Source organism: Chlorocebus sabaeus, chromosome 25 (genome assembly GCF_047675955.1).
Source record: "Chlorocebus sabaeus isolate Y175 chromosome 25, mChlSab1.0.hap1, whole genome shotgun sequence".
Taxonomy (NCBI): domain Eukaryota; kingdom Metazoa; phylum Chordata; class Mammalia; order Primates; family Cercopithecidae; genus Chlorocebus; species Chlorocebus sabaeus.
The window spans coordinates 1,831,796-1,975,974 of NC_132928.1; the positions used below are offsets into that span (position 1 = coordinate 1,831,796).

Below are 144,179 nucleotides of genomic sequence, written 5' to 3' on the forward strand. Positions count from 1 at the left end.
TACAGTAGCACGAGGGAAAGGGGAAATTAAGGGTTGCTTTTCAACCCTGCAGTTCATGAGCAGGATATCCCCTGTCCAACTGCAGCAAGGCCTCCTCAAGGAGAAGTTGCAAGGCCACATATCTGTCACTGAGCATAAGAAACTTAGAAAAATATTTCCCCTAAGCCACAAGCCAAGGCTGCCCTGTGTAATTTATGGCCTGTTTGATTCCAGTTACCTCAGTTAAGCTTGTTAAATAACAGTTTAGTTCTCAGAGGATTCATTAGTGAACGGTGACTACAGAACTTTCACAACTGTTATAAAAAATGACTCAGATATGAATATGTAAATAGTATCCAGGCACAATAGATTAATGCAGCTCAAAAGCCAGGATGGGGCCTTTAGTAAAATTCCATTAGATAATACTGTCAGTGATAAATTTGAGGATAGACTTTTTACCTTTTTGGGCTCCCTTTTTTGTTTACCCTCTTTAGCTTAATAATCAGTCTAGCACAATTATGCCAAGATGAGTACACATTAATGAGGCAAACCCTCCAATATTCCTGTGTTCTCTCTTGCCAAAGAGAAGCATTTACCATTTCAGAAGTATCTGACTTAATAGTGCAATATACAACAGATAATTTCTGATCTTCTGATTTAAGATGGCTGACAGGTCATCTGTGGCAATCTTTCTTTACCACAAATTCTTAGAAAGAATAACTCACTCTGAAATACAAGATGTATCCTCACTGAACTAGAAGTCAGGAAAAATCATTAAAACATGAAATATAGATAGGATTGGATTGAAGAAGAAAACCACAGCCAAATGGCATACAGGATAAGGGAGCTACAAAAGGTGAGGCAAACCCGACCAGGCACACCCTCCCAGGAGACAGCAGTTGCCTAGAGGATAATGGGACCCTGGATTAAATAATAATCACAAGATTATTAACTAGAAAAAGATAATCTACAAAATAGAAAAATTGGCAAAAGATATGTTGTAGTTCACAAAAAATGTTAATAGCTTTATATACGTAAAATATGCTCAGGCTTAGTCATGACATAACTGTCTAATTCATATTTTGACATCTTAAAGCTGAGGAAATGGGAGGCAATTATATTCTAAGGCTGAAGCCCACATAATTGGATTTACTGGCTTTATGAAATAATTCTTAAAGAGCTCTCTCTTACTCTCTTTGCCAGGTAAGTGTACAACCTTAAGTCTCCAGCCTACAACTTGAGAGCCCTCACCAAAGCCCAATTATGCCAGACTCTGGTCTCCAGCCTGAGGTGAAATAGAAGTAATATCCCATTGTCTTTGTTGAATTCTGTTGGTCAGAAGTAAGTCATTAGTCTCACAGTGCTCTTTTTGTGGATGCTACACACCACATGATATGCAGCACAAGGGTCTGATTTTACATATAATGGAAAGTCACTGGAATGTGTAATTACTAGGAAGATGGCAATATTTGGATTTTACCCTCTTACTAATTCAGAATGAGAAATGAGGCCCAGAGAAGTGACTTTCCAAAACCACACTGCTGGTCCCAGGTCTGAGTTGTATTCCATGCGACCTCCCACCCATTCTTGTAATTCATCTCTAAATTGGTGCATTATCTTCATGTGACACTATGCCATGAGTTTTGTCTCATTTGTACCTGATGCATTTTCTAGAAGATGCTGGTATAATCCCCATTGCATAGGTTAGGAGGCTGGGTAGGCACCAAAATACACAATGACTTCTAGGTTCACAGAACTGGTTAGAAAAAAGTAGTTCTGATCCAGCTGTCACCACAAACCTGGGGCCCTGACTGCGTCTAGTCTCTGTAGGGGACTGAGAGGCTGTGCTTGCATAACTGTGTACAGGCAAGGAGTTGACATGGTGGGGAGCATGAGAAATCAGTATCCCAGTAGGGCCTCTGGGTAGGTCTTATGGAAGGAAGGGGTCCTGGGGATAGAACCCTGAAGTGACCTTACTTTCTCAGTGACAGACCCCAAGATAACTTAGAACCCTGGTAACCAGGCACCTACATTCTAGAGACAGCCCCAGTAGTCAACTCACTCAGTAGGAAATGCTCAAGAGAGCAAGATGTTCTTTTGCTATATCCTGACTTTCCAAGGCTCTTGATTTAGTAAGGCCTGACGTGAGAACGCTTTTCAACAATGCAGGAATTGGCTCAACTCTCACCACTGATGTCTCTGGCCATTTGGCAGAGGGCATGCAAAGGTAACAAAGGGCATCTCAGGAGAGGCCCATGCAGGTGAGGCCTCACCTGTGATCCTATTAAATAAGACTCACATGTCTTTCTGACACCATGTGTTGGGGAAAGCAAGTGCTGAGGAGGCTATTTCTGAACAGGAGCAGATCATCAAGTGTTGGAAGCCTTAGTGAGTTGGTCAGGTTCATACCCCAGGGCATGACAGGACAGGGAGGTGAGTGTTGAAAAACAATTTTGTCTTCTTGGATGTGAACCCCAAGACTTCAAACTGTGATCTGGTTTCCTCCCTGGCTGAAGGTCTATGGGAATTCTCTTTTATGCCTCATATAGGGACAATTACTTTTGTTTTTTATATAGGGTCTCACTTTTGTCTTGCAGGCTGAAGTGCAGCTGTGTAATCATGGCTCAATGAAGCCTCAACCTTTGGAGAACTTTTAATGGAAGTGTTCCCCTGTGATGACAACCAGGCAACCACTGATGCCCCCTGGTCTAGCTGCAAGGCACTCTCTTTGCAGAGCTCCATGCAGGAGATCAATAAAAAGCTGTTTGATGGGTCCAACTACTCCATCTCTTTGGATGAAGGGCAGGTATACCATGCCACCAACCATATCTAGCTCTGGGCTTGGGTGGGAGTGGGCACAGAGAGGTCTTTGCAGACAGGGATCAGAAGAGACAAAAGTGGGCCCAGGACCAAGACCCGAATATGTAGGCACCCTGGGATCTGTCCTAGGGCTTTCCCACTAGGGTAACTCACCATTCTTTCCCAAAGGAGTCTGGCTTTCATGAATCCTAAATGACAAATGGTTAGGCACAAATCCCTGTTCACATACTTATAGGAATATCAGAGAAGACATTTTTCTGTTGCTTTTACGTCACACTAGGCCATGAGTATCTTTGCATGTTGCTGTTTTTATTAAATAACTGCACCCAGGTATCTCTTATAGCAGGCAGCTCCACTGCCCTGCCAAACCTTCTCTATACCTTACACACCAGTACTTTTATGAGGGAAGTGTTTACAAAAGGGAAGCTGGGGGTTAACCCAAAAAGGTTAAGGTATCCTATGCATTTTTCTGCAATGTGTCATCTCAGAGAACTCATGCCTACAGTCCCATCAGGGCAGGAGCTCTGCCCTTACATGTCTTGATATCATGTCTTTATGTTATTTCATAATCAAAGCTGTTTCCCACAGTGGCTCAGCCTTTCAATGCTGGTGGAACCTGACATGAAGAAATTTTATTTCCACTTCAGTCGTGCTGCAGGAAACATTTTGTAGGTGTCCTAACAGACTGTAACGGTTTGCTACGCTGTCATAACACAGCATCACAAACTCAAGGCTTTAATAGCAGATTATTTTCCTTACAATTCTGGAGGCTAGGAGTCTGACGTCAAGCTTTGGCTGGGGTGTTTTTTCTGAGGCCATTTTCCTTGACTTGTAGATGGCTGTCTTCCATTGCTGTGTTCACAGGATCTTCTGTTTCTGTACCTTTACCATCACTTCTTACAAAGACCCCAGTCATATTGGATTAGGGCTCACTCCAATAAACTCACTTAACCTTAATTACCTCTATAAAAATCGTATGTCCAAATATACTCCCATTCTGAGGCACTGGCTATTAAAACATGTGAACACATACATTTTTGGGAGAAAATGCAATTCAGCCCATAATATATAGTAATCACCTGCAGAAAGGGGTAACCTGGTGAAAGAATATGCATGGGTAAAACTTTAATAGATATAGCCAGATTACTTTCCAAAAGGGCTGTGGGAAGTATAATGTCCCCAGCAGTCTCTCAATATCACTGGTTCCCTACATCCAGCCTCCCTTGAATGTTAAGACTTAATTTTTTGCCAATCTGGTGTCTGTGTGACAAAGAAATTCATGTAATTCCTTGCATTTCCAGTTGTTTAACACATAAGTTTGAGTCACCTTTCAGTTATTTAATACTTATTTGGGGTTTCTCTTCCCTGCGTCATCTGCTTCCATTATTGGCCTTGCAGTTTCCCAGCCTTTTTCTCTTTGCCAGGTGAGAAACTGCTGTAGCTGTTTCTTAAGACTCCCCTTAAAGAAAACAAGTATATGCGTTAGGTCAAAAGGGTTATTGTAAATCATCTTGCTCTATGTATTCTTTCCAAACAAAGAAAAAAATAAAACTTCTCCAAGGCTCTTTTCCTTCACATGACAGCAAACAGAACTTCGGGTAGCTTACAAGAAAATTCATACCACTCTCACTCTGCACGTTCTCAATTCTGAACCACATGCTTTGAGTAGCCATTTGATGTGCAAAAGCCTGTGTTTTCTCATCTCTACAATGAGTATGTTTTTCAGGATTCACAGTAGTCTCTTAATACAGGCTATTAATACAGATGTATGCTGTTGCTCCACAGCTGACAAATACCATAAAAATGTCTTGAAAGTATTAATGTTTGAATCAATCCCCAACCTCCACATCCAGTTTTACTTTGGAAGCCTAGAACCTTCTCCATAAATACTCATGCCCTCCACATGCACTGACGTACTGGAATTTCCTGGTCTGAATTTCAATCCCCAAAACACCTGAGGCTCATGCTGCTATTACTGACTGTAGTTCCCTCCTTGTCCCCTGCGTAGTATAAAAATGAGTCTAAGCTGAATCTAGAGTAAATCTGCATGATGTGGACCACCAGGCTAGGGAGAAGGGAGATGCTGGTGGAGTTCCTGACTTCAGCTTTGCAGGCTGGGACCATCTTTTCCTTCACCATTTTCCTAGGCTCCTAACCAGGACTTCACCACAGCACCATAGTTCCTGGAGTAGCTGTTCAGAAGCTCAATGTTTGTCCCTTCCAAGACACATTGATGACTGCCACCTGTTGGCTGTGTCTTGGAGATGTCCCCAATGTTCCTGCAGCTCTCTGAGCTGAACTTTTCTTTTCTGAAAATGGGCGAAAAGAAGATAAACCTCATAGGGTTCTTGTAGGGACTAATGTCTTGAGACATGGAAAGCAGGTCAACCATGACTGGCTCCATAAAAAGGCTTCTGCACATGCTGTGGCTGTTCATATTTATTATTTTTTTCTGAATTTTACTGAAACTCTCTGTAACATGCCCCAATGACTCATGTCCCTTATTGTTGGGAAAACCATATCAAAAGCAAGTCCATTTTTGCATTTGTAAATGAGGTTTGACATTTCTTTTGCCTAGTCTTTGTTCTCGACATAGACAAAACAGGGGTCCCCTGCTGGTTAAAAAAAAAAAAAAGGTCCCACGTTTAATAAAATATCTGAGACGATTCTGGTTGAGATTTATTTAGTCAACACACACACATTAAGCATCTAATCTGAACAGTCACATTTCCAGACATTTGGCATTATTCAATGAACAAAGCAGTTGAGAGTTTCTGGGCCTCAATTTCATTTGGGGAGTCAGAAACTCACAGTAGACATTATCAGCAGTAGACATTATATGTCACGAGAATGTAACATATGATGCCTTCGTGTCCTCCTCTAGGTATAGATGCATCCTCCTAGATTCTGACAAAGATGAAGGATCTCAGAACCAATTATAACTTTTAAGTGAATGCAGAAAAAGAATTTTAGAAAATTCAACATTACTTTATGACAAAATCTCAAAAGAAATTACATATAGAACATACATACCTCAAGCCAATAAAGGCCATATATGACAAATGGATATCTGACATCATGATAAACCTTCAAAAGTTGTAAGCCTTTTTTTTAAAGAGGCAAAGATAGTAGATCGATAGTAAGGCAAAGATACCTAATTTCATCACTCTTATTTAACATGCTACTGAATTTCCAAGCCAGAGCAATTAGAGAACAAAACCAAAGTTAGCCAAATTGGAAAGAAAGAAAATAATTATCCCTGTTTGCAGATATCATAGTCTTATGAATAGAAAACTTTAAAAACACTTAGAATAAATTCACTAAAGTTGCAGGATACAAAATCAAGATATAAGAGTGAGTAGCATTTCTATATACTAACAACAAACTATCTGAAAAAGAAATAAAGAAAACAATTGACACCTGTAATATTTACAAAAAGTTTACTTCCCAATAAAATTATTCAAAAATGTTAAAGATCTCTATATTAAAAGCTAAAGAAAATTGAGGTATAAAATTAAACACAAATAAATGAAAAGTTATCCCTTATTCATAATTGGCCAAATTAATATTGCTAAAAAGTCTATGTTACACAAAATGATGTATATATTTAACATAATGTCTATAAAATATCAATAGAATTTTTCACAAAAACAAAAAAACCTAAAATTCATATAGTAGAGCAAAAGATTCTGAAAGCTGGAAGCATTGTACTACTTGACAGTTGAATATACTGAAAGCTACAGTGACTAAAACAGTCCAATACTGGCATTAAAAACAGATAAATAGACCAATGGAGCAGAACACAGAAAGATGAATACCTCAGTCTCACTCATGTGGAATCTAAACAAGTTGATCTCGTTAGAGACTAGAAAGAAGGTTAAGAGATGCTGAAGTTTTAGGAGAAAGGGGCTTAGAGAATTATCTGTTAAATGATAAACAATGCCTGTTAAGCTAGGAGGAATTAGTTCAAGAGACCTATTGTAGTGCAGAGTGACTACAGTTATTGAGAATATATTGTATTTTTTTTTAAAGTGCCAACACAGTGTTGAGCATTCTCACAATAAAAATAACCATTGAGGTAAAGCATTTTTAATTAGCTAGAATCAAGCATTTCAAACATCATGTGTTATAAGATATGTATATATATAATTATGTGTATATATGTAATTATAATTACATATATACATATATAATTATATATATACATATATCATTATGTATATATGTATATATATAATTTTGCCAATTTAAACATAATTTTTAAACACATCATGGAGCGAAAGCAATGCTCCAAATACCAAGTCTGCATGTTTTTCATAAACTTAGCTGAACTATATAGAAAATACAGTTTTTATGATTTTTAAAAATGTCCACTTATCAGCCATAAGCATAGAAACTCTAATATTCACCAGCATGTTCTAGAACCAGCACAGAACATGGGAGTCACCAATGAACTCTATGGCTTTCACTTTAAGTTTGGGACACCTGGAGTTTCTGGTGCTGATGCTAATCATATGGACGACATTAAAGAAGCAGGTGGTGCTAACAGTCCCATCTCTGGCCATGGTGTGAACACAGAAATCAGGTTTGCATTCAAAATCACCAAGGAAATACTTCAATCCAAAAGCTCTCTAGATCTCTGAGTTTTTTAATACAGAAAATGACTAAGGAATTGGCGAGTTATGTGATTATTTATATAAACTCTGCAATGTAAGCTGCACCCATTTAAATAAAACATACTGTGATATGAGTAAGAAACTTCCCAAGATACCAGTATCAATGGGGAAGAAAAGATTATTCCAAATTTTAAATCCACAGAAGCATTTAAAAATTTAAATTAAATTCAAAAAATTAAATGTAAATGTAAACATAAATGTAAATGTTTATCACTGTCTAATATATTACATAAACACTAAAAACTAAAAAATTCTACATGTACACAAAAAGTGTGCTATATGTAATTTATAAAAAACTAAATTTAAACTTTTTTGCTTGCCATTAAATGTCCTTAAGATTTCTAAGATATATTTTTGCTTAAGGGGTTTCAAAATTCTGATGTTTCTTTATATAGTGATTATGATATATAGCCTACCATTATTAATGCTTTACCTATTCTAACTGATTTCATGTTTACCACATTTTGTGGTAGAATCTAATAACATTTCTTTCATACAAACATTACTAACTCACTAATTTAATCCTATAAACTGTGTAGAGTACATCCCAATTATGCCAATTAAATTATTCAAATGGTGCATTTATAACTTAAAAATGTCCTCAAACTCTCCAGTTAAATCCAATTTTTCACTATATTAAAAATTTCAAATTTCTTATCACATCCTACAAAATACTGTGTGAAATTACATGGGCTGCAGAGAACAGTGAGAAATCTGTAGCCATAATAAGCAAAGAAGGGAAAGGGCTATGACTGACACATAGATGGGGGTGAAAATAAAATAATAGTGAAGTACTGGAGATAACTATGAAATAAACACAATTCCTCTTAATTTCAGAGGCAGTTGTACACCCTGGGTATACATGTGTTTTCTTTACATGCAGAGAAATCTCTTCATGCTGAATATTTCTAATCTCTTACTTGTAGCCAAAAAGTGACTTCAACAAGAGTATTTGCTGCTAATTATAGAGCATCTATTGTACCCCCAGGAAACCTAGCACATTCCTGTGTTTGTTCACCTCATTTATATGTCAAAACAACTTTGTGAATTATGAAGCCTTCCCAGTGCACATCTAAACAAATTGGCTCAAAAAAGTAAATAAATTCAATTATGTAAAATATTAAAATGGAAACAAAAACCAAGTAAAAATTGTCTGAAATAAGGTTCTCCAATTGAAATACAAAAATAGAATGTACTCATTAAATAAACTGTAGCAACACACACATTGTAGAATTACATCTTAAAATTATCTTGTGAACATTAATAAAATTTATGAAGGTTATTCGCGGAATTTCTCAGGAATATAGAGAAAATTTCATGAACTTTGGAATGAGAAAACTATACATTAGGTTTAGGATGGTCAACAGACAAGAAAAAAACAGGATCTGCATGAGAAGATTCTGAGCCAGGAGCCATAAGATTTTTCAGAAGTAAATTCAATACAAAGCAGAGAATAAATATTTACTTTCAGAATCTTTGAGATTCCTAGTTTGCTAGTAAATTACCAATACTTTTTAAATTACGTTTCATTCCAATATTTTTGTTTTACTCTCAAAAAAGTACACACTTATACTCAAACACAATTACACGCTCCATAATTCTCTTAAAGTTAACACTTATGTTTAGAGTGATAGACTTATAAAATTAACTCCACGTTAATCAAAACTAAATGTATGTATGTGTTTTTACAGGCCTGAGAAGTCACAGGCTCAAAGAAAAATGTAGCATGACATTTTGTAAATAGTCATTCAGGATTCAAAATACATGGCTTTTATAATTATCATCATAGTGGGCAATTATAATGGTTATACTGAAGATTATATAAGAGTATCATTGTCCAGTATTTACAAAAGAAAAAAATTAAAATATAACCTATGGTATGTTAATCCATTTTGTGCCGCTAGAAGGGGATACTTAACACTGGCAAATTAAAAAGAGGGTTATTAGCCTCAGTTCTGTTGGCTATACAAACATGACATCAGCATCTGCTTAACTTCTGATGAGGCCGCAGGGAGCTTTTACTCATGATAAAAGGCAAAGGAGTATCATGGCAAAAGACAAAGCAAGAGGAATATCGGCTTTTTTTTTTTTTTCTTTTTTTAACAACCAGCTTTCACATGAACTGACAGAGGACTCACTAACTGCAGCGGAAAGAACATCAATGTATTCTGAGGAATCTACACCCATGACCTAAACACATTCCACTAGACCCCGCCTTCACCATGGGGAAACATATTTCAACATGAGGTAAGGTACAAAAAACCCAAAGCATATAATATAAAAAAAATTTCCCAAGTTGTTTGAAATTAAAAGCCACTGGGAAAAGAGACTACTAGAGGTATCCTTTCACTGTTACCCAGTAGTGTATTGTTACTATCTGTTACCTACAACTTTGGGTAAAGTGGTATAGGTTAATTATTGTGGCAAGATGTACTTCATTCCATGTAAAATATTCTTAACACATTAAAAATCATTTTGTTTTATTAAAAGAAACTGCATTCTAAAAATAACATTTCAAAAGCTACTATATTTTATTACCTTAATGTGCAACTCATAAAAGAACTTACTACTAAAATTCAAAATGTTTCTCTATTACTATAATGCAAAATACTTCTCTGAATACCTAATGTGTTACTTAAAACACTGTTATACATCAACAAAAAGCATTTCTACTTATATTTTCCTTATAAATGTTACATTTCAGCACCCTTAATCACTCATGAAAAAGCATATAAATGATGGTCATCTAATATAGAAGAACTTCTCATAGCTCTTATGCAGCAACAAATGACCACATGCTTTAACGTAAACAATAAATATAATAAAATCAAGTTATTTGAGATTTGAATTACGTCAATATTAAAATATATAATAAAAATAAAAAACTTTTAATATGAAAAAGTGTAACATGAATGTAACTACTTCAAAAAGACATCATCTCTTGATTCATTTAAATTTACATACAACTAAATTATCTATTTAAACTTTGAATTATTCTTGACAATCAACACTGCTTTAAAGTAACATCTGAAACTGTTAGTGCCTTAGTACTTTCTATAGTAAATTATGTAATGTTTTATTTAGACTTAATTTTGGACATTTGTTTGTATTCACTGTATCTGTAAAATATATTCTACTATACTATAAACTCTGGTGTTTTCTAAGGTATATATCTTGAAAAAATGTTTTTCCACATTTGTAGGAGGTTTTTCCCCCATAAAATCCTCTAAAGTTGAATAAAGTCTGAATAATTGTTTAAGGGTTTTCCTCTGGTACAGATTCTATTTACAGGATGATCTTTGAAATAAACAAAGGTATTGTAATATTCTATATTTATACATTTCATTCAGTATAGTGTTGTGCACCATGAAGCTTACATTTTTTGAAACATCCTTAAACAGTCATGATGCTCATACCACTTTTATTCAGTATGAAATTCCCAAAGCCATGTATAATGTAAGCAGTTTTTAAAGACTGCCACATTTTTCACATTTGTCAGGTTCCTCTCCAGTATAAGTTCTCTTATACTTACTATGGATTGAGGATTGGTAAAACCCTTTTCCACATTCTTTACATGTGTAGGGTTTCTCTCCAGTATGAATTCTTTTATGACGAGTAAGGCTTGAGAACTGGTTAAAGGCTTTGCCACATTTTTCACATTTGTAGGGTTTCTCTTCAGTATGAATTCTCTTATGCTTACTAAGGATTGAGGACTGGTAAAAAGCTTTGCCACAGTCTTTACATTTGTAGGGTTTCTCTCCAGTATGAATTCTCTTATGGCTAGTTAGGTGTGAGCACTGTTTAAAAACTTTGCCACATTCTTCACATTTGTAGGGTTTCATTCCAGTATGAATTCTCTTATGTTGAGTAAGGCTTGAGAACTTGTTAAATGCTTTGCCACATTCTTTGCATTTGTAGGGTTTCTCTCCAGTATGAATTCTTTTATGCTGAGTGAGGTTTGAGAATTGAGTAAAGGTTCTGCCACACTCTTCACATTTGTAGGGTTTCTCTCCAGTATGAATTCTCTTATGGCTACTTAGATGTGAACACCGATTAAAAGTTTTGCCACATTCTTCACATTGGTAGGGTTTTTCTCCAGTATGAATTCTTTTATGACGAGTAAGGCTTGCAAACTGTGTAAAGGTTTTGCCACATTCTTCACATTTGTAGGGTTTCTCTCCAGTATGAATTCTCCTATGTCTAGTTAGGTGTGAGCACTCATTGAAAAGGTTGCCACATTCTTCACACTTGTAGGGTTTCTCTCCAGTATGAATTTTCTTATGTTGAGTAAGGTTTGAGAACTTGTTAAAGGCTTTGCAACATTCTTTGCATTTGTAGGGTTTCTCTCCAGTATGAATTCTCTTATGTTGCATAAGGTTTGAGAATTGGGTAAAGGCTTTGCCACATTCTTCACATGTGTATGGTTTCTCTCCACTATGAATTTTCTTATGGCTAGTTAGCTGTGACCACCAATTAAAAACTTTGCCACATTCATCACATTTGTAGGGTTTCTCTCCACTATGAATTTTCTTATGGTTAGTTAGTTGTGACCACCAATTAAAAACTTTGCCACATTCATCACATTTGTAGGGTTTTCCTCCAGTATGAATTGTTTTATGTTTGGATAGGTTTGAACATCGATTGAAAACTTTGCCACATTCTTCACATTTGTATGGTTTCTCTCCAGTATGAATTCTCTTATGTTCAGTAAGGATTGACCTCCGGCTAAAACTTTTGCCACATTCAATACATTGAAAGATTTTGCTTTTAGTTGATGAACATTGAGTAAGTCTATTATAACATTCTTTCTGCCCCTTACCCTCATTCACAGTTCTCCAGTCTTTCACTAAGTGCAAATTGTCAAGGCCCCAGCTTCTATGTCTTGTCAGTGTCACTTTTTGGCATAAATCTTTCATATCCTGCTCTGGCAAAAGGTCTTGAATGGAATAAGATAAAATAGCTGAAAGAAATAAAAATAAAAAGTTATTCTGCTTACTAATCTCCAGTAAATACACTTTACAAATCTAATAAATATTATATCAAAGACATTAACAAGATGGCATAATAAAATACCACAGGCCCTGATTCCTTTTTGAACATATAAACTTAACAAAAATATACTGACCAAAATGCCTTTCTGAAAACTATAAAATCTAGTTAAGAGTTTGCAACACCCTAGGTGAGCACAATTGCAAAATCCACATAGAATAGAAAGTAAAGTTTGTTACATTTATACATAAAACCTTTCCTCCACCCCAATATAGCATGGTGTCTTTAAGAGTAAACTTCAAACTCCTGGCTTCTCCCTCAAAGCAAAAAAAAAAAAAAAACAGAAAAACAAAACATTGCACATGTGCCCATACTTCTGGCTTTTAGGGGCTTTCCAAAGACTGGTTTCTGTCTCCCATAACAAAGACTGTTGAAAGAAAGGGTGGTATGCTTTGAATGACAGCTTTGGTCTGCTAAGAAAAAGGTAAATAATTGTTACTGCAGCAGAGAGATCATAGTGCCACAGACAGACACCAGGTGTAGCACATGATTACAGGTTTTTACAAAGAAACATGAACAAATCTCTTTAGCTGAACAGTAAACACACGATTCCAGAGAAGACAAATCATAAGAAGAGGTTTGAGAGGCTACAAGGATCTCCAGCCTGGCAAATAGCTAGTAGCCTTCTCTAGGACAAAGCCACTTATAAAGAGTATGACAGGTGGCATTTTATTAATGCCCAAATATGAACCAAAGATTACAACATATGCAAAGTTATCAGGGTAACATGGTCCAATTAAGGAAACAAACTAAATAAAAAATTAATTCTAAGAAAATAAATATGTATAAATTATCTAAATAATTCAGATGACTCAGTAAGTGAAATGGGAACAAAGACAACTAAATAAAATCAGGAAATGTGAGTATCAACAAAATAATGAAATGTATAACAAGAAACAAAGTATGGGACTAAAGAATACAAGAAAATAACAGAAATGTTTATACAAAAGATGTAAAAAAATCAATAATAAACACAAAAAGACCCATAAGAAGACACATTATAAGCAAGATTTTGAAATCACAGAGAGGAATAAGATGTTGAAAGCAGCAAGAGAAAAGTGATGTGTCATTTATAAGCATTCTCCTATGGGATTACCTGTGAATTTATCAACAGAAACTTTGCAGGGAAAAAGGGAGTTAAGTGATATAGTCAGGGTGTTCAAGCAAGAATACTATTAACAGTAAAACTGTCCTTCACAATTAAGAGAAGATGAAGACTTTCCAAGATAGCCAAATGCAGAAAAACTAAATCACCAGTAAAACTGTCCCATAGAAAATGTAAAATGGACTCTGGTCCATTGAAAATAAAATGTGTCATTAAACAAAAAATTATATACAAATACATAACTCTCTGGGAAAGATGTATACATACACAAAAATAAAATTCTGTAGTTTTATAATGATGGTGCTGAAAACACTTTTACTTACGCTCTACAATTTGAAAAATGCATGAGAACAATAATAAACATCTGTTGATGTCTATATAATATGAAATACATAATTAGTGACATCAATAATATGAAGTTTAAGGTAAATATAATGAAAAAAAATTTCTGTATGCAACTGAAATTAAGCTATTACCAGTTTATTATATGTTGTTGTAACTTTGGGGGTTTTATAATTCTCATGGCAACCACAAAGAAAATACCTATAGAGATACATATAAACACACACAGAAGAAGAGAGTAGAAACATGTTACTAAGCTCAGAAAACATACTGGAAGACAGAGAGAAAAAGAGGAAAAAATGGCTACAAGAATCTAATGAAACAATAAATGACAATAGTAAGTAATTATGTTTTAGACAGCTATTTAAATATTCATCAACAAAACATCCCAATCAGAAGACTGAATAAAGAGATTTAGAAAAAATTTTAAAAACCACAAACTATGTCTTGTCTCCAAGAGACTAACTTTAGATGACTGGCATAATAGACTAAAAGTGGGAGGAAGAAAAAAGATTCCATGCAAATGGTAACCAAATGACAGTTGGAAAGGTAACAATTATATTGGGAAAAGTACATTATATGTCAACAACTGTTATATTTCACGAAGTATACTTTAAGCCAAACTTGTCACAAGAGAAAATATGAACATCAAGTAATAATAAAAGTGTTCATTTATTGGAAACATATAATTTATAAGCACGCATGAATACACATAAGATTTACTGAGAACATAGGTTCCCCACTAGGTTTCCCAAATATATATGTTTATTTAAAAATCCCACACAAATTTGAAATGCAAAGAGAAAACTAAATGGAAGTGCGACTATATAGGAAGAATAAAATCAGCAAGTTGTTGGAACAGGAGGTCCTCTTCTTGTATATCTCCCAAAGCAACAAAAACTTATCAACCATCTATGGACATAAGTGCCTTTGTGAGAGAGCCGGGCACCATGGCTCATATTTGTAATTCTAGCTATTTGAGAGGGTGAGGCAGAAGGATTACTTCAGGCCAGGTGTTTGAGATCAGCCTGGCTAATACAGCAAGACCCTGTCACACAAAAAGTACATTTATGATTGCTTTGTGATTCAGGGAGGGAGTTTTAACACCCTGCCAAAAGCACAAGACCAAGGAAAGCCTTTTTCGGAAAGTAAGTTTACCTTCAGATGGCAAACTTGAGGACCGCTGGTCTTGGCTACAGATAAGGAAATGGCCCATTTAACATGATTCCACTTAGAATTTTGAAGTAACACTGTAACTGTCATTAACTCCTCCCAGCCATAGTCAAGAAGAGGTACTGCCCATTCAGAGAGCTAGGGTCAGATGCTCATTCATGGCCATAGATGCAGAACTGCAGACCTTGACATTTACTGTGGTCTCTGAAGCAGGTGAATAACTCAGTTCTAGACCTTTAAGCTACATTCCATGGCCAGTCCTGCCAACCTGGAGACCTGTGACCTGGTAAAAACCTTGCAAGTACTGGGTGGGAGCGACACACATACAAACACTTGGTATTAGGCCAAGTGTCTGCCCTACAGATCAAAGTGCTGAAGGCAACTCAGTTGGCCAAGTAATAAGACAGACTTCATAAGCACACAAGCCCCTGGTAATAAGCCCACTAAAGATAGACCCCATTGTGGACCCTGCAACAACCTTAGGACTCAGGTATATCATCTCTCTACTGCGAACCCAGAAAAGATCTCATCAGCTGGGGACCCAATAGGATAAAATCTTTACCTGTATAAACCAGTTTATAAAAACTGGTAGAGGTGTTTGCTCCTTCAAATGCACAGACACCAATGCAAAGTGATATTGTGCCCATTATCAATGCTTCTATTGTAACATAGTCCTGGAAGTCCTAGACAGAACAATTAGGCAAGAAAATTTTGTAAAAGCCATAAGAACTGAAAAGAAATAAGTAAAAATATCGCTGTTTGTTGATGACATCATCTTATATGTAGAAAGCCTAAGAAATAAACCAAAAATCTTAGTAAATTAGCAGAATATAAAAGGTTATACAAATATCAGTTTTGTTCTAGTACACTAACTACAAACCATTTAATAAAAAAACTCATTTACAGTAACATCTAAATTTCTTAGCAAAAAAATTTAAACAACATGAAAAATCTTTACATTGGGAAAGAAAATATTGATAAAAGAAACAAGAAAAAACAAATAAATGTAAAGATACCCAATGTTTATGAATTGGAAGACTAATTATTGTAAAGTGCCATATTATCCAAAGCAATCAAGAGATTCAATAAACTTCCTATCAAAATTACAATGGCATTTTTAAAAATAATAGAATAAAAATTTAAAATTTATATAGCATTACAAGACATTGAATTGTGAAAGCAATCTTGAGAAATAATAACAAAGCCGGGGGCATCATACTTTCTGATTTAAAGCTCTATTTGAAAACTATGGTAATAAGAGTAGGATGGCATAAACACGAAAACTGATACAAAAATGGAACAAAATAGAGAGCTCAGATATAAACCCATGCATATAAGGTCAATGAATCTTTAAAAAGGGCGTCAAGAATACACAGTGTACAAAAGATAGTCTCTTCAATAATTGAAGCTGGGCAAAAAGAATATCTACATGCAAGTGAAATTAGACCATTTTTTTCTTATACGATACCAAGAAATTAACTCAAAATAAAGACTTAAATGCCAGACAGAAATCCTTAAAAATCTTAAAAGAAAATATATTTTAAAAACTACTTGATATTGGTTGTGGTAATGATTTTTTGGATATGACATCAAAAGTACAGGCAACAAAAGCAAGTATTAACAAGTTGGACTGCATGAAACTAAAAAGCATCTGTACAGCAAGAAAAACAATAAAATAAGAAAATCTGCAGGATGGGAGAAAATATTTGCAATCCATAAATCAAATAAAAGGTAGATATCAACAATATATGAGGAACTCATAGAAATCAAAAGGAACACTAATAATGATAATATTAATAATAAAATTGAAAAACAGGCAAAAGACCCAATAGATATTGTTCCAATGAAGACATACAAATGCCAACAGATATATCAGAGGGCTATCACCAATCATCAGACAATCACAAATCAAAACCATGATGAAATATCACTTCACACTTAAGATGACTAATACATATATATTAAAAAGTGAGATAACGGTTTGACAATAATGTGAAGAAAGGGGCTAAGAGCAGTGGCTCATGTCTATAATCCCAGCACTTTAGGAGGCTGAGGCGGGCAGATCACCTGAGATCAGGAGTTTGAGACCAGCCTGGCCAACATGGTGAAACCCCGTCTCTTCTAAAAATACAAAATTAGCTGGGTATGGTGGCACATGCCTGTAATCTTGGCTACCTGGGAGGCTGAGGCAGGAGAATTGCTTGAACCCGGGAGGTGGAGGTCATAGTGAGCTGAGATCATGCTATTGCACTCCAGCCTGGGCAATAAGAGCAAAACTCCATCCCAGACAAAACAAAACAAAACAAAACACACAATGTGAAGAAACAGAAATCCTGTACTGTATACTTTAAAAGTTGTAAATTGGTGAAGTCATTATAAAAATTGGTATGAAGGCTCTTAGAAAAAGATACAAGTAAAAAATTCAACAATCCCAGTTCTGTGTATATAACCAAAGGAAATGAAATCAGTATCTCAAAGAAATATCTGCATCCTCATATTTATTACGGTATCATTCACAATTGCCAAGATATGACAATAACCTAAATGTTTTTAGACACTAGATGGATAAATATGGTTTACATACACAATAAAATATTATTTGGTCATAAAAATAATTTAATTCTGCCATTTAAACAACATGGATGGACTGGAAAGACATTATGCTAAGTAAAATAAGCCAGACACCAAAAGGCAAATACTGTATGATCTCACTTGTATAGAGAATCCAAAATGGTGAAACTCACAGAAGCAGAGAGTACAGAGGGAGTTGGCAGGGCCTAGAAGTGAAGAAATTGGGAAGGTGTTTTTCAGTTTTTGTTTTTTTGAGACGGAGTCTTGCTCTGTCGCCCAGGCTGGAGTGCAATGGCGGGATCTGGAGTGCAGTGGCTGCTCGCTGCAGCCTCCACTTCCCAGATTCAAGCAAATTCTCCTGCCTTTGCTTCCCGAGTAGCTGGGATTACAGGCACCTGCCACCATGCCCAGCTAATTTTAGTTTTTTTAAGTAGAGATGGGGTTTCATTATGTTGGCCAGGCTGGTCTCAAACTCCTGACCTCAAGTGATCCGCCCACCTTGGCCTCCCAAAGTGCTAGAATTGTTGTTTGGTTTTAAGATGAACAAATTTAAAAGATCAAATGTGTAATTTCATGAATATAGTTAATAATATCTTGTAGGCTTAAAATTTGCTAAGGTAGTAGACATTAGGAATTCTCACTCCAAATCAATTTGAGTGTGTTAATTATAGTACAATATGTACACATCAAATTTTTATGTTGGACATTCATAATTTTTATTTGTAAAAGAGTTGTTACACACACAAATATATATGCACGCATGTATATGTATGTATACCCCAGTAAGCTTTATAGTAAATAAAAACAAATTTAAAATATAGTTATTTAAAAATAAGGTAAAAGGTGGGAGTTTAATATATGCTCAGCAATCTTCCAAGCTCCCTAATAAAACAGTATTGTTTTTAAATGTAGGGAGTAGATATATTAAATTATATTACTGTTGATACTGTAACAATGTGGGCATAGAGTTTAAATTACCAATCTCAGTTTTTACTTAGAAAATAAAATTTTGAAGTAAGATAAGTTTAGATTTTCTTATATTTAGTGTTCTGATAAAATCACTGAGTATGAGCTTCTGTAAAATCACATTTGAAACCTCCATAGGACAGAAAATCATAAAGCTGAAAACACAACATATGTTTGTGGTGTTCCTGGGATTTCTGAACCAAATGCCAATATACCACTACTCTCACAAATTTCAGACAAGATGCAAAAAGAGAATTAAACGGTATAAAATAGAGTTCCTCAAAAATATGTAGATATTCCTATGTTCCACAAAGCAATGGAAAAGCAGTCAGATTATATAGTGCCTTATAAACCATGAAGAGGACTTTGCTTCACTCTGTAACCTCAAAGGAAAATCACTTCATGGTAGCGGAATCCTTAGAGAACTTAAGAGCATGGGGCAGAAGATGCTCCTGTGAGAGGAAGACAAAGAAACTCAGGCTTTTCTGAAGCAGAGCTGCCCAAACCACATTTTCATTTCTGGCTTTCTCTTTGACATTTGGGCCTCTAACCTGTGTCATCTACTTTATTTACTCCTACCTGCCTTGAAATTTGGCTACTATCACCTGTCTCTTTAAACTCCCAGGCTGTTTTCTTTGTTCTAGACAGGTGACCAGGTCTGGATTAGACATAGCAAGACCTGTTTCATTAGAAAAAATAACATGACTCTTGCTGGCATGCTCCAATTACCAACCTAGTACGGTGCTTGGTAGGAAAACAATTTTTTAGAAGGTTCTAGAAAATTACTCCCAAAATACTATTTTCTGACATTAACTATACAATATTTAGAAAAGACTTTAAATATATAGGTTCTTTTTGTTTGTTTGTTTGTTTGTTGAGATGGAGTTTAGCTTTTGTTGCCCAAGCTGGAGTGCAATAGCGTGATCTTGGTTCACTGCAACCTCTGCCTCTCAGGTTCAAGTGATTTTCCTGCTTCAGTCTCCCAAGTAGCTGGGATTACAGGCACATGCCACCATGCCCATCTAATTTTTTTTTTTTGTATTTTTAATAGAAATGGGGTTTCACCATGTTAGCCAGGCTGGTCTTGAACTCCTGACCTCAGGTGATCTGCCCACCTCGGTCTCCCAAAAACATATAGGTTCTTAGCTCCACTACCCAATACTACTGAATCAAAACTTGGTAGTGTAATTAGATTTTGAGGTGTGGGCAACAGTATCTTATGCCACTAAAGTTCTGGAATTACCAGTCATCTAGACTGAAGAATTTAGACCTTAAAATTTATGTCAAGATGAAACATTTTGAAGATTTTATTTTCTACACCAACAAATTCCCAAGTTTTCCTTAGAAGCAGAGATCAAAAACTCATTCATGCAAATGACAAACTCTCAGGTAACATTTCAGGAGTGAAAAAATATGAAATTCATAGTATGAAATATAAATTGTGTATTGAAGTTATCCTCACCCAGGGAGACCAGGTTTCTGTAGTTCTCGAACATCACATCCCTATACAAATTTCGCTGGGCAGGGTCCAGACATGCCCACTCCTCTGGAGAGAATTCTATGACCACATCACTGAATGCCAATAGTCCCTGGGGGGAAAAAATACACACACATTTACAAAATGTGCCATGGGCAGAGTTCTTAATTTGACTCCAACTGAATTGAAGAGAGTAAAGTGAACTTTTTCTGGCATAAATTGTCCAGTAAGATACTGTTTAAAACACAAAGATTCTCAAATGCATTCTGTAACTCTAAGGAAAGAGGATGGCATAAGATTTACAAAACCAGTGTAGATGCTATACTTTTGTTAAGTGTTATAGTATAAAAATAAGGGTGCCAATACAGGCATTACATATTGGACAGCTATATTTACATTACACAAGATAAGTTGGATAAATTTCTCAGAAGGAAAAATCATCTGAAGTGCCTCTCAGATTTTAATGCATATGACAAGAAATTGGAAATCTGTTTAAAATGTAGATTTTGATTCAGAAAGTCTGGGCTGAAACCTGACTTTCTGAATTTTGAACAAGTTCACCTGTGATGCCAATGCTTCTGAACCAAGGAGAATATTCCGCCAAACATTAAGTGGCAGAGCCTGCATTTATCTCAGTTCATTTGACCATTAAATAAGAGCCTTCATTTTCCAAGGTCAAATAATCTAAGAAGGTGAACTTCCAAATTAAATGTGATGGTTCATGCCCATCAGTTATTAAATCTCCCCAATGTACTTAATAATACAGAGAAAACTAATTTGCTTTATAGTGAAGAAATCTGTCAGAAAGCATCTTAACCTAGTGAATAAAATTAACACCAACTGTAACAGAAAAAACTGGTATCACGTGTAAAAATGCACAGGAGGAGGTTACAACATTATTGCTATAACAGCATAGGTCAAGAAGGCAAAATCTGAATCTAATCATAAAGAAACATCAGTTTCATGCAAAATTCCATCAACTTTCTTTTAACTAATCCAAGGACCCGAATCCATCTCCAGTGGGAATCTTGGGCATCCACACCTTCCCATGTTCAACAGATACAAAACATTCATTTTGCAGGTCAAAAATTTATAGTAAAGATTGCTTATGGCACTTAAAAAGCCTGAATGGATATAAAACATTGATATATAGGAAAGAAATATTTTTCAGAGCCCCTTGACTATCATAAGAAGAAAAATTTAAAAAGTACTTGAAATAAATTTATTAGGCAGAAACATTACAAATATATAAATAAAAGTCTGCAAGTTTTAAACACATGACATTTCTGGAGAAACAGCTGACCCAGCCCCTGACCTAGTACTCATTTACCCGAGAACCAGCCATTTCTTCCTCTTTTTCTGATTTCTGTTCAGATGAGATTATCTGGACAAATCACACATCTTGAGAATATGCCTTTAGAGATGTCAGCACAACTCCTTCACCTGCTATGACCACACACACAGGCAGAAGGATCTTGAAATGCAGAAAAAGCTACTTTCCTGTTTCTTCATCATACAAGACAGGAACAATGAGCTCCTACATAAAGGTCAAAATGTGAGTTTTCATTTTCCTGCCATCAAGTGCCCTTCTGTCCCATGGAAGCCAGCAATTTTGGCTACAATAATAAAAATATTGCCTGCACTGACTTGACCACACCAAACCAAAGGAGAGCAGACCCTGTGACCTTCCTCTGGAACAAAGGCTGAACTCAACTCTCTCAAATGTATCTAAGGGCCCTCATGCTTGACCCTGGCCTTACCTTAGGATCATATGGGGTACGAAACTAAAACAACAATGTTCTTACCCAGACCAATAGACAGAACCTGTGGGGAGGGTATAAGTGAGAGTATTTCTTTAAACTGGACATGTGATCCTAATTGGAGGCTTGGGCTGAGAGCCACTGAGCTAAGCATTGCTTTTGAAACTTCAATGTGCATATATCATTTGCTATTCTGAGCCCCACTTTAAGTAATGTGATTCTGTAGGTTTGGAAGAGGTCTATTAACTGGCTCCTGTAAGAAGTCCCTGTTCATGTTAATGTTGTTCCTCGTAGGTCCATCATGAGTAGCACTTAGGTAGAAAACTACAGGCACAACAAACAGAGTCCCTTTACACAATACTCTTAGCCCAATACAAATATTTTTGGTCCAAAGTGAAGACCACCAATCACAATTCTGAAACATGGCATTATCTGCTAGCCCTTTAAAGTTTAAAGAGGACCACAATGTCTGAGCAAATCTCCATTTGGGAAACAACTTGTGCATATACATTAATGCAATGTTTATGGAGCACGTACTATGTGCTGGGAAGTACATTACAAAACACTATGCGGGGAACTTCACATTATGTGAGTTAATCTTCATAAAACCCTGGGAGGTAGATGCGAAGTGTCTCATAATTGCCAGGATGTGAATACAGGGCATACTCTTTCTATTTCTTTTTCCATTTATCTATCACTGATTTTAAAAATAAAACGTATAGGCCGGGTGTGGTGGCTCATGCCTGTAATCCTAGTACTTTGGGAGGCTGAGGCGGGCGGACCACCTGAGGTCCAGAGTTCGAGACCAACTTGGCCAACAAGGCGAAACCCCGTCTCTACTAAAAATACAAAAAATTAACTGGGCGTGGTGGTGGGAACCTGTAATCCCACACTTGGGAGACTGAGCCAGGAGAATCGCTTGAACCCAGAAGGCAGGGGTTGCAGTGAGCCAAGACTGTGCCATTGCACTCCAGCCTGGGTGACAGAGCAAGACTCCATCAAAAAAAGAAAAAAAAAAAAAAAAAAGAAAAAAAGAAAAAAAAAGGAATAAAATAAAGCTAAATATAGATGGAAGAGACACAGAAATAAGTGTGGCATATAGGTTAGAGGAACTTTTTATTGTTGTATTTATATTTACTGTTTTATAACTTGGAGAACAACTACTGGATCCGAAGAAATAGAGAACAGGTTACTGAGTAAAATGTTTTTAGAGACACAGATTTTAATTAAAAAATAAAAATTAAGGCCCCAAAATATAGTCTTTGGCTCCCATTTATCTGTTTGGATTTGGGGAAATTGTGGGAACCAGGTTTGGGGAGGCAGCAAGAGCAGCTACTGAAACCTCTGATCTCCCCTAATCAGTTCTGTGAGGGCAAATTCCAGGGTGGAAACATATTTAGACAAGGTTTCGAAGCGCGTGAATCTGGGCAGGGCTGGGACCCTGGGCTTCACATCTTTATACCACTGGCTGATTTTCAGTTATGTCTTTCCTAAGGCTGCCCACAAGAAACTTGACTTTCACAGTTTGTGTGATTTCAATTGTTTAAGCCAATTCTCTATTCTGTAATGTAACAATAAATATAACATAAACCTTTAGAATTTTCTGGCACTAATATATTAGAAGCTAAATATTTTATTCCTAAGAAGGTAAAAGCATTTACTGCCACCACCACTGCTGTACTACTACTACTACTACTAACTCCTACTCCTACTCCTCCTCCTTCTCCTCCTCCTCCTACTACTAATAATTCTGTTCAAGAATGGCCATTCAGGCCAGGTGCAGTGGCTCATGCCTGTAATCCCAGCACTTTCGGAGGCCAAGGCGGGCGGATCATGAGGTCAGGAGATCGAGACCATCCTGGCTAACAAGGTGAGACCCCATCTCTACTAAAAATACAAAAAAATTAGCCGGGCATGGTGGCGGGCGCCTGTAGTTCCAGCTACTTGGGAGTCTGATGCAGGAGAATGGTGTGAACCCGGGAGGCAGAGCTTGCAGCCTGCAGTGAGCCGAGATCCTGCCACTGCACTCCAGCCTGGGCAACAGAGCGAGACTCCGTCTCAAAAAACAAAACAAAACAAAAAAAAGAATGGCCATTCAGGTAGTGACATCAGAACTCACAATAACATTATGGAAGTAAGGAGTTCAAATGAAGCCCAAGTTCCCTGTGCACCTATATCTCTATTTTTTTAAAAAACTGGCCACATACTTCCAAATTCAAGCATTTACCTACATTTTCTAGACTGAAAGTTCATGCATGATGGAGCCATGACAGCTCCATTTGCTTTTCTAATAGCCATACCAAATGGAGGCAATTGGCCTATATATTAGTTTGCATCTCCAGATCTCCTCTTGGTTCTTCATCCAAGTACCAGGAAACTGAAGAAACCCCCATCTAGGTACCAACCAAGAAGATTCATTCTATGAGGGGAGAAACAAACCCTAGATGCCTTATTTCTTTTCCACTGAGATGAAAGCAAAATACCCCATCAACAGTCTTCACAGGACATCCCTAAATGTCTCATAGAATCTCGGATGCTGATGAGACGGGTTCCAGTAAGCCTAGGCTGATGTCCCCATGATGAATCAGGCAGGACCAATTCAAGGTACTTCTATGAGGCCAGGAAAGTAAATTAAACTGCCCTTGTAAAGCAGCCAACCATGTTGGATACTACCTGTCTCTGATCAGCTAACTCTTGGGTAAGACGAAAGATAAAACTATCCTACTCCAGTAAGAGTTCACAGATGAGGTGTAGTTGTGGTCATGACTGGACGTTTTGTGGTGCTGACCTCTCATTGCTAAGGTACTTGTTTACACTTACAGATTCTTCCAGGTTTTGCTGAAGGTAGGCTTTACTCTCCAAAAGAAACTCTGAGACAGGGTGCTCTACTTTTTACTATTTGTACAACTGCAGCAGGTCACTGGATAAAATCTACAAAACATGGAGAAACCCACCCCAAAAGAGGGACTTTACAAAGTCTACGTTGATGTCTCACAAGGTAGATGTCTCCCCTGAGTTTTCTATCCATCCTCAGTTCAAAGTCTAGCCCTTTATTTTGCATCTTAGGCAAATGACAGCCCCTCTGTGTGGACTCTAGGCAGAGTCAACCTGGTTTACTATTTCTGGGAGCTACAGAATGGGGAGAAAATCTAGAGGAGATATGCCCTCATGGAGGCTTCTCTAACAGATGCTGAAGAACCCCAGGACCTAGATTCAAAAGTTTACGCTGCAGACTTAGGTCTTTGAAGGGCAGGAATGTGACAGGTGCCCTCTGTAGATTCCTGGGCATTTGGACAGCAGGAGAAGGAATGAAGTTGAGGGTCTTAACGCCTACTCAATGCACAGATGTGAGCCCAATTGTTTCTGGGCCCCATAATCTCTGACTCAGTTTTGGGTCTGAAGATGCCAGGGGCATTAAAAGAAAGAACTGGAATATCTGGTTGTTGTTTTGTAAAGTTATTTTTGTAGAAATATGGTCTACTTGCTCTGAAAGAACTGTAGATTCCAAATAGAGAGACCCTTCTATCTAAAAATTGTGCAATATTTTGCTGTACAATTGCAAATTGTGACTAGACGCTCAAAAAAAGAAAGGCCCTTTACAGTGAAGCCTTGTGGGTAACTTACATGTTTATATCATGTTTGGTAATTCTGGACAGCGTTTAAAAAGCAACTAAAAACAAAATTATTTTCAACTCCAGAAAAACTCTCCACAATGGTAGAACAGAGAGAAAACTGTTGCTTTTTTTTTTTTTTTTTTTTTTAAATTGAATCACAATGTGATATATATCACAGGTCATCTGCTAACAGATTGCAAAAACAAAAATAAAAGTAATGAAAACTAGTCCTCAAGTAGAAGACAGAATCTTTTTAAAAATATGTACTGTTCAGGCTGACCTCATTTTAGGCCTCAGCCCACCTGCACCCAGGCTCTCATTAAAACAGCATGTTGCTCCACACTGCCTTGTGTGTTGGCACACTCTTGGGGATCCAACCAATACAAGAACCTTACATCTGGTGCTGAGACCCAGGAGGGGTTCAGGTCTGCGTCCCCTGTGGACCCTACCCCTCTACCCTGGAGAGCAGGCCATAGCAGCCGGACAAAGGAAGCTCCTCAGCTTCCAATCGCCTCTCTCTGCATGCACATCGGTCACTGATCTCGCCTACTGGTAAGTTTCCCGGGAGCCCGGTTAGCAGGGGGAACTCTGCATGGCCTCTCTTGGTTTCTCCAGTCCGAAAATCCAACGTTGGTCCCAGAAGGCTCTGGCATGTGCCAGGTACTTGCTGATCATCTGGTCTCAGAAGGACGCCTCCAAGTCATGTGATCCCGTTCCAGGACAAAAAAGGCAGCGGTGACGATTGCTCCTTTTATCATCTCCCTCCGGTCATCCAGGATGGTCTCCTTTTCCCTGTTCTCCCAAGCCTACCCTCCATTATGGGAAACTCCCAGTCTTCCATTCCAAAAAACAGCCCTCTAGGCTGCCTCATAAAAAACCTGCAAACCTTAGGCCTCAGTCAAGATATCCGCCCTAAGCGCCTTGTCTTTTTTGCAATACAGCCTGGTCGCAGTACGAATTAGATAATGGGTCCAAATAGCCTGCAAATAGAACGTTCAACTTAACAATTTTAACTGACGTAAGCAATTATTGTCGACAACTGGAAAAATTGGAAGAAATTCCTTATCTCTAGGCCTTTTTGCACTCAGATTACAACCCGACCTCTGCAATTTTTGCTCACCTGTTCAAATCCTTCTCCTCCATTCTTGCCACCTTGATCACCTTTCTCCTCCCAACCCTACCTCTTTTTCCTTGTTAGATCCAGCAGACTGCTGTCCACCCCTCCCAGCCCCTACCTCTTCCTCTCAATCGTCTTCTTTAACCCCCCAAGCCTCCTCATTGTCTTCTCAGCCATCTTCCCAGTCAGCTATATCCACTTCTTTTCCTACACCATCCTCTCCTCAGGACAATTCTAGCATTGCCTGTACTCATTCTCCTTTCTCACCGCCCTCTCCTGAAGCCTGTAAACCCATCCCACCACCTTATGCCCCTATCTATCCTCCACTGCCTGTTAACTCAACCCCCACTCCCCCTTCACATCCTCAGCAGGAACCACTTCCAGGTTCTTCCTTCTCTCTTGCCCATACTCGCTCAGGCACCAACTTTGGCATGCCCCAACCTTACTTCAGCACCTGTGCTAGAATGCCCCCTTCAGAAAGTAGCAGGAACCAAAGGTATTATTAGAGTTCATGTTCCCTTCTCCCTCACTGATCTCTCTCAAATTAACAAAAGACTCGGTTCATTTCCAGAAGACCCTGCCTCTTATATTAAGGTTTCAGAGTCAGCACCCACCTTTTTGGACATGCCCTTTGCTCATGACCTCTCTACCTTATCCCTAAAACTGTCCACTCTCCTTCAATATGTTAATAATCTGCTCCTGTGTAGCCCCTCTCAAAGAGACTGCAACACCCATACTCTCTCTCTCTTTTGAACTTCTTGGCAGAATAGGGGTATTGGGTCTCCCCCTAAGAAAGCACAAATATGCATCCCCTCAGTCACCTATTTAGGCCTAGCTCTTAGCCCGTGAACCCGAGGGCTCACAACTGACCGCACATCCCTCCTCTAGTACCTCCGGCCTCCATAAACTAAGCAAGAAATTCTCTTTTCAAGAACTAGTGGGATATTTTAGGCTCTGGGTTCTCTCCTTCGTTTTACTTGCCAAACCGTTATACCAAGCTGCTAAAGACCCTCTCCATGAGCCTTTAAAACCTGCACAGCCTATTACCCAACCTTTCCATCTACTCCAAAAGGCTCTCATTTCAGCCCCCGTCCTCACTCTCCCAGACCTCACCAAACCTTTCTCCCTCTATACCGATGAACAGCATGGAGTTGCACTAGGTATTCTAATCCAGTCTAAGGGACCCACCCTCCAGGTTGTTGCCTACCTCTCTAAACAGCTTGAAGTCACAGTTCTCAGATGGCCTGCCTGCCTCCGAGCATTGGCAGCAGCTGCTGTCCTCACCCTTGAAAGTCTAAAACCATCTCTTCATGCCAACCTAACAGTTTATTCAACCCATAACATCAAAGACATGCTAGTTCACCGCAGTGTACTAAGTCTCATCTCTGCCTCATGGCTCCTCCAACCGTATTTTCTATTCATAGAAACCCCCCAAATCACTGTGCTAACCAGCTCCCATCTAAACACAGCCATGGTCTTACCTGAAGCTACAACTGCCCAAGACCCTTCAAACTTCAGTGTGAACACTGTTCAAACCTTTCTTACACCTTTTCCAAACCTAACAGACCAACCCCTTCCAGATGCCTCCTTTACTTGGTTTGTAAATGGCAGCTCCTTACTACATCAAGGACGCTGGCATGCTGGCTATGCTATAGAGTCACCTCCCCCACACACTATTAAAGCCAATCCACTCCTTCTAGGCACCACCTCCCAAAAAGCTGAACTCATCACCCTCACTTGAGCTCTCACTCTAGCAGCCAGAAAACAGAACATATATTCAAATTCTTGTTATGCGTTCCACATAGTGCACTCACATTCATTCATGTGGAAAGAACGGGGTTTATCTGCCAACCCGACCCTCACCAAAAGCTACAACCAAAGTGGACAGGCCCCTACACTGTGATATTCAGCATACCAACTGCAGTGACAGTCCAAAGACTCCCCCACTGGGTCCATCGCACCAGGGTCAAGCTCACCCCAAGACTACTCCTTCCTCCAAAACATTAACAGCGGGCAGCACCCTTGGAGTCCTTGTATATAATAACCTAAACAAAGAAAAACTATCCTTAAAGGTAGGAGAAAGCCAAAAGATGGCAAAGGGACAAATGACCTCTGCAATGGATCATCGAATATTACAGTCCTGCCACTTGGGCTGAGGATGGTTCATGGGGTTATTGCACTTCTATATATATGCTAAATAGAATAACTAGACTACAGACTGTTCTAGAGATAATCACTAACCAAACTGCCTCAGCCCCAGAAATGCTCAGCGCCACAAAACCAAATGTGTGCAGCAATTTGTCAAAACAGGCTAGCATGAAACTACTTATTAGCAGAAGAGAGTGGAGTCTGTGGTAAATTTAATATCTCTAAATCGCCATCTTAACACAGATGATAATGGAAAAGAGGTTCTAGAAATCGCTTCTAACATCAGAAAAGTAGCCCATGTACCAGTCCAAACCTGGAAGGGATGGGACCCAACAAACCTTCTAGGAGGGTGGTTCTCTAATTTAGGAGGATTTAAAACACTGGTAGGGGCAGTAATCTTCATCATCGGGCCCCTCCTGTTTCTCTGGTGTGTTATCCTACTGATAATAAAAGCCACTGAAACTCTTGTTGAAACTACAGTTAATCGCCAGACAATCCAGACAATGCTCCTGCTACAACGACATGATGGATACCAACCCATCTCTTCAGAATACCCCCAAAATTAAGTTTTTCTTTGTACAAGGTGCCCACACCACCCCTATGTCACACCTGAAGTAGTTGTTGAGAAAGTCGTCTGTTTTCCCTTTTCTATAACCAAAAAGACAGGAATGTAAGATTCTTCTCCCAGGCCTGAAAGCTTAAGGAGATGCATAACTCCTCCCTTCTCAGGCCCAGTCCCAAGGTGCAAGGCTACCTGCACCAGCAGCATGTGCCAGCAAGATAGCAGAAGCAGCAAGAGAGCCTGCCAGAAGACATGAACCCCTGAGGATCTAGAAAGGCCATCCGGGTACAACATAGCAGTTATGTCAGACTAGGACACTTCCTGCTTACAGGAGACTATAAAACCTTTGCCCTACCCTCACTTGGTGCTGACTCCATTTCAGGCCTCAGCCCACCTGCACCCAGGTGCTCATTAAAACAGCATGTTGCTACACACACACACACACACACACACGCACACACACACGTTCACCCTAAATTCACCTGGTAACTGGGGAGGCCATCTGTGTTTTGGCTGTAGTCAACAGAAAATTGAATTGCCTATATTCAAAAGAAATACAAATTTTCTATTTCTTCACGACATGAGATAGTTTTGGAACTTGGAGCCAGGTCCTGCTGAAGGTAGGCTCTACTCTCCAAAAGAAATTCTGGAATAGGGTGCTCTACCTTTTGCTACTGGTATTTCAAAACAATGATTTCCAGGTTTAAAATAAAGGTACACCTGAGTCAAATGAAATGACAAAAGACATATTTAGCTTTTTAAATGATGTGCATACATTTCAAAGAAAATAATTACATATAAAAGTTTTTTAAATTAAGTGCTTTATAAAAAGGGAGGAGAGCATAATCTCTTCCCTTACGTATTCAACTTGGAGAATTAAGATTTTTTTTTTTTCTTTTTTGATCACCAGGCAGAGACTCTTGTTCTCTTCCCTCACTTTCTCCAAAACAAACAGAGTCTCTGCCTCTGGGCTGAGCTGCCTGGAGCTGGAGGAAGGGTGACACAAGCACCCCTGTGGCCAAAATGACTAGAAATGCAGTGGCTCAGACATGAAGCCAGCAAAGCACTGAGTCTCACCCAAAGCCTGTTGGAACCACTCCCTGGCTACCACCGATGTTTTCTCAAAGCCCTGGGGTTCTAAAATTAGCAGGTACCATAGGCAGCCAGGCCTGTGTTCTTCCCTTCAGGGTAGTAAGTTCTGCTAGGCCCCAGAAAGGTCCAGAGGTGCTGTTCACAAGCCAGGGACTAGTCCTTTAGAAATCTATCTGGCATTCTATTGTATTGTGGCTGAGCTGGTGCTCAAACCAAAAAATGCAGTCCTTCTCTCTCTTCTCAATTTGTTCCAAAGGCAGAAGAGCCTCACTCTGTGGCTACCACCATCACAGACCATGGAGAGTACTTCCATACTACCACCAATGTTCCCTTCAGACTCTTCAATCAGCTTGTGGTTAATGCTGCCCAAACTGGGGCTCATTCTTCCCTTTTCCCAAGGGAAGGTCCAGAAATGCCATACACGAACCAAGTCTGGAATCAGGGACCTCATAAGTTCACTTGGTGCTATACTTCCCTGTGGCCAAGCTGGTGCCTCACATGCACGACAAAATCCTCTTTACTTTTTCCTCTGCTTTTCTCAAGCAGAAGTATCACCCTGTAGCCACCACACCTGGGAATGTGCTGAGTCTCACCTGAAGCCAGCAAGTCTCAAAGTGTCACCTAAAGTCCTCAGTATAGTAACTGGGAATCACTGCTAGTTATTCAGGACCCAAGGGCTCTTTAGTTAGCAGCTAAATTCTGCAAGGACTGGGTCTTTCCCTTCAAGGCAGTGGGTTTCCCTCTGACCTAGGGTGTGTATAGAAATGTCATGACAGAGCTAGGGTTTGTAAAGGGAGCCTCATGACTATGACCACTGCCCTATTCTGCTGTGGCTGAGCTGGTACACAAAAATGCAAGACAAAGTCCTCCCCGTTTTTCCTTCTCCTCACCTCAAGTGGAAGGAAGGGGTCTCTTTTTGGAGACATGAGCTGTGAAGCCTGGGGTTAGGGGATGGGTGATGTCAGCATTCCCTTAGCTGCCCTCGCTCATGTATCAGTGGGCCATGTGCCCCACTAGTCCACTGGTTCTGGGCCCAGTTCAGCACTAGAACTCACCTAGGAGTTGCAGTCTTTGTGGCCTAGACTGCTTCAAATTTGTTTAGGGTCCCAGAGCACTTTAGCCCACAGCCGCAAGGCTTCTGGGAACTCAAGTTCTGACTAATGGGATCAGAAATTCCCCTCTGGCTAGAGCTTGTTTAAATGCTCACTCCATGGGTGGATGTCAGCTGAGTTTGGTTTGGTTTGGTTTTCTGCTGTAACACGGCAGCACTGAGTTCAATGCCTTATAATTGCTGTACTCTGCCTCTCTGTGAGAGACAGGACTAGCTGGATTTCCTAGGCCAATGAAGAATTCCTAAGCCTAGCTAAGGAAGGTGACTGCACCCACCTTTAAACACGGCACTTGTAACTCAGCTCACACCCGACCAATCAGGTAGTAAAGAGAGCTCACTAAAATACCAATTAGGCTAAAAGTGAAAGGTAAAGAAATAGTCAATCATCTATTGCGTGAGAGCACAGGGGGAGAGACAATTGGGATATAAACCCAGGCATTTGAGCTGGCAGTGGCAACCCCCTTTGGGTCCCCTCCCGTTGTATGAGAGCTCTGTTTTCACTCAAATCTTGCAACTGCATACTCTTCTGGTCCATGTTTGTCCCGATTCGAGATGAGGTTTCTTTTGCCGTCCACCACTGCTGATTGCTGTGCCAGGCCCGCCGCTGACTTCCACCCCTCCGGATCTGGCAGAGTGTCTGCCACACTTCTGGTCCAGCGAGGTGCCGATTGCCACTCCTTATTGGGTTAGAGGCTCACCATTGTTCCTGCATGGCTAAGTGCCTGGGTTTGTCCTAATCAAGCTGAACACTAGTTTCTGGGTTCCACGGTTCTCTTCCATGACCCACAGCTTCTAATAGAGCTATAACACACATTGCATGGCCCAAGGTTCCATTCCTTGGAATCCATGAGGCCAAGAACCCCAGGTCAGAGAATAAAAGGCTTGCTGCCATCTTGGGAGAGGCCTGCTACCATCTTGGGAGCTCTAAGAACAAAGACCTACCAGTAACATTTGCTGGCCTGTATGGGGATTCTCCAAAGCGGTGAGTAATATAGGACCGTTTTCACTTGCTATTCTGTCCTATCCTTCCTTAGAATCAGAGGAAAATATCAGGCACCTGTCGGCCAGTTAAAACTGAATAGCATGGCTGCTGGACCTAAGACTCAGTGTTAAGCTTTCTGGGAAAAGGCTTTCCAACAACCCCCAACCCTTCTGGGTTGGGAGTATTGGTCTCCCTGGAACCAGCTTCCACTTTCACAATATTCCTGGGGGAAGCCGAGGGCCAACTAGAGGCAGAAAGCTGTTGTCCCGAACTCCCGGCATTGGCCGGTCAAGATCATGGCATAGCCAGAAGCCTCTACTCAACAGTCGCCCATGTGTGCACCCCTACCTGTCCTACTGACCCATACCTCCTGGGTCCCAACCATTACTTTCTTGAAAGTGTACCCCAAAATTCTCCTTACCTCTGAATCTACTTCCTCTGATCCCTGCCTCCTAGGTACTAATGCTTCACACTTTCACTTCCCCTCCCAAGTATTAGAGAAATTTGTATCTCCAAAGGGATCTAAGAAAGCTCTACGCTGCATCCTTAGGCACTAGGCTATGAACCCAGGGAGTCTTTCCCCTGGTGGCCCTCTCAATTTAGGTACAGCTCTTGACATAGGCAGTTATGTGGGACCCATTCCCCAACACCCTTGCCAGGGTCCCAAGTTTGTAAATGGCTAGGAAGATTGCTCTCCCATTGTGTAACATGCTCTACTCCCCCAATTTCTACCCAGCTTACCCCCCCCCGCAATACAATCTCCAAGCCTTGGCTCCTTGGCCAGGGCCTTAGAACTGATGACCCAGTACTTTAACAACTGGAACTGGGTCTACAACACCACAATAGATCAGGATGAAAACGAATTGAGTAAATTAAAGTGAGGTGCATATTCCTATAGTGGCAAATGAGGGCAATGAGCAAACGTCCTTCTGCTGTGTTCCCAAAATCCATGAGCAAACGTCCTTCCACTGTGTTCCCGAAATCCATCTACCAAGAGAGGAATTATCTCTCTCACAGCTTTGCCTAGTGATCCTACATAAGTCAATACTATTGGAAGGATAACATAGTGCCTAGAAGTTTAACAACTGGACTTCAGCACATAAAAACCAGAAAGCCCATGTTTTTCTCCTTGTTCTCCTTCTCGCAGGAAAAAGGCACATAGGATAAATAGGATCCATCTCTCATATTTCATACCCAAAAGGATTCAATCCAGGGAAACAAAAAGTTTAAGATCAATAATTAGAGCATATTCCTACAAAGGAAAAGAAGGACAAAGGCCCTAGTGGGCAAAAACTCTGTCTCAATCCTGACTCAAAAGGTTACCTACACCCTCTCTGAAATGAATTTGCATAGGAACTGTTGTTTATGGGAATGAACCTTGATGGGGCAATTGGGTTGTTATGAAATACTCAGGAACCCAGCCGAGCTCTAGAACTCATCCCTGAGTGCAAAGGCAATGTTGGGCACACTGGTAAAGGACCATTAGAATCCAGCAGCCCGGATCCCTTTCTTTGTGGTCAAGAAAGGCAGGAAAATGGGTGCAGGACTGTTACATTGGTGAGCATAACTAATTCGATAAGCAGAGGTCCATGGGTGGTTATGCACCCTGGAAAGGAATAAGCATTAAGACCATAGAGTACGCTCTAGGACTAATGCTCATCGGAAAATGACTAGGGGTGCTGGCATCCCTATGTCCTTTTTTCAGATGGGAAACGTTGCCTCCAAGGCAAAAATGCCCCTAAGATGTATTCTGGAGAATTGGGACAATTTGATCCTCAGACGCTAAGAAAGAGACAACTTATATTCTTCCGCAGCACTGCCTGGCCACAATATCCTCTTCAAGGGAGAGAAACCTGGCCTCCTGAGGGAAGTGTAAATTATACCACCATCTTACAGCTAACCTCTTTTGTAGAAAAGAGGGCAAATGGAGTGAAGTGCCATATGTTCAAACTTTCTTTTCATTAAGAGACAACTCATAATTATGTAAAAAGTGTAATTTATGCCCTTCAGGAAGCCCTCAGAGTCTACCTCCTTACCCCAGCGTTCCCCTGGCTCCTTCCCCGACTAATAAGGACTGCCTTCAACCCAAACAATCCAAAAGGAGATAAACAAAGGGGTAAACAATGAACCAAAGAGTGCCAATATTCCAAAATTATGCCCCCTCCAAGTGGTGGGAGGAGAATTCAACCCAGTCAGAGTGCATGTACTTTTTTCCCTCTCAGACTTGAAACAAATTAAAACAGACCTAGGAAAATTCTCAGATAACCCTGATGGCTAACAAGGGTTAGGAAAATCCTTTGATCTGACATGGAGAGATATAATGTTACTGCTAAATCAGACACTAACCCCAGATGAGAGAAGTGCCACCGTAACTGCAGCCCAAGAGTTTGGTGATCTCTGGTATCTCAGTCAGGTCAATGACAGGATGACAACAGAGGAAAGAGAACAATTCTCCCAAAGGCCAGCAGGCAGTTCCCAGTGTAGACCCTCACTGGGACGCAGAATCAGAACATGGATATTGGTGCTGCAGACATTTGCTAACTTGCGTGCTAGAAGACTAAGGAAAACTAGGAGGAAGCCTATGAATTATTCAATGATGTCCACTATAACACAGGGAAAGGAAAAAAATCCTACTGCCTTTCTGGAGAGACTAGGGAGGCACTGAGGAAGCATACCTCACTGTCACCTTACTCTATTGAAGGCCAACTAATCTTAAAGGATAAGTTTATCACTCAGTCAGCTGCAGACATTAGAAAAAAACTTCAAAAGTTCGCCTTAGGCCCGGAGCAAAACTTAGAAACCCTAGTGAACTTGGCAAACTTGTTTTTTTGTAACAGAGATCAGGAGAAGCAGGCAGAATGGGACAAACAGGATTTAAAAAAAAAAGGCCATCACTTTAGTCATGGCCCTCAGGCAAGCGGACTTTGGTGGCTCTGGAAAAGGGAAAGGCTGGGCAAATCAAATGCCTAATAGGACTTGCTTCCAGTGCGGTCTACAAGGACGCTTTAAAAAGATTGTCCAAATAAAAATAAGCCACCCCCTTGTCCATGCCCCTTATGTCAAGGGAATCACTGGAAGGCCCACTGCACTCCAGGGTACGAAGGTCCTCTGAGTCAGAAGCCATTAACCAGATGATCCAGCAGCAGGACTGAGGGTGCCCAGGGCAAGCGCCGGCCCATGCCATCACCCTCACAGTAAGGACGTAGGTAAGGTAATTTGCTTTGTCATATTGAGAAGCAGGACTTTACTGGTGTGAGCCTAGACACAGTGAATAAAAATAGACTGTGTGGCACAGATATCAGCACTGTTCCACCAAAGGGAGGCACCCCACAGTGCCTGACCATGAATTTTCCAGTTTGTGACCACCAAACAGTGATTACCCATTAGTGATGGCCCCAGAATTGGTGAAGATGTGGGTTTCAGACTGGCCTTGCATGGCAGACTGCTCACCAGCCAGGAGGATGAAAAGATAACCAAGAGGAAGAGGTAAGATGGGCCCTCACTTTGAGAACCAACCTCATGACCTAGTGGAAATGGGCCATCAGTTCTGCATACTGAGTGGTCCTTTTTCTGCAGCTGGAAGGGTTTATCTGACACTGGATGATAGATGTTGCCCATCCAGATGTGACTTGGGCACCTCTGCACGTCCATCAATAAAGTAGGTACACCCCTGTTGCAGCAGTGCAGTAGCTTTTCAGCTGTTGGAAAGGACCCGACTAGCTAACGGCAAAATGGTCTCTGGTTGTTGATCATCTTCTGGCATGCCGGAGGGACAGAAACTGACAGTCTTGTGAAGTACAGAAACACCTGAAACTCCAGGCCTGTCTCAGTCCTGCAAGTATTCCTTCCATTTGACAAGAGATGCTTGGTAGCCGCACCTGGTTTTCTAGAATAGGGTTCTTAGATCCAAGGCACAATGTACATCTCTGTTTTCAGTAGATGAATTCAAATCCTGTCAGTGTCTTGGTCTCAGGGAGAACTAGATAAACTGCAACCAACTGTGTCTTGAGAAGCATATATTAACCACAGGCATACACCAAAAGCCCATTGGGAGTCAAGACCCAGAGTGAGTAGTCTAAAGACTCCATGAGTCAAGAAGTATTATTATTGAAACCTATTACCTACCATTGCAAGTCCTTTCCCCATGGGACTAGTGGAAGAGCCTCCTGGACTAACCACTGGGCAGCTCTTACAGCTTCTTCTTGAGAAGAACACAGATGAAGGTGAATGTCTTGTGAGCGGCCTGATGCATCTTAGAAAGCATTAGAGGTGACGAATGTGTTATCTCAGTAAGACACAAATACCAACAATGTGCTGGGCCTCTTTAGCCAAGAAAAGAACCCTGTGAGTGAGAAGTTTCAGGGATGCTGATTGTGAAGTTTGTCTGCCTTCCTTACTCTAAATATAGCCCCCAAAATTGATGGAGATGGCAGGCCCTTGTATCTTGTGTAGGGTGATGGCCCATTCCCATGGGTCATGAGGTTGGTTCTCAATGTAAGGGACAATTTTACCTCTTCCTTTGGGTTATAAGTATCTTTGGTCTTTAAATGTAAAAGTGAACTGCACCTGAATTTCTCTACAAATTGAGACAAAACAAAACATGTTTGCCAAGTCAATAACAGTAAACCAAGTTGCAGAGGAATTCTGAACTTCTTCTAAGATGGTGACAATGTCTGATGTAAAGAGATTTAATAAGTATAGCATTGATGAGGTTGTGGTAATCAGCAGTAAGCCTCCATTCCTTTCCCTGGCCTTGAAAAAGGGCCAGACTGGGAAGTTAAAAGGTAAGATAGTGGTTTCAGAAAACCCCCTTCTATCCTGTCATATGTAACAGGATGAATCCCTTCTATGCCCTACTTGAGTTGATATTATAGGGTGTTGATCACCTTAGAGGGATTTGGAAAGCTGTACTGGTTTCTTGTTGGACTGTATAGTCATCAGTACAAAAGACACGGGCTTGGTCCAGGTGGGGATCCAAAGTGGGGATCCAAAGTGCTAGAATGTCCAGGCCATGACAGGAAATAGTCACTGAGAGGTGAGCGAGAGTAACACCAGGGCTTGTGAAAAAATGATGGGTCCTCCCTTAATGATGATAATGACCCTGGCAGGTATTCTAAAGACTTGTTCTTCTCCAAGTCCATTCATGGGCACAACAAGACTGGTGAACTACACTGGGTATGTGGAAATCAGAGTAACCTATGATCAGTGTGAAATTAGGCCATAAATGCCCATGAGTTTTGAGGCACACACTTCTGGATTTAAAACTACACTAACAAAGCTATAGTAATCAAAACAGTATGGTATTGAAAAAAATATATATATATATACATATATATATATATCTGTGGAAAAAAAATAGGGAGCACAGAAATAAATCTAAAAATATATGGTAAACGAATTTTTGACAAGGGCACCAAAAGGATACAATGCAGATAGGATAGTCTCTTTAGTGAATGGTGCTGGGGAAAAAAAATTAGCCAGGCGTGGTGGTACATGCCTGTAATCCCAGCTACTCGGGAGGCTGAGGCAGGAGAGTCACTTGAACCTGGGAGGCGGAGGTTGCAGTAAGCTGAGATCACACCACTGCACCCCAGCCGGGGTGACAAGAGTGAGACTCCATCTCAAAAAAATAAGTAAATTAATTAATTAATTAAAAAATAGTAAATGGTGCTAGGAAATTTGGATTTCTACATTTAAAACAATGAAATTGAACCCATACCTTACACTATACACAAAATCAACATAAAATTGATAAAAGCTCTAAATGTAAAACCTGAAACTATAAAACTCCTACAAGAGAACATAGGGGAAATGCTCCTTCACATTAGCCTTGGCAGTAATCCTTTGGCTGTCACACTAAAAGTCAAAATACCAAACCAAAAATAAATGGGACTATGTAAAACTAAAAAGCTTCTGCACAGCAAAGGGAACAATCAACAAACTTAAAAGGCAATCTATGGATTAAGAAAAAGTATATGCAAACCACGTATCTGGTATGAGGTTAATATCAAAATTTACAAAGAACTCTTCCAACTCAATAGCAGAATTAACAATCCAATTTAAGAAATGAACAAAGGATCTGAACAGGTAGTTCTCCAAAGAAGAAACAAAAAATGGCCAACAGGTATAGGAAAAAGTGCTTGACATCATTAATTATCAGGGAAATACAAATTAAAAGCACTATGAGATATCACCTCTCACGTGTAAGAATGATTATTTTAAAAAGACAAGATATAAGCAATGTAGGAGAGGATGTGGAGGAACGGAAATCCTAACAACCCTGTTGGTGGGAAAATATAGCCTGGTATAGCCATTATAAAAAACAGGATGGAGGTTCCTAAAACATTAAAACTAGAACTACCATATGACCCAGCAATCCCTCTTCTGGGTATACCTAAAAGGGAGAAAATCATCACATAGTTAAAGTATCTGCACTGGCATATTTAACTGCAGTATCACTCCTCTTAGCTAAATATGGAATAAACTTAAGTGTCCATCAAAGGATGAATACAGAAAATACTATATTTATGAATATTATTCAGCCTTAAAAAAAGGCATTCAATTCTGCTATTTGTCATAACATAGATGGAACTGAAGAACATTATGCTAAGTAAAGCCAGACACAGAAAAAAAATATGCAAAATGTCTTAAAATCTCTCAAATATGCAGAGATAGAAAATGAAACAGTGCTTACCAAGGGAAGGAGAATGAAGAAAAAGAAAATTGGGAGATGTCTGTAAAAGAATACAAAATAGCAAATATGTAGAATGAACAAGTTTAGAGATCTAATATCCAACATGAGGACTAAAGTAAATAAAATTGTATGGTATTAGAGATTTTTTTATAAAATAAGTATACTGTGCATACTCTTGTCACAAAAACTATATGAGATGATGAATATGTTAATCTGATTCTTTATAGTAACAATTTTACCATCTGTAGGTATCCTACAACATTTTGTAAAACTCAAATGTGCACAATTAAGTTTATTTTAAAAATGGAACTAAAAATCACATGTAATGCTAAAGCTTTTAAAATAGAAATAAAATAAAGTACTACGATATATAACCTGGGTTTTAACCTTTCATAACAAAATTTTAAGATGTGACCGTATAGGTTATTTTGTTTTATTCTGTTGCAATTAATGCCGATAAAAAGGTTTTTGTTCATCTTGTCTTCTGGCTACCACAAAAGTATGTGGAAATATTATTCTCTGCTATTTATAAAATCCTTGTAATGTTATTGACTAACTTAGTGATGATAGGGGCTGGAAATATTCACCATGAGCTTAAATATATTTATGAGCAGTATGTCAGGTTTTCTATTTTTAGGGGACAGTCTCCACTTGAAAAAGTAGAATAAGAGCTCCCTAGGTCTTCTGTATAAACTCATACTTACTAGAACACTCTGTATGTTACTTTGTGCGAGACTTGTTTTCTAAAGACAGAAAAACTTTTTAAAAAGTGAAGGAGGGTCAGGTGCGGTGACTCATGCCTGTAATCCCAGCACTTTGGCAAGTGGAGGCGGGCAGATCATGAGGTCAGGAAATTGAGACCATCCTGGCTGACACGGTGAAACCCAGTCTCTACTAAAAATACAAAAAATTAGCTAGGCATGGTGGCGTGTGCCTGTAGTCCCACCTACTCAGGAGGCTGAGGCAGGAGAATCGCTTGAACCCGCGAAGCAGAGGTTGCAGTGAGCCGAGATCTTGCCACTGCACTGCAGCCTGGGTGACAGAGCAAGGCTCTGACTCCAAAAAAAAAAAAAAAAAAAAAAAGAAGGAAATGATGTTCCATTTTCAAAGAAAATCTTGTTAGTATTTTTGCTGTTTAAAGGTTTCAAATATTGATGTTGGATTAAAACATATATTCAAAAAAAGTCACAAGTAAATTTTAATGTGGTTATTGAATCATCACAAATTTTATGGTAAAATCAGCATTCAGTAAACCTATTGTTATGAAATATCTACCGTCTTAAAACAGAGGAGAGCAACACATATTGGGGCCTATTGGAGGGTGAAGAATTGGAGGAGGGAGAGGATTTAAATAAATAACTAATGTGTACTAGCCATCTGTATTCATATTTCTATTTCACTGTCCACCTGTAATGCATTTTGGCAGCTAAATCTTACAGTTCACTAATCCTCTCATTAACTTATTTTAATGTTTCACCTGTGCATTGTATACTAACTTTATTATATTTTTCAAATGTTTATATTTGATTTAGTTCTTTTCTAAATATGGCTTATAAAGTTTGTTGTTCCTTGATCTTTAAGCATTAATGTTTTGACTGTGCATTGTATATTAACTTTATTTTATTTTTCAAATGTTTACATTTGGTTTAGTTCTTTTCCAAGTATGGCTTATAAAGTTTGTTCCTCCTTGATCTTTATATATCACTTCAATTTCCCATTATTTCCTTTTTATACATTTAAATATTTTAAAAATTTTAGTATTTGACATTTTGGAAATATCTAGTTTATCTGAACCTTTATTCTGGTGGTTTATTTCCTATGTGACTTATAAATTCTAATTTGGAGGGGCGCCCAAGATGGCCAAATAGGAACAGCTCCAGCCTCCAGCTCCCAGCATGAGCGACACAGAAGACAGGTGATTTCTGCATTTTCAACTGAGGTACCAGGTTCATCTCACTGGGGCATGTCAGACAGTAGGTGCTGGTCAGCGGCTGCAGCCTGACCAGCAAGAACTGAAGCAAGGCGAAGCATCTCCTTACCTGGGAAGCGCAAGGGGGAAGGGAATTCCTTTTCCTAGCCAAGGGAAACAGACACACAACACCTGGAAAATTGGGTAACCCCCACCCTAATACTGCACTTTACCAAGGGTCTTAGCAAATGGCACAGCAGGAGATTAGGCACCTGGCCCGGAGGGTCCCATGCCCACGGAGCCTCCATCATTGCTAGCACAGTAGTCTGAGATCTAACTGCAGTAGGCAGTGAGGCTGGTGGAGGGGCGCCTGCCATTGTAGAGGCTTAAGTAGGTCCAGGAAGCTTGAATTCGGTGGAGCCTACCACAGCTCAAGGAGGCCTGCCTGCCTCTGTAGACTCCAACCCTGGGGACAGGGCAGAGCTAAACAAAAAGCAGCAGAAACCTCTGCAGATGTAAATGTCCCTGTCTGACAGCTTTGAAGAGAGCAGTGGTTCTCCCAGCACGGAGGTTGAGATCTGAGAACGGACAGACTCCCTGCTCAAGTGGGTTCCTGACCCTTGAGTAGCCTAACTGGGAGACATCCCCCACTAGGTGCAGACCGACACCTCACACCTCACACGGCTGGGTACGCCTCTGAGACGAAGCTTCCAGAGCAAGAATCAGACAGCAACACACGCTGTTCACCCATATTCTATCTTCTGTAGCCTCCACTGCTGATACCCCGGCAAACAGGGTTTGGAGTGAACCTCAAGCAAACTCCAACAGAACTACAGCTGAGGGTCCTGACTGTTAGAAGGAAAACTAACAAACAGAAAGGACACCCACACCAAAATTCCATCAGTACGCCACCATCATCAAAGACCAAAGGCAGATAAAACCACAAAGATGGGGAAAAAGCAGTGCAGAAAAGCTGGAAATTCAAAAAATCAGAGTGCATCTCCCCCTCCAAAGGAACACAGCTCATCACCAGCAACGAAACAAAGCTGAATGGAGAATGACTTTGACGAGTTGAGAGAAGAAGTCTCCAGTCAATCAAACTTCTCAGAGCTAAAGGAGGAACTATGTAATCAGAGCAAAGGAACTAAAAACCTTGAAAAAAGAATGGATGAATGGATAACTAGAACAATCAATGCAGAGAAGACCATAAAAGAACCGATAGAGATGAAAACCATGATATGAGAACTACATGACAAATGCACAAGCTTCAGTAACTGACTCGATTAACTGGAAGAGTATCAGCGACTGAAGATCAAATGAATGAAATGAAGTGAGAAGAGAAGTATAGAGAAAAAAAGTAAAAAGAAATGAACAAAGCCTCCAAGAAATATGGGATTATGTGAAAAGACCAAATCTACGTCTGATTGGTGTGCCTGAAACTGACGGGGAAAATGGAACCAAGTTGGAAAACTCTCTGCAGGATATCATCCAGGAGAACTTCCCCAACCTAGTAAGGCAGGCCAACATTCAAATTCAGGAAATACAGAGAACGCCACAAAGATACTCCTCAAGAAGAGCAACTCCAAGACACATAATAGTCAGATTCATCAAAGTTGAAATGAAGGAAAAAATGTTAAGGGCAGCCAGAGAGAAAGGTCGGGTTACACACAAATGGAAGCCCATTAGACTAACAGCAGATCTCTTGGCAGAAACTCCACAAGCCAGAAGAGAGTGGGGGCCAATATTCAACGTTCTTAAAGAAAAGAATTTTCAACCCAGAATTTCATATCCAGCCAAATTAAGTTTCATAAGTGAAGGAGAAATAAAATCCTTTACAGACTAGCAAATACTTAGAGACTTTGTCACCACCATGCCTGCCCTAAAAGAGATCCTCAAGGATGCACTAAACGTGGAAAGGAACAACCAGTACCAGCCATTGCAAAAACATGCCAAAATGTGAAGACCATCGGTGCTAGGAAGAAACTGCATCAACCAACAAGCAAAATTTCCAGCTAATATCATAATGATAGGATCAAGTTCACACATAACAATATTAACCTTAAATGCAAATGGACTAAATGTTCCAATTAAAAGACACAGACTGGCAAATTGGATAAAGAGTCAAGACCCATCATTTTGCTGTATTCAGGAGACCCATCTCACATGCAGAAACACACACAGGCTCAAAATAAAGGGATGGAGGAAGATCTACTAAGCAAATGGAAAACAAAAAAAAGCAGGGGTTGCAATCCTAGTCTCTGATAAAACAGACTTTAAACCATCAAAGATCAAAAGAGACAAAGAAGGCCATTACATAATGGTAAAGGGATCGATTCAACAAGAAGAGCTAACTATCCTAAATATATATGCACCCAATACAGGAGCACCCAGATTCATAAAGCAAGTCCTTAGAGACTTACAAAGAGACTTAGACTCCCATACTATAGTTATGGGAGACTTTAACACCCCACTGTCAACATTAGACAGACCAATGAGACAGAAAGTTAACAAGGATCTCCAGGAATTGAACTCAACTCTGCACCAAGTGGACCTAATAGACATATATAGAACTCCTCACCCCAAATCAACAGAATATACGTTCTTCTTAGCACCACATCGCACTTATTCCAAAATTGATCACATAGTTGGAAGTAAAACACTCCGCAGCAAATGTAAAAGAACAGAAATTATAACAAACTGTCTCTCAGACCACAGTGCAATCAAACTAGAAGTCAGGACTAAGAAACTTATCAAAACCACTCAACTACATGGAAACTGAACAACCTGATCCTGAATGACTACTGAGTACATAACCAAAGGAAGACAAAAATAAAGATGTTCTTTGAAACCAATGAGAACAAAGATACAACATACCAGAATCTCTGGGACACATTTAAAGCAGTGTGTAGAGGGAAATTTATAGGACTAAATGCCCACAAGAGAAATCAAGAAAGATCTAACATTGACACCCTAACATCACAATTAAAAGAACTAGAGAAGCAAGAGCAAACACATTCAAAAGCTAGCAGAAGGCAAGAAATAACTAAGATCAGAGGAGAACTGAAGGAGATAGAGACACAAAAAACCCTCCAAAAAATCAATGAATCCAGCAGCTGCTTTTTTGAAGAGATCAACAAAATTGATAGACCGCTAGCAAGACTAATAAAGAAGAAAAGAGAGAAGAATCAAATAGACGCAACAAAAAATGATAAAGGGGGTATCACCATCGACCCCACAGAAATACAAACTACCATCAGAGACTACTATAAACACCTCTACACAAATAAACTAGGAAACCTAGAAGAAATGGATAATTTCCTGAACACTTACACTCTCCCAAGACTAAACCAGGAAGAAGTTGAATCCCTGAATAGACCAATAGCAGGCTCTGAAATTGAGGCAATAATTAACAGCCTATCAACCAAAAAAGTCCAGGACCAGATGGATTCACAGCCAAATTCTACCAGAGGTACAAGGAGGAGCTGGTACCATTCCTTCCGAAACAATTCCAATCAATAGAAAAAGAGGGAATCCTCCCTAACTCATTTTACGAGGCCAACATCATCCTGATACCAAAGCTTGACAGAGATACAACATCGATGCAAAAATCCTCAATAAAATACTGGCAAACCGAATCCAGCAGCACATCAAAAACCTTATCCATCATGACCAAGTGGGCTTCATCCCTGGGATGCAAGGCTGGTTCAATATACGCAAATCAATAAACGTAATCCAGCATATAAACAGAACCAAAAACAAAAACCACATGATCATCTCAATAGATGCAGGAAAGGCCTTTGACAAAATTCAAGAGCCCTGCATGCTAAAAACTCTCAATAAATTCGGTATTGATGGAACGTATCTCAAAATAATAAGAGCTATTTATGACAAACTCACAGCCAACATCATACTGAATGGGAAAAAACTGGAAGCATTCCCTTTGAAAACTGGCACAACACAGGGATGTCCTCTCTCACCACTCCTGTTCAACATAGTGTTGGAAGTTCTGGCTAGGGCAATCAGGCAAGAGAAAGAAACAAAGGGTACTCAGGTAGGAAAAGAAGTCAAATTGTCCCTGTTTTCAGATGACATGATTGTATATTTAGAAAACCCCATCGTCTCAGCCCAAAATCTCCTTAAGCTGATGAGCAACTTCAGCAACGTCTCAGGATACAAAATCAATGTGCAAAAATCACAAGCATTCTTATACACCAATAACAGACAAACAGAGAGCCAAATCATGAATGAACTCCCATTCACAATTGCTTCAAAGAGAATAAAATACCTAGGAATCCAACTTACAAGGGATGTAAAGGACCTCTTCAAGGAGAACTACAAACCACTGCTCAGTGAAATAAAAGAGGACACAAACCAATGGAAGAACATACCATGATCATGGATAGGAAGAATCAGTATCATGAAAATAGCCATACTGCCCAAGGTACATCTCCACTAAGCTACCAATGACTTTTTTCACAGAATTGGAAAAAACTGCTTTAAAGTTCATATGGAACCAAAAAAGAGCCCGCGTTGCCAAGACAATCCTAAGCCAAAAGAACAAAGCTGGAGCCATCATGCTACCTGACTTCAAACTATACTACAAGGCTACAGTAACCAAAACAGCATGACACTGGTACCAAAACAGACATATAGACCAATGGAACAGAACAGAGCCCTCAGAAATAATATCACACAGCTACAACCATCTGATCTTTGACAAACCTGACAAAAACAAGAAATGGGGAAAGGATTCCCTATTTAATAAATGGTGCTGGGAAAATTGGCTAGCTGTAAGTAGGAAGCTGAAACTCGATCCTTTCCTTACCCCTTATACGAAAATTAATTCAAGATGGATTAAAGACTTAAATGTTAGACCTAAAACCATAAAAACCCTAGAAGAAAACCTAGGTAATACCATTCAGGACATAGGCATGGGCAAGGACTTCATGTCTAAAACATCAAAAACAAGGGCAACAAAAGCCAAAATTGACATATGGGATCTAATTAAACTAAAGAGCTTCTGCACAGCAAAAGAAACTACCATCAGAGTGAACAGGCAACCTACACAAGAAAAAAACAAACAATCCCATCAAAAAGTGGGCAAAGGATAGGAACAGACACTTCACAAAAGAAGACATTCACACAGCTAACAGACACATGAAAAAATGGTCAGCATCACTCGCCATCAGAGAAATGCAAATCAAAACCACAATGAGATACCATCTCACACCAGTTAGAATGGCAATCATTAAAAAATCAGGAAACAACAGGTGCTGGAGAGGATGTGGAGAAATAGGAACACTTTTACACTGTTGGTGGGACTGTAAACTATTTCAACCATTGTGGAAAACAGTGTGGCGATTCCTCAAGGATCTAGAACTAGAAATACCATTCAACCCAGCCATCCCATTACTGGGGATATACCCAAAGGATTATAAACCATGCTGCTATAAAGACACATGCACACGTATGTTTATTGTGGCACTATTCACAACAGCAAAGACTTGGAATCAACCCAAATGTCCATCAGTGACAGACTGTATTAAGAAAATGTGGCACATACACACCATGGAATACTATGCAGCCATAAAAAAGGATGAGTTCGTGTCCTTTGTAGGGACATGGATGCGGCTGGAAACCATTGTTCTCAGCAATCTATCACAAGAACAGAAAACCAAATACCGCATGTTCTCACTCATAGGTGGGAACTGAACAATGAGATCACTTGGACCCAGAAAGGGGAGCATCACACACCGGGTCCTATTGTGGGGAGTGGGGAGTGGGGAGGGATAGCGTTAGGATATATACTTAATGTAAATGACGAGTTAATGGGTGCAGCACACCAACATGGCACATGTATACATATGTAACAAACCTGCACATTGTGCACATGTACCCTAGAACTTAAAGTATATATATAAAAAAATTCTAATTTGGAATACCTTAATTCTTGTCAAGAGTCCAGTTTTTATGTGTCTTTGTTTATTCAAATTTACCTGAGGGCAAGTCTGAGGACCCATACAGGTTTGATGATCACAAAATTATCAACTGTCCTGAGAGCAGTAACTGCATCTCTGTTTGATTCCTTTTCTAATCCTTCTCTAGATTTACTTTTCCTTCTTGAAGTTTCTGCATTTTTCTTTCAACTCTACTGGGCATTTTAAGCACTCTTGTAACTTCCTTAGCATTTTCAGTTGTTGCCTTAGAAGAAACTTGCTGTTATATAGAATATTATTTCCAAAAATACATAAGTAAAATATTTAGATAGACATTTTGTAGCTGACAATAGTGCTTCATTTGAAATCTAAAGTTTCTTATTCCAGAATAGCTTCTGATCCCAACAGTGTATCATATATTAGTAATAATTTGTAGAATTTGATGATTTTTAATATGTAAATAATTTTATGTTTAAGACATTTCTACATGTATCATTTGCCAAATAATTTTCAACATTAAAAAAAATTTTATGTGTTGAATAAATTTGTAAAGATATCAGTCTCTACTGAATATGACCCAAATGAGTATTTATTTACCTATTTTAAGATAGCTTTGTTGAAATAATTGGATTCCAATCACTATGCTTCCTTCTTAGTACTTACCTAAATCCTTAAAAAAAAAATCAGTTTGAATTTTGTACTTAACCCAAATGCTATTTTAAATAACCTCAAATTATATTTGCATGTGGCTAGATGGCTAGACAATACTTTTTGGTTACAATTTACAATTTTAACTGGTAGATTTTATTGTTATTCACAGAAAATGCAACCTGTAGGAGTTCTGCTTTCATAACATTATTTATACTTTTGGAGCCTTAAACCTTAAAGTTTTAAGATTTTCTAAAAATAATCAAATATAATCTGTATTCCCTGGTTTCCACAGTAATTGTTGTTCACGTGTCTATCTTTCTAACTAATCAATGTTTCTAATAAAATTAGTTAACATTTGTTGTGTTAATTTTTCCTATATACTAAAACAAATTATTTTATAGTAGTTTTAATGCCCCCTATGAAAACTGTAAAATGTGCCAATTTATTTTCTAAATGAACCTATGTGCTATATATAAATGTATATTTGAATATATAACTAATATAGCATATATTATAAATTAAATATAGAATATACAATAAATGTATGTTATAAAATAGATAAAATGTATTATAAAATATAAATATATTTAAATATATAACTATTTAAAATTACATACAGTTATTTTTAATAGCTATATATTTAAGACATACATGTAAGTGGCTTGGAAATATACATACTCTGTGCTACGTAAGTGTTAACCAGTGATTCATCAAATGATCAGCAACTGATACCATTCTTTACTTACAATGTTATTTTGTATTTTTCTCATTACAAGTTACATTTTCTGTGTTATCTAAATACTGACACAAAAGAAGACAGTAGGCTGCCAGCCAACATTTGATAAAACTTAAAAGTCAAATGACATAATCTTCTAGTTTATTTTAGGTGCATTTTTGTCTTATGCAAAATGACATGTCTGAGTGGTAGGTATGAAGTTGTAGCCTTGTTTTATTTTCTACAAAGACCCACAGAAAGATGGTATTAACAGACAGCTCAAAACCTCATTTTTCACATTATTTTAAAATATCAACTGCCATGAGAATCTAGAGATACAGAACACTAGAAATTATAAACAAATATATATGAAGACAAAAATTACAAAAACAAATTCTAGACAAAATAGGATGTGTTAATAGACTTCTAACAAATAAAGAGATTAAATCAATTAAAAATCTTCATGTATAGAGTATCTCAGATCTGGATGGCATCACTGATGTATTCTGCCAAATTTTTTGGAGAATTAATATCGACCCTTCCCAAATATTTTCTGTGGGGAAAAGAGAGATCAGATTGTTACTGTGTCTATGTAGAAAAGGAAAACATAAGAAACTCCATTTTTTTCTGTACCAAGAAAAATTGTTCTGCTTTGAGATGCTGTTAATCTATAACTTTAGCCCCAACCCTGTGCTCACAGAAGCATGTGCTGTACTGAATCAAGGTTTAAGGGATTTAGGGATGTGCAGGATGTGCCTTGTTAACAATATGTCTGCAGACAGTATGCTTGGTAAAAGTCATCGCCATTCTCCATTCTCTATTAACCAGGGACACGATGCACTGCAGAAAACTGCACGTACCTCTGCCCAAGAAAGGCTGGGTATTGTACAAGGTTTCCCCCCACTGAGACAGCCTGAGATATGGCCTCATGGGAAGGGAAAGACCTTACCGTTCCCCAGCCCAACACCCATAAAGGGTCTGTGCTGAGGAGGGTTAGTAAAAGAGGAAGGCTTCTTTGGTGGAGGAAGGCCTCTGTTTCCTGCATGTCCCTGGGAATGGAATGTCTCAGTGTAAAGCCGACCATTTGTTCTACTCTGAAATAGGAGAAAAACCACCCTGTGGCTGGAGGCGAGATATGCTAGTGGTGATACTGCTCTGTTACTCTTTGCTACACTGAGATGTTTGGGTAAAGAGAAACATAAATCTAGCCTATGTGCACATCTGGGAACAGTATCTTCCCTTGAACTTATTTGTGATACAGATTACTTTACTGACATGTTTTCCTGCTGATCTTCTCCCACCATCACCCTATTCACCCTGTTCTCCTGCTGCACTCCCCTTGCAGAGATAGTGAAAATAGTAATCAATAAATACTGAGGGAACTTAGAGACCAGCACCGGTGCAGGTTCTCACATGCTGAGTGTGCCGGTCCCCTGGGCCCACTGTTCTTTCTCTATACTTTGTCTCTGTGTCTTATTTCTTTTCTCAGTCACTTGTCCCACCTGATGAGAAATATCCACAGGTGTAGATGGGCAAGCCCCTTTCACTTTCAATAAAAAGGAGATAATAAATAACATATAAAAAGAGTTATACACCTTGAGCAAGTGGGATTGTTTCAAAAACATGTAGTTTTGAGAGGTGACAACATGCTAGCATCCCTTGCTCTCGGGGCACCTCCTCTGCCTTGGCGTCCACTCTGGTGGTGCTTGAGGAGCCCTTCAGCCCATCACAGCACTGTGGGAGCCCCTCTCTGGGCTGGCCAAGGCCAGAGGCGTCTCCCTCTGCTTGTGGCAGGTGCGGAGGGAGAGGTGCAGGTGGGAACCAGGGCTGTGCTGTAGGTGCTCACAGGCCAGTGCGAGTTCCGGTGGGCACAGGTGGGGGCTAGGCGGGCTCCTCACTCGGAGCGGCTGGCCAGTGCTGCTGGCCCAGGACAGTGAGGGGCTTAGCACCCAGGCCAGCACCTGCAGTGGGTGCGCCAGGTTCCCCAGCAGTGCTCGCCCGCTGGCGCTGCCTCCCGGCCTCAGCTGCCTCCCAGCGGGGCAGGTCTGGGGACCTGCAGCCCGCCATGCCCAAACTCCCCTGTGGTGGGCTCCTGCGTGGCCTGAGCCTCCCCGAGGAGTGCCGCCCCCTGCTCTGCAGCACTCGGTCCCATCAACTGCCCAGGGGATGAGGAGTACAGGCACACAGTGCAGGACTGGCAGGCAACTCCACCTGCGGCCCTGGTGCGGGATCCACTAGGTGAAGCCAGCTGGGTTCCTGAGTCTTGTGGGGACTGGGAGAACTTTTATGTCTAGCTAAGGGATTGTAAACACACCAATTAGCACTCTGTGTCTAGCTCAGGGTTTGTAAATACATCAATCAACACTCTGTGTCTGGCTCAAGGTTTGTAAATACACCAATCAGTGCTCTATCTAGCTAACCTAGTTGGGACTTGGAGAACTTTTATGTCTAGCTAGAGGATTGTAAATGCACCAATCAGCACTCTGTGTCTAGCTCAGGGATTATAAATGCACCAATCAGCACTCTGTAAAAACGGACCAATCTGCTCTCTGTAAAACGGACCACTCAGCTATCTGTAAAATGGACCAATCAGTTCTCTTTAAAATGGACAAATCAGCTCTCTGTAAAATGGACCAATCAGCAGGATGTGGGTGGGGCCAGATAAGGGAATAAAAGCAGGCTGCGGGAGCCAGTCAGTGGCAACCTGGGTCCCCTTCCACACTGTGGAAGCTTTGTTCTTTTGCTCTTTGCAATAAGTCTTACTGCTGCTCACTCTTTGGGTCCACGCTGTCTTTATGGACTGTAACACTCACTGCGAAGTTCTGCAGCTTCACTCCTGTCAGCGAGACCACGATCCCACCAGAAGGAAGAAGCTCCCACCAGAAGGAAGAAGCTCCAGACGCATCTGAAGGTCTGAAGGAACAAACTCCAGACACACCATCTTTAAGAACTGTAATACTCACCGCAAGGGTCCGCGGCTTCATTCTTGAAGCCAGTGAGACCAAGAACCCACCAATTCGGGACACAGTTTTAACATCTAGGAACAATTAATTTATCCATTTATGCTTACACTTCCACAAGTTTCCCCATTTTTGTGTGTGTGTTTTATAAGTACACTTAACATGGTTATATTTATTATTCTCATAGTGGTGAAGTGTCACAGGAATATATCCAATCTCATGAAATTGAGTATATTGAACTTGAACTTTTTTGTATATCAAATATTTTAATAAAGCTGTTAATATCCATAAAATATATCAGAATAAAATAAAGATCAAGATGTGACAATATCATTGACAGAAAAAATTTTTGGCTAAATATACCTTATGATTGTAATCCTAAACAAACTAAGAGTTGAGGAGAACGTCCACAACCTGTTAAAGGGCATCTATATAAAATGTACAGTAAATATTACTTAGTGAAAAAAAGTTTCCTCCATAACATTGGGAACAAGACAAATATTCACTTTTGCCACATCTATTAAATATTGTCCTAGAAAATTTAGCTTTAAAAGTCATATATGAAAAGATAAAGTGTCTCTACATTGAGTAAAATTCTTTTAATTTCTGAGACATTATTTCATATGTGAAAGAAATCCTGAGGAACTGTCTAAAAACTCAAATAAGTTTAGCAATGTTGCAGACTATGAGATGAAGATCCAAATATTAATTGTATTTCTGTACACTAGCTATGAACTTTCTGAAAACACAACAAAGAAAACCATACCATTCAAAATAAAAATGAATGAAAACTCCCACAAGAAAAAACTTTTTAAAAAAGTGCTAACTGGATCAGGCGTGATGACTCACGCCTGTAATCCCAGCACTTCGGGAGGCGGAGGCGGGCAGATCACGGGGTTAGGAGTGCAAGACCATCCTGGCTAACATGGTGAAACCCCGTCTCTACTAAAATTACAAGACATTAGGTGGGTGTGGTGGTGGGCCCCTGTAGTCCCAGCTACTTGGGAGGCTGAGGCAAGAGAAAGGTGTGAACCTGGTAGGTGGAGCTTGCAGTGAGCTGAGATTGCGCCTCTGCACTCCAGCCTGGGTGACAGAGCGAACCTCCATCCAAAAAAAAAAAGGTGCTAACTGAACAAAAATGGTAATAAAAAGATAAAAACACATCTTTAAAAAGGTAATTTTAATGAACATTTTGTCACTGTCAAAAATATATATAAATTGCAAGTATGTAAAACTATGCTTAACATTAGTTATTAGAAAAATGCTAATCAAAACCTCAGGGAGGCCAGGTGCAGTGATTCATGCGTTTAAGCCCAGCACTTTGAGAGGCAGAGGTGGGTGGATCACTTGAGCCCAGGAATTTGAGATCAGCTGTGCAACATGGTGAAACCCCATCTCTACTAAAAAACACAAAAATTAGGTGAGCATGGTGGGTGGTACATCCTGTAGTCCCAGCTACTCAGGTGGCTGAGGCAGGAGGATCATTTGAGATTGGGAGGTGGAGGCAGCAGTGAGCCATGAGCATGCCATTGCACTCCAGCCTGGGTCCCCAAGTGATATCCTGTCTCAAAAACATAACCCTCAGGGAGATACCCCTTCTTATGCAGTATAATGATTTAACAACAAACAAAAGTAAGTGTTGGCAGAGACATAAACATAGAACCCTCACAAACTGCTGATAAACCTGTAAAACAGCATATCCGCTTTACAAAACAATTTGGTAGTTTCTCGAAATGTTTAACATGGGTTTACCATATTGGTGCATCAGCTCCACTCTCACTTATGTGCCCCAAAGATATGAAAATGTTGGTTCACATAAAGGCTCATTGGAACATTGTTTGTTATAACCAAATATGAAAAATGGAAACACTCAAATGTCAACCAGTTAATATAAGAAAAAACAATTAAGTATATTTTATATTGGAATACTATTTGGCAATCAAAATGAAATAAATAATGCTACATGCTACAACGGATATGAACCTCAAACAAATAAACTAAACTAATAGAAACCAGAAGCAAAAGACTGATAATGTATGGTTTCAATTATACAAGACATGTCCAGAAAGTGAATGTCTACAGATAGAATGGAGATTAATGGTTGTGTAACACTGAGATAAGAATGAGAAATAGCCTCAAATTGCATTAAGTTTTGGGGGAGTTAATGAAATCGGGCTTCTAAGAGGCACTTGAAGTCCACTGAATACATCCTGGAAGTTCAAGGTTAGTGGCTGCCACTTAACTGCTTTGTCAACAGACCTGGAGCACCCACAAGAGCTCAAGTGGACAAGGCACCAGCTCCGCATCCTCCCACAGCTGGCATGAAGCAGCAGAAGGGGGCTGGGTTGGGGTGCCAAGACCCTGGAGCCCATGAGCAATGGTGGGTGAGGAATCAGATGACTTTCTACATATTAGTAGGACTGCAGCACCTGGAGTGGGACCCAGTGGGTCAGACTGGGGTGGCCAGATACACCTGGGGCTGCCAAGTACACTTTCCCAAGTCAGCAGCCCTCCTATCTGCTGGTGGCAAATAGCATCTACATGCCAAGTTTGAAAGTGAACCCTCATTGTATGGTAGTAAAACAAGTAACACAGTGGCAGGGCATCTGAGTACCCCATACAAATAAAGGCGAACCACCTAGTACTTCCCCCAACCTGGCAACAGAAAATAGCAAAATAGATTCATCCTTTCAGGGATTGTACCTGATTCCTCTGAAAACACAACGCAACATTCCCCCGGCGCCATGCCCGTCATGACATGGGAGGAACAGATTTGGAGCTCTGGAGACAATTAGCTGCCTGTGGAGCTGCTCTTTCTCCCCACAAAGCCTGAGACTTCATCCACACGTGGAGATGCTGAGGCAGCCAGGCAGTACCTGCAAGAGGGAACCCGGCACAACCAGCAGCCCATTCCAGGAAGATGCACATGCATGTATGGGTCACAAGTTATGTTTTATTTTCCCTCCCCTCCAGGAGATCTTGGTATGTTGCCTCAGGCTGAGGCTCAGTGGCTACTCACAGGTACAATCATCACACATTATAGCCTTGAACTCCTGAGCTCAAGCAATTTTCATACCTCAGCCTCTGAAGAAGCTGGAATTACAGGTACATGCAACTGTGCCTGGATCAAAAAGCATTCTTTAAAGTGCAACCAACAAGTACTATTCAGCCATATGCAAACTTCATTTATGACCTTTTTAAGTTAACACCTGGTTTAAATGAAATATTCAAACTGATATTTTTACACAATCAGGAAAATGCTAGGAGGAAGAAGGATGTTTGGAGCCCGAATACCTAAAATAATTCTACCAATTCTAGCCTTGTGTTATAAACAAATAGTAATTCTGGCTATAGTCAGATACTATTTCTGCAGTGAAGCACTATTATTTCAAAAATTTACGCAAAACATAAAATAAATTTTCAAGTATTAAAAATAATTGCACTCTACAAATTACTGTTATCTTATGGTATATGGGACAGGGTGTGTGGTCCAAATAAGAGACTTGAGATCTCTGATGAAACACTACTGTCTGTCAAAAAAAAATTGTGAAATATTTTACTTATGTGTACAATGTGGATATCTGTGCTTCTGAAAAGTACTGCATATTACACAAATCCTTAATGCACACAACTAAAAATTCTCAAAAATTTACTTGTCACAGTAAATACAAATTTTAACTGATAAGTAATTTGAAACTTTCAGAGAAAACAGCAGGATTATTATTTCAGTAATCTGGCAAATTATCAAATTTAGCAATTATCTCATTAGTAATCTGTCTCATCCAAACTGATACGCAGAAAACTTTATAAGTTTTTGTTTTGTTATTGAAAACCAGTAGAAAACAAGGATGCTCTCTCACCACTCCTATTTAACATAGTATTGGAAGTCCTGGCCAAAGCATTAAGCAAGAAAAGAAATAAGAGCATCCAAGTAAGAAGAGAGGAAGTCATGTTATCCCTGTTTGCAGATGATATGATTCTATATCTAGAAAACCCCATAGCCTTGACTCAGAAGCTCCTTAAAGTTATAAACAACTTCAGCAAAGTCTCAAAACACAAAATTGATGTACAAAAATTACTAGCATTTCTATACACCAAAAATTATAAAGCCAAGCCAGGCACGGTGGCTCACACCTGTAATCTTAGCACTTAGGGAGGCTGAAGCAGGCAGATCACGAGATCAGGAGTTCAAGACTAGCCTGACTAACATGGTGAAACCCCGTCTCTACTAAAAATACAAAAATTAGCCAGGCGTGGTGGCACATGCATGTAATCCCAGCTACTCAGGAGGCTGAGGCAGGAGAATCGCTTGAACCCAGGAGGTGGAAGTTGCAATGAACTGAGATTGCACCACTGCACTCCAGCCTGGCCAACACAGTGAGACTCCGTCTCAAAAAATAAATATAAATAAATAAATAAATAAATAAATAAATAAAAGTATAAAGCCAACAGCCAAATCAGGAATGGAATCCCATTCACAATTGTCACAAGAAAAAGAAAAGAAAAAAAGAAAGAAAAACCTAGAAATAGAGCTAATCAAGAAGGTGAAAGAGCTCTACAATAAAAGCTACAAACACTGCTCAAATAAATCAGAGATGACACAAAAAAATTTAAAAAATTCCAAGGTCATGCATTTAACAAATCAGTATTATTAAAATGGCCATACTTGTGGTGGCTCAGGCCTGTAATCCCAACACTTTGGGAGTCCGAGACGGCGGATCACGAGGTCAGGAGATCGAGACCACCCTGGCTAACACGGTGAAACCCCGTCTCTATTAAAAAATACAGAAAACTAGCCGGGCGAGGTGGCGGGCGCCTGTAGTCCCAGCTACTCGGGAGGCTGAGGCAGGAGAATGGCGTAAAACCCGGGAGGCGGAGCTTGCAGTGAGCCGAGATCCGGCCACTGCACTCCAGCCTGGGTGACAGAGCGAGACTCCGTCTCAAAAACAAAACAAAACAAAACAAAACAAAACAAAAAAAGGCCATACTGCCCAAAGCAATTTACAGATTCAATGCTATTCCTAACAAACTAGCAATGACATTCTTCACAGAACTTTTAAAAAAGGACTGAATAGCCATGAAAATCCAAAGCAAACAGAACAATGCTGGAAGTATCACACTACCCGACTTCAAACTATACTATAGTATAGACTTCAAACTATACTATAGTAATCAAAGTGGCATGGTATTGATACAAAAACAGAAACATAGACAAGTGAAACAGCATAGAGAGTCCAGACACCTACAACCATCTGATCTTTGACAAAGCTTAACAAAACATGCAATGAATAAAGAACTTCCAATTTAATAAATGGTGCTGGAAGAACTGGCTAGCCATATGCAGAAGATTGAAACTGGACTCCTTCCTTACACCATATACAAAACTCAAGATGAATCAAAGACTTAAATGTAAATTCCATAACTAAACCCTGGTATACAACCTAGGCAATACCATCCTGGATATAGAGAGAGGCAAAGATTTCATGACGAAGATGCCAAAAGCAATTGCAATGAAAGCAAAAATTGGTAAATGGGGTCTAATTAAACTAAAGAGTTTCTGTAAAGCAAAAGATACTACTGACAGAGTAAACAGACAACATACGGAATGGGAGAAAATTTCTGCAAACTATGTATCTGACAAAGGTCTAATATTCAGAATCTGTATGGAACTTAAACAAATCTACAAGAAAAAAACAACTCCATAAAAAGTGGGCAAAGGACATGAACACTTTTCAAAAAAAAAAAAAAAAAGATATACATGCAGCCAACAATCATTTTTAAAAAGCTCAACATAACTGATCATTAGAGAAATGCAAATCAAAACCACAATGAAATATCATCTCACACCAGTTGGAATGGCTATTACTAAAAAGTCTGAAAATAAAACAAAACGCTTATACACGGTTGGTGGGAGTGTAAAGTTGTTCAAACATTGTGGAACACAATGTGGTGATTTCACAAAGACTGAAAAACAGAACTGCCATTTGACCCAGTAATCCCATTACTGGGTAAATACCCAAAGAAATATAAATCATTCTATCATAAAGACACATGCACACATATGTTCAATGCAGCACTATTTACAATAACAAAGATGTGGAATCAACCTAAATGTCCATAAATAGTAGACTGGATAAAGAAAATTAGGTACCTATATGCCATGTATTACGATGCAGCCATAAAAAAAAAAAGTGAGATCATGTCCTTCACAGAAGCATGGGTGGAGCTGGAGGCCATTATTATTATCTACTAATGCAGGAACAGAAAACCAAATATTGCATTTCCCTAAGTGGGAACTAAATGAGAACACATGGACACATAGAGGGGAAAAACAGAGTGGGGTGCCTGCCGGACAGCAGACAGCAAAAGGATGGAGAGAATCAGAAAAATAACTAATGTGTACTAAGCTTAATACCTCGGTAATGAAATAATCTGTACAACCAACCAACCCCCATTACATGAGTTTACCTATATAAAACCTGCACATGTACCCCTGTACTTGAAATTAAAAAAAGAAAAAATAATAAAGCTGAATTTACTTTTAAGAAGGTATATAAAATCACGCTGAATATTAAAGCAACATTCATGTATGGTGCTTATTAATTCTTCAAAGATTCGATAAACAGCAAAAAGTTCTATTTTCAGATATGTGGCAGCCAGGAAAAAAATTTCTCTCATAGCAACTACTATGGCATAATAAAACTAAATGGTCTTCACAGTAATCTAAAATCTAATATAAAATGTAAAATAATCTCAAAATTTGACATAATTTTAATCAGTCTTAAAATATTATACATACACTAAAGTGCCTCCAAACTTTAAAAAAAAGAAGCATAACTCAGTCATTCTGAATTTAGATATCTGTTGCTTTCAAAGATAAAATTCAACCTAATTACATACAGGATTTAAAAGAAAATTATAGGGGGAGGTGACAGGAGGACCTGCAGCAGGCCCGCTTTGGCCTTCTCTCCGGCCTGGTTTCCCTCTGCGTGTGACTGTGCGCTCAGCCCAGCACCAAGGGGAAGTGGGACAATCGCATGGTACTGCCAAAATTATGACATGACACCAAGGGAATTAGAATGAGATCAATATTGTTAAAAACAAAAACTTGAAACCAGTTAAATTTAACAAAGGTTATTTGAACAAGAAAATGATTCTAGAACTGGAGGAAGATGTTCTACATCCTGGACTATATGAACCCAATAGCAATGGCGAGATCAAGGGGTCCAATCCAGTCTTCAGGGCCAACAATACCAGATTACTTGAATCGACCAAGGCCTACCTGGGAAGAAGTAAAAGAGCAACTAGAAGAGGAAAAGAAAGGCTCCAAGACTTTGGCTGAATTTGAAGAAAAAAATGAATGAGAACTGGAAGAAAGAACTAGAAAAACACAGGGAGAAATTGTTAGGTGGAAGTGAGAGCTCATCAAAAAAAAAAAAAAAAAAAAAAAAAGAAAGAAAGAAAAAAGAAAAGAATAAATCTGGCAGGTATTCATCTTCTTCATCAAGCTCTATTTCTTCTAGCAGTTCTTCTGATTCTGAAGATGAGGATAAGAAACAAGGAAAATAGAGAAAGAAAAAGAACCGTTCACATAAATCTTCTGAAAGCTCCATGTAATAAACTGAATCAGACAGTAAGGATAGTTTAAAAAAGAAAAAGAAGTCAAAAGATGCAACTGAGAAAGAAAAGGACATTAAAGGACTCAGCAAAAAGAGAAAGATAAATTCTTAAGATAAAACTTTATCATCCAAGTCCTTGTCAGAATCACAGTATATTGAGGAGGTACGAGCAAAAAAGAAGAAAAGCAGTGAAAAACGAGAAAAAGCAACAGAAAAAAGAAAAAGAAGCATAAGAAACACAGTAAGAAGAAGAAAAAGAAGGCTGCTAGTTCAAGTCCTGACTCACCATAACATTAAGAAAAATCAGAATTCCCTTATAAAGAAAGTGCAATGTCTGAGGAAATTTCAACTGTGAAAACTACAACATATTTACTAAAATGCACGAATTTTCTTGTTTTTAGAATTATTCCTGGACTATTCAGTAGCCACTCAGATGCCACTGTGTGAAAGGGCCATAAATGTTGCCTGCTGCTTGAACATCTATTTTTTCCTCTTCCAGTGCTTCATAACTCTGGGAGATAATACTCTGCAGTTGGACTACTGGTTAAGATATTTGGTAATAAAATTAATACTTTTAACTAGAAGTGTCTAAGGATAAACCAACAGAAAGTGAATCTGGATACATCTTTAAGATGTAATCAGAAATGACCAGATGACTCTAGTTAAAATTTTTGAAGGAGGGATTACATTAATATTTCAAAACCGTTACTCTGTAGAGAAGTGTATTTTAATTTTTCCCCTCATATACTTTTATTTACCTGGGGAAGGAGCTTTTAGGGTTGCAGGGCTGGTTTGCTATCTCTTTAGCTAGCAGAATAGTGTGCCTTTGATCCTTACACATCCTGCCTGTATTATGGACAGGGTAGCCATGCTTCACTGGGAGGTCAGAGCTGGGTACCAGCAGTCTTGCCCTTTACTGAGCTTAGTGTCATCCTTGGATGCTGTCATATGCTGCTTTGAGTGAACCAGAGAAGCAGTCATTTGCAGCATGAGAAAGCCCCAAAAGCTCTGGGATTTACCTCTTCAATAATAAAGAATATTTTTTTGCATTAGAATGTGTTATGTCATCTGAATTAATTTTGATTACACTTCGGCTTGGGAGAGGATTTTAAATAGACACTGGTACTTTTTGAACTTGATAGCTGAAGATTCTAAAATGCATGTTTTATACCAAGTTTTATGTTGGGAACAGGCCCCCAAAATCTGGCCATAAACTGGCCCCAAAACTGGCCCAAAACAAAATCTCTGCAGCACTGTGATATGTTCGTGATGGCTATGACGCCCACACTGGAAGGTTGTGGGTTTATCGGAATGAGGGCAAGGAACACGGGGCCCACCCAGGGCAGAACTGGTTAAAGGTATTCTTAAACCAAAAACAGCATGAGGATCTGTGCCTTAAGGACATGCTCCTGCTGCTAACAAGCCAAACCCATCTATTTCAGCTCATCCCTTTGTTTCCCATAAGGAATACTTCTAGTTAATCTATAATCTATAGAAACAATGCTTATCACTAGCTTGCTGTCAATAAATACGTGAGTAAATCTCTGTTCGAGGCTCTAAGCTCTGAAGGCTGTGAGACCCCTGATTTCCCACTCCACACTTCTATATTACTGTGTGTGTGTCTTTAATTCCTCTAGCATCACGGGGTTAGGGTCTCCCCGACTAAGCTGGTCTCAGCAGTTTTAAGCAGTCAGGAAAATGTTATGTAACCAGTGATAGTTTTTTTTCTTTTGTATGGATTTTGTTTAGGCTGCAATGTTTAGCTTTTGTTAACTCCTCACTCTTGCTGTCATTGCCATGTTTAATGGCCTACTTGACAAGATATTTAGCATGTAAAAAGCAGGATTTTGATCAAAAAAAAAAAAAAAAGCTTCATATTGAAGCTGAGACTTACCATAAACTAGTTGAGTGGCAAGCTTGGTATGCTGTGTCTTATTGCCAGAATCTTAGTCAATGTAATGTTTTAAAAGTTTGCTGTCTTTGTATATTAGTAACAAATTATGATAAGTTAAATTTAAGAGTTAACTTATCTAACTTAAGCTCTTCCTGTGTCATATTTTACTAAGATTTTGTGCCTCATATCTACTGCTGAATTGTTTACTAGGAATGTTAAAAGAAATTGATAATTCATTTTCATTTTACATTTTTATATAATCAGGTAACATGAAATATAACTTGATGTACAATTTTGCCTGTTACAAAGGGTGTGTTAATTATAGTGGTATATGCACAGAACATGTTGGCATAACAACGGGCTGAATAAATAGCTATTTTATTTAAAAATAAAAATAAAAAAAGAAAATTATAAAATAAGGAATATCAAACACAATTAAAGTCCAAATTCAACAGCATATAATAAAGGTTTTTTCCAAAATCTAGTTTTCTCTTGAATTCCTGAAATTAATATTCTTTTGAAAACATCTACTGTATTTAGTCATAATTAACTAAGATATGACAGAAATTAAAGAATAAAATTCTCCTACCACTTCATTGAGAAAATCCTGCCTCATCCTATCCACTCACCAAAGTCTTGAGCTCTCACTGTCAATGAAGCTGAGACATTAGACACTCACCCAGCAGAGTCTTGGAAGTGAGTCTGTGCATGCGAGATAAGCTACCTAAAATGTAATTATAAGGAAAGGATGCCATCAGTTCACCTCCTTTCAGGCCTGTAAGTGTCATGTCACCTATACAGGCAGGATAGTCCTAGTCCTAGGAGTGGGCCTAGCTGGGTTGCAACTTGTTCCATATGTGAGTTCATTTTTCTGCCACCTTGTCCTGTGTGGTTTGTATGGTGTCAGTCCTTGACAACAAAACAGATGTCTTTTAGTAGCTCAACCTTCAAAACCGTAAAACACCATGCCAGATTTGTTTGGCAAGGATGTGCTCTCTCATCACTCCTGTTCAACATAGTATTGGAAGTCTGGGCCAGGGCAATCAGGCAAGAGGAAGAAATAAAGGGTATTCAAATAGGAAGAGAGGAAGTCAAATTGTCTTTGCAGATGACATGATCCTATATTGAGAAAACCCCATTGTCTCAGCCCAAAAGCTTCTTAAGCTGATAAGCAACTTCAGCAAAGTCTCAGGATATAAAATCAATACACAAAAATTGCTAGGATTCCTATACATTAACAACATGCAAGCCAAGAGTCAAATCATGAATGAACTACTATTCACAATCACTACAAAGAGAATAAAACACTTAGGAATACAGCCAACAAGAGAAGTGAGGGACCTCTTCAAGGAGAACTATAAACAACTGCTCAGAGAAATCAGAGAAGACACAAACAAATGGAGAAACATTCCATGCTCATGGATAGGAAGAATCAGTATTGAGAAAACGGCCATACTGCCCAAAGTAATTTATAAAAGAATTCAATGCTATTCCCACTAAATTACCACTGACATTCTTCATGGAATTAGAAAAAACTACTTTAAAATACACACGGAACAAAAAAAAAGAGCCCAAACAGCCAACGTAATCCTAAGCAAAAAGAACAAAGCTGGAGGCATCATACTACTCGATTTCAAACTGTACTACAAGGCTACAGTAATCAAAACAGCATGGTACTGGCACAGAAAGAGACACATAGACCAATGGCACAGAATAGAGAACACAGAAATAAGACTGCACACCTACAGCTAAGAGAGGAGAGCACCCTCATATTGTCTTATGCCCAATTTCTGCCTCCAAAGAAAGAAGAAGTAAAAACTAAAAGGCAGAAATGAAATATCCACAAGCAGACAGCCCGGCGCCACCCTCTGGGCCTGGTAGTTAAAGATCGACCCCAGACCTAACCAGTTATGTTATCTATAGAATCCAGACATTGTATGGAAGAGCATTGTAAAAATCCCTGTCCTGTTCTGTTTTGTTCTGATTACCAGTGTGTGCAGCCCCCAGTCACGTACCCCCTGCTTGCTCAATCGATCACGACCCTCTCATGAGGACCCCCTTATAGTTGTAAGCCCTTAAAAGGGACAGGAATTGCTCACTCGGGGAGCTTGGCTCTTGAGACAGGAGTCTTGTCGATGCTCCTGGTCGAATAAACCTCTTCCTTCTTTAACTTGGTGTCTGAGGAGTTTTGTCTGTGGCTCATCCTGCTACATTTCTTGGTTCCCTGACTGGGAAGTGAGGTGACTGACAGATGGTTGCAGCAGCTCCTTAGGCAGCTTAAGCCTGCCCTGTGGAACATCCCTGTGGGGGACTCCAACCAGCCTGAGCAACGTGGATCCTGAGAGCGCTCCCAGGTAGGCATTTGTCCCAGTGGGACGCCTTGCCAGAGCAGTGTGTGGCAGGCCCCCATGGAGGATCAATGCAGTGGCTGAACACCAGGAAAGAACCGGTACTTGGAGTCTGGACATCTGAAACTTGGTAAGACTAGTCTTGAGAACTTGCCCACTCCATTTGAGTGGAAGTGTGGCCTGATCACCCACAGCATGCCTTTATTGGTACTTTGGTTTGGTTTTGGTTTTGGTTTTGACTTGGTTTGAATTGCCTGACAGGACCAGTTTTAGGAACTTGCCAACTCCATTTGAGTGGAAGTGGCCTGATCACCCACAGTGTGCCTGTACCGGCACTTTGGTTTTTGTTTTTGACTTGACTTGGATTGCTTGATAGTTTGGTTTTGGTTTGGACCTGGCTTAGATTTCTTGATATTCTGATTTTGGTTTTGATTCTGGTTTGGCATAAACTGTAAAAGTGTGTGCGTGCCCTTTTTACCCGTTCTTTGTTTTGTGGTGTGTGTGTGGTGTGAGCGTGGTGTTTTGTCTCAAAGAAGTATGGGCCAGGCACAAATAAGTCAACTCTACTAGGAACTACATTGAAAAATTTCAAAGAGAGGATTTAAAGGAGACTATGGAGTACTATGACACCAGGAAAATGTAAAACTGTGTGTAAAACTGTGTGTAATGGGCCAGCATTAGAGGTGGATTGGCCATCAGAAGGAAGCCTGGACAGGTCCCTTGTTTCAAAGGTATGGCACAAGGTAACCTGTAAAGCCAGGGCACCCAGACCAGTTCCCATACACAGACGCTTGGTTACAGCTGGTTTTAGATCTCTCCACACTGGTTGAGAGAACTGCAGCATAAGCAAGGCAGAGAGAGAAAGAGAGACAGAGAAGAGAGAGAGGAAGAGACAGAGGCAAAAGGAAAGTCAAAGAGAGAGAAACAAAGTCAAAGAGAGAAAGAGAGAGCGCTATATACAAGTAAAGAAAAAAAAAAAACAAAACAGTGTACCCTATTCCTTTTTAAAAGCCAAGGTAAATTTCCATAACCCTATAACACTCCAATACCACTTCACTGTCAGTGTAAACAAGGGAATATCCCAAAAGCACTGAGGCCTTCCTATCAAAAATCCTTAACCCAGTAACCTGTGGATGGCCCAAAAGCATTCAATCTGTAGCGGCAACTGATTCGCTAACAGAAAAAAGTAAAAAATAACTTTTAGAGGCAACCTCATTGTGAGCACACCTCACCAGTTCAGAAGTACCCTAAGGAAAAAAAGGGGCAGGACAGAATTTATGTTAAAAGAGTATTATAGCCCACACGGTGGCTCACGCCTGTAATCCCAGCACTTTGGGAGGCCGAGGCGGGCAGATCACAAGGTCAGGAGATTGAGACCACGGTGAAACCCTGTCTCTACTAAAAATACAAAAATTAGCCGGGCACAGTGGCGGGCGCCTGTAGTCCCAGCTACTCAGGAGGCTGAGGCAGGAGAATGGCGTGGACCCAGGAGGCGGAGCTTGCAGTGAGCCGAGATCGCACCACTGCACTCCAGCCTGGGTGACAGAGCAAGACTCTGTCTCAAAAAAAAAAAAAAAAAAAAAAAAAAAAGAGTATTATATGGTAAACTCTTGTCCTGAAATAACTGATTGTTTAAAGAAAGAAATATTTGTAATAAGTCAGAAAGTTGAGGCATGTCGAAGAATTGTCTGTAAAAGTTGTGAAAGAGAAAAATGTTGTAAAAAAACAGTTTATGTGCAAGGTGTATAAGGAAAGTAAAATATACCTTTGGTAAAAGAATTATAACAAGGAATAACAATATAAATTTTACCTACATTAAAAGGTTAAAAATATGTATATTTTGTTTTAAAGGTTTAATCAAGTTTTAAAATGTTAATTGGAAAGAAAATTCTGTGTGTAAACATTGGCTAAAGTTAAAGAGGTAACAACCAGTTTTTCTGTAAACTGGACGTTAAAATAAAAGCACAGCAGGTTTTTCTTAAAGCACCAACCTGCTCTTTAGCAAAAATTATAAAAGGTTAAAAAGAGTCTATAAAATCTTACCTTATGGTCGGTCAAACATTAAAAATTGGATAAATATGTCTATAAGGTTTATTAAAATTAGGTTTAACAATAATACACTAATATAAAGGTAAAATTTAGCTTATCTGGTACAAAAAACATACAAAAAGCATTGTTAAATGTAGCATGGTATTTGGCTTTCTTTGGTTTAAAAACTAATAAAAATAGGTGCTAAAGGAAATTTCTCAGTAAAAAGGCACTAAGGACTATAAAGTCCACAGCCAAGGTCCCCACATTTAAAACAAAAGGTCTATTTCTTAAAAATTGTATACTTGGTTTATCTTCCACTTTCCTTTCCCTCAAACACTAAAAGTCTTTTAGCACATGTATCACCCCTAGAATTTCCGGTAAACTAGCACCAGCCGGAAGATCACGTTCTCATCAAAGCGTGGAAAGAAGAAAAACTCAAGCCAGCCTGGGAAGGACCCTACCTTGTGCTGCTAACCACCAAGACTGCTGTTCATACAGCAAAAAAAAAAAAAAAAAAAAAAAAAAAAAAAAAAAAGAAAGGGATGGACTAATCACACCCAAGTCAAGAAGACACCACCCCCTCCAGAGTCGTGGGCCATAGAAAACCCTACCAAACTAAAGTTAAGAAAACTTTAACTCTTTTCATCTATTCTATTACTCTTTCTTCTTTCCTCGTTCTATTGCTGACCATCCAGTTATTAGCATAACCAAGCCAATTTCACCTCAAACTATTGCATTTAATGCTTGCTTTGTTATATCCTGTGGAGACTTGCCAAGTCAAAGACAGCTTTCTACTTCAGAAAAGTACTTCTGTCCCTCCTGACTCTCCTCAGACTGGGCATTAGTAAACTAGGACCATTTAATCCGAGGAGATTTCGATAAAGACCCTAGTGCCAACCAGAAGTCTTGCCCCCAGTGTAGAGTTTTCATGCCATAGTTGGTCCAACACTCTGTGGACCACTAAAGAGCAAGGATGGACTGCCCCAACCAGTTTTTGTAATTTCCTAAAATCATACATTCATTTTACTAGAGGATCATAGAAGTTAAACACTTAAACTTTAGCAATAAAGACAGGATATCAAGGTGCAAATGCCTGGTTAAAATGGATCAAATATTCCATCTGCAAATTAAACAAAAGCAATTGTTATGCTTGTGCACACGGCAGGCCAGAGGCCCAAACTGCCCCCTCCCACTAAGGTGGTTCTCTGGTCGACCAGGCATGGGCTGCATGGTAGCTCTTTTCCAGGATTCTACAGCCTGGAGTAATAAGTCATGCCAAGCTCTCTCTGCTATATCCCGAAGTCTGGCACTCTGCGGGTCAGCCCCTGAGGGTCATCCAGCTTCTGTCTCCCAACACTAAGTTCACTTTGTGTCTCTCATGACAACGAGAAAACTTAGCATTTCTTGAAGACCTGAAGGGATGTGATGAGCTTAAGAATTTTCAAGAGCTTATCAATCAGTCAGCCCTTGTTCATCCCCGAGCAGATGTGTGGTGGTATTGTGGTGGACCTGTACTGGGCACTCTGCCGAATAACTGCAGTGGCACTTGTGCTTTTGTCCATTTGGCTATCCCTTTCACCTTGGCATTTCATCAACCAGAAAAAAAAAAAAAAAAATGACATCATAAAGCAAGAGAAGCCCCTTATGGGTCTTTCAACTCTCACATCTATTTAGATGCAATTGGAGCCCCGAAAATAATACTGGATCAATTTAAAGCTTGAAATCAAATAGTTACAGGATTTAAGTCAATATTTTAGTGCGTGACAGTTAATAAAAATGCAGACTAGATAAACTACACTTATTACAACCAACAGCAACAAGTTTTTCATGAGTTTAAAGAAAAACTCATGTCAGCCCCAGCCCTGGGTCTACCTGACCTGACAAAACCCTTTACACCCATGTGTCAGAAAAAGAAAAATGGCAGTTGAAGTTTTAACCCAGACTGTAGGGCCCTGGCCAAGGCCAGTGGCCTATCTCTCAAAACAACTAGATGGGGTTTCCAAAGGCTGGTCCCCATATCTAAGGGCCATAGCAGCAACAGCCCTGTTAGCACAAGAAGCAGAGAAGCTAACTCTTGGGCAAAACCTAAACATAAAATCCCCTCATGCTGTGGTGACTTTAATAAATACCAAAGGACATCATTAGCTAACAAATGCTAGACTAACTAGATACCAAACCTTGATCTGTGAAAATCCCTGCATAATCACTGAAGTTTAAAACACCCTAAACCCCACCACCTTGCTGCTGGTATCAGAGAGCCCAGTTGAACATAACTATGTAGAGGTATTGGACTCAGTTTATTCTAGTGGGCCCAATCTCTGAGACCATCCTTAAACATCAGTAGACTGGGAGCCATACATGGATGGGAGCAGTTTTGCTAATCCCTGCAAAGTGACTCTGAAGAAGACGATAAGCCCTGCTCCAGTCACACCCGGAAGTTGACTGGTTCATGTATGGCTGAAGCATGAGGAAACTCATCGTGGGACTCATTTTCCTTAAAATTTGGAGTTGTACAGTAAGGACTTCAACTGACCTTCCTCAGACTGAAGGCTGTTCCCAGTGTATATATCAAGTCACTGAGGTAGGACAAAAGGTTGCTACAGTCCTATTATTTTATGGTTATTATAAGTATACTGGAACTCTAAAAAGAACTTGTTTGTATAATGTTATTCTATACAAGGTATGTAGCCCAGGAAATGACCAACCTGATGTGTGTTACGACCCATCTGAGCCTCCCAAGACCACAGTTTTTAAAATAAGATTAAGAACTGAAGACTGCTAGGGGCTTATAAACAATATGAGAAAAGTGTTAGCCAAAAAAGAAAAAAAAGAGGTGCCCAAACAAGTCACCTTAAAATTTGATGCCTGTGCTGTCATTAATAATGATAAGTTAAAAATAGGATGTGGTTCTCTTAATTAGGAAAGAGGTTATATGGCAGAAAATAAGTACATTTATCATGAATTAGAACTGTGTGAAAATATAGATAATGGTCTTGTGTCATTTAGGCTACTTAAATTTTAAAAAATGAAAAAATCCTGTCCACTTTCAGCAAGGGAAAAGTGGCCCTTCCTGTACCACTGGTCCTGTACCCTTAGAACTAGTAATAATCAACCCCCTTAATCCTCGCTAGAAAAAAGGAGAATGTGTAACCCTAAAAATTGATGGAGCTGGACTGGATCTTCAAGCAAATATTGTGGTTTGAGAAGAAGTTTATAAATGGTCTCCCGAGCCAGTATTTAAAACCTTCTATGATAAACTAAATGTGCCAGTACCAGAAATTCCAAGAAAAAACAAGAATTTGTTTTTGCAATTAGCCAAGCATGTAGCCCAGTCTCTCTTTTTTTTTTTTTTTTTGTATTTTTTAGTAGAGACGGGGTTTCACCGTGTCAGCCAGGATGGTCTCGATCTCCTGACCTCGTGATCCACCCGTCTCGGCCTCCCAAAGTGCTGGGATTACAGGCTTGAGCCACCGCGCCCGGCCGTAGCCCAGTCTCTTAATGTCACTTCATGTTATGTATGTGGAGGAACTGTAATAGGAGATCAATGGCCATAGGAAGCCTGAGAGTTAGTACCTACAGACCCAGTTCCTGATGAATTCCTGGCCCAAAAGAATCACCCTGATCACTTCTAGGTCCTAAAAGCCTCAATCATTAGACAATACTGTATAGTAAGAATGGGGAAGGACTTCATCCTTCCTGTAGGAAGACTACATGGTGGAGTTCAAATGACACAGAGAAAAATCCATTCAGTAAATTTCCAAACTTGCAGACCGTTTAGGACCACCCAGAATCCCACTGGGACTGGATGGCCCCCACAGAGCTATACTGGATATGTGGACATAGAGCCTACACTAAGCTGCCTGACCAGTGGACAGGCAATTGTATTACTGGCACTATTAAACCATCTTTCTTCCTACTGCCCATAAAAACAGGTGAACTCCTGGGCTTCCCTGTCTATGCTTCCCCCAAAAAGCAAAGCATAGCCATAGATAATTAAAAAGATGATAAACGGCCTCCTGAAAAAATTATATAATACTATGGGCCTGCCACTTGGGCACAAGATGGGTCATGAGGATACCGGACCCCCATTTACATGCTCAACCGAATCATATGGTTGCAAGCTGTCTTGGAGATCATCACTAATAAAACTGGTAAAACCCTGACTGTTCTCGCCTGGCAAGAAACTCAGATGAGAAATGCTATCTATCAAAATAAATTGACTCTCGACTACTTGCTAGCAGTTGAAAGAGAAGTCTGTAGAAAATTTAACCTTATGAATTGCTGCCTGCACATAGATGATCCAGGGCAAGTAGTCGAAGATATAGTTAAAGACATGATGAAACTGGCACATGTGCCTGTACAAGTGTGGCAAGGATTTGACCCTGAGGCCATGTTTAAAAATGGTTTCCAGTGCTAGAAGGATTTAAAACTCTTGTAATTAAAATTATAGTAGTAATAAGAACCTGCTTACTGATCCCTTATTTACTACCTGTACTCAATTAAATAGTAAAATGTTTCATCGCTACTCTAGTTCACCAGAATGCTTCAGCACAAGTGTACTACATAAATCACTATCGATCTGTCATGCAGGAAGACATAGGCAGTCAAAATGAAGGTGAGAACTCCCACTAATAAAATAAGTGAGAGTCTCAAAGTGGGGGAATAAGGGAGGAGACCACCCCTCATATTGTCTTATGCCCAATTTCTGCCTCCAAAGAAAGAAGTAGTAAAAACTAAAAGGCAGAAATGAAATCCACAGGTAGACAGCCTGGCGCCGCGCTCTGGGCCTGGTAAAGATTGACCCCTGACCTAACTGGTTATGTTATCTATAGATTCCAGACATTGTATGGAAGAGCATTGTAAAAATCCCTGTCCTGTTCTGTTTCGTTCTGATTACCGGTGCATGCAGCCCCCAGTCATGTACCCCCGCTTGCTCAATCAATCACAATCCTCTCACGCAGACCCCCTTATAGTTGTAAGCCCTTAAAAGGGACAGGAATTGCTCACTTGGGGAGCTCAGCTCTTGAGACAGGAGTCTTGCTGATGCTCCCAACTGAATAAACCTCTTCCTTCTTTAACTTGGTGTCTGAGGAGTTTTGTCTGTGGCTCGTCCTGCTACACAGCCATTTGATCCTTGACAAACCTAACAAAATCAAGCAATGGGGAAAGGATTCCCTATTTAATAAATGGGGCTAAGATAACTGGCTAGCCATATGCAGAAAGTTGAAACTGGATCCCTTCCTTAGACCATATACAAAAATTAACTCAAGATGGATTAAAGACTTAAATGTAAAACCCAGAACTATAAAAACCCTAGAAGAAAATCTAGGTAGTACCATTCAGGACATAGGCACAGGCAAAGTTTTCATGATGAAAATGCTAAAAGCAATTGCAACAAAAGCAAAAATTGGCAAATGGGATCTAATTAAACTAAACAGCTTCTGCAGAGCAAAAGAAATGATCATCTGAGTGAACAGACAACCTACAGAATGGGAGAAAATTTTTGAAATCTATCCATCTGACAAAGGTCTAATATTCAGAATCTACAAGGAACTTGAACAAATTACAAGAAAAAAACAACCCTATTAAAAAGTGGGCAAAGGACGTGAACAGTCACTTCTCAAAAGAAGACATACATGCAGCCAAGAAACATATGAAAAAAAAAAGCTTAGCATCACTGATCATTAGAAAATTGCAAATCAAAACCACAGTGAGATACCATCTCATGCCAATCAGAATGGCCATTAAAAAGTCAAAAAATAGTCCGGGGCAGTGGCTTACACCTGTAATCCTAGCACTTCGGGAGGCTGAGGCAGGTGGATCACTTGAGGCCAGGAGTTCAAGACCAGCCTTGCCAACACAGTGAAACCCTGTTTCTATTAAAAAATAGAAAAAAATAGCTGGGCATGGTGGTGCATGCCACCATGTAATCCCAGCTACTCAGGAGGTTGAGGCATGAGAATCACTTGAACACAGGATGTGGAGGTTGCATTGAGCTGACATCGTGCCACTATATTCCAGCCTGGGTGACAGAGTGAGACTGTATCCACCCCCTCCGTCAAAAAACAAACAAACAAACAAAAAGTAAAAAAACAACAGATGCTGGTGAGGTTGTGGAGAAAAAGCACTTGAACACTGTTGGTGGGAGTGTAATTAGTTCAACCATTGTGGAAGACAGTGTGGCAACTCCTCAAAGACCCAAGGGCAGAAATACCATTTGACTCAATAATCCCACTACCAGATACACACCCAAAAGAATATAAAACATTCTTTTATAAAGATACATGCAAATGTATGTTCATTGTAGCACTATTTACAATAGCAAAGTCATAGAATCAACTTAAATGCCCATCAGTGATAGACTGGATAAAGAAAATATGGTATATACACACCATGGAATACTATGCAGCCATAAAAAGAAATGAGATCATGTCCTTTGCAGGGACACGGATGGACTTGGAAACCATTATTCTAGCAAACTAATGTAGAAACAGAAAACCAAACACTGCAATTTCTCACTTATAAGGGGGAGCTAACTGATGAGAAAACATGAACATGTTGGGGGAACAACACGTACTGGGCACCTGTTGGGGGGTTGGAGGAAGGGAGAACATCAGAAAGAATAGCTAGCTAATGGATGCTGGGCTTAATACCTAGGTAACAGGATGATCTGTACAGTAAACCACTATGGCACACATCTATGTAACAAACCTACACATCCTGCACATGTACCCCTGAATTTTTTAAAAATCTTGAAAAAAAAAAAAAAAAGGAAAGGGTGAATTTCAGGGTTTCCACAGTGGCTAAAATGTAGAGATGTTCCAGGTAAGAAGGCACGGAGTAGAAGCTCCAAATTTTACCCACAACCTGCCCTAACATCTTTGGCTGCATCGTGCACTTTGTAAATGTAGTGATGATACACAAAATTTCAGGAGTCTGCAGCAGTTTAGAAGGCATAAGAACTGATAGGCTACTGCTTCATGCAGGAAATACAAGACAAAATGGATTTAAATGTCTCAAAGTTTTTTTGAAACACCAAAAGTTGAAACTTTTGGTTCTAGACAAGATGGGATAAGCAAACTCTATTCTATTCTCAAAAATTATAGCAACGGGCTTGTAAAAACTTATAAAGCATCAGTCTAAAGACTCTGAAAGGTACAGAAAAGAAGGCAGACTAACTTGGAACAACAGGAGTGGTTTAACGGCTACTGCCCTGGGTATGTCTTTTGTTTTGTTTTGTTTGGCCTCCTATATATCCTGGTTCAGTAGTGGAGAACACAGTAACCTGGAAAAGGCAACTGGAAAAATAATGGGAAAAAAAAAAAAAAAAAAAACTACCATGCTCTCTCTAGCCATAGAAGCATGGGATAAAGATGGCCTATGCAGAAAGTGATTACTGGATGACACTTCTTCACATTCTGGCAAACATCACACACAAGTAAGACATAACACTTCTCTTCCCACAGTGCTAGTGTTACAAAAACTAGGAGCAGAACTCTTTCAGCCTCACCCTGCAATATTGAGGCCTAGCTTCTCCCAACCCAAATTGAATGCACTGTCAAGGCAAATACTGAACAGGGCTCTGTCTTCCATTCTCATCCTGCCATTTAGGTGCAGCCTATCACCCCATCCCCATGGGCTTTGCATTCAGGGAGACCGTAAGTGGAGCTCTCCCTTACATTCCTGCCCCACAGTAATTAGGGAATGCTTTGTTTCACCTACCTACTGATCACCTTGATGAGGGAAAAATTGCCTGTTAGGGTTAAGAATATGACCAAACACATGATGCCTGGCACTGTAAAACTGACTTTAGCTTATTAACTACATATTCTCACATGCCAAGAAAGAAACACCTTGGATACCACACAGAACCGCAGAGGGAGGAGTGCTTGCAAGCAGAGTTTAAATGTTGGTGATAATCAGAGATCCTGAAAGTTTTGTTTCTAAATTTCTGCATTACCTTTTTCTTTTGTGTTTATTTTTTAGCAGACTCTTAATTACTTATTTTTAAGTTTATCAGTTCTTTTATATGCTTGCTCAAGTGCTCTGTTAAAGCCCTCTATTAAATTTATTTCAGTTAGTATACATTTGTTCTAGAATTTCTATTTGGCTGACTTTTTAAAAATCCCTATTTGTTTAGTGATATATTCTATTTGGCGGGACATTGTTTTACTCATTTGTTTTACTCTTTGTTCATTTTTCTTTTGGCTTTTAAAATGTGCTTATGAAAGTTGATTCAAAGGCTTAGTTTAATAAATATTACGTCTGTGCTTCCTAAGAGAGTTTCTGTTAATTCATTAGTATTTTCCTGTGAATAATATTTTGTTGTTCATTTGAATGACTATGTTTTTATTTGTTTATTTATTTTATTTTTTAGAGATGGGGTCTTCCTATGTTGCCCAGTCTGCAGTACAGTGGTTATTCACAGACTCAGTCATAGGGCACTGAAATGCCTAGGCTTAAACAATTCTTCCATCTCAGCCTCCTGAGTATCTGGCACCTGTAGTGCACATCATCTTGCCTGGCTCATCATTTTTTACTGTTGAAAAGTGGACATGTTGAATACTATATTGTAGTAAATCTGGAAATCAAATTCTCCTCCCTCCCTAGGCTTTGTGACTATTTGCTGTGAGTTGTCATTACTTATTCAGTGATCATTTCAGTTTATTTTTAAAGCTCTATTCTTCATCATAAGTGGTCACTGATACCTATGTTTCATTAGTTGTTGGCTCTTGATTTGAGAGAGGATTTTTCAAATGTCTAGAGAATACACATTCTTTTTTTTTTTTTTGAGACTGAGTCTCCCTCTGTCACCAGACTGGAGTGCAGTGGTGTGATCTCAGCTCACTGCAACCACCACTTCCCAGGTTCAAGCAATTCTCTTGCTTCAGCCTCCTGAGGAGCTGGGACTAAAGGCATGTGCCACCACGTTCAGCTAATTTTGAATTTTTAGTAGAGACGGGGTTTCAACATGTTGGCCAGGATGGTCTCAATCTCTCGACCTCGTGATCTGCCCACCTCGGCTTCCCAAAGTGTTGGGATTACAGGTGTAATCCCATCGTGCCCGGCCAAGATCTTTGAGCATTTTGTTTTCTATTTCTAAGCTTTTTTGTTTAGTTTGCCTGATTTCTCCACAAAATTAATTTATATATTCACTTATTAGCCATTTAAGGTTCATAAATATATATTACTTACTTCATTTTTTTCTACTTATTTGGGACGAAATTTACCCAATGATACCTTATGTTTTCAGCTGTGCTAGCTTTGGCACCCGCAATAGTTTTGCTCCACTGACCATGCATATTCAAATTGGATGTCCATGAGCCCATGTTTAACATAATAGATCTAGATAGAAAACGATAAACTGGCCATTTCCTTTTCATGGATGCAGGCTGTATCCTTTTCTCATCTTCTACTAATCTACAGTCTTAAATCACATTTTCAAGTAAAACATAATAGAAAAAATTTGTGTCTTCTTTATCAAGCAAGTAATTCAAATTCTAGGTCCTAGTCTCAAGTCTCTCTCAGAGTGACTCCTGTTCTGTTACTGCTTTTGTCAGACTTCTGTACCTTACTCTAGGCCCATCTATAAACTTTCTTGTAAAATTCAGCTGTAGCTAATTACCTTGAAAAGTCAGTTTAGCAAGAACACTTCATCCTTAATATCTGATCAGCCTCAATGTTTCATAAGGTTTCTCACTGTCCGCCATCCCACAAGGTTGATCACCCTGGCTGTCCCCAGCAAGAACTGGTTTGGTCACTTTAACCAGAATACCCCTCATCCTTGTTTCCTCTTAGTAAGTTTCCATCCATCAATCCTTAGCCTGCTCCTTGCCTATAAGTTCTTACTTACCCATACTGTATTTAGAGTTGAGCTCAATCTTTCTCCCCAACTACAAAATCTTACTGCAGTGGTGTCTATACCCATCTTATTATTCTGACTAAAGTGTTTCTTATTATGCTTTAACCAGTATCATGGAATATTTTTTAACATGTTTGACATGTAATTTGTAAATAGTGTTCCTCACACATGGACAGCCAAAAGTGATCAGCCTTAGCTGGAGATAGAGCAAGGTAAATATCTAGCTGTGTTTTGTTCAGAATTCTCAGCTGTTAGCTCATCTCAATTAATAGTCATATTTGCTAATTTGTGCATATTTTAAATATTAATGGCTTGAGTGGAGAGTGGATAAATGGTTAGTTTAAGGAAGTTCTTGCATCACTAAGGTAGCCATTGATTTTTCTATTTGAGCCTTGAATATTTCCATGCCTGAGGACAGGTACCTGGAAATCATGCATTCATTCAACAGTGAGCTGGTCTTTAGGTCTTGTGACAAATGAACAAATGATTCAATATAAAATATCCTGCACCAATGGTAGTATAAAGCTCTGCAACAAAATGTTAATTCAATTGGTATGGACTTCCCCAACCATGTACATTTTAAAGGTCTTCAGAACTGGTTCTAGACTTGCCCCTAGAAGGTAATCTCCATGACCTTGGAAAATTCTACCTGATAAGAAAGAGTGTCTTAGTTCACTTGAGGTCTTGGGTAAAAACATGTATATGATTGTAACCACATAAGTGATAGTGAATATCTTGTTTTTGTATGCCTGGGTCTCTGGGCCATGCTGTATTAGTATGACCCCTACAGTAGAAATGGTGATTGAGTAGCTAGAGCCAGTCATGTGCCCACTGCATGCCTATACAATTGAACCCCAATAAAATACTTTGGACACCAAGACTCTGGTTGGTTTCTCTACTTGGCAAACCTTTGCACATGTCACATTAAGACTGGGAAAATTATGTACTGCTTGTGTGATTCCACTGTGACAGGGCAACTGGAGGTGTGCACTTGGTCTCCTTTGAAAGCTTTCCTACCTCCTACTTTCTTTCCTAAATATAATCTGTATATTTTCTATTTAATAAATTGTAGCCATAAATGTAACACTTTTTCTAAGCATTTTTAGTTTTTCTAGTGAGTAATCAATTCTGAGAGTGGTCAAGGAACTCTTGACAAAGTTAAATCAGAAGTGGAATTGCCTGTAATCCCAACTACTCAGGAGGCTGAGGTATGAGAATTGCTTGAACCTGGGAGGTGGACATTGCAGGGAGCCGTGATTGTGCCACTGCACTCCAGCCTGGGCGACAAGGCAAGACTCCGTCACAAGAAAAAAAAAAGAAAAAAGAAAAAAAAAGAAATTTTCTAAAATGGACTTACTGAATTGTTGCAAAGTTATCATTATAGAAAAGGAAGAATTAATAGTAGGGGTTCATAAATATAATATTTGTTGCCTGGATGTCTACTGAATCACACATGAAATAAGACAGCTGGTGTGCTGTGAACAGTTATTAGATGTAAAGGTTACCAAGAGAACTTAGAAATAATAGATCCAACTTTAAGGAGTCAGATCAATGGATACATAATATGTAAAATAAATAAAAATAAGTGTTTAAAAATCTTAACAGGGAGGCCATTATAATAGCAGTCCCTGTGCTTTAGGTTTCTAAGAAAGCAAGCCAGAATGCAATATAAACAGAACAAACAGAACTAGAGACTTTACCTATCAGAAATTGCCAATTAACCTTCAACTAAAATATAATTCTTTTAAAAACTACATTTACAAAATATATATGACCAATTTATTAAAGACAAAGTTGACAGTGCAGTAAGTAAATAATGTCTTACACTGGCACTAGTGGTGCCAAGCCTATTAGACATTCACAGACAAACAGACAGAAAAGATCTTGATTCTTATCTCAGGCTATACACATAAATTGATTATAGATGATTGTAGCTCTGAATGCAAAAGTTAAAATTTTAAAGCTCTTAGAAGAAAACAGAGATATACGTATTATAATTGGCAAAACTTTAAAAAATAGAAACCAGGACCAGGTGTGGTGGCTCATACCTACAATTTAAGAACTTTGGGAGGATTAGGCAGAAGAATCACTTGAGGAAAGGAGTTCAAGACCAGCCTGGGCAACATAGTGAGAACTTGTCTCTACAAAAAAAAAAAAAAAAAATGGCTGGGCAGGTGGCATGCTCCTGTGGTCCTAGCTGCCTAGGAAACTGAGATAGAAGGATTGCTTACATCCAGAAGTTTGAGGATATAGTCAGCTATGACAATGTCAATGCACTTCACCAGAGGTGACAGAGTAAAACCCTATCTCATACATACATATATACATATATAATAACAAATTAACAAAAATAACCAGAAAGTCATAAAAAAGAAAAATTGATGTGTAACTACATTCAATTTAAGAAATTATTATTATCAAAATTAAGAAAATAAAAAACTAGAGTGGGAGAAGATATTCATGTGTGTATGTGTCTATATGTATATATGTGTGTGTGTATATACACATATGTGTGTGTATATATACGTATACGTAAGTATATATACATATATATGTGTATACATATATACACATATATATATCTGATAATATACTTGTATCCAGAATGTAATAAGAAAAAGGTAGACAATGCAATATAATGATGCAAAAGTCTTAAACTGATACTTGAAAAAAATTACCTTCAGATGGGCACTAAACATATAAAATGGCTTCAACTTTATTAGTTATCAAGGAAATGCAAATTATATCTCAATGCAGTTCAGTTACATAGCCACCAAAATAACTAAAATGGAAAAAGAAAATATAACAAATGTTTGCCAAGATGCAAAACAAACGAAACTCTCATGCACTCCTGGTGGAAATGTAAATTGTAAGGACCACATTAGAAAACCATTTGGCAGTATATACTAAAGCTGAACATATGCATAACCTATAATCTAGTACTTTTTCTAGGTCTCTAGCATACAGAAATGTGACTATCTTGGCACCAAAGACAGGTACTAAAAAGTTCAAAGCAAGAGTATTCATAATAGTCCCAAACTAGACAAAATCAAAATTTTATCAACAATACAAGTTGATTTTATACAATGGAATACAATACAGCAGTAAGTATAGATGGATTAGATTATGGATGAAAAAGAAGCAATGCCAGTAAGAACGTTGAGTGAACGAAGCCAATCATAAAGAGTATATATTTTATGACCATAAAGTTCATAAATAGACAAAACTGCTTAAAGGTTTTAGAAATCAGGGTAATGTTTGCACTTGGGGGATAGGCAGAAACTACAAGAGGGCATCTGGATTTCTAGTAATCCATGTTTCCTTTAATTTCCTTTCTTTTTTTCCTTCCTTCCTTCCTTCTTCCTTTTTTTTATGCTCTCCTTCTTGAACTAAGGGCTAGTTATGTAGGTATGTTGCAGAATTTTGTAACATTTATCAAGCTATATACTTACAACTTATGTATATTTATATATGTATAATATACTTCAATATAATTTTAATGACAAGGCCTAATACTTTTCTTAGCAATTGACAGGATACAAATTATAAATAAATCTCTATAAGGATTTTATACTTCTAAGAAACCATACTACATTTTCTATTCTTTTTTCTCCTTTTCTTCCTACTTATTAAACCTTTTTCATTTCAGTATTCATATTGAAGACTTTGAAAATTATCCAATGAAAATTGCACATGACCTTTATATGTAAGTCCATATTCTAAATGTATCACTCTTACAATATTAATTTATCAATTTTCTGTGGTAAATTTTTTTTTTTTGAGAGGGAGTTTTGTTCTTGAGGCTGGAGTGCAAAGGCACGATGTCAGCTCACCACCACATCCGCCTCCCTGGTTCAAGCAATTCTCCTGCCTCAGCCTCCCAAGTAGCTGGGATTACAGACATGCACCACTACACCTGGCTAATTTTGTATTTTTAGTAGAGACGGGGTTTTTCCACGTTGGTCAGGCTGGTCTAGAACTCCCGACCTCAGATAATCCACCTGTCTCGGCCTCCCAAAGTGCTGAGATTACAGGCATGAGCCACTGCACCAGGCCTTTTGTGGTAATTTTTGGCCTAAATAGACTTAGAAGTTAGATAAATTATAATGTACTTTCATTCCTCATAAAAGAATGACGTTAATGTTCTTGACAGAAAGACTAGAGACTCAAGGAAGCCCATAGTTTCATAAAGGCATCAAAAGTAATGATAACAAAAATTCATTGTGTATCAAGACAGTAATAGCTTTTCCAGAAATATGGATGTAATTTCTGTCAAAAATATTTAGGTTTGAATAACTTCAATTTAATAGCATTTGCTTTAGTATTAAAGGTGAGAGTATAACTAATGAAAGTCAATTTTGCTTTATTTTAAAAAGCAGCAGGGGAGGGCAAGATAGCCAACTAGATGCAGCGAGGTAGAACAGCTCTCACTGAGGGACTGAGATGACAGGTATGCTTTTAACAATCTTCAGAGGAAAGGCACTGACAGTGGACAGAGGGAAGACACAGACGCTGGTCTGATGCAGCAGAAAGCTGGAAACAATGCATGGGGCTACTGTACACTGGGACTCATTTCTGGACCACAATAGCTCCAGAACGAGTTGAACTGTCAAGAAGCAACCCACTCGCCATAGGCCTCTGGAACCTTGAGCAGGAAGAGACCCGTTGACCACCAGAGACACTTTGAGTTAGCTGGGAGAGCTGCTGTCCCTTAGAACTGCAACCCCTACTTGGTAGAGACAGCAAGCCAGCTGATGTAGAGCTCAAAGGGTTTGATAAAGAAGCATCTGTAGTGAGGTGTGGACTTGGCTAACCATCCCCATAGGCTCAACTTGCTCCGAGACTTTAGCAGCCCAGAGGAACTGTCAGATCTGATCTCCACAGGGCTGTCTTGCCTATCAGATGGCACTGGTCTGACTTAAGCATCCCTTGGTCTGCTGGCCTATCCTGGGGCCCAAGTCTGGCCATGTCTACTTGCAGGGCTGTCTTGGGTGTCCTCGGGGCCCACACTGTAGCTTTTGCACTGATGCACTATGCCCGACTGGTGAAGAGTTCCAACGAGATGATCGCTATGACCACATACAAGCCTGTCTGCTCCCTCCCCATACTGCAGCTTCCCCCAGGGCCATGGTAACTTCCCACATTGCTTTGCTGGTGCATGTCTATATGGGCAGGTTTTACTTTCACTCTCCACCAGCACAGGAGCACAATTCACTCTCCCGCACTCCCCACCAACCACCACTGCAGATTCAGCCTTGGCAGGCACAGAGCCAGCAAGCCCTACCCATACTAGCACCCCACCCTTGCACTAACACTGCACAGAGAACAGTGGGTCCTTCCCTGAGCAATCACTCCTGCTTGTAAGGCACAGATTAGGCACGCAGACCTGCACTACTAGCATTCTGGCCCTAAGCCAACACCACTTCCAGCACAATGGCACACACACTCTGCAACAGGGGTTCCCGCCACTCATAACCCCCTGCTGTATTGCCTTCACCACTCCAGTAAATGCCTGTAGCAGGGCAAGCACTCCAGCACCCACTAGCACTCTGCTGCAGCTGCTGCACTTCACCCACCACCATACACACAGTGCAGTGGATTCCAAACCTCCAGGAGCCAGAAAACAAACGAGGTTCAAAACAAGTCTCCCAGAGAGCACAAAGTCCAAGATTTGGGAACTGAGTGCTGGCCCCCAAAATCTTCCAGAAACAAAAACAGTTGGCTGAAAACACATTTTACCACAATCAAAGTCTCAAGGCAATCAAATACAATAAAAGAAGAAGAAAAATGCACATCCAAAGGTCAGTTACCTCAAAGATTGAAGGTAAATAAACCAACAAAGATGAGAAAGAATCAGTGCAAGAATGCTGAATGCCCAAAAAGCTAGAGTGCTTTCTTTCCTCCAAACGACTGTGTCACCTCTCCAGGAAGGGTTCTGAACCAAGCTGAGATTGCTGAAATGACGGAAATAGGATTTAGAATATGGGTGCAAATGAAGATCATCTGAGCTACGGGCATACATTGAAACCTAATGCCAGAAAGCTAAAAGTCATGACAAAACAATGCAGGAGCTGACAGACAAAATAGCCAGTATATAAAAGAACATAACTGATGTGATAGAACTAAAAAACCCATTCCAAGAATTATGTAATGGAATGAAAAGTATTAAGAGCAGAATACACCAAATGGAGAAAAGAATCTCAGTGCTTAAAGACTGACTTTCTAAAATAAGACAATAGACAACAATAGTGAAAAAAAAAAAAAGAGTTAAAAGGAACAAATAAAACATCCAAGAAATATAATGTTATGTAAAGAGAATGAATCTAATTCTCATTGGTGTCCCTGAAGGAAATGGGGAGAATGGATGCAAGTTGGAAAACATATTTCAGGTTGTCATCCATGAGAACTTTCCCAACCTAGCTAGAGAGGCCAACATTCAAATTCAAAAAATGCAGAAAGCATCAGTAAAACACATCAAAACAAAACCATCTTCAAGACACATAATCATCAGATTCTCTGAGGTTGAAATAAAAGTAAAAATGTTAAAGACAGCTGGATAGAAAGGTCAGGTAACCTACAAAGGGAAGCCCATCAGACTAAAAGTGGACCTCTCAACAGAAACCTTAAAAGCTGGAAGAGATTGGGTACCAATATTTGACATTCTTAAAGAAAAGAAATTCGAACCCAGAATGTCATATTTGGCCAAACTAAGATTCATAAGCAAAAAAGAAATAAGAAGATCCCTTTAAGACAAGCAAATGCTGAGGTAATTTATTACCACCAGATCTGCCTTACAAAAACTCCTGAAAAAAGTGCTTAATATGCAGAGAAAAGACTGTTACCAGCCACTACAAAAACACACTGAAGTACACAGACCAATGACACTATAAAGCAACCACATAAACAAGTCTGCAAAATAAACAGCTACCATCATGATGGCATGATCAAAACCATACATTTTAATACTAACCTTAAATGGAAATGGACTAAATGCCCCAATAAAAAGACACAGAATGGCAAGATGGATAAAGAACCAAGACCCACTGGTATTCTGTCTTCAAGAGACCCATTTCATGTACAACGACACATGTACGCTAAAAATAAAGGGATGGAGGAAAATCTACCAAGCAAATAAAAAACAGAAAAAAAAGCAAGATTGCAATCCTAGTTTCTGACAAAACAGATTTTAAACCAACAAAGATCAAAAAAGAAAAATAAGGGCATTACATAACAGTAAAAGATTCAATTCAATAAGAATATATAACTATCCTAAATATACATGCACTCAGCACAGAAGCACGCAGATTCATAAAGCAAGTTCTTAGAGACCTTTAAAGAAATTTAGACTTCCACACGTAATAGTAGGGGGCTTTAATACCCCACTGACAATATTAGATCATTGAGACAGAAAATGAACAAAGATATCCAGGACTTGAACTCAGTACTGGATCACATGGACCTGATAGATAGATATCCACAGAACTGTACACTCAAAACCAACAAAATACATATTCTTCTCCTAGCCACATGGCACATACTGTAAAATCAATCACATAATCAGAAGAAAGATACACCTTAGGAAATGCAAAACAACCGAAATCGTAACAATCTTTCAGACCACGGCACAATCAAACTAAAAATCAAGACTAAGAAATTCACTCAAAACCACATAATTACACGGAAATTTAATAATCTGCTTCTGAATGACTTCTGGGCAAATAATAAAATTAAGGTGGAAATCAGGAAGTTCTTTGAAACTAACAAGAATACAGATACAACATACCAGAATTTCTAAGATACAGCTAAGGCAGTGCTAAGATGGAAAATTATAACACTAAATGCCAACATCAAAAAGTTAGAAAGATCTCAAATTAACAACCTAACATCACAACTAAAATGACTAGAGAACCAAGTGCAAATCCCAAAGCCAGCAGAAGGCAAGAAATAACCAAAATCACAGCTGAACTGAAGAAATCTGAGACATGAAAAACAATTCAAAAGATCAGCAAATCCTGGAGGCATTTTCTTTTTAATTAATAAAACAGACCATGAGCTAGCCTAATAAAGTAAAAAAGAGAGAAGATTCAAATAAATACAATAGGAACTGACAACGGGGATATTACCACTGATGCCACAGAAATACAACCAACCAATAGAAAATATTATGTATGCCTCTATACACATAAACCAGAAAATCTAGGGGAAATGGATAAATTCCTGGACATATACACCCTCCCCAGACTGAACTAGGAATAAATTCAAACCCTGAACAGACAAATAGTGAGCTCTGAAATTAAGTAATATCTTCCCAACCAAAAAGCAGCACAGGACAAGACAAATTAACAGTCGAATTCTACCAGATGTACAAAGAACAGCTGGTTCAATTCCTGCTGAAACTCTTCCAAAAACTTGAGAAGGGACGGCTCCCTAACACATTCTCTAAAGCCAGCATCATCCTGATACCAAAACCTGGTAGAAGCAGACAAAAGAAGAAAACTTCAGGCTGATACTTTTGATGAACATCAATGCAAAAACCTCAACCTCAACAAAATACTGGCAAACTGAATCCAGCAGCACATCAAAAAGCTTACCCACCATGATCAAGCAGGCTTTATCCCCAGGAGGCAAGTTTAGCTCAACATATGGAAATCAATAAATGTGATCTATCACATAAACAGAACTATAGACAAAAACAACATGATTATCTCAACAGATGCAGAAAAGGCCTTCAATAAAATTCAACAATCCTTCATGATTAAAACTCTCAATAAACTAGATATTGAAAGAACATACCTCAAAATAATAAGAGCCAAATACAACAAACCCACAGCCAATATCATACTGAATGACCAAAAGCTTGAAGGATTCCCCTTGAAAACTGACACAAGACAAGGATGACTTCTCTCACCCCTCCTATTCAACATAGTAATGGAAGTCCTGGCCAGGGCAATCAGGCAAGAGAAAAAAACAATGGGCATGCAAATAGGAAGACAGGAAGTCAAACTATACCCGTTTGTAGATGACATGATCTTACACTTAACAAATCCCATAGTATCACCCCAAAATCTCCTTACACTGACAAACAACTTCAGTAAAGTCTCAGGATACAAAATAAATGTGTGAATATAACTAACACTGCCATATACCAACAACAGCCAAGCCGAGAGCCAAATAAAGAACATAATCCCATTCACAACTGCCACAAAAAAGAATAACATTCCTAGAAATACAGCTAACTAGGAAGGTGAAAGATCTCTACAAGGAGAACTATAAAATGCTGCTCAAAAAATTCGACAACACAAACAAATGGAAAAACATTCCATGCTTAAAATAGAAAAAAATCAATATTGTAAAAATGGCCATACTGCCCAAAAACAATTTATAGATTCAATGCTATTTCTATTAAACTACCAATGAGATGCTTCACAGAACTAGAGAAAACCATTTCAAAATTCATACAGACCCAAAAAATAGCCTGAATAGCCAAGGCAATCCCATGCAAAAAGAATAAAGCTGGAGGCATCATGCTACCCAACTTCAAACTATACTACAGGGCTACAATAACCAAAACAGCATGGTATTGGAACAGACACATATAACAATGGAACAGAAAACTTAGAAATAAGGCTGCACACCTACAACTATACAACTACTTGATCTTCAACAAATCTGATAAAAATAAGCAATGGGTGCCACTGCACTCCAGTCTGGGCAACAGAGTGACACTACATCACAAACAACAATGATAACAACAACAAAAACCCCACAAGCAATGGGGAAAAGATTCCCTATTTAATAAATGTTACTGAAATAACTGGCTAGCCATTTGCAGAAGATTGAAATTGGACCCCTTTCTTACATCATACACAAAAAACTAACTTAAGATGGATAGAACACTTAAATGTAAAACCTGAAACTATAAAAACCCCAGAAGAAGACAACCTAGGCAGTATCATTCAGGACATGGAAATGGGCCAAGAGTTCATGACAAAGATGCCAAAAGTAATTTCAACAAAAGCAAAATTGGCAAATGGGATTTAATTAAACTAAGGAGCTTCTACTACACAGAAAAGAAAAATATCAACAGAGGAACAGACAACCTACAGAATGGGAGAAAACTGTTGCAAACTATGCACCTGGAAAAGATCTAATATCCAGCATCTATAAGGAACTTAACAAATTTACGAGAAAAAAAACCCAAAACACAACTCCATTAAAAAGTAGGCAAAGGAAATGAACAGACACTTTTCAAAAGAAAACATCCATTCAACCAAAAATCATATTTCAAAATGCTCAACATTCTCTAATGGTTTTCATTAGAGAAATGCAAATGAAAACCACAATGAGATACCATCTCACACCAGTCAGAATGGCTAGTACCAAAAAGTCAAAAGTAACAAATGCTGGCAAGATTGCAGAGAAAAAGACCCTTATACACTGTTAGTGGGAGTGTAAATTAGTTCAGCTATTGTGGAAGACAGTGTGGTGATTCCTCAAAGAACTAAAAACAGAAATACCATTTGACCCAGCTATCTCATTACTGGGTATATACCCGAAGGAATATAAATCATTCTATTATAAAGACAAATGCATGTGTATGTTCACCGCAGCACTATTCACAATTGCAAAGACATGGAATCAACCTAAATGCCCATCAATAATAGCCTGAATAAAGAAAGTGTGGTACATATACACCATGAAATCCTAGGCAGCCATAAAAAAGAATGAGATCATGCCCTTTGCAGGAAACTGATTGAGGTGAAGGCCATTATCCTTAGCAAAATAACACAGGAACAGAAAAACAAATACTGCATATTCTCACTTGTAAGTGGGAGCTAAATGATGAGAACACATGGACACATAGAAAGGAACAAAAGACACTGGGACTTATCTGAGGGTAGAGGTGGGAGGAGGGAGAGAATCAGAAAAAGTAACTAATGAATACTAGGCTTAATACCTGGATGATGAAATAATCTGTACAACAAGCTCCCATCACACAAGCTTACCTATGTAACAAACCTGCACATGTACCCCTGAACTTAAAAGTTAAAAATTAAAAATAAAAATAAAAAGCAGTACCGAGTGCTAACATTTGTATTAAGAATATGGTTTACTGGGAAAAAAAAGGGATATTTACTAAAACTGTGGACCATCTGTGTGAGTCAAAAACCCTTATATATGTTAGGTATAATGTAAAGAGCAATGCTAAAACAGCTGCATTTTAAGATAAACTGTTTAATTTTTTTAATTCATACTTTTATTGACAAGCACACATTACGCATGACCTGAAATCATATCATGTATAAATTAGTGTATGCATTATGAGCTCAATCTGTCAATGGGCTTTTATTCATAAGTGTTGCTGCTCTCTTCCCAACACAGTAATAGCGCTACTTTCATTATTTGAGGGGAGTACTGTTTGTACATGGAATTAAAAACAGACAGTGACACACTTGTGGGGTCCTAAGAAAAATATTATTAAAAGGTGGCATTTTCAGCCCTGAGAATTACATTAATGCACCACCCCCACTCTGTGTCTCCTTCGATGAAATTCTCTCCACTGACAATAAATAACTATGTCTGTGAGTTGGACTGTTTCCACTCTCTGATTGCCTTCTGGTTGCCGCACCTGGGTAGTTCAGAGTCACAAGAAACCCCATGCCACGTGGCAGAATGCACACTGTTCCCACCTCACCACACTCTACTCTCTCCATCCAGCACTAGCTGCAGCCAGGCTGTCTCACAGTCCAGAATGCTAGTCAGCGATCAAGCTTTCTGAAGTGCCTTGGCTGGGGCCCATAGATAAGGACCGCCAGGCAGTGCTCCAGAAGCCAGCAGATGCCATCAATCAATTTCCCACCTGCCAGACACTGAGAATCTCCAGACACCAGAGATGTCCTCTGTTGCCAGAGCTGAACTCTCACATGAAGACTCCAGAAAGCCCTGCAATGTAGGCATGCTTCAATCATTGCCTCTCTGTGGCCACAAGGACACAGGCTCTTCCCATGGCTAGTGAGTTGTCCAGCACACTTGGGGCTCTGGAAAGGCCCCTTTATAACTATAGGCCTTAGCTGAGCTCTCCATTTACATAAGGCCAGGCAGTGCACATTATGGGAGACACCCCTGGGTACTGGGATGAGGATGGCACTTGGCATGTGAGCTAGGATTGGGTGCCCACTGCTCTACCCCAGCGAGGCAGTGGCCAGCTAGCCTCTGTCCCCTTACCGACCTCCTTTGCTACAACTGCATTTCTGGCAGGGAAGCATCTTCAGTTTTGGACCATGCAGAGAACCACTACTGGACAAGCATTCCCAATCTGACAACAGAACAGTACAGCACTGCTGAGGTGAACCTGGCAAAGAACTTTGAGACCATAAAGGCAGCCAACACTTCCAAGTCATCACAACCTGCCTCTCCCATAGATTTATTGTAGACCAACTCAACCATCTCCATGTCAGCAAGAAATGGTCCTCACTCTAAGCCATCACTCTTGGATTTAGATCATTGGGCTGCTTTGGTATGGAACTGAAAAGCTTTAATTTCTATAAAAACATAAGGTTTTGGACCACAGCTTTATTAAAACAAACAAACATGAGCAGAGTTGTCTACATATGGAATATCTGGGATAAACTCCTACTTGAAAGTATAATCACTGTTTTTTTGTTTGTTTCTCCTTTTTTTTTTTTTTTAAGACGGAGTCTCACTCTGCTGCCCAGTCTGGAGTGCAGTGGCGCGATCTTGGCTCACTGCAAGCTCCACCTCCCGGGTTCATGCCATTATCCTGCCTCAGCCTGCTGAGTAGCTGGGACTACAGGTACCTGCCACCATGCCCATCTAATTTTTTGTATTTTTAGTAGGGACGGGGTTTCACCGTGCTAGCCAGGATGGTCTCAATCTCCTGACCTCGTGATCCACCTGCCTAGGCCTCCCAAAGTGCTGGGATTACAGACGTGAGCCACCGCACCTGGCTTTTTGTTTCTTTAGCCTGATAGGACAATATCAGAAATTTCCTTGGTCACAGAGGATATAAAACATAGTTTGAACAAAAGCAGCAATAAAGCTACAAACTATTATTCGGTGTATTTGCTTAAGTATAAGATAGCTGATTGGGGCTTTATCATGTAACATTAGTTTGCTTAGTTTTCATTAACTCTGTTGAACTTGAATTGTGACTACATCTATGGCTAATTCATATTGTAATTAAACTGCAAATTGACATAAACTCTACATAAAAAGCTGCACACTGTCATCCAAAATAATACTTAGGTAAAACCAAGAATACAATAAACCGATGTCAAGGAACCTACCCTAAAATAAAAATACAGTTAACATGGAATTGCAAAACTAGAATGAGAGAAACATTTACCCATAAAATCTTGTTTGGAACATCGATATAACACTAGAAAAGAATTTTTCTAAATAACTACAATGTTCATCTGTGAGTGTGCATCTATGAAAACCAGTTATTCTGAATCATTGCCCTGTGGTGTATGGCAGTACAATTTTACAGAAAATGCACTACAATAATTAATAAAATTCACTAATGAGAGAATTTTAATAAGTATTTACACTACAAACAACTATTTATATTACTAATATATTGATGCTATTATTTTACAAAACAAATAACCTGTAATAGTATTTAAAAGGAAATAAGAGTCTCACATTTCTAAATTTAAAAAATACAAATTTTGTGAAATATGGTTAAGAGTAACTGATAAAATAAAAATTTGGGCATAAACTATATTATAGTTTGGACATACGTTGAAAAAAGTGGATGAAAATCTTAATGAGCCCTTTTGTCTGCACTAAATTTAATCTTACAGGTGAATATTATAATATATAGTGTACCTACTAGCTATCTATTTTATACACAATGTATAAATTCTACCACGTTGTTCTTAATGTTTGAACCTAAAATAACACACAAACATACAAGAGAACAAAATAAGGCAGAAATGCATGGAGACAGTGACATTATCAAGATGATGGAATAGGAGTTCCCTACTTTATTTTATTTTTTAAAATTTTTATTTTTTATTATACTTTAAGTTCTAGGGTACATGTGCACAATGTGCAGGTTTGTTACATATGTATACGTGTGCCATGTTGGTGTGATGCACCCATTAACTCGTCATTTACATTAGGCATATCTCCTAATGCTATCCCTCCTCCCTGCCCCCATCCCACGACAGACCCCAGTGTGTGACGTTCCCCTTCCCGTGGTCCAAGTGTTCTCATTGTTCAATTCCCACCTATGAGTGAGAACATGCGGTGTTTGGTTTTCTGTTCTTGCGATAGTTTGCTGAGAATGATGGTTTCCAGCTGCATCCATGTCCCTACAAAGGATACAAACTCATCCTTTTTTATGGCTATATAGTATTCCATGGTGTATATGTGCCACATTTTCTTAATCCAGTCTGCCATTGATGGATATTTGGGTTGGGTTCCAAGTCTTTGCTATTGTGAATAGTGCCACAATAAACGTAAGTGTGCATGTGTCTTTATAGCAGCATGATTTATAATCCTTTGGGTATATACCCAGTAATGGGATGGCTGGGTCAAATGGTATTTCTAGTTCTAGATCCCTGAGGAATTACCACACTGTCTTCCACAATGGTTGAACTAGTTTACAGTTCCACCAACAGTGTAAAAGGATTCCTATTTCTCCACATCCTCTCCAGTACCTGTTACCTGACTTTTTAATGATCGCCATTCTAACTGGTGTGAGATGGTATCTCATCGTGGTTTTGATTTGCATTTCTCTGATGGCTAGTGATGATGAGCATTTTTTCATGTGTCTGTTGGCTGCATAAATGTCTTCTTTTGAGAAGTGTCTGTTCATATCCTTTGCCACTTTTTGATCGTTTTTTTTTTTCTTGTAAATTTGTCTGAGTTCTTTGTAGGTTCTGGTTATTAGCCCTTTGTCAGATGAGTAGATTGCAAAAATTTTCTCCCATTCTGTAGGCTGCCTGTTCACTCTGATAGTAGTTTCTTTTGCTGTGCAGAAGTTCTTTAATTAGATCCCATTTGTCAATTTTGGCTTTTTTTGCCATTGATTTTGGTGTTTTAGTCATGAAGTCCTTGCCTATGCCTATGTCCTGAATGGTACTGCCTAGATTTTCTTCTAGGGTTTTTACAGTTTTAGGTCTAACACTTAAGTTTCTAATCCATCTTGAATTAATTTTTGTATAAGGTGTAAGGAAGGCATCCAGTTTCAGCTTTCTACTTATGGCTAGCCAACTTCCCCAGCACCATTTATTAAATAGGGAATCCTTTCCCCATTTCTTGTTTTTGTCACATTTGTCAAAGATCAGATGGTTGTAGATGTGTGGTATTATTTCTGAGTGCTCTGTTCTGTTCCATTGGTCTATATCTCTGTTTTGGTACCAGTACCATGCTGTTTTGGTTACTGCAGCCTTGTAGTATAGTTTGAAGTCAACTAGCGTGATGCCTCCAGCTTTGTTCTTTTGGCTTAGGATTGTTTTGGCAATGCAGGCTCTTTTTTGGTTCCATGTGAACTTTAAAGTAGTTTTTTTCCAATTCTGTGAAGAAAGTCATTGGTAGTTTGATGGGGATGGCATTGAATCTATAAATTACGTTGGGCAGTATGGCCATTTTCACGATATTGATTCTTCCTATCCATGAGCACGGAAAGTTCTTCCATTTGTTTGTGTCCTCTTTTATTTCACTGAGCAGAGGTTTGTAGTTCTCCTTGAAGAAGTCCTTCACATCCCTTGTAAGTTGGATTCCTAGGTATTTTATTCTCTTTGAAGCAATTGTGAATGGCAGTTCACTCATGATTTGGTTCTCTGTTTGTCTGTTATTGGTGTAGAAGAATGCTAGTGACTTTTGCACATTGATTTTGTATCCTGAGACTTTGCTGAAGTTGCTTATCAGCTTAAGGAGATTTTGGGCTGAGACGATGGGGTTTTCTAAATATACAATCATGTCATCTGCAAACAGGGACAATTTGACTTCCTCTTTTCCTAACTGAGTACCCTTTATTTATTTTTCTTGCCTGATTGCCCTGGCCAGAACTTCCAACACTATGTTGAATAGGAGTGGTGAGAGAGGGCATCCCTGTCCTGTGCCAGTTTTCAAGGGGAATGCTGGAGTTCCCTACTTTTATATTCCCCTGCAGCAAAAACAAAAACAAACAAAAAACTAGTCAGCCACCCATCAACCAAAGTAACTTTATGAGAAAGCCAGGCACAGTGGCTCATGACACTAATCTCCTCCATTCAGGAGCCTGAGGCAGGAGGACTGCTTCAGGCCTGGAGTTCAAGAACAGCCTGGGCAATATACTGAGCTTTGGGATACAGGGCATTAGGAAACTGTGCTAAAACCCAAGATAAAGAAGAGTCACTTTGAGAAGACAGGCCCTTTGATTAATAAAGTGTCATATTATCCAAAGCAGTCTGTAAGTTAACTCAAATCCCTATCACAATTCCTGTGCCACTTTTCATAGTAATAGAAAATGCAAGCCTACAATGTATATAGAACTACAAGAAATACTGAATGGCTAAACCAATCATGAGGAATAAGAAAAAAGCTGGGGACATCATACTTGTGACCCACACAAAACAGTTCAAAAGTCACTGCTTGTAGATAACCTGGGGAAACCCTGCTAGGTACTCAGTGGGAGCTACACTCATCCATGCATCTGGTATTAGGCCCACCATATAGCAGAAACCTGCCCTAGTGCCTGCTCCACAAAAAGTCCTGAAGACAATCCAGTCTGCCCAAAAACATGACAGGACTCACAACCACATGTGCTCCTGGTAACAAGCCCACTAAAGGTAAAACCCACTCCAGACTTGGCAGCAACCTTGTAACCCAGCTACAACCCTTTTTAGTGCAAGCCCAGAAAAGATCTCATCTGTCTTGAGACCCAAAAGATGAAGATCTTTATCTACTGAAAACAGTTTATAAAAATGAAAAGAGGTGTTTGCTCCTTCAAATGCACAAACACCAATGCAAGTCTATATTATGCCCATTCTAATGGTTCTGTTTGAACATAGAACTGGAAGTCCTACATAGAATAATTAAGCAAGAAAACATAGAAGATCCAAATTGAAAAGATGAAAAAAAGTCACTGCAGATGGCATAATCTTATATATGTAAAACCATAAATAGTACACCAAGAAATAGCTTAAACTAATAAATGCACTCAGTAAAGAAGCAGAAAATATAATTAACATACAAATATACAAATATCAGTTTTGTTTATATAGAGTAGCAACAAACCAGTAAAAAAAAAATCTCATTTATAATAGCAACAAAATAATAAATTTCTTAGCAACAAATTTAACCAATGTGGTGAAAGATCTTTAAACAAAAAAATAAGGTATTGATGAAAGAAATTAGAGAAGATACAAATAAATGTAAATATATGATTGTTTATGGATTGAAAGAATAAATATCATCTAAGTGCCATATTATCCGAAGCAATCTGTAGATTAATTCAAATTCCTATCAAAATTCTTGTGCCACTTTTTAGAGTAACAGAAAATAAAGTCTACAATGTATATAAAACCTATAAGAAACATTAAATGGCCAAAGCAATCATGATGAATAAAACCAAATCTGGGGACATTATACTTCATTATTTAAAACTACATTTCAAGGCTACAGTATAAATAATAGAATGGCATGTTTATAGGAACCAAAACAAAAATCAATGGAACAGAATACAGAGCCCAGAAGTAAATTTATGCATCTAAACTTAAATCTCTGACAAGGGCACTACGAATACACAATGCAGAAAGTATAGCATCTTCAATACTTGGTGCTGGGAAAACTGGATACTCACAAGCACAATAATAAAATTAAATCGTATTTCTTGTACCATACACAAAAATTAACTCAAAATAGACTTAAATTTAATACATAAATCCTTAAAAAAAATCATTTAAAAAGCATATGAAAAGCCTCCATGATACTGACTTGGCAATGATTTTTCAAATATGATATCAAAAGTATGGCAACAAAACCAAACATAAAGTTGTACTGTATCAAACTAAACATATTCTGCACAGCAAAAAATAAGAACCTTTAAGATAGGATAAGATATTTGCAAACCATGTATGATGAGAGGTTAGTATTCAAAATATAGCAGAAACTCACACAAATCATAAGCGAAACAGTAATAATAATACCCAAATTATTATTTGGGTACCAATAATAATACCCAAAAGACTGAAGTTTTTTCTTTTTTTTTTTGAAATGAAGTCTCGCTCTGTCACCCAGGCTGGAGTGCCATGGCGCAGTCTCGGCTCACTGCAACCTCTGCCTCTTGGGTTCAAGCAATTCTCCTGCCTCAGCCTCCTCAGCTGGGATTACAGGCACTTGCCACCATGCCAGGCTAAAGACTGAATATTTTTTAAACAAACATATTAAAATGGCCAACAGGTGTGTAGAAAGATGCTAAACATTACCATTTATCAGAAAATTGCAAATCAAAATCATAATGTGATAGCATTTTACAGCAGTCAGAATGGCTAATAAAAAGAAGAAATACAACAAGTGTTAACAAGGATGTGACAAAATATTTCTGTACATTCTTAATGAGTTGGAAACTGGAAGAGTCATTATGAAAACTAGCATGGAGATTATTTTTAAAAACCAGAACTATCTTACAATCCAGCAATTCCATTTCTGTATATAAACAAAATAAAATCAGTATCGCAAAGAAATATCTGCACCCCTGTATTCAATGCAGCATTATTGACAACTGTCAAGGATTAAAAAAAAAAAAAATGACTCATCTGCGGATGCTGAATGGATAAAGAAAATGTGGTATAAATGGACAACCAAATATTATTCTCCCATAAAAAAGAATGAAATTCTACTATTTCAACACGACCTGAAAACATTATGCTAAGCAAAATAAGCCAAGCACAGAAAGACAAACACTGTATGTTCTCACTTAAATGGAGAATCTAAAAAGGTTGAACTCAAAAAGCAGAGAGTTACAATGGTAATGAGCAGCTCTGGAGGTAGAAAAAATGATAAGATGCTCAAAGAGTACAAACTTTCAGTTATAAGATAAATAAGTTTTGGGGATCTAATGTATAGCTTTAAAATGTAGTTAATGACAGCGTTTTGTATGCTTAAAATTTGCTACAACAGTAGGAGACCTCAAGTGCTGTCACTACAAAACAAACATAACCATGTTAAGTTACATAATTTTCATCAACTTAATTGTATTAAACATTTCACAATATATATAACTATCAAATTATTACAATATACACAATACATAATCATGCAATTTTTATTGATCAAAAAATTAATGTTATGCACACACATATATACACATATGTGTGTATATGCACATATATAAAACATACACATACATATCAATGACATATGTATACACATGTGTATGCATATAAAAACACATACAGTGACATAATCCTAGTAAGCTTCAAACTAAACAAGAAAAATTATAAAATAATAACTATTTAAAAATCAGGAAAAATATGGGAATTTAACACACGCTCAGCAATGTTCTAAGTTCCTCAATGGCACAGTACATTTTTTAAATGTAGAAAGTAGATACATTAAACTATATTACAGTTTAGGAATTAGAGCACAGAGCATTTACAAGATATGCCTCAGTACATACTAAAAAACTTAAAATTTTGCAGTAAGATAACATTAGATTTTATTATATGAGGCAGATGCTTAGTGTTCCGATAAAATTATTGAGTATAAATTTCTGTAGAATCACATTTGAAGCCTTCATAGGATATGAAATTATAAAGCAGAAAACATACAACATCTGGGTGTGGTGTTTCTGGGATTTCTAAACCAAATCCCAGTATCTCCACTACTCTTACACATTTTAGACAAGATTCAAAATGGAAATTAGAAAATGTTTAACACAGAGCTCCTTAAAAATCACAGATAGCCCCATGTCCTGAAAAGCAATAAAAGAGCAGGCAGCCACGTCCTCCAGTCCCTTGTAAGCCACGAAAAGGACTTTGATTTTCTTTGTAAGCTAGAAGAAGGACTGTGGAAGAGGAAGTCCAGTCCTTATAGAATTGAAGAGCATGGGACAGAAGATGTCTGTCTCTATATGAGAGCAAGAGAAAAAAAACCAGGGCTTCTTAGAAACTATTTCCACTGCAGCGTAGCTTCACAAGCCACATTTTAAGATCTGACTTTCTCCTTGACCTTTGGACATCTCATCTATGTCATCTGCTTTATTCACTCCCACCTACTTGGATGTTTGGCTACTGTCTCCAGTCTCCTCACACTCCGGGGCTTTTTTTTCTCCATATAGGTGATCAGGTTTGGCTTAGAGAACAGCCAAGGACTCTTTCATCAGAAAAAGTAGTATGACTTCTGCTGGGATTTTTCAATTACTAACTTAGTACTGTGCTCAGTGGAAAAAAACAGAACATCATAAAAGAGTCTAAAAATTTAATATGAAATACTGTTTGCTCACAGAAACTTTATGATATTTAAAAACTTTTCTAATTGTGGGTCCTTAGCTCCACTACCCAGTGCTGCTGAATCAAAACTTGGTGGTGGTTGGCTGGGCATGGTGGCTCACACCTCTAATCCCAGCACTTTGAGAGGCCAAGGCAGCAAATCACGTAAGCCCAGGAGTTTGAGAGCAGCCTGGGCAACATGGAGAGACCCAGTCGCCTAAGGAAAAAAACAAGTGGTGGTAATGGGAGGTGGTAATGTGATTATAAGACGTGGGAAACAATATTTTATGCCTCTAAATTTCTGGAGTTACCACTAATCTAAAATAAAGGACAGATCAGCTGAAGAAAGAAAAAGGTTTATGTCAAGATGAAGTATCTTCGAGATTTTATTTTCTATACCAACAAATCCCTAAGTTTTTCTTGAAAACGGTGATCTGAAATCTATTCATGCAAAGCAGAGACTCCCTAAAACATATACGAAAGCAAAAAAAAGGCCAGGCATGGTGGCTCATGCCTGTAATCCCAGCACTTTGGGAGGCTGAAGTAGGTAGATCACAAGGTCAAGAGATCGAGACCATCCTGGCCAACATGGTAAAACCTTGTCTCTGCTAAAACTACAAAAACATTAGCTGGGTGTGGTGGCACTTGCCTATAGTCCCAGCTACTCGAGAAGCTGAGGCAGGAGGATCACTTGAACCTGGGAGGTGTAGGTTGCAGTGAGCCGAGATCATGCCACTGTGCTTTAGCCTGGCCACAGAGCAAGATTTCGTCTCAAAACACAAAAGGAAAAAAAAAAAAGAAACTCATAGGGTATATTAGAAATTGTGTATTGAAGTTATCCTTACCAAGACAGGCCAGGTAGAAGCCTATAGATGTTTGAAAATTACAGAATATAAATGTTATATTATAACATAGAATAGAAAATCATTTCTATAGTTTTCTAACATCACAAATTCTGCTGAGCATAGTCAAGCAATTTCCACTTCTCCAGAGAGAATTCTATGATTGAACCCCTGAATGTCAAGAGTCTCTGAAAAAAAAAACAAAAAAAGCAAAATAAAACCAAAAAACACTACACAATTACTAAGTGGCCATGGGCATAATTCTTAATTTGGTTTAAGGTAAAATGAGAGTAAAGAGAACCAGTTCTGACTGACTCACTGGAATTATCCAATAAGATAATTTTTTAACTAAGAAATATTTTCAAAGGTTTTCACTAACTTTGAGGAAAAAATGCATAAGATCCATAAATCCAGTATATATACAATACCTTTCTAGATGACAAAATACAAAATTATGGGTACCCACACAGGCATTGCACAATTTTGAGTACTATATTTACACTGTATGGACTAAGTTGTGTATATTTCTCAAATGGAAAAGTTGTGGTGAGTTAGAAGAAGATACTTCTCACATTTTAATGTGTACAACAAATAACTGGAAACTTCAGATTTTGACTCAGGAGATCTGGGGTGAAGCCTGAGTTTCTGAATTTCTAAGAAGCTCACCAATGAGGCCAATAATTCTAGCCCAATGAGAATATTCTGTCAAATATCCAGTAAGTGGCAGAGCCTGGGTTCATCCCAGTTTTTCTGACCAGTAAACAAAGATGAGAGCCTTCATTTTCCAAAGTAAGGTATATGCAAAGAGAATAAAAAGAAGAGATCTGAGCTTGCTTACAGAATAAATGTGATGGTTTAAACAAATTAGCCAGTAAATTTACAACAGGTACGTAGTAATGCAGAGAAAAATAATTAACTCTATAGTAGAAAAATCTGTCAGCGAACTCGTTAACCAAGTGAGTGAAATTAACATCAACTGTAATAGGACAAATTTTTATCATGTGCCATTGCACACAGAAGAACAAAACATCACTGTTGTAACACTGGTAGTCAAACAAATAAATAATTTAAAATATTTTTCTTTTATTTTTTTTTGAGATGGAGTCTCATTCTGTCACCCAGGGTGGAGTGTGGTGGTGCAATCTCAGCTCACTGCAACCTCCACCTTCAAGGTTGAAGCGATTCTGCCTCAGCCTCCTGAACAGCTGTGATTACAGGCGTGCGCCACCACACCCAGCTAGTTTTTTTTAAGTGGAGATGGGGTTTCACAATGTTGGCCAGGCTGGCCTTGAACTCCTGACCTCAAGTGAACCACCTGCCTCAGCCTCCCAAACTGCTGGGATTACAGGCATGAGCTACCATGCCCAGCCAAAAAATAAATAACTTTAAATCTGAATCTAATCATGAAAAAATATCAGTTTGAGTCTCCAGATCTCCTCTCTTTTCTTTTACACCAAGTACCAGGGTACTAAAACAATTTCCACCTGGGTACCAACCAAACAGACTGAGGAGAGAAACAAGTACTAGATAACTCATTCCTCTTACTCTGAGAGGGAAGCAAAATTAGACCCTCTTATCAGCCTGACCACAGTTTGCATAGAACATTTCCAAACTTCTGAGAGACTCCCAGGTGCTGGTGAGAGAGTTCTGGTGTCCCTGGATTGATGCCCTCATTGTGATTCAGGAAATTCACACTCAGGTTGATTCTGAATAGCAAATAAAACTGCCCTGGTGGAGCTGTGGAACCTGAATCCAGGTGTGACAGCACCTGTTCTGATGAGCCAACTCTTGGTTAAGAGGAAAGACAAAATTTATTTACTCCAGTATCACAGTTTAAAGGTAACTATAGTTAGAGTCATGGCTTTCGCTATTATGTGCTGCTAACCTCCCACTGCTCATGTGCTGGCTTACACTTAAAAACTTTGCCATGAGGTTCTATTTAAACCAGGAGCCTCTCACACAAATGTAGCAGGTCATGGGACAAGATCTGAAATACTCAAAAAATCCCTCTAAAAGAAGGGCTTTAAGATGTCTATGTTGATGTCTCAGAATGCAGAACATGTCTCCCACGGGTTTTCTGTTCATCTTCAATCCATAGTCTTGTCCTGTCTTGTAAATCTCAGGCAGAAGTCAGATCTCCTGTGCAGATTCTAAGTGGGATCAACCTAGCTCAGCAATCTTGGATGTTACCGCAAGCGGAGTAAAACCAGAGGAGAGATTTCCTGATAGAGACTGCTCTAACACATTCCATAAAATGTTGACCTTTAGAAAAAAAGCTGAGATGAAACTGATATAATTAAGAGTATTATGGGGGCCAAGCTTGAGGACTGCTACCTGGGAGTATAGTTTTAAATTGACCTGAATATACACTTTGATTAGCAGTACTTCCAAGTGGATTTTCAAAGGCAAAAAAAAAGGGGATGGGGGAGCGGGACAAAAGAGTGAACTGATACAAAGTTGTTGGTCTGAAATTCTCATTGGTTAACAGAAATAACATTAGTTAGTGATTGGTGAGTGACCGTATAATACAGAGTGTGGGTTACAGTGTCTGGTGTAGCATTATTAGGTTAATTTACAGCTACCTGTAACAATAGCAAGCACTTTCAAGGAAAAAATACATTAAAAATGAGGAGTAGGTCATGTTTATGGTCTTATTATAACATCTCTCTGGGCCTGATAAGTAAAACAGCTTGGATTCTTCTGACAAAATTACTTTCTTTTCTCAAATCCTATGACCTAGATTTAGAATTTGGAGCTGCAGATTTAGGTCTTGGATGGGTCAGAAAGCAGCAGGTGCCCTCTATACATTTGTGGGCCTTTGGGCAAGAGAAAAAAGAGGAGTTTGAGGTCTCAAGTCACGTAATTAATACACACGTGTGACCCTGTTTGGGTCTCTGGGTCCCAGAGTCTTTGAGTTAGTTTCAGGTCTGAAGAAGCCAGGGCATTGAAACACGTTGAATGGTTGATTGCTGCCCTGTGGAGTAGTTTTGGTAGAAGTCTGCTTGAACTTCTCTAGAAGAGACTGTAGATCCCAAACAGGCAGAGACTACACTGCCTGCAGATTTTAGGGCAGCATGCACTTTGCTGCACAAGTATGAGTTGTGACTAGAAGCCCAAGATGGAAAGCCTCTCTGGAGTGAAGCCTGGCAGGCACTTCATAAGTTTATACTATGTCTGGTAATTCTAGACAATGTTTGGGGAATATAACTACAAGTAAAATCATCTCCAATCCCAGAAAAACTCTCTACAATGGTACAACGACAACAACAACAAACAACTGGCTTAAATTACACAACTCAACCAGAATGTGATATGCATTACAGATAATCTGCTAAGAGATTAAAAAGACAGAATGTAAGTTACCTTAATTAGTCCTCAAGTAGCAGACATGACTGCACCATTTGTCATATATAGTTCATCCTAAATTCACCTGATAATTGGGGGAAGGGGGAGTCATTTGTGTTAGCTAATTTGCCATATTCCAATGAAAAACAAATTCCCTTATCTGCAAGGCATGAGGTAGTTTTGCAACTTAGAGCCAGGTGCCCGCTCAAAGTAGGCTTCTACTCTCCTACAGCAACAGTAATGAAAGAATCTATCTTCTTGACTATTTACATTTCAAAGAAATCATTTGTGATGCTCTGAGCACCCATCTTCTGCTGGCCTGTATCCACTTCCAACTCTGGCTATCTGCCACCAAGCCACAGCTTACCACCCAGAGCTTACAGCCCATGCAAATGCTGACTGCTGTAGTTGTGCTCCCACACCCTGTTACAGTGCAGGGGCCCGGAGGCTGTAGGAGAGCCTGCAGGACTCCTGGGTAGAATTGCACTTTAGCAATAATGGAAATGGAAAGAGTGTTCCAACCTCAGATTCCCTGTATAATGGCAACAGGGAAAAAAAATACTGCTAGATGCCCAGCATGAGTCTGAATAAAATAGCTCCACGAGCTGTCATTATGACCCCCACCTTGCTTACAGACACTGTAAGATACTATAATAAAGTTTCTGAAACAGATACCCAAAGCACTGGAGAGAAAAACAGCTCTCAATCAGAGAAAGGTTATATTGAGAGAAGAAAAGAAGTTGAAAACATCTTAAAGAAAAGCTTAGATTAAATATGGGATTGGTAAATTCAACCAGAAAAATCTACCCTTCCAGGAGTTTCTCCTTAAACACCCAAAGCACACAGTCACTGTTAGCATAAAAATCATGAGCATTATGAACATTATGAGGAACAGGAGCATAGTCTCAAGCAGAATTTCTAAAGGTTTTTCTGCCAGTTCTGCTGCTTTCTCATATGCAGGCCATTAGATTAGGGGTCCATATTGGAAGGCGCCTGACAACTTCCACCAGCACCTTTTGATGAAGAATTGGAATACAATTTTATTAATATAGTGGGATTTATCTGAGCTTGTGACACAGCTAACTGAAGAGCTACTGTGATCCTTAGGTGGCTATATCACTTATGTTTATTTGGACTACAAACGCTACATCCTTAATTTAGTAAAATAAAACACTAGACAATAAAATCATGCTGACCTATAATTATACCTACACAATCAATTAATAATCATGTCAGACTGATTAGTATCTACTGAAACAATTTGGTAGTGAATTTTCTTTATATAGTAGGTATAAATAGGTAAAATTTTTTTCATATACTAGTCATGATGTATACAGTAGTTTTGAGATTAATATGACCTTAATTCACTGAAATATAAAACACTTTATATTTCAAAAGAATAAATAGCACTGACGTTAAAAATCACTACTTTAAGGGGTTTGTTCAAAATAAATATTGCAGCCTCTTAGACAAGGCAGCATGAGAAATAAATAATATTGTGGCCTTATTTATAGACGATTGTTGAAAACACTGTTTAATTTAAATGAATGCAAGTCATCTACTAAAGACTACACATAACCATACTAACTTGTCCTAAGTAATAAAAAGAAATCAGGTATAGCTAGAAACTCTGCTGTACAGGTCATACATTGAACTGTTCTTGCTTCTGCACTGTAAGTACTTCAGACTCCAAATATCAGATAATCACCTTGGATGATCAGTTTTTTGTCAAAGGCGACCTACTTAATATCTTTTACCCTTTACCATTCTGGCTGCTGAATTTAATTCTACTCTTTGGGCTCAACTTTTGCATGCTCTTAAAATCAACTTTAAAAGACTAAAAATTTTTAAAACAATAAATTTCTGCCAAATCAAAAAACGATGCAACAAAATCCAGGTCTTAGATAAAGACAACCATGAGTTAAAAAGAATGATTCAAATTTATTTAGCTGGTAAAATAATTTGCATATATTTCAAGAAGCAGAAGAAAAAATACATACAAGTTTTCCAGGTCAGGCATGGGGGTTCACACCTATAATCTTAGCACCTTGGCAGGCTGAGGTAGAAAGCACCCTTGAGGCCAGGAGTCCAAGATCAGTCTGGACAACATACTGAGACCCTGTCCCTACAGAAACTTTACAAATTAGCCAGGCATGTTAGTATATGCCTGTAGTCCTAATTATTCTGGAGGGTGAGGCAGGAAGTCCTTGAGCCCAAGACTTCCAGGTTGCAGTTAGCTATGATTGCACTCCAGCCTAAGTGAAAAAGCAATATCTTGTCTCAAAATAAATAAACAAAAGAATAATAAGACTTTTCTAAATTAAATACTTTAAGAAAAAGGAGGCCGGGTGCAGTGGCTCATGCCTGTAATCCCAGCACTTTAGGAGGCCAAGGCGGGAGGATCACGAGGTCAGGAGATCCAGATCATCCTGGCTAACACGGTGAAACCCCACCTCTACTAAAAACACAAAAAATTAGCCAGGCATGGTGGCGGGCGCCTGTAGTCCCAGCTACTCGGGAGGCTGAGGCAGGAGAATGGCATCAACCTGGGAGGCGGAGCTTGCAGTGAGCCCAGATCGTGCCACTGTACTCCAGCCTGGGAGACAGCAAGACTCCGTCTAAAAACAAACAAACAAACAAACAAAACACAAAAAGAAAAGGGAGAACAGCAAAATTTCTTCCCTCATTCTCAAGTGGAAAAATTAAGTTTCTTCCTTATAATTTGTATTTCCTCCTACAACAGACAGGTCTTGAACTCCTGGACATTGGAATTCCAGTGGGCACTGGATTAGGCACATAAAAGAGAGTTTGTGGGGAAGAAAGCAAAAAAAGAGGAAGGTGCTCTCAAGGATCCACAGGTGGGGGACAGTAAAGGATTGAAGGAATAATTGGTTTATGCTCAGATACTGGTCCATGTGGGGCTATGCCCTGACTCATTTCTGTGCTGGAAGATGACCTTATAATCAGCTAGTCCAGAAGCCCAGATTGATGAAGCAAGCAGGTTGTGGCTACAGAAACAGTATCTGAGGCAGGGGATATGCCAAGAGTCCTGAAGACACATGTGTGATTTTTGGTCGGAGACTCTAGGAGCAAAGTTGTATGTGAAATTCCTGAGAGTGAAGCCTTGTTCTAGAAGAGGCATGGCCACATTGATTGATAGTGGCTATGTTCTTGAGTGGGTGGGCATCATGTGAAAGCAGCTGTGGGGAAAGGGGGTCTGTTTTCAGAACTCCTTCCCTCTAACTCCTCAGTCCTCTCTCATCTTGGGAGGACTCCTGGAATCACAGGACAGTGCAGTGTAACAGCCTGTATACAGAACAGAACCTCCCTTTGCTAAGAAAGGGCATCTGCCTCCAGCTGCTGCTCCTGCACTTTTGACAAAATTTCTGACACCAGATGTGTGCAGTTTCCTGAACACCAACCAATTCTCCAACACCACTGGTTGCTCAACAATTCAATTCTAACACCATTCAGTTTGCACAGACCTTACAAGGCCAGGGCTCAGTCCCACATCACTGCCCCCACTAAAGAGGCCAGTCACATGCACCAGGGACCCATCTATACTTATTGAGTGATTGCCTGTAAGTCTGGGACTCCCATAACCCCATACTCAAGTTCAATAATTTGACAGAACTCCTCACAGAACTCAGCAAAACATGTACCAGTTTGTTATAAAAAGTACATCTCAAAACAGCCAAATGGAAGAGCTATATACAGTAAAGGAAAGTGGCAGGAGAAGATTGGGTGGGTAAACAATCCTGGTAAATAGATGTGACTGAAGAAATTCCCCATCCTTCATGTTCTCAAAGAATAGGTGAATGAAAAGAAACACTCTTCTAATTTTGACTTATAATGCTCCCTTTTTTTTTTAACCTATTACAAAGCCAGACACAGATTGCAAATTCCCATTTTTGTCTCATAAACAATCACCTGAACAATTCTCTTCAGTGGAAAAAAAACCAAAAAACAAACAAGAAAAAAAACCTTGTTCACCAACCACTGCTTAACCCATTTATGCTAGAGGTGGCAAATTTTTTTGTGTGAAAAATCAGACCATGGTGATGACCCTGAGCAGTAGGGTCATCTAGTAGTAGGAAGTATAAATAACTCCCACGAGCTTAGTGCTCCAATAATGAACACTAGGCATAAATGGGTTAGCTTCTCTCTTTCTAGCAGGCCCCAGAACTTTGATGCATACTCAGCCTGAGCCAGCAAATAACCCCTCTTTATGCCCCTCCTAAACACAGGCTGACCTCAGGGTGAAACATTCTCTGATCTAGGATCTAATTTTGGCAACTTTCATCCTGTCCTCCCGCTTACACATTCTTTCTAGTCTTGTGTGTTCCCCCTTCAAATAAGCCCTTTTCTGCCTAACATTTCAGATGATTGCAGATATAGTTGGTATTTTTCCCCTGTTGCAATACTCCTTTAAAATTAAGTAACTTTTTATGTAAATCTAAATTAGCTTTATTTGACAAAGTCTAGAAACAGCCCAGGACGACGAAATTTTATCCTCAGAAAGAGCTTCTGAACCCGTCTTCCAACCCAACCTCATTTGCATCTGCCCATGGATCTCCCACTTTCCAGGGCTCTGTAGCTTCTCTCAATGTAAAGGACTCTGCCATGCTTGTGTGAGCAGGCTGGGACACCTGCAAGGGAGGCTCCTCAGGAAGAACTAATTGGGCCTTCAATGACTTTCTTTTGCAGGTTCAAGATTGGCCTTAACTTGGAGTCACTGGGCTCAGACTTCTACTTTCCAGTCAGGGCTATTCATTTAGTTTTAAATGAGAAAATGCCCAGTGTTTGAAGAATTCAGCAAAATCACTCAAACACAGTGTTTATAAAAGGGAATAAAATTGTAAGACACATTTTACATTTCAAAAGGAAAGGCAAAAGTGTCTATTCCTTTCAGATACAAAAATGTCAATTAAATATTTCTATAACAGATCATTTAGGAAACACTTACTAAACGTGAGCCCTTCTAAGAGGAGCCATGTCCCATCTCCTAAAACTTAGCATTGAATTTGGATGTCCGGATAATTGAATACAGAACATTTAATGTCACAAATCATCCACCCTGTAAAAAAGAGGAACTGATGTTTCATGAATCTATATAATTTACCAATTAATCTACCATACTGTCTTGTGAAATTGAATTTCCTATAGGCATAATGAAAAAGAGATGTTTCCTATTTTTTCCCCTGGTAGAATTCCCAAACTTAAGCCCTGAGATTCTGTTTGAAATCACCCTTAAAATAGAACAGAACTGAGAAACTACTACACTCATTCTGATGAAGAAAAAGATAAATGAGTTTTTTTAACAAATGAAATATATGACTACATATTTTCTTCCTAGAATTCACCACTTTCATGCCCTTTGTAAATATTTTCTAACCTTTCAAGCTCTACTGATAAAGTGTGATATATACTTAATAAAAAACTGATGATGAAATAAGTGAACAAATCTTTTTAAGGTGACAAATTCAGGAAGTAACAGTGCTACCTGGAACACAGACACATCCGACTCAAGCGTCAGATCAGGCTATCCTATAACCTGGGACATTCCCCCACCCCCATTCTACTCACTGAAGTGGTCACTGACCACCCTGTCTGGAGACACTGCACTGTGCCTCACTGTGTGCTCCAGGGATGTTTTGCTTTGCATGTTCTCGCACCAGCTCACTGGAGTAGGTTTTGCTTGTCCTTTGGACTAGTTTTTCTCCCTTCACAAGTCTGAGAATACAGAGGGCAGGAATTATTTCTGTCTTTTCCCAACTCCACTGACGTGTCTCCAGACAATGAAATTGGGGGTTGGGAGAGAATGTCTAAGAGGTTAGCTTTTTAGATGAAGGGTGTACCAGAAGACTTCTCTCAGCCCCAGGACATCCAGCAGCTCCACTGAGAGGTTCCATCCCCATGCCACAGGCTGTCCTCTGGGAAGAAAAAAAACCCAGCAACCAAAATTCACCAGATACTCCAAGAGACATAGCCACTGTGGGCATCTTGGGTCATTCCCAGACAATTCTGAAACTCAGGACTAGGATAAGAGTGGCTGACGGGCCAGGCGCAGTGGCTCACGCCTGTAATCCCAGCACTTCAGGAGGCCAAGGCAGGCAGATCACGAGGTCAGGAGATCAAGACCATCCTGGCTAACGTGGTGAAACCCTGTCTCTACTAAAAATACAAAAAATTAGCCGGGCATGGTGGCGGGCACCTGTAGTCCCAGCTACTCAGGAGGCTGAGGCAGGAGAATGGCATGAACACGGGAGGCTGAGCTTGCAGTGAGCCGAGAGTGCACCACTGCACTCCAACCTGGGAGACAGAGAGAGACTCTGTCTCAAAATAAATAAATAAATAAATAAATAAATATAAATAAAAAAGAGTGGCTGAGGATACAACAAGCTGTAAAGTTTCCAAAGTGGAACCTCAACTCAAAGATATTGTACAAGGCGTCTGTGCCTAGGAAAGATAAAAGCAGAGTGCCACAAATATTTCTTTACAATAGAGTGCCAGGGGGTTCTTCTCTGCTTTTACAAACAGAAAACAAATCTTTAAAGAGTGCCACAAGCATGGGTAACTAGTGAAACCCAATCTCTACAAAAAAATAAAATAAAAAGAATTAGCCGGGCATGGTAGCACACACATTTAATCCTAGCCACTCAGGAGGCTAAGGCAGAAAAATCACCTGAGCCCAGGAGCTGGAGGCTGCAGTAAGCTATGACAATGTCACTGCATTCCAGCAGCCTGGATGACAGAGCAAGATCCTCTTAAAAACAACAACAAGCCAGGCGTGGTGGCTCATGCCTGTAATCCCAGCACTTTGGGAGGGTGAGCGGGCAGATCACGAGGTCAAGAGATCTAGACAATCCTGGCCAACATGGTGAAACCCCATCTCTACTAAAAATACAAAAATTAGCCAGGTGTGGTGGCGCACACCTGTAGTCCCAGCTACTCAGGAGGCTGAGGCAGGAGAATCGCTTGAACCCAGGAGGCAGAGGTTGCAATGAGCCGAGATCATGCCACTGCACTCCAGCCTGTCAACAAAGCGAGACTCCAACTCAACCAAAAAAAAAAAAAAAAAAAAAAAAGGCCGGGCAGGAAAAAAAACAACAACAGGCCAAGCGCTGTGGCTCACGCATGTAATCTCAGCACTTTGGGAGATCAAGGTGGGGGGATCACAAGGTCAGGAGCTGGAGACCTGCCTGACCAACACGATGAAACTAAAACACAAAATACTAAAAATACAAAAATTAGCCCAGGGTGGTGGCACGCGTCTGTAATCCCAGCTACTCAGGAGGCTGAGGCAGGAGAATCGCCTGAACCCGGGAAGCAGAGGTTGCAGTGAGCCAAGATCACGCCACTGCACTCCAGCCTGGGCTACAGAGCGAGACTCCTTCTTAAAGAAAAAACAAAAACAAAACAACAGCAGCAACAACAAAGAGTGCCCTCCAATGTTCTGTGAAAAAATGATTAATTAAAATATTGTGCCTGGAGTATGCAATAAAAGACAAATAGCTGACAATGTTGTGAACTGAAGAGGTGACGGTGGTTTTTGTGAATTTTGGAAAGAAACTGAAAATTTAGTATTTTATTGCAGGCCAGAGTTAGGCTGGGGGAGCAGGGGAGGGGATTTGAGACCCCGCTTTCCATGTATTTGGAAAATGCAGGGGAAAACCAGTCTCTTGTGCAGTGTTAAAATAATTAGCAGGCAATTAGACAGATGTGGCTCTAGTGTCTTGCGTTTCGACATGAAAAGTATTAGTAGCTCAAATGCATTTCTTGTTAATGACTACCTTAAGTGGAAACAAAATCCAGGTTCAACTAATCACAAAACTCCAATTAATCTCTAATTAAATAACCAGGAAATTTCCACCTGTACAGTCCAAATAAAGTGACTGTAACTGTCGCCAATTATTAAATTTGGCTTGCTTCCTCATGCACCCTACAAAAGCCTTTCCTTCAAGCACCTCCTCCATAAACCCACAAGCCACACACCATAGATGGGTGCTCTCCCATTCCAGAAACTCCCTTTGCTCAAACAAACTCTTCAAAGCTTTAAGAGTGACTCCCTTTATTTTTCACTGGAAAAAGGATGGACTGCACAGCTAAGATAAGCCCTATGGAACAGCTCTTCCCACGCATGTTTCGCACACCGAGTTGGGCTTCTCCCCGATGACCCTCCCCTCCGGACCAAGCACACAGTTTGGGGGACTGGCGGGGTTGCAGCTTCATAGCTGCCCAGAGAGGCCGGGGCGGAGGCCCGGGCGGAAGCCGCGGCGCAGCGATGGGAGGAGAATCACGCGGCGGCCCGGCCCCGCCCCTACCCAGAGGTGACAGATCCCACAGGTGCCAGCAGACACTCAGGGCCGCGGACTCCGGAGCTGATGCGGGGAGGCCGGGCCGCCATCTTGGAACACCCTCCAGGGAACTCTCACCGTTTTCCGGATTTCGGTGTGTCCTGGCATCTTAGCTACGTAACTCCCAGCACCTGCAGGTCACAGGGAAACCAGACACTGCAGTAGCAGAGTCACCAGGGCCGCCCGCAGGTGAGGATAAATAGCGGAGAAGACTCGACCGAAGCTCCAACTGGAGCGCAAGACAAAGGCCCCGCCAGATCCCGGAAACCGCCTCTGCCTCTCAAGCTGCGCTCCTGATTGGACAATTCCCACGTCAATGTCCCTGATTGGACAGGGCTCCAGGACCCTCCTCCTTTGGTTATGAGTGACAGAAGATGAGGTCAGCAAAGGGGTTGAATGAGACTATTAATAAAATGGGCAGTTTTTTTTTTGTATCCTTCCAAAATTGTTCCATGTCTTTACATGTATACCATCTTTAATAAAGGGCGCACTCTTAAGCCAATCTGCAATCTTTGTTCCTGAGTGTCTGAACAGCGTCATCATCATCTTCTGTTGGAGAGAAACCTGAAGATGAGTTTTCCTCCCAAAGCACAGACCAGTCAGAAGCCGAGGCGTGCTTGGGAATGCTGGCGGGTGGAAAGGGGAGGCTGCCTGTGCATTCCGGTGCGCCTGTGGGACTGTCCTCGCAAGCAGGACCCAGCTGTAGAACAACTACGCAATGCATGTGTTTCTGACCAAAGGGGACCTGCTGTCCACCCGCCTCCTCTGCTGGGCAGGGCAGCTAATGGTTGAGGTATTTACATCCAGGCAGGTGTCCCAGGCCAGTCCCCTGTCAACCCATCATAATAAAAAAGTCAGAATCTATTTTCAAAAGTATATTCAAGGGCACATGTTCACGATACCTACCTGAGAGCATAAAGTTGCCCTGAATATACACTCCAATTAGTAGCCATTACAAGTGGATTTTGAGAAAAGACGCAGTTCCTAAAATTTTCATCAAAAATTTACATTAAAATCCATAAGCCACTGACTGGCTATACATTGTTCTTTGTATCACAAATTCCAGATGAGGCAGCTCCTTAGGAACAACATACCTTTAAACAATTGCCCCTGGGAAAGGGTGTGGAGGTGTGTCTCAAATCCCATACTCAAGTCTCTCTGGGCCAGAAAAATATTTTGTACCTCACAGAGCTTCAGCTGTTCAGAGCTATTCTTCTTTTCTTATTCCCATAGTCGGTACACTTGGACCCTTAACAAGAAATAAGTTCAAACAGAAAACTTGCCAAGCCACAGGAATAATGGCCTGTCAGTGCCCTCCACGAAGCTGATTGTCACCTTCCTTCAACACCCTTTCTACTGCTTCCCCCCAGCACACACATCCTGGATCCCGGGAGAAAGGGGCTGAAGCACACCCAGACACATCTCACGACCACCACGAGCAAAACCAACCCCCTCCCCCACCCCGGCCCTGCCCACACACACAGACACACACTGGCGCACTCGCGCGGGTACACACATACACACACAGAGAGAGAAAGAGAGAGCTTGAGGGAAAGCAAGAGAGAAAGGGATGGAGAGAAAAAGGGAGGAAGAGAGAGACAGCGATAGAGAGAGACAGAGTGACGGAGGGGAGAGAGAGAGAGAGAACGCGAAAGAAAGGGTGCATGGTGGAGGGGAAAGAAGAGAAAGGGTGAGGGAGATAGAGAGTGAGAGCCATACAACCTTAGAGAGGGAGTCCTCTGCTCTGGTAGACAGGGCCCCATTGCGCAGGCCTGGGTAGGGTGGAGGGTGCTTGGGCTGGCCCAGAACAGGGTGGCAGGCCGCCCACGCGGGTGAACCAAGGGAGCCCTGAAACGTGTTTTTTCTTGGATTGGTTGATTTGGGGGTGCGTTTCTTAGGGTTTTTCCTTTGTTGGCTCCTCCCTGTCCTCTTGGTGCGGTGGGCCCCGAGATTTGTAGAGTGCGCCCATCCGTCTAGCTAGAGCGGAGGCGACGAGCGTGCCCACGGAGCCGGAGGCCTGGGTCTCTCTCGTGTCCTCGGGACTAGAGTTTACACGAAGTTGGTGGCAATGGGATTCTGGGTGCACAGGGACGGTTGTTTTGGTGGCTAATGAAGGCAATGACCTTCCCCGAGGGGGAAGCAGCCCATGCGTTCTGGAGCGGGGGTCTTGGCTGGCGTCTGCGGGACCCGCTACCCCTGCCGGCCCCTTCCCTGGGCTTGGACAGTGGCGGCGGCGCCGCATGATTGAATTGAAGTGCTTGCGCCTCCCGGGAGCAGGAAGACACCCAGGACAGCAGGGAACCCGCCTCTCCGCCTTCAGGGTCGGACCCCGGTCAGCCACAACCCGGGCTCCTGCTGGGGCTGCGGCGAGGCGGGAGAGGTGGGATGCTGCTACCTGACGGTGGTGCAATGGGGGACCCCTAGGTCCCAGGCTGCTGCGGGGGCGCAGGAGGGCGGAAAAGGGGGGAGCAGAGAGGGCGGTTAGGAAGCAAGCAGATAAAAGGGGAAGGTTAGGAAGAGTCAGAGGGCGGTTAGGAAGCAAGCAGACAAAATCCCTTCAGCACCCGGTATTCCCGGGCAGCCGACCCTGCTTAGCTTCACTAGATCAGAGGAGATCCGGCGCGTTCAGGTTGGTATGGACGTAGACCCTGACAGTGGCGCCTGGCCGCCCCAAGAACTGGGTCCAATCACGCGTGCCAGACTCCAGGCGTCCCCGCCACCCCGGGGGCGCGGGGCTCGGATGGCGGACCCCGGAGCCGCTCGCCCGCACCCGGGATGGGCTGCTCTCCCCCACTACACCTGAGCACCCCGGGCCGCCGCGCTGCGCCTTCCGTCGGCCTCCTAGAGCCTCCGGCAGTAGCTGGCAGCCAAGTCCCGCGAACACCACGGCGCCGCCCTGCTGCCGAACGGGGGCGTCAGAGGCCTCCGTCCCCTGCCCAGGCTTCGGACTCTCCGGGCGGCCTCCCTTCCGCCAACGCTCCAGGCCTTCCCCTGCCTCCCGAGCTCCCGAGCTTCCACCACATCTGGCCGCTCAGGACAAGGCATCAGTGCCCAGGCCCTGCGGTCCTCCACCTTAGCGCTGAGGGATTGTTTTGGATCCCTCGCAGCCCGTCCTGCAAACAGACACCCACCCACCCACACACAAAGACACAGACACACACAGCTTGAATGAGAGCAAGAGAGAGGGATGGAGACATAGAAACGGAGGAAGAGAGAGAGACAGTGATAGAGAGACAGTGAGTCAGGAGAGAGGGGGAGAGAGAGAGAGAGAGAGCAGGCGACAGAAAGAGCACGAGGTGGAGGGGGAAGAAGAAGAGAGAGGGTGAGGGACCTAGAGAGCCCTAGAGCCTTGGAGAGGGAGCATTCTGCTCCGGTAGACAGGGCCCCTTTAAGCAGGACGGGGTAGGGTGGAGGGGGCTTGGGCTGGGCCAGAACAGGGTGGAAGGGCGAATGGAGTGACCCAAAGGAGCCCTGAGACGTATTTTTTGTTGGATTGGTTGCTTTGATGGTCCGTTTCGTAGGGCTTTTCCTTTGTTGGTTCCTCCCTGTCCTCTTGGGGCGGTGGGCCCCGAGATTTGTAGAGTGCACCGGTCCCTCTGGCGAGTGCTGTGGCGCCGAGCATGCCCACCGGGCCGAGGCCTGGGTCTGTCTCCTGTCCTTGGGACTGGAGTTTATAGAAGTTGGTGGCAAAGGGATTCCGAGTGCACAGGGACGGTTTTCCTAGTGGCTGGCGAAGGCAATGTCCTTCCCCTGGGGAAAGCAGCCCATGCGTTCTGGAGCGGAGGTCTTGTCTGGTGTCTTGTGGGGCCCGCTTCCCCGCCCCTTCCCCCGGCTTGGACGGTGACAGCGGCGCCAGATGAGTGAATTGAATTTCCTGGGCGTCCCGGGAGAGGGAAGACACCCGGGACAGCAGGGAACCCAGCCCCTGCGCCTTTGATGTTGGCCCCGGTCCGCCCCGCCCCGCCCCGCACAGCGAACTGGGCTACTACTGATGGGGTGGCTGCCAGGCAGAAGGGGTGGGAAGCTGCTAACCGGCAGTGCTGCAGTGGCGGATGTCCCATGAGGAGGTCCCGGGGTACCGCGGTGGCGCCGGCGGGTGGAAAAGAAGGAGCAGAGTCAGGGGGCGGTTGGGAAGCAACGGGATAAAAGGGGGAAAGAGGGAGGGAGCGGGAAGCCAAAAAAGCCTACAGCACCCGGTATTTCCAGGCGGTCTCCCAGTTAAGTACTAACCAGGCCTGACCCTACTTAGCTTCCAGAGATAAGACGAGATCGGGTGCGTTCAGGGTGGTATGGCCATAGACGCCTGGCAGCCCCAAGAGCTCCGCTCAGTCTTGCGCGCCCGACTCTAGACATCCCGGCAACCCCGGATCCACAGGGCTCGGATCAAGAATCCCTGAGCTGCTCGCCAGCGGCCGGGCTAGTCTGCTGTCCCCCTCTACTGGCCGCTCTCCCCTTCTACGCCGGAGCATGGTCTGCCGCAGCGCTGAGCCTTCAGCTGGCCTCCGAGAGCCTCCGGCAGTCGCTGGTGGTCAGGCCAAGCGCGGGACCGCCACAGCGCCGCCCTGCTGCCGGGCGGGGGCGCCAGAGGCCTCTGTCTCCTGCACAGGCTTCGGGCTCTGGAGGTGGCCTCCCTTCAGCCGAAGCTCCAGGCCTTCCCCCAGCTCCCGAGCTCCCGAGCTTCCACCACATCCGGCCGGCTCAGGACGGGGTGTGCTCCGAGGCGTCAGGGCCCAGGGCCCAGGGCCCACGGTCCTGGTATCCCCTCCGGTCCTCTGCCTTAGCACTGAGGGATTGTTTTGGATCCCTCGCCGCCCCTCCTGCAAGGCCCCCTCTTGCCCCACCCACCCAGAGCCTCCAGGGCTGCCCAAGGGCAATCAGCCAACCCAGTCCTACGGGCGCTCTTTCTCACAACGCCTTCACCCCCGTCCCCTGTCCCGACGGGGACCCAGCCTGTGGGCAACAAGGGGGCCAGGTGGGTTCTGCTTTGCCCCGCGCTGGCACTAAAGCCGGCAGCCTGATCCTGGGAGAGAACGGCTGAGGGACACCCAGACACAACTCACGACCACCATGAGCAAAACCACCCATTCACACAGGGGAGCACGCGCACGGCCACACACACACAGCTTGAAGGAGAGCAAGAGCGAGAGGGATGGAGAGATAGAAACGGAAGGAGAGAGAGACAGCGATAGAGAGACATGGGGGGGGGGTGAGAGAGAGAGAGAGAGATGGAGAGGTGGAGGGGGAAGAAGAGAAAGAAAGAGGGTGAGGGAGCTAGAGAGTGAAAGCGATAGAGCCTTGGAGAGAAAGCGCTCTTCAAGCCATAGAGAGAGAGACAGGGTTGGGGGGGGGGGGGGGGGGAGAGAGAGAGACTGAGAGAAAGGAAGAAGAGAAAGAGAGAGGGTGAGGGACCTAGAGAGGGAGCGCTCTGCTCTAGTAGACAGGGCCCCTTTGAGCAGGCCGGGGTAGGGTGGAGGGTGCTTGAGCTGGACCAGAACAGGGTGGCAGGGCCGCCCAACAGGGTGGGCCAATGGAGCCCTGAGAAGTGTTTTTTCTTGGATTGGTTGGTTGCGTTGGAGGTGCGTTTCGTAGGGTTTTTCTTTTGTTTGCTCCTTCCTGTCCACTTGTTGCAGTGGGCCCCGAGATTTGTAGACTCTCCCGGTCTGTCTGGCGAGAGCCCCGACGCTGAGAGTGCCCATGGGGCCTGAGGCCTGGGTCTCTCTCGTGTCCTTGGGACTGGAGTTTACACGAAGTTGTTGGCAATGGGATTCCAGGTGTACAGTTACGGTTTTCCTGCTGACTGGCGAAGGTAATGTCCTTTCCCCGGGAAAAGCAGCATTCTGGAGCGGAGGTCTTGGCTGGCATCTGTGGGACCCGCTGCCCCTGCCCGCCCCTTCCCCCAGCTTGGACTGTAGAGGCGGCGCCGATGAGTGAATTGAATTGCCTGGGGGTCCCGGGAGCAAGAACCTCCCAGGACTGCAGGGAGCCCGCCCCTGCGTCTTTGGGGTCCGGCCGGGCCCGCCGCTCCCGGGCGCAGCGAGCCAGGCTCCTGCTGCAGCGGCGGCGGCGAGGCGGAAGAGGTGGGATGCTGCTACCTAGTGGTGCTGCAATTGTGGACACCCATGAGGAGGTCCCGGGCTGCGGCGGGGGCGCAGGCCTGCAGAAAAAGGGGAGCAGAGTTAGGGGGCGGTTGGGAAGCAGGGCGATAAAAGGGGTAAACAGGGAGGGAGCAGGAAGCCAAAAAGCCTTCAGCACCCGGTATTTCTGCTGTGGAAAACTGAGGACCAGAGAGACTGATATGGGAAAACAGGAGGATGTTTATATTAAGCTACACACTGGTTCAGTGGATCCCCATTCAAAAAGCTGAGCGTTGAACAAAAACAGAGTTTGGCTTATAAAGGCTAGCATACAAGAGCAAAACAAAGGCAGTAAATCATATATTGACAGGTCACGTAATCTATAGCATAACTGATGACATAACTTGTGGCTTTGTAACTGCTTCGAAAGAAAAAACAACTGTCTAAATAAAGACATTTGTCCTTCCCCCCCGCAACGCTTGCTCCAGAGGAGGGGTGTCTGGGACCTATCCCGTTGGTTTTGACTTCAGGGACAGCGTTATCTTATAACTGTCTTTGAAGCGAGCCTGCTAGGCAGAGGAAAACTTGTTCTTTTTTTTTTTTTTTTTTTTTTTTTTTTTTTTGAGACGGAGTCTGGCTCTGTCGCCCAGGCTGGAGTGCAGTGGCCGGATCTCAGCTCACTGCAAGCTCCGCCTCCCGGGTTTACGCCATTCTCCTGCCTCAGCCTCCCGAGTAGCTGGGACTACAGGCGCCGCCACCACGCCCAGCTAGTTTTTTGTATTTTTTAGTAGAGACGGGGTTTCACCGTGTTAGCCAGGATGGTCTCGATCTCCTGACCTCGTGATCCGCCCGTCTCGGCCTCCCAAAGTGCTGGGATTACAGGCTTGAGCCACCGCGCCCGGCCTTTTTTTTTTTTTAACCTTTGCCTTGCCACATTCTGCTGGGCCTTGGCTTTTACTTCTCAGACTAGGTCACTGACATTCTTAAAGCCTTGTCAGTTACTTTTCTTGGAGTGAATGAATGTAGTACTTATTGTCATTATTTTCAAATTTCTGCCTCAGTTTTCCCCTTTAATGCTTTTTATAAACAAGATTTTAATAGAAAGAATCACTATTACTTGATTCTTTTTGAAAGAACAGTTTTTCTTTTTTAGGCACAGGCTGATATTTACGCAGAGCCATTAGCTGAGTGGTAGTCTGCTTAGCTACAATTGCCTCTATAGTTGATTTAATGCTCCTAACAAGGAGGGGTAAAAGACAAGGAAGTATCAAGCAACCTCCTAGTATGACTGGAACTACTCCTGTTAATGTTTCGAATCCACTGAAGAGGTGAACCAGCCTCCAACGATGGAATCAGGAGTCCACCCTTTCCAGGTCTGGACTGGAACATGGGCTAATTTTCTCATTCTTGCAATTATTTGGATAATAGCTTTTCTATTGTCATCGATTTCTAGGCAGCAATTAGTTAGATTAAACTTTCCACATACTTCTCCTTCCTGGGCTAGGAGATAGTCTAAAGCCAGTCTATTTTGATAAATTGTGTTTCTAAATTTTGTGGCCTGTTGGGCCAATAAGTCTAATGCATTTGCTATTTCATTAGTGATAATTTCAAGAACTGCTTGCAAACTTATGATGCGGTTAAGCATGTAAATTGGGGTGCGGTACCCCCATGACCTATCTTGTGCCCAGGTAACTGGCCCACAGTATTGAATTATTCTTTCAGGTGGCCAATCTGTGTCTTTCTAATCTCCTATTTTATGTCTTTTTTATGTCTACATTTCTTTGTTTCTTCCTTTAATTTCGTCATGGACAGGATACCCTAAGGTTTCCTCTTGTTGCAGTGGAAGCAAAAAGAAAGACGGCCTAATTGTTCTGAGTACACAAGCCCCTGTCCATTTGGCTGGTAACTGTTGGTTGGCCCATGGCCCACAAATCCAATAGAGACAAGAGGGTGCCTGCCAGGTATTTAGAACTTCAAGCTGATTCCAGGTGTGATTTAGAGAAGAGAAACAGGAGAACGGATTTGGATGAGGTGATTTGGAACTATTTTTACCTTGCAAGAAAGTTTTTCTTAGTGTTTCATTATAATATTGCAGTACTAAACATATTAATTCTTCTACTGGGTCTGGAAAAGCTTTTCCTCAGCGAGCAACACAGTATCCCCTGATAATAGAAGCTTTTAAGAGCCAGAAGCTTGAACTTGTGGGCGTCGGTTCAGGGGAAGAGTCAGTCAGAGTTAAGTTATCTTGTGGCATTACCTCTTTTGCTTCCTAAGGCCACTGGTTTCCTATGTTAGTTCCTCCACAAACATAACATGAGGAAACACCTAGGCTGCTGGCAGTGTTTTCAGCCAGCTGAGCAAACAGGTTCTTGGCTAAAGGAGGAGGCCCTGGTAACTTCTGGTCTACATGCTTATGGAATGACTTAAAGACCTGGAATTTTTGCTGGTATGGATGGGTCCAGGTTCCTTTTTTGATACATATAGGTAAGGTATATGATAACATATAGGTCAGTTGCTGGGTACTTTCTTATGTAGACATGTATGGGGTAACCTGTAGTCCACATGGGTAAGTCTGGCTTTAGAATGGTGAAGTTTGTAGGGGTACAGGTTTTTGTTTCACAATCTGGTTTTACCGGCATTTTAGTAAGCATAATTGGCCTCTGTTGTGTGCTAGGGTGCCATGATGCACAATATCCACAATCTTTTTCTGTGGTCCCAGGGGAACAAAATGGCGTTATTCTTGGTATACATACATATTTGTAGTCATTTCTATAATATCTTTCTAAAGGTAAGTTACCACAGACAAGTGAGTCTAGGTATGCTGACTGACGGACTTCAAAGTACAGAGAAGTAGGCTCTTGGTAAAAGGGAGGGACCTTGGTCTGGTTTAAGAGGGGACCTTCTTTTGACTCTGAATGAATCTCAAACTATACACCAGGTGAAAATTTAGGGTCATAGCATACATAAGGCTGGCCATCCTCTGGGACAGACTGAATAGGTGGTCTCACTGTAAGTACAAGGGCAAGTTCCTAGGTGGGTTCCAGTACACTCATAGTAGGTCCAGTACAAAAGAGTTCTAGTTATACTGTTCCCTGACTATGTAATATGTGTACAATCGGGACACCCTTCTAGGGATGCTTCTTTTAGCATGGTTAAAGGGGGTAACAACAGCAAAACAGTGTATGGCATATTCATATCTAGCAAGGTCAGAAGAGGTCCTTACATGGGGAAGGAGATTGAGCACAGCGACAGAACAATAGTTAAACAGTATTACAAAGAAAACTACTAGTTGTAAGATTTCTAACTGTATTTATTTGCTTTATAAGTCATCAAGCTTTGGCTGTACATAGACTAGTCAGCTTCTGGTGTGTGACTAGAGCAGGGCTTGTTGTCTCCTCAAGCTTCAGCTGTGCATAGACTGGTCAGCTTCTAATGTGACCAGAGCAGGGCAGTCGCCTTTAGCAGGAGCTTAGTCTTGTCTCTGGATCAGCTGGGTTGGGTGATCTGGGTCCTGCTGGCTGGTCTACTTGTCTTGAGCTGCCAGTTTCAGCTGACTGTGGTGGATCTAAGGCACAACACCTGTAACTTTAACAGCAGTGGGAGTGGACAAGATTACAGTATAGGGCCCATCCCATATGGGTCCTAAAGAAGTTAGACTCCACTTTTTAACTTAAATGGAGTCACCAGGTTTAAAGGGGTGTGCTGGGTCTGTCAGGCTTATAGGCATTCTTTCATGTACCTAACTATGGACAACTTTGCAAGGCTGTCCTTAAAGCCCTCATTTGCTTTCTTAAGGTTAATTCTCCTAGTTCACGGAGATCACTTTTAATTTGACTTATGATTGGGGAAGGCTGGCTGAACAAAATTTCATAGGGCAAATACTGAGTTTTTTTTCAGTGGGGGTGCATGTGACTTGGAGGAGGAACATAGGTAAGGCCTGATCCTAATGCTGATGAATTTCCTGGCAATTTTTCTTCAGTAGCTTCTTGGGTGTCTGGTTCATGCATTCAACTTTTCCTGAACTTTGTGGCCGATAGGCTGTGTGTGACTTCTATTTTATTTTTAACAGTCTTGTTAAATCTTGCACTATTTCGGCTACAACTGCTGGCCCATTGGCTGATCTTAAAGTTAAAAGCCGTCTAAACGTGGGGATAATGTCTCGTAACAGTACTGTAGTCCCTTCTCGTGCTTTTTCTGTCCTGGTGGGGAAAGCCTCAACCCACCTTGAAAAGGTGAAAATAAGCACTAGCATGTACCAATAGCCCCTGGCACGGGGCAGTTCTGTAAAGTCTATAAGCAAGTTTTCACAAGGCATGGTTCCTACTTTCTGAATTCCTGGGAGCCGAGTGGTGTCCTGTTGGGGGTTGTTCTGAGCACAGGTTAAGCAATGTTCACAAATGACTTGAGTGATGGCAGAGGGCCGTGGCACATAGAAATGGCATTTCAGTAAGATTTCTAGTGCCGTTTTTCTTATATGAGTTCCTTTATGATTTTGCTTCACAAACTTAGGAGCTAACATCTCTGGAATGGCTTCTTCTATTGAAGAATTTCCACCACCCTCCTTCAATATATTTTCTAGCTTCCTGGGTAAACCTGGCTCTTTCATTTGGAGTATAACTTGGGTCCTCTTGGAGAGGAGGTTCTGGGAGGAGAGGCATAGCTAAGGCTTCCTCTTCAAAATGCAGTGTAATCATTGCTGCCCACTTTGCCTCTCTGTCTGCCTTTCTGTTTCCTCTGGCTTCTGGTGTTCCTGCCTTTTGGTGCCCTCTGCAGTGCATTACAGCTGCTTTTTCTGGAGTCTATACAGCCTCTGAGAGCTGTAGAATCTCTTCTTTGTACTTTATATCTTTGCCTCCAGCTGTTAAAAGTCCTCTCTCTTTGTATATAGCTTGATGTACATGCAATGTAGTAAAAGCATACTTGGAATCAATGTAAATATTGACCTTCTTGTCTTTTGCAAGCAACAGTGCTCTTGTCAGGGCTATTAATTCTGCCTTTTGAGCTGATGTTTCAGTAAGCAGAGGCTGAGCCTCTACTACTGAGCCTAATTTTACCACTGCATACCTGGCATGTCGAACCTCTTCTAGTACAAAATTACTTCCATCTGTGAAGTACTTGACAACTGGGTCTCTGAGGGGTCTGTCTGTAAGATCTTTCTGACTGTAGGATACCTCATCTACTATTTTAACACAGTTATGGAGGGGAGCTCCCAGTTCGACGGGGAGCAGAGTAGCTGGGTTTAGGGTGTTCACTGTCTCTAAAGTTATGTAAGAGTATTCACATAGAACCCTTTGGTACTGAGTCATCCTCGGGTTTGATAACCAATGATGGCCTCTTTGATCCATTAAAGTTGTAACTGAGTGTGGCACCTGCATGGATAGCTGCTGTCCTAGAGCTAATCTGCTAGCTTCTTCTGTGAACAAGACGTTGGCAGCTAATGCTTTAAGGCGAGGAGGCCATCTTCATGCCATGGAGTCCAGTTGTTTGGATAAATATGCCGCTGGGTGAAGCCAGGATCCTATAAATTGAGTCAGAACCTCTATAGCTATTCCTTTTCGTTCATGAACATATAGAAAGAAAGGCTTAGTTATATCTGGTAGTCCTAAGGCTGGGGCCTGAGTTAAAGCTTCTTTGATCTGTTTGATTGCTATTTCCTAATTAGTTTCCCAAAGGAAGGGCTCTTTTCTCCCCGCCTCGTGGCTTCATATAACGGCTTAGCCATCAGTGAAAAAATTGGAATCCAGATGTGGTAGAATCCTGCTGCCCCTAAAAATTCTCTTATTTGTCATTGGGTGGTCACGGTTGGAAGCACACAAATGGCTTGCTTTCACTCATAGCCAAGCCGGTGTTCCCCGTGGCTCACTGTGAAACTTAGCTATTTAACCTCTTCCTGGCAAATTTGGGCTTTCTTTTTAGATACTTTGTAACCTGCTTTCCATAGGAGAAGGAGGTCCTGGGTTCTCTGATAACAGTCCTTTTGTGTTGGGGCCGCCAAAAGAAGGTTGTCCATGTACTGTAACAAGGTGCAGTTATCATTTAGTGGGGTATAGGCCTTGAGGTCTGAGGCCAATTCTTCCCTGAAGATTGTGGGAGAGTTTTTTTTTTTTTTTTTTTTTTTTTTTTTTTGAGGCGGAGTCTGGCTCTCTTGCCCAGGTTGGAGTGCAGTGGCCGGATCTCAGCTCACTGCAAGCTCCACCTCCCGGGTTCATGCCATTCTCCTGCCTCAGCCTCCCGAGTAGCTGGGCCTACAGGCGCCCGCCACCTCGCCCAGCTAGTTTTTTGTATTTTTTAGTAGAGACAGGGTTTCACTGTGTTAGCCAGGATGGTCTCGATCTCCTGACCTCTTGATCCGCCCGTCTCGGCCTCCCAAAGTGCTGGGATTACAGGCTTGAGCCACCGCTCCCGGCCTAGATTGTCGGAGAGTTTTTAAACCCTTGCAGGAGCCCAGTCCAGGTGAGCTGTGTAACTTCTTTGTCCCATTGAAATGCAAAGATAGGCTGACTAACTGGTGCCAGCAGATACAAAAGAAAGCGTCCCTTTAGTCTAAGATTGTAAACCAGGTAGCACTTGCTGGAATGAGTCTCATTAAAGTATATGGGTTGGGAACCGCTGGATGAATGGTTACAATGGCCTGGTTTATGGCATGCAAGTCTAGAACTGGTCAATACTCATCAGATCCTGCTCCTGGCAGTGGCTTTTGTATTGACAAAAGAGGAGTATTCCAGGGCAACTGGCTTTGGACTAAAATTCCATGTTTATAGAGCCGCTCTAAGTGTTTACAGTTGCCCTGTACAGCCTTTTGGGGAACTGGGTACTGATAAACCCAAACAGGATTTGGCCCTGGTTTTAATTCTACTACTATTGGCACATGATTTACAACTAACCCAGGTGGGTTGTTCTCAGCCCACACTCCAGGAATTTCTCTAACTAACTGAAATAATAATTTTTCTTCCTCTTGTGTACAAGGTTGCATTGGTGCCTGCAATTTCTTTCTATAAAGTCTCCACTCCTCAGCCTGTGGGACAGTAAGCCTTTTTGGGAACTGGGAACTGATGAACCTGAATAAGAGTTGCTCCTGGTTTTAATACTATTGTTGCATGATTTACAGCTAACCTAGAAACAGTTTCTTTCTATAAAGTCTCCACTCCTGAGTCTGTGGGACAGTAAGGGTTAGCACCATGGCCTTCGGGTGAGTTAGATTTAAAGTCATATCTCCCTGCAGGCCAAAAGTAATCTGTGCTTTCAGTTTTTGAAGTAGGTCTGTCCATAACAAGAGAACTGGACAATTTGGAAGGTGTAGGAATTCATGTTGAACTTTTCGTCCTCATGTAACACACCTCCTTGACTGGCAGAATGTCCTCTTCTCTGAGACTCCAGTAGCCCCTATGATATTTGTATAGTTTTTGGATAGTGGCCTTATGGGTCGAGTTACTACAGAGTGTTCAGCCCCAGTATCTACCATAAAGTCCATCAATTAGCCTCCAACTTCTAAAGTAACCATGAGCTCCTGGAGGCCTAATGAGAAGGAGCCCAGTCTGTCCTAGTCCTCATATCTTTCAGTCCCTGCCAGTCTGATTAGATAAGTATCTCCTTCTCCTAGGGTGTAGCAACTCCTGGCCAGTTGCATCTTTGTTTCGCAGCCTTGGCCATTTTTCTCATTGCCTTCTGGGCATTCATCTTTCCAGTGTCCTTTCTTTTTGCATCAAACACATTGATCCTTCTCTAGCCTTGGTCGGCTCTAAAATCCCTATCTAACTTGACCCCTTCCACGTCCATGTCTACGTCCACATCCTCTCACATTGCTAGTCCCTCTTTCTATGAGTACTGTCACTAACAGATCAGCTTTCTTTTAAAGCCTCTGTTTGACTTCCTTCTTTGCCTTCTGGTCACAGTTAATGTACACCTTGGTGACTACTTCTATAACCTGGGTGACATTCATGCCTGTGAAGCCTTCCAGTTTCTGAAGCTTTCACTGAATGTCACCCTGGGCCAGTCATACAAATGATGTATTCACTATAAGCTGATTTTCAGCAGCCTCAGGGTGAAACGGGATGAAAAGCTGGTATGCCCCACAGAGTCTTTCATAAAACTGGCTAGGGCTCTCATCACTTCCCTGAAGCACCGTTGCCATCTTTCCTATATTGATTGCCTTTTTTTCCACCATCATGTAGCCTTTGCAGAAGTGCCTGTTGGTATCTCTGCAAACGCTGAAGCTAGGTCACATTTTCCATGTCTCATTTGGGATCTTGGTCTGAGAACTGGCCTTGAGCATATGCTTGAGCATTCACTGTGTCTACTGGTGCATTGACTTCTAGCCAGGGGAGAGCTGCCTGGGTTACTGTCCTGCACTCCTCAGTGTTAAACAGCATGAGAAGAAGCTGCCTGCAATCTGGCCATGTTGGATTGTGTGTCAGAAAGATGGATTACATCAGACTGATAAGAGTTTGGGGCTTCTCCATATAGGAGGGAGTATGATGTTTCCAGTTTAAGAGATCAGTGGTTGAAAAGGGTTGAGAGATGAAAGTCCATTGCCCCACATGGAGTTGGCCTTGGTCATAACAATAAATGCATCCTCACATCTCCCTGAGAGGTATTAGAATAGCTCAACCATGACCAGATCTGAGACGGCCTGCTTGACTGTCTTGACTTCCTTCCCTGGCCTCCCAAGGCTCAGATCCTTTCCTTTGGGTTGAAAGTTGGCGCATGCTAGCTCCTGAATTTGGTTCCTGGGAGGCTGTGGCCTTGACAAAGGAGAGTAGGCTGCAACATCTGGAAGATCAATCTCTGCTCCCTCTGGCAGCCCCTGGAAGACTGGCCCCTTTTTCTCCCTCTGGGACTTTCCCTTTAACTCTGTGTCTGCCGGCAAAGCTGCTCTTACTTCCATTTTTGGCTCGGCTTAGGCCACAAGTGTTTTGCAATTAGCTGCTAAACAGGGTTGGATCCATGCTGGTCTTGTCCGTGCAACATTTAACCTTGAGTCAATATAAGAAAATTGATCGAGATGCCCATGCTGTCCTCTGATCCCTGTCACCACCTTAAATACATGGCCAATCATCAGAGACACAACAAATAAAGAGAATTTTAGACAAATATCTCTGATGAACATCGATTCAAAAATCCTCAGTAAAATACTGGCAAACTGAATCCAGCAGCACATCAAAAAGCTTATATAAAACGATCAAATTGGCTTCATCCCTGGGATGCAAGGCTCCTTCAACATATGCAAATCAATAAATGTAATCCATCATATAAACAGAACCAAAGACAAAAACCACATGATTATCTCAATAGATGCAGAAAAGGCCTTCAACAAAACTCAACCGCCCTTCATGCTAAAAACTCTCAATAAACTAGGTATTGATGGGACATATCTTAAAATAATAAGAGCCATTTATGACAAATGCACAGCCAATATCATACTGAATGGGAAAAAACTGGAAGCATTCCCTTTGAAAACTGGCACAACACAGGGATGCCCTCTCTCGCCACTCCTATTCAACATAGAGTTGGAAGTTCTGGACAGGGCAGTCAGGCAAGAGAAAGAAATAAAGGGTATTCAGTTCAGAAAAGAGGAAGTCAAATTGTCCCTGTTTGCAGATGACATGATTGTATATTTAGAAAACCCCATTGTCTCAGCCCAAAATCTCCTTAAGCTGATAAGCAACTTCAGCAAAGTCTCATGATACAGAATCAATGAGCAAAAATCACAAGCATTCCTATACACCAATAACAGAAAAACAGAGAGCCAAATCATGAGTGAACTCCCCTTCACAATTGCTTCAAAGAGAATAAAATATCTAGGAATCCAACTTACAAGGGATGTGAAGGACCTCTTCAAGGAAAAATACAAACCACTGCTCAACGAAATAAAAGAGGACACAAAGAAATGCAATAACATTCCATGCTCATGGATAGGAAGAATCAATATCGTGAAAATGGCCATACTGCCCAAAGTAATTTATAGATTCAATGCCATCCCCATCAAACTACCAATGACTTTCTTCACAGAATTGGAAAAACTTCTTTAAAGTTCATATGGAACCAAAAAAGACCCCACATTGCCAAGACAATCCTAAGCCAAAAGAACAAAGCTGGAGGCACCACGCTACCTGACTTCAAACTATACTACAAGGCTACAGTAACCAAAACAGCATGATCCTGGTACCAAAACAGACATATAGACCAATGGAACAGAACAGAGCCCTCAGAAATAATACCACACATCTACAACCATCTGATCTTTGACAAACTTGACAAAAACAAGAAATGGGGAAAGGATTTCCTCTTTAATAAATGGTGCTGAGAAAACTGGCTAGCCATATGTAGAAAGCTGAAATTGGATCCCTTCCTTACACCTTACACAAAAATTAATTCAAGATGGATTAAAGACTTAAATGTTAGACCTAAAACCATAAAAACCCTAGAAGAAAACCTAGGCAATACTATTCAGGACATAGGCATGGGCAAGGACTTCACGACTAAAACACCAAAAGCAATGGTAACAAAAGTCAAAATTGACAAATGGGATCTAATTAAACTAAAAAACTTCTGCACAGCAAAAGAAACTACCATCAGAGTGAACAGGCAACCTACAGAATGGGAGAAAATTTTTGCAATCTACTCATCTGACAAAGGGCTAATATCCGGAATCTACAAAGAACTTAGACAAATTTACAAGAAAAAATCAAACAACACCATTAAAAAGTGGGTGAAGGATATGAATAGACACTTCTCAAAAGAAGACATTTATGCAGCCAACAGACACATGGAAAAATGCTCATAATCACTGGCCTTCAGAGAAATGCAAATCAAAACCACTACGAGATACCATCTCACACCAGTTAGAATGGCAATCATTAAAAAGTCAGGAAACAACAGGTGCCGAAGAGGATGTGGAGAAATAGCAACACTTTTACACTGTTGGTGGGACTGTAAACTAGTTCAACCATTGTGGAAGACAGTGTGGCAATTCCTCAAGGATCTAGAACTAGAAATCCCCTTTGACCCAGCCATCCCATTACTAGGTATATATCTAAAGGATTATAAATCATGCTGCTATAGAGACACATGCACACTTATGTTTATTGTGGCACTATTCACAATAGCAAAGACTTGGAATCAACCCAAATGTCCATCAATGATAGACTGGATTAAGAAAATGTGGCACATATACACCATGGAATACTATGCAGCCGTAAGAAAGGATGGGTTCATGTCCTTTGTAGGGACATGGATGAAGCTGGAAACCATCATTCTGAGCAAACTATCGCAAGGACAGAAAACCAAACACCGCATGTTCTCACTCATAGGTGGGAATTGAACAATGAGAACAAATGGACACAGGGTGGGGAACATCACACACTGGGGCCTGTCATGGGGTGGGGGAGAGGGGAGGGATAGCATTAGGAGATATACCTAATGTAAATGACGAGTTAACGGGTGCAGCACACCAACATGGCACATGTATACATATGTAACAAATCTGCATGTTGTGTACATGTACCCTAGAACTTAAAGTATATTTTAAAAAAATACACGGCCAATCATTTACCTTTCTGTAGTTCCTTTGGTCGGCCATCCAATACCCAAAGAAGTCCATTCTAATTCACAGAGTGTTCTCAACCTCTGGGGGGTTAGCTTAGTTCCATAATCCCCTGCATAACCTTTCTTAAAGTTCTGTATCATGCATTCTAATAGGGTAGGTTTTCATGACTTTTCTTCCACTTTCCTCCCTTTACGATGCAGCACACTTACTCTTCTTTTCACTTCAGACTGGCCAGATCATCTCCTATTACAGCAGTTATCAGTCTCCGCTTAGCTAGGAGAGTTCCTTATTCCCACCACAGCTGTTGCAGCCATGGGGCAGCTCCTATTAGCTGAATGCAGATCACAACTAGCCCAGGTCAGCCCCACACTTCACTTGGAGCACAGGCCATGCTAAAACATCTGTGGCTCCCCATGTGACTCCCTGCATTGGTTCCTCCCAGAGCTGTCTCTTTCACACACTTTGACACACCTCTGCACTCCCAGTTCCTGTGTTCCTATTTGGGGTGGCGAGCCCCTCTTGCCACCCTCAGACTCTCTGGGTTGGATTACTAGCTACACCCTGGGAGGTGATCAAGCTCCCTCCTTCCATCCTTATGGGGCCGGTCCTGCCTTGGGCCCCAAAACCTTACCACAGTCCTGAAGGATGCGCACTGTTCCTGTAATCATCCTATAGCCCCTCAGTTTCTGCTGCACTGCTGGGTAGGAGTTCTGGGTCATGGGAGAGCCAATCTTCCCGCTGAGCTGAATTTCTCTTGGCAGTGCCTGGGGTCACAGGTTTCCCTGGACCCAGGGCTCCAGCCCCACAGGCAGAGGAGATAATAAGCCTGTTGTCTTCACTCCTCCTAGCTGGCTCACAAAAATGTGGGAAACTGAGGACCAGAGAGACCAATATGGGAAAACAGGATAATGTTTAATTTAAGGTAGGCACTGGCTCAGTGGATTCACATCCAAAAAACTGAGGCTTGAACAAAAACAGAGTTTGACTTATATAGGCTAGCATACAATTGCAAAACAAAGGCAGTAAGTCATATAATGACAAGTCATGTAATCTATAGCATCACTGATAACTGGGCATAACTTGTGGCCTTGTAGCTGTGTTGAAAGGAAAAATAAAAACCAGCTAAATACAGACATTTGTTCTTCCCCCTCCCCCCACCCTTGCTCTGGAGGGGAGGCATCTGGATCCTATTCATTTGGTTTCGACTTCTCTAACAGCATTATTTTATAACTTTCCTTGAAGTTAGCTTGCTAGGCAGAAGAAAACTTGTTCTTTTCTTTTAACCTTTGCCTTGCCACATTCTGGGCATTGGCTTTTACTTCCAGACTAGGTCACTACGAGATCAAGTGCCTTCAGGGTGGTCTGGCCGTAGATGCTGACAGTGGTGCCTGGCTGCCCCAAGAGCTCCTCCCAGCCATGTGAGCCTGACTCCAGGCATCCCTACCACCCCGGGGCCAAGGGGCACGGATCAGGGACCCCAAGTGGCTTGCCTGCAGCCGGGCTGGGCCGCTCTCCCCCTTGATGCCTGAGCACTGCCGGCTACTGCGTTGCACCTCCTGTTCAGCCTCCCAGAGCCTCCCACCATTGCTGGTGGCAAGGCCATGCGTGGGACTGCCACAATGCCGTCCTGCTGCCGAGTGGGGACGACAGAGGCCTCTGTCCCCTGCCCAGGCTTCAAGCTCTCCAGGTAGCTTCCCTTCTGCGGATGCTCCAGGCCTCCCCCTGGCTCCTGAGCTCCCGAGCTTCCACCACATCGGCCCACTTAGGACAGGATGTGCTCCAAGGCATCAGCATCCAGGGCCAATAGTCCTGGGATCCCCTCCGGTCCTCTGCCTTACCACTAAGGGATTGTTTTGGATCCCTTGACACCCCTCTGCAAGGCCCCTCTTGCCCCACCCATCCAGAGCTGCCAGGGCTGCTTAAGGGCAATCAGCCAACCCAGCCCCGAGGGCCCTCATTCTCACAATGCCCCCACCACTGTCACCTGTCCCAACAAGGACCCAGCCCATGGACAACAAGGGAGCTGGTGGGGCCCTGCTTTGCCCCATGCTGGCACTAGAGCCAGCAGCCTGATCTCAGGAGACAGGGGCTGAGGGACGCCCAGACACACCTCACGACCACCACAAGCAAAACCACTCATACACATATGCGCACGCTCGCGGGCAAACATTCACCCACACACAGACACACAAAGACATAGACACAACTTGAAGGAGAGCAAGAGAGCGAGGGATGGAGGCATAGAAACAGAGGGAGAGAGAGACAGTGATAGAGAGACAGACAGAGTCAGTAGAGAGTGAGAGAAGGTGACAGAAAGAGTGTGAGGTGGAGGGGGACGAAGAGAAAAAGAGAGGGTGAGGCAGCTAGAGAGCGAGAACAATAAAGCCTTGGAGGGGAAGAGCTCTGGTCTGGTAGACAGGGCCCCTTTGAGCCAGCCAGGATAGTGTGGTGGCTGCTTGGGCTGGGCCAGAACAGGATGGCAGGGCTGCCCACGCAGGTGACCCAACTGAGCCCTGAGATGTGTTTTTTCTTGGATTGGTTGGTTGCTTGGGGGTGTGTTTCATAGGGTTTTTCTTTTGTTTGCTCCTCCCTGTCCTCTTGGTGCAGTGGGCCCCGAGATTTGTAGAGTGTGCCCCTCCATCTGGCAAGAGCCATGGCACTAACATAGGGCCCATCCCATATGGGTCCTAGAGAAGTTGGATTCTACTTTTTAACCCAAACAGTGTCTCCAGGTTTAAAGGGGTGTACTGGGTCTGTCAGGCTTATAGGCATTCTCTCTTGTACCCAGCCATGGACCTCTTGCATGGCTATTCCTAATGCTTGCATTTGCTTTCTTAAAGTTAATTCCCCTAGTTCCTGGAGGTCAGCTTTTATTTGACTTATGATTTGGGGGAAGCCAAGCGAACAAAATCTCATAGGGTGAATACCCAGTTTGCTTGGTGGGTGTGCCCCTGACTCGGAGGATGGCTATAGGCAAGACCTGATTCCATCTCAGATGAGTTTCTTGGCAATATTTCTTCAGTAGTTGCTTGAGTGTCTGGTTCATGTGTTCTACTTTTCCTGAACTTTGTGGCTGATAGGCTGTATGTAACTTCCACTTTATTTTTAAGTCTTGTTAAAACTTGCATTATATCAGCTACAAATGCCAGCCCATTGTCTGATCCTAGTTACAGGCAGTCCAAACCTGGGGATAATGTCTCTTAACAGTACTTTAGTCACTTCTCGTGCTTTTTCTGTCCTGGTGAGGAAAGCATCAACCCATCCTGGAAAGGTGCAAATAAGCACTAGCATATACCAACAGCCTCTGGCATGGGACAGTTCAGTAAAGACTATAAGTAAGTTTTCACAAGGCATGGCTCCTATTTCCTGAATTCCTGGGGGCTGTGTGGGCCCTTGTCATGGTTTGTTCTGAGTACAGGTTAAACATAGTTCACAGATGGCTCGAGTGATGGCAGAGAGCCGTGGCATGTAGAAATGACATTTTAATAACGTTTCCAGTGCCGTTTCTCCCATATGAATTCCTTGATGAATTTGTTTTACGAAGGATAACATCCCTGGAATGGCTAATCTCCCATCGAATAATTTCCACCACCGTCCTTTAATATATTTTCCAGTTTCTTTGGGAAACCAGGCTCTTTTATTTCAAGTATAACTTGGGTCCTCTTGGAGAGGAGGTTCTGGGAGGAGAGGCATAGCTAAGGCTTCTTCTGCTTTCTCTTTAAAATGCAGCGTAATTTTTGCTGCCCATTTTGCCTCATCTAGCTGTTGAATACCAACTGGAGAATACCTCATCTACTGTTTTGACACAGTCATGGAGGGGAGCTCCCGGTTCAACAGGGAGCAGAGTAGTTGAATTTAAGGTGTTCACTGTTTCTAAAATAATGTAAGGATTTTCACATAGAAGCCCTAGGTACTGAGCCATTCTTGGGTTTGATAACCAATGATGCCCTCTTTGACCCATCAAAGTTATCATTGAGTGTGTGCACCCAGATGGTTAGCTGCTCTCCCAGAGTTAATTTACTAGCCTCTTGTGTTAACAAGACAGTGATAGCTAATGCTTTAAAGCAAGGAGGTCATCCTAGCACCATAGAGTCCAGTTGTTTGGATAAATATGCCACTGAGTGATACCACAATCCTATAACTTGAGTCAGAACCCCTATAGCCATTCCCTTTCATTCATGAGCATATAGAAAGGCTTAGTTATATCTGGTAGTTAAACCTGAGTTAAAGCTTCTTTGATCTGTTTGAATGCTATTTCCTGTTGTGGGAAGTCAGGGACTCCCAGCAGAGGGACTGGCTGGAGCCATGGCAAAGGAACATAAATTGTGATTTCATGGACATTTATCAGTTCCCAAAATTAATACTTTTATAATTTCTTATGCCTGCCTTTACTGCAATCTCTGAACATAAATTGTGAAGATTTCATGGACATTTATCAGTTCCCAAAAATAATACTCTTATAATTTCTTTTGCCTGTCTTACTTTAATCTCTTAATCCTGTTATCTTCATAAGCTGAGGATGTACATCACCTCAGGACCCTGTGATGATTGCATTAGCTGTACAAATTCATTGTAAAACATGTGTGTTTGAACAATATGAAATCTGATTGTAAAACATGGGTGTTTGAACAATATGAAACCAGTACACCTTGAAAACAGACAGAAAAACAGTGATTTTAGGGAATAAGGGAAGACAACAACAAGGTCTGACTGCCTGTGGGGTCAGGCAGAATAGAGCCATATTTTCCTTCTTGCAGAAAGCCTATAAACGGACATGCAAGTAGAAGAGATATCACTGAATTATTTTCCCACAAGGAATATTAATAATTAATACCCTGGGGAAGGAATGCATTCCTGGGGGGAGGTCTATAAATGGCTGCTCCTGGAGTGTCTGTCTTATGCAGTTGAGATAAGGACTGAAATAGACCCTGGTCTCCTGCAGTACCCTCAGGCTCACTAGGGTGAGGAAAAACCCCACTATGGTGAAATTGAGGTCAGACTAGTTCTCTGCTCTCGAACCCTGTTTTCTGTTGTTTAAGATGTTTATCAAGACAATATATGCACAGCAGAATATAGACCCTCATGGATAATTCTAATTTTGCCCTTTGCCTTGTGATCTTTGCTTTGCACTTTTCCTTGTGATCTTTATTGGCCTTTGAAGCATGTGATCTTTGTGACCTTCTCCCTGTTCATACACCCCCTCGTCTTTTGAAACCTCTAATAAAACTTAGTGGTTTTGCAGCTCAGGTGGGACATCACAGACCTACCAATATGTGATGTCACCCCTGGCAGCCTAGCTGTAAAATTCCTCTCTTTGTACTCTTTCTTTTTATTTCTCAGAGCAGCTGACACTTAGGGAAAATAGAAAGAAACTACATTGAAATATTGGGGGTGGGTTCCCCTGATAATTTCCTGATTAGTTTCCCAAAGGAAGGGCTCTTTTTCTCCCCATTTTGTGGCTTCATATAACGGCTTAGCCATCAGTGAAAAATTTGGAATCCAGATGTGGCAGGATCCTACTGCCCTTAAAAATTATCTTATTTGATGTTGGGTGGTCAGGGTCGGAAGTGCACAAACAACTTCCTTCCATTCATTGCCAAGCCAGCGTTTCCCATGGCTTACTATGAAACCTAGATATTTAGCCTCTTCCTGGCAAATTTGGGCTTTCTTTTTAGATACTTTTTAATCTGCTTTCCATAGGATGTCTCAGGTTCCCTGACAACAGTCCTCTCATGTTAAGGCCACCAAAAGAAGCTTGCCCACGTACTGTAACAAGGCACAGTTATCATTTTTCAGGGTATAGTCCTGGGGTCTGAGGCCAATGCTTCCCCAAAGATTGTGGGAGAGTTTTTAAACCCTTGCAGGAGCCTAGTCCAGGTGAGCTGTGTAGCTTCTTTGTCTCATTGAAATGCAAAGATAGGCTAACTTGTGCCAAGCAGATACAAAAGAAAGTGTCCTTTAAGTCTAAAACTGTAAACCCAGCAACACTTGCTGGAATGAGTTCCATTAAAGCATATGGGTTGTGTACCACTGGATGGACGGTTACCATGACCTGGTTCATGGCACGTCCTGCACTGGTCTATACTCATCAGACCCTGGTCCTGGCAGTGGCTTTCATACTGGCAAAAGTGAAGTATTCCAGGGTAACTGGCATTGGACTAAAATTCCATGTTTATAGAGCTGTTCTAAGTGTTTACAGATGCCCTGTACAGCCTTTTGGGGGAACTGGGTACTGAGGAACCCAAACAGGAGTTGCCCTTGGTTTTAATTCTACTACTATTGGTGCATGATTTACAGTTAACCCAGGTGGGTTGTCCTCAGCCCACACTCCAGGAATTTCTCTAACTAACTGCAATAATAATTTTTCTTTTTCTCACATACGAGGTTGCATTGGTGCCTGCAATTTCTTTCTATAAAGTCTCCACTCCTCAGCCAGTGGGACAGTAAGGGTTAACACCTTGGCCTTCAGGTGAGTCAGATTTAAAGTCATACCTTCCTGTGGGCCAAAAGTAATCTGTGCTTGCAGTTTTTGAAGTAAGTCTCTTCCTAAAAAGGGAACTGGACAATTTGGGAGGTATGGAATCTCATGCTGGACTCCTCACCCTCCTATAACCCACCTCCTTGACCAGTGGAATGGCCTCTTCTCTGAGACTCCAGTTGCCCCTACAATAGTTGTATAGTTCTTGGATAGTGGCCCTATGGGTGGAGTTACTACAGAGTGTTCAACCCCAGTATCTACCATAAAGATCATCAATTAGCCTCCAACTTCTAATGTGACCATAAGCTCCTGAAGGCTTAATGAGAAGGAGCCCCGTCTGTCCTAGTCTTCATATCTTTCAGCCCCTGCCAGCCAGATTAGACCAGTATCCAGTTCCTCTCTGGTGCCACAGCCCCTGGTCAATGGCTCTTTCTCTCAAGGCCTTGGCCATTTCCCTCATTGCCTTCTGGCCATTCATCTTTCCAGTGTCCTTTCTTTTTGCATCACACATATTGATCCTTCTCTAGCCTTGATTAGCTCTCAAATCTCTGTCTAACTTGACCTCTTCCACGTCCACGTCCATGTCCTTGTCCTCTCACATTGCTAGGTTCTCTCTCTATGAAGGCTGCTGCTAACAGATCAGCTTTCTTTTTAAGACTCTGGTCTGTTTCCTTCTTTGCCTCCAGGTCATGATTAACATACACTTTGGTGGCCACTTCTATAAGCTGAGTGGCATTCATGCCTGCAAAACCTTCCAGTTTCTGAAGCTTTAGCTTTTAACACCCTGGGCCTGTCCTACAAATGATGTATTCACCATACACTGATTTTCAACAGTCTCAGGGTGAAATGGGGTGAAAAGCCAGTATGCCTCACAGAGTCTTTGATAAAACTGGCTAGGGCTCTCATAACTTCCCTGAAGCATCTCTGAGATCTTTCATATATTAATTACCTTTTTTCCCACCATCCCTTAGCCCTTGCAGAAGTGCCTCTTTGTACCTCTGCAAATGCTGAAGCTGAGTCGCATCTACTGGGTCCCAGTTGGGATCTTTGTCTGGGAACTGGCCCTGAGCATATGCCTGAGCATTCACTTTGTCTGCTGGTGCATTGGCTTCTAGCCAGCGGAGAGCTGCCTGGGTTACTCTCCTGTACTCTTCAGTGGTAAACAGCATGAGAAGAAGCTGCCTGCAGTCTGGTCATGTTAGATTGTGTATCAGAAAGATGGACTACATCAGATCTATAAGAGTTTGGGGCTTCTCCATATAGGAGGAAGTATGGTGTTTCCAGTTTAAGAGATCAGTGGTTGAAAAGGGTTGAGAGGTGAAAGTCCATTGCCCCCCTTGGACTTAGCCTTGGTCATCATTATATGGGTCCTCGCATCTCCCTAAGAGGTATTTGCATAACTCAAGCATGGCCAGATCTGAGTCTGCCTGCTTGACTATCTTGACTTCCTTCTCTGACCTCTCGAGGCTTTGATCCTTCTGTTCAGGGTGAGACTTGGGGGCATGCTAGCTCCTTAATCTGGTTCCTGGGGGGCTGTTGGCCTCAGTCAAGGGGGGTAGGCTGGGACACATGGAGTAAGAGTCTCTTTTGTCTCTGGCAGCTCCAGCAAAACTGGTTTTTCTTTCTCCGTCTGGAACTTTGCCTTTAACTCTGCATCTGTCAATGAAGCTGCTCTTTCATTTTTGGTTCAACTCAGGCCACAAGTGTTTTGCAATAAGCTGCTGAACAGTGCTGGATCCAGGTCAGTTTGTTTGTAGTATATTTAACCATGAGTCAGTATAAGGAAATTGATTGTGATGCCCGGGCAGGCTGTCCTCCAACCCCTGTCACCACCTTAAATGCACGGCCAATTGTTTCCCTATCTATAGTTCCTTTGGTCAGCCATATAACACCAAAAGAAGGCCGTTCTAATTCACAGAGAGTTCTCAACCTCTGGGAGTTTAGCTTAACTCCATAATCCCTTGGAAAACCTTTCTTAAAGTTCTGTAACATGCACTCCAATGGAGTGGGTTTTGATGACTTTCCTCTAGTTTCCTCCCTTTATGATGCAGCACACCCACTTTTTTCCTTTTGTTTCAGATCTATCAGACCATCTCCTATTATGCGAGTTTTCAGATGCCACTTGACTTTGGAGAGGTCCTTATTCCCACCACAACTCTGAGCTGTGGGGCATCTCCTATTATCATATATGGTTCACCACTAATCCACGTCGGCCCCACACATTGCTGGGAGCACACAGTCCATGCTAAAAGATCTGTGACTCCCCATGTCACTCCCTGCATTGGTTCCTCCCAGAATTGTCTCTTTCACAACCTCCCTGCTCCCAGTTCCTGTGTTCCTAATTGCAGTGGCAAGCCACTCTAGCCACCTCCAGTTTCCCTTTCCTAACCTATTTAGTGAGCTACTCTCATGTCCTGTGTCCACTGGGGTGTGACTTTCATCTGAATTGGTAAGCCCCTCTCACCGCTGCCCCCAGTCCCTCGGGGTCAGATTAGTAGTTACACCCCGGGAGGTGATCAGGCTCCTTTTCTGTCCTTATTGGACAGATCCTGCCTTGGGTCCCAAAACCTTACCGTAGTTCCTGAAGTGTGTTCTTTCTGAAATCATCATGTAGTTCCTCCCTCAGGTTCTGTTGCGCTGCTGGATAGGTGCTTTGGGTCATGGGAGAGCTGATTTCCCCTCCAGGCTGAAGTTCTCCAGGCAGCGCCTGGGGTCACAGGTTTCCTTGACACGGGGCTCTAGCCCCACAGGAAAAGGGGACAGTAAATCGGCTATCTGTACTCCTCCTGGCTGGCTCACTAAGAAATGTTGCAGGATGCAGAGGACTAGAGAGACCAGTATGGGTGAATACAGGAGGTAAGGTACTCACTGGCTCAGTGGATTCACATCCAAAAGGCTGAGCATTGAACAAAGACTGAGAAGGATTTTTATAAGTAAACTTGCAGAAGCAAAACAAAGGCAGTTAATCATATGTCAGGTCATGTGATCTACAGCATAACTGATGACTTGGTATAACTTGTGGCCTTGTAGCTGCATTGAAAGGAAAACAAAAACTGACTAAATACAGACATTTGCCCTTTTCTTTCCCCCTTCACCCTTACTCCTGAGGAGGGGTGTCTGGAGCCTATTCCTTTGGTTTCAACCAACAGTGTTATCTTATAACTGTCCTTAAAGTAAGCTTACTAGGAAGAGGAAAACTTGTTGTTTTCTTTTTAATGCTTGACTTGCCACATTCTGGGCCTTGGCTTTTATTTTTCTTGGAGTGAATGAATGCAGTACTTACTATTATTTATATTATTTTTAAATTTCTGCCTCACAGGGATGGTTTTCCTGGTGGGTGGTGAAGGTGATGTCCTTTCTCTGAGGAAAGCAACCCATGCATTCTGGAGTGGAGGTTTTGGCTGGTGTCTGTGGGACCTGCTGCTCCTCCCCCTTCTCCCAGCTTGGACGGTTGTGGTGGCTCCAGAAGAGTGAATTAAATTGCATGGGCGTCCCTGGATCAGGAACACACCTGGGATGGCAGGGAACCTGTGCCTTGCACCTTCAGGGTTGGGCCCCCGCTGGCCCTGCCCAGGGCAGTGAGCCAGGCTCCTGCTGGGAGGTGGTTAGGCAAAAGAAGTGGGATGCTGCTACCTGGCAGTGCTGCAGTGGCAGACTCCCACTAGGAGGTTCCAGGCTGTGGCCGGGGTACAGGCAGGTAGAAAAGGGGGAGTAGAATCAGGGGGCGGTTGGGAAGCAGGGTGATTAAAGGGGGAAAAAGGGGGAGAGCGGAAAGAGGGAGGGAAGGGGAAAGAAGGAGGGAATGGAAAGAGGGAGAGAGCAGGAAACCAAAAAGCCTACAGCACATGGTATATTCCCAGACGGTCTCCCATCCAAGCACTAACCAGGCCTATCTCTGCTTAGCTTCCAAGATCAGATGAAATCGGCATTTTCAGGGTGATATGGTCCTAGACTCTGACAGTGGCACCTGGCTGCTCTAAGAGCTTGTCCCAGCCACGGGGGCGCCTGACTCCAGGCCATCCACCTCTACATCCGAGCACCACAGGCCACCACACTGCATATGCTGTTGGCCTCCCAGAGCCTGCCGCCATCGCTGGCGGCCTGGCCACCTGCTGGACTGCCACAGCACCCCTTTGCTTCCGGCGGCCTCTCTTCCACTGACGCTCCAGGCCTTCCCCCGGCCCCCAAGCTCCCGACCTTCCACCACATCGGGTGCTCAGAAAGCTGTGTGCTCCTGTGCGTCAAGGCCCAAGGTCCACGGTCCTGGGATCCCCTCCTATTCTCCGCCTTAGAGCTGAGGGATTGTTTTGGATCCCTCGCCGCCCCTCCTGCAAGGCCCCCTCTTAAACCCCCACCCAGAGTCCCCAGGGCTGCCCAAGGGTGATCAGCTGACCCCACCCCATGGGCCTTCTTCCTCAAAATGTCCCCACCACTGTCGCCTTTCCCGACGGGCAACAAGGGGGCTTTGGGTCTTGCTTTGCCCGCAATGGCACTAGAGACAGCTGCCTGATTCCGAGAGAGAATGACTGAGGCACACCCAGACACACCTCACGACCACCATGAGCAAAACCACCCCCTCCCCACACACAAACACACATGGGCGCTAGCTGTCAGGCACACACACACACACAGACTCACAAGGACTCAGACACAGCTTGAAGGAGAGCAAGGGAGAAAGGGATGGAGAGATAGAAATGGAATGAGAGAGATAGCAATAGAAAGAGAGAGTGAGGGAGGAGAGAGAGAGAATGAGAGAGAGAGAGGAGACAGAGTGCCAGGTGGAGGGGGAAGAAGAGCAAGAGAGAGGGTGACGGAGCTAGAGAGCAAGAGCTACTCCTTGGAGAGGGAGCGCTCTGCTCTGGTAGACAGGGCCCCTTTGGATTGATTGGTTGCTCTGGGGTTGCCTTTCGCAGGGTTTTTCCTTTGTTGCCTCCTCCCTGTTCTCTTGTTGCAGTGGCCTCCAAGATTTTTAGAGTGTGCCCATCAGTCTGGTGGATGCCTTGGCACCAAGGTGCCCACAGGGCTGGAGGCCTGGGCCTCTCTCGTGTCCTCGGAACTGGAGTTTACACGAAGTTGGTGGCAATGGGATTCCGGGTGCACAGGGACAATTTTCCTGGCTGGTGAAGGCAATGTCCTTCTCCCAGGGAAAGCAGCCCCCTCTGCTTCTGAAGCGGAGGTCTTGGCTGGCGTCTGTGGGACCTGCTGCCCCTGCCTGCCCCTTAGCTTGGACGGTTGCTGCGCTATCGGATGAGTGAATTGAGTCACCTGGTGTCCCGGGAACGGGAAGACACCCGGACGGCAGGGAACCAGCCCCTACCCCTTCCGGGTCGGGCTCTGCCCCGCCCTACCCTGTCTTGAGTCGGGCTCCTGCTCGGGTGGTGGTGAGGCGGAGGAAGAGGGATGCTGCTACCTGGTGGTGCTGCAGTGGCGGACCCCCATGATGAGGTCCCAGACTGGCGGGGGCGCAGGTGGGTAGTAAAGGGGGAGAAGAACCTTTGGGCAATTGGGAAGCATGGCAATAAAATGGGGAAAAAGGGAAGGAGTGGGAAGCCAAAAGGCGCACCCAGTATTTTCAAGCACAGCATCCAGTATTTTCAAGTGGTCTCCCATCTAAGTACTAACTAGGCCTTACGCTGCTTGGCTTCTGAGATTAGACGAGATCGGGCACTTTCCAGGATGGTATACCCATAGATGCCGACAGTAGCGCCTGACTTTCTGAAGAGATCAGCCCTGCCACGCGCGCATGACTCCAGTCTCACCGCCACCCAGAGGCTGCGGGTCTCTGATCTAGAACCCCTGAGCTGCTCCCCACTCTAAACCCGAGCACTGTCTGCCGGCCAGTGGAGCTGTGACTTCTGTCGGGCCTCCCAGAGCCTTCCACCATTGCTGGCGGCCGGTCGTGCGTGAGACCGCCACAGCGCCCTGCTGCTGCCTGGAGAGTGCCCCAGAGGCCTCGGTCCCCTGCCCAGGTTGCGGTGGCACCAAATGAGTGAACTGAATTGCCTGAGTGTCCTGGCAAATCTTTGGTTTTGCTTCTGATTTGCATGAGCTCCTGCTATATTTTGAATACTAACCTCTTATTATATATGGTTTGAAAGTATTTTATTTCGTCTTAAAGGTTTTCTTATGTTTTGCTGTGCACAATATTTTTAGTTTAATACAGTACAACTTTATGGTTAGTTTTGTTGCTATACTTTTGATATCATATTTAAAATGTCATTGCCGAGACCACCATATCATGGAGGCTTTTCTTATGCTTTTGTTAAATATTTTAAAAGGATTTATGTATACAATTTAAATCTTTATTTTGAGTTAATTTTTGTGTATGGTGTAAGAAATATGATCTAATTTTTTTATTGTGCTTGTGAGTATCCAGTTTTCCCAGCACCAAGTATTGAAGATGCTATACTTTCTGTATTGTGTATTCGTAGTGCCCTTGTCAACGATTAACTTTAGATACATAGATTTACATCTGGGCTCTGTATTCTGCTCCATTGGTTTTTGTGCTGGTTCCTATTAACATACCATTCTATTATTTTTATAGTAGCCTTGAAATATAGTTTTAAATAGTAAAGTATGTCTCTAGATTTGGTTTTACTCCTCATGATTGCTTTGGCCATTCGATATTTCTTATAGTTTTATATAAATTTATTTTCTATTACTATAAAAAGTGGCACAGGAATTTTGATAGGAATTTGAATTAATCTAGAATCCTTTGGATAATATGGCACTTAAATTATATTTATTCTTCCAATCCATAAACATGTAACATATTTACATTTATTAGTGTCTTCTTTAATTTCTTTAATCAATATCTTGTATTTTATTTTTGCAAAGATCTTTCACCACATTGGTTAAATTTTTTGTTAGGAAATTTATTAATTTGTTGCTATTTTAAATGAGATTTTTTTCTTTTTTACCAGTTTGTTGCTAGTATATAGAAACAAAACTGATATTAGTATGTTAATTGTATATTCTTCTTTTTTACTGAGTTTATTTATTAGTTTAAACAATTTCTTGGTGTACTATTTATGGTTATATATATATAAGATTACGTCATCTACAAACAGTGAGTTTTTTTCTTCTTTTCAATTTGGATCTTCTAAATTTTCTTGCTTAATTATTCTATGTAGGACTTCCAGTTCTATGTTAAAATAGAACTGTTAGAATGGGCATAATATAGACTTACATTGGTGTTTGCGGATTTGGAGGAGCAAACACCTTTTTTGTTTTTATAAATAGGTTTCAGTAGGTAAAGATCTTCATCTTTTGGGTCTCATGGCTGATAATATCTTTTCTGTGTTTGCAGTAAAAAGGATTGTAGCTGGGTTACAAGGTTGCTGCCAAGTCTGGAGTGGGTTTTACCTTTAGTGGGCTTGTTACCAGGAGCACATGTGGTTGTGAGTCCTGTCGTGTTTTTAAGTAGACTGGATTGTCTTCAGGACTTTCTGTGGAGCAGGCACTAGGGCAGGTTTCTGCTATATGGTGGGCCTAATACCAGATGCATGGATGAGTGTAGCTCCCACTGAGTACCTAGCAGGGTTTCCCCAGGTTATCTACAAGCAGTGACTTTTGAACTGTTTTGTGTGGGTCACAAGTATGATGTCCCCAGCTTTTTTCTTATTCCTCATGATTGGTTTGGCCATTCAGTATTTCTTGTAGTTCTATATACATTGTAGGCTTGCATTTTCTATTACTATGAAAAGTGGCACAGGAATTGTGGTAGGGATTTGAGTTAACTTACAGATTGCTTTGGATAATATGACACTTTATTAACCAAAGGACCTGCCTTCTCAAAATGACTCTTCTTTATCTTGGGTTTTAGCACAGTTTCCTAATGCCCTGTATCCCAAAGCTCACTATATTGTCTAGGCTGTTCTTGAACTCCAGGCCAGAAGTAGTCCTTCTGCCTCAGGCTCCTGAATGGAGGAGATTAGTGTCATGAGCCACTGTGCCTGGCTTTCTCATAAAGTTACTTTGGTTGATGGATGGCTGACTAGTTTTTGTTGTTGCAGGGGAATATAAAAGTAGGGAACTCCTATTCCATTATCTTGATAATGTCACTGTCTCCATACATTTCTACCTTATTTTGTTCTCTTGTATGTTTGTGTGTTATTTTAGATTCAAATCTTAAGAACAAAATGCTAGAATTTATACATTGTGTAAAAAGTAAATTACACAGCTCATAGGTACCCTATATGTATTATAATGTTCACTTGTAAGATTAAGTTTAGTGAGACAAAAGGGCTTATTAAGGTTTTCGTCCACTTTTTTTCAAGCTGTATCCAAACTATAATATAGTTTTTGCCTAAATTTTTATTTTATCAGTTACTCTTAACCATATTTCACAGCATTTATATTTTTTATTTAGAAATGCAAGGCTATTATTTGCTTTTAAAGGCTGTATTATGGCTTTTTTATTTTGTGAAATAATAGCATCAACATATTAGTAATATAAAGTTATATACAGTGTAAATATTTATTCGTTAGAATTTTCTCATTAGAAAATTCTGTTAATTATTGTAGTGCATTTTCTGTAAAATTGTACTGCCATACACCGCAGGGCAATGATTCAGAATGCCTGATCTTTATACATGCACAGTCACAGCTGAACATTGTAGTTATTTATAGAAAATATTTTATGGTGTTATATCAATGTCCCAAACAAGATTTTATGGGTAAATGTTTCTTTCATTCTAATTTTGCAATTCTATGTTAACTGTGTTTTTATTTTAGGGTAGGTTCCTTGGCATCAGTTTATTGTATTCTTGGTTTTATCTAAGTATTATTTTGGATGACAATGTGCAACTTTTTATGTACAGTTTATGTCAATTTGCAGTTTAATTACAATGTGAATCAGCCATATATTTATTCACAATTCTATTTATGTTTATCAAACTTAATGAAAACTAAGCAAACTAATATTACATGATAAATTTCCAATCAGCTATCTTACACTTAAGCAAATACACCGAATAATAATTTTTAGCCTTATTGCTGCTTTTTTTCAAACTATGTTTTATATCCTCTGTGACCAAGGAAATTTCTGATATTGTCCTATCAGGCTAAAGAAACAAGCAAAAAGACAGTGATTATACTTTCAAGTAGCAGTTTGTTTAGGGACCCAGATATGCCATATGTAGACTACTATGTTCATATTTCTTTGTTTTAATAAGGCTGTGGTCCAAAGTCTTACATCTTTACAGAAATTAAAGCTTTTCAGTTCCATACTAAAGACAAAACAGCCCCATGATCTAAATCCAAGGATGATGGCTTAGAGTGAGGACCATTTCTTGTTGACATGGAGATGTTTGAGTTGGTCTATAATAAATCTATGGGAGAGGCAGGTTGGGATGACTTGGAGGTGCTGGCTGCCTTCATGATCTCAAAGTCCTCTGTGAAGTTCATCTCAGCAGTGCTGTACTCCTGTTCTGCTGTCAGGTTGGGAATGCTCAGCCAGTAGTTGTCCCCTGCATGGTCCACAACTGTGGGTGCTTCCCTGATCCACTGCCTGCCAGTAATGCAACTGTAGCAAAGGAGGCCGGTAAGGGGACAGAAGTTAACTGGCCACTGCCTGGCTGGGGAAGAGAGCAGTGGGCACCCAATCCTAGCTCACATGCCAAGTACTGTCCTCATCCCACCCCACACCCAGGGGTGTCTCCCATAATGTGCACTGCCTGACCTGATATAAATGGAGAGCTAAGCTAAGGCCTAAAGTTGACAAGGGGCTTTCCAGAGCCGTAAGTGTGCTAGGCTAGCACTGGATGGAGAGAGTAGAGTGTGATGAGGTGGGAACAGTGGGAATTCTGCCACGTGGCATGGAGTTCCTTGTGACTCTGGACTGCCCAGATGCAGTGACCAGAAGGGAATCAGGGAGAGGGAACAGTCTGACTCACAGACATGGTTATTTATTGTCAGTGTGGAAAAGTTTACTGAAGGAGATACAGGGTAGGGGCACGGCATTAACATAATTCTCAGGGCTGAAAATGCCACCTTTTAATAATTTTTTTCTTAGGACCCCACAAGTGTGTCACTGGGTCTGTTTTTAATTCCATGTACAAACACAGTGCTCTCCTCAATAATGAAAGTAGCACTATTATGTTGGGAAGAGAGACAGCAGCAGCACTTATGAATAAAAGCCCATTGACAGATTGAGCTTGTAATGCTTACACTAATTTATACATGATATGATTTCAGGTCATGTATAATGTGTGATACGAAGTAAAAATATTAAGCAGTTTCTCTTAAAATGTAGCTATTTCAACATTGCTCTTTACATTATACCTAACATATATATCGGGGCTTTTGACTCACAAAAATGGTCCACAATTTCGGTAAATGTCTGTATTTTTTCCCAGTAAACCATATTTTTAACACAAATGTTAGCACTCAATACTGCTTTTTTATTTTTATTTTTTATTTTTAACTTTTATTTTAAGTTCAGGGGTACATGTGCAGTTTGTTACATAGGTAAGCTTGTGTTGTGGGGGCTTGCTTTACAGATTATTTCATCACCCATGTATTAAGCCTAGTGTTCATTAGTTATTTTTTCTGATTCTCTCCCTCCTCCCACTTCTACCTTCAGATAAGTCCCAGTGTCTTTTGTTCCTTTCCATGTGTCCATGTGTTCTCATCATTAGATCCCACTTATAAGTGAGAACATACAGTGTTTGTTTTTCTGTTCCTGTGTTATTTTGCTAAGGATAATGGCCTTCAGTTCCATTCAGGTTCCCACAAAGGACATGATCTCATTCTTTTTTAGGGCTGCATAGGATTCCGTGGTGTATATGTACCACATTTTCTTTCTGCAGGCTATTATTTATGAGCATTTATGTTGATTCCATGTCTTTACAATTGTGGATAGTGCTGCAGTGAACATACACATGAATTTGTCTTTATAATAGAACGATTTATATTCCTTTGGTTATATACCCAGTAATGGGATAGTTGGGTCAAATGGTATTTCTGTTTTTAGTCGGTGTGTAAGGGTTCTTTTTCTCTGCAACCTTGCCAGCATTTGTTACTTTTTGACTTTTTGATAATAGCCATTCTGACTAGTGTGAAATGGTATCTCATTGTGGTTTTGATTTGCATTTCTCTTATGATCAGTTACGTTGAGCATTTTGAAATATGATTTTTGGTTGCATGGATGTTTTCTTTTGAAAAGTGTCTGTTCATGTCTGTTGCCCACTTTTTAATGGAGTTGTGTTTTTGTTTTCTTGTAAATTTGTTAAGTTCCTTATAGATGCTGGATATTAGATCATTGCCAGGTGCATAGTTTGCAACAGTTTTCTCCCATTCTGAAAGTTGTCTGTTCATTCTGTTGATACTTTTCTTTTATGTGCAAGAACACTTTAGTTTAATTAAATCCCGTTTGTCAATTTTTGCTTTGTTGCAATTGCTTTTGGCTTCTTCATCATGAATTCTTGGCCCATTTCCATGTCCTAAATGGTATTGCCTGGGTTCCCTTCTGGGGTTTTTTAGTTTTGGGTTTTACATTTAAGTGTTGTATCCATCTTAAGTTAGCTTTTGTATATGATGTAAGGAAGGGGTCCAATTTCAATCTTCTGCAAATGGCTAGCCAGTTATCTCGGTAATATTTATTAAAAAGGAAATCTTTTCCCCATTGCTTGTGGGTTTTTTGTTTTTTCTATTTTTTTTTTTTTTTTTTGAGATGGAATCTGGCTCTGTTGCCCAGACTGGAGTGCAGTGACATCCATTGCTTATTTTCATCAGGTTTGTCGAAGGCAGATAGATTTATAATTGAAGATGTGCAGACTTATTTCTATGTTTTTTATTTTGTTCCATTGGTATATGTGTGTTTTTGTTCCAATACCATGCTCTTTGGGTTATTGTAGCCCTGTAGTATAGTCTGAAGTTGGGTAGCATGATGCCTCCAGCTTTGTTCTTTTTGCTTGGGATTGCCTTGGC

At 41.1% G+C, this 144,179-nt stretch overlaps 1 protein-coding gene and 2 pseudogenes across 3 annotated transcripts; 1 reads left to right on the forward strand and 2 right to left on the reverse strand.

Annotated features, from left to right (window-relative positions):
* Positions 1 to 5,455: 5,455 nt before the first annotated feature.
* On the reverse strand, positions 5,456 to 108,413 carry ZNF678 (zinc finger protein 678). 3 transcript variants are annotated; one of them, XM_073011461.1, is made up of 3 exons: positions 108,230 to 108,413; positions 20,144 to 20,270; positions 5,456 to 12,435 (listed from the first exon to the last, which is right to left on the reverse strand). In XM_073011461.1, exons 1-3 carry the CDS (start codon positions 108,257 to 108,259, stop codon positions 10,943 to 10,945), a joined length of 1,650 nt encoding a protein of 549 aa, XP_072867562.1. In that variant the 5' UTR covers positions 108,260 to 108,413; the 3' UTR covers positions 5,456 to 10,942. The 3 variants fall into 3 exon arrangements, with proteins under 3 accessions (XP_072867562.1, XP_072867563.1, XP_072867564.1); XM_073011462.1 differs by lacking the exon at positions 108,230 to 108,413 and adding an exon at positions 15,707 to 15,827 and having other exon boundaries at positions 20,144 to 20,249; XM_073011463.1 differs by lacking the exon at positions 20,144 to 20,270.
* LOC103229977 (protein FAM133B pseudogene) lies at positions 57,643 to 59,589 on the forward strand (annotated as a pseudogene).
* A 3,919-nt stretch (positions 108,414 to 112,332) lies between the features above and the next one.
* On the reverse strand, positions 112,333 to 112,452 carry LOC119619854 (5S ribosomal RNA; annotated as a pseudogene).
* Between the last annotated feature and the right edge of the window lie 31,727 nt (positions 112,453 to 144,179).

Coding starts and splice junctions, on each gene's coding strand:
- ZNF678 (XM_073011461.1), bottom strand. CDS start 108,259: ATGCCAGGACACACCGAAATCCGGAAAACG. Junction 20,271..108,229: donor ACACCGAAATCCGGAAAACG/GTGAGAGTTCCC, acceptor TTTTCCCCCCAG/GGACTATTGGCATTCAGTGA. Junction 12,436..20,143: donor CAGAAACCTGGTCTCCCTGG/GTGAGGATAACT, acceptor TATTTCTTTCAG/CTATTTTATCTTATTCCATT.